The sequence below is a fragment of the Papilio xuthus genome, unplaced genomic scaffold (assembly GCF_000836235.2).
Source record: "Papilio xuthus unplaced genomic scaffold, Pxut_1.1 DF827680.1, whole genome shotgun sequence".
Lineage (NCBI taxonomy): Eukaryota > Metazoa > Arthropoda > Insecta > Lepidoptera > Papilionidae > Papilio > Papilio xuthus.
In genome coordinates this window covers 3,897,934-4,021,203 of record NW_013530969.1, presented here as the reverse complement: position 1 = coordinate 4,021,203, position 123,270 = coordinate 3,897,934, and the positions used below count along the sequence as shown (strand labels likewise).

The 123,270-nt window shown below is 32.4% G+C and overlaps 15 protein-coding genes across 21 annotated transcripts; 7 read left to right on the top strand and 8 right to left on the bottom strand.

The window, feature by feature from the left end:
• The first annotated feature begins 6,202 nt into the window (after positions 1–6,202).
• On the top strand, positions 6,203–11,914 carry LOC106117300 (uncharacterized). Its single transcript, XM_013311540.1, has 5 exons — positions 6,203–6,294; positions 8,042–8,211; positions 10,029–10,134; positions 10,931–11,114; positions 11,586–11,914. The coding sequence occupies exons 2-5, from the start codon at positions 8,049–8,051 to the stop codon at positions 11,688–11,690; spliced, it is 558 nt and encodes a 185-aa protein (XP_013166994.1). The 5' UTR covers positions 6,203–6,294; positions 8,042–8,048; the 3' UTR covers positions 11,691–11,914.
• Positions 11,915–20,282: 8,368 nt separating this feature from the next.
• LOC106117063 (glucose dehydrogenase [FAD, quinone]) lies at positions 20,283–30,869 on the top strand. Of its 2 annotated transcripts, none has more exons than XM_013311134.1 (7): positions 20,283–20,701; positions 26,574–27,475; positions 28,122–28,338; positions 28,603–28,804; positions 29,157–29,368; positions 29,611–29,760; positions 30,480–30,869. In XM_013311134.1, exons 2-7 carry the CDS (start codon positions 26,595–26,597, stop codon positions 30,687–30,689), a joined length of 1,872 nt encoding a protein of 623 aa, XP_013166588.1. In that variant the 5' UTR covers positions 20,283–20,701; positions 26,574–26,594; the 3' UTR covers positions 30,690–30,869. The 2 variants fall into 2 exon arrangements, with proteins under 2 accessions (XP_013166588.1, XP_013166589.1); XM_013311135.1 differs by lacking the exon at positions 20,283–20,701 and adding an exon at positions 21,319–21,353.
• Positions 30,870–31,115: 246 nt separating this feature from the next.
• Positions 31,116–32,285, bottom strand: mRpL51 (mitochondrial ribosomal protein L51). The gene is made up of 4 exons (XM_013311144.1): positions 32,103–32,285; positions 31,913–32,032; positions 31,613–31,757; positions 31,116–31,312 (listed from the first exon to the last, which is right to left on the bottom strand). The coding sequence occupies exons 1-4, from the start codon at positions 32,162–32,164 to the stop codon at positions 31,169–31,171; spliced, it is 471 nt and encodes a 156-aa protein (XP_013166598.1). The 5' UTR covers positions 32,165–32,285; the 3' UTR covers positions 31,116–31,168.
• Positions 32,286–35,491: 3,206 nt separating this feature from the next.
• On the bottom strand, positions 35,492–38,246 carry LOC106117510 (zinc finger protein 675-like). The gene is made up of 2 exons (XM_013311859.1): positions 38,184–38,246; positions 35,492–37,890 (listed from the first exon to the last, which is right to left on the bottom strand). Exon 2 carries the CDS (start codon positions 37,874–37,876, stop codon positions 36,725–36,727), a length of 1,152 nt encoding a protein of 383 aa, XP_013167313.1. The 5' UTR covers positions 37,877–37,890; positions 38,184–38,246; the 3' UTR covers positions 35,492–36,724.
• A 429-nt stretch (positions 38,247–38,675) lies between these two features.
• On the bottom strand, positions 38,676–40,162 carry LOC106117031 (Surfeit locus protein 6). Its single transcript, XM_013311100.1, has 4 exons — positions 39,881–40,162; positions 39,431–39,796; positions 39,055–39,266; positions 38,676–38,903 (listed from the first exon to the last, which is right to left on the bottom strand). Exons 1-4 carry the CDS (start codon positions 40,002–40,004, stop codon positions 38,733–38,735), a joined length of 873 nt encoding a protein of 290 aa, XP_013166554.1. The 5' UTR covers positions 40,005–40,162; the 3' UTR covers positions 38,676–38,732.
• Positions 40,163–40,512: 350 nt separating this feature from the next.
• csul (protein arginine N-methyltransferase 5) lies at positions 40,513–44,591 on the top strand. The gene is made up of 9 exons (XM_013311812.1): positions 40,513–41,019; positions 41,109–41,387; positions 41,621–41,800; positions 42,041–42,227; positions 42,483–42,647; positions 43,015–43,168; positions 43,352–43,590; positions 43,824–44,081; positions 44,398–44,591. The coding sequence occupies exons 1-9, from the start codon at positions 40,619–40,621 to the stop codon at positions 44,551–44,553; spliced, it is 2,019 nt and encodes a 672-aa protein (XP_013167266.1). The 5' UTR covers positions 40,513–40,618; the 3' UTR covers positions 44,554–44,591.
• A 126-nt stretch (positions 44,592–44,717) lies between these two features.
• Positions 44,718–45,839, bottom strand: Coq4 (Coenzyme Q4). Its single transcript, XM_013311691.1, has 3 exons — positions 45,255–45,839; positions 44,943–45,105; positions 44,718–44,860 (listed from the first exon to the last, which is right to left on the bottom strand). Exons 1-3 carry the CDS (start codon positions 45,735–45,737, stop codon positions 44,778–44,780), a joined length of 729 nt encoding a protein of 242 aa, XP_013167145.1. The 5' UTR covers positions 45,738–45,839; the 3' UTR covers positions 44,718–44,777.
• Positions 45,840–45,940: 101 nt separating this feature from the next.
• On the top strand, positions 45,941–47,033 carry LOC106117393 (zinc finger protein 271-like). Its single transcript, XM_013311695.1, has 2 exons — positions 45,941–46,547; positions 46,630–47,033. The coding sequence occupies exons 1-2, from the start codon at positions 46,282–46,284 to the stop codon at positions 46,940–46,942; spliced, it is 579 nt and encodes a 192-aa protein (XP_013167149.1). The 5' UTR covers positions 45,941–46,281; the 3' UTR covers positions 46,943–47,033.
• Positions 47,034–47,112: 79 nt separating this feature from the next.
• On the bottom strand, positions 47,113–50,619 carry LOC106117392 (high affinity copper uptake protein 1-like). Of its 3 annotated transcripts, none has more exons than XM_013311693.1 (7): positions 50,428–50,619; positions 49,793–49,911; positions 49,522–49,611; positions 49,005–49,117; positions 47,852–47,974; positions 47,742–47,771; positions 47,113–47,506 (listed from the first exon to the last, which is right to left on the bottom strand). In XM_013311693.1, exons 2-7 carry the CDS (start codon positions 49,901–49,903, stop codon positions 47,305–47,307), a joined length of 669 nt encoding a protein of 222 aa, XP_013167147.1. In that variant the 5' UTR covers positions 49,904–49,911; positions 50,428–50,619; the 3' UTR covers positions 47,113–47,304.
• A 1,941-nt stretch (positions 50,620–52,560) lies between these two features.
• LOC106117176 (homeotic protein female sterile) lies at positions 52,561–68,377 on the top strand. 2 transcript variants are annotated; one of them, XM_013311322.1, is made up of 21 exons: positions 52,561–53,057; positions 54,808–54,891; positions 54,970–55,127; positions 55,342–55,398; positions 55,549–55,719; positions 55,830–56,024; positions 56,213–56,506; positions 56,700–56,798; positions 56,906–57,055; positions 57,128–57,307; positions 57,469–57,716; positions 57,955–58,301; positions 58,782–59,039; positions 59,328–59,486; positions 59,635–59,757; positions 59,870–59,986; positions 64,834–64,901; positions 65,034–66,152; positions 66,229–66,371; positions 66,505–66,703; positions 66,831–68,377. In XM_013311322.1, the coding sequence occupies exons 3-21, from the start codon at positions 55,083–55,085 to the stop codon at positions 66,894–66,896; spliced, it is 4,038 nt and encodes a 1,345-aa protein (XP_013166776.1). In that variant the 5' UTR covers positions 52,561–53,057; positions 54,808–54,891; positions 54,970–55,082; the 3' UTR covers positions 66,897–68,377. The 2 variants fall into 2 exon arrangements, with proteins under 2 accessions (XP_013166776.1, XP_013166777.1); XM_013311323.1 differs by having other exon boundaries at positions 55,338–55,398.
• A 452-nt stretch (positions 68,378–68,829) lies between these two features.
• On the bottom strand, positions 68,830–76,797 carry Pcl (polycomb protein Pcl). The gene is made up of 11 exons (XM_013311529.1): positions 76,533–76,797; positions 75,089–75,301; positions 74,397–74,678; positions 74,066–74,211; positions 73,614–73,712; positions 73,235–73,317; positions 72,935–73,130; positions 72,461–72,628; positions 72,183–72,283; positions 71,170–72,088; positions 68,830–71,011 (listed from the first exon to the last, which is right to left on the bottom strand). The coding sequence occupies exons 1-11, from the start codon at positions 76,573–76,575 to the stop codon at positions 70,637–70,639; spliced, it is 2,625 nt and encodes an 874-aa protein (XP_013166983.1). The 5' UTR covers positions 76,576–76,797; the 3' UTR covers positions 68,830–70,636.
• Positions 76,798–77,326: 529 nt separating this feature from the next.
• LOC106117037 (leucine-rich repeat-containing protein 57) lies at positions 77,327–78,360 on the top strand. The gene has a single exon (XM_013311109.1). It carries the CDS (start codon positions 77,486–77,488, stop codon positions 78,200–78,202), a length of 717 nt encoding a protein of 238 aa, XP_013166563.1. The 5' UTR covers positions 77,327–77,485; the 3' UTR covers positions 78,203–78,360.
• A 1,683-nt stretch (positions 78,361–80,043) lies between these two features.
• On the top strand, positions 80,044–97,313 carry AGPAT2 (1-acylglycerol-3-phosphate O-acyltransferase 2). Of its 2 annotated transcripts, NM_001311950.1 has the most exon segments (8): positions 80,094–80,210; positions 85,108–85,201; positions 86,017–86,105; positions 88,705–88,838; positions 89,727–89,905; positions 94,452–94,617; positions 96,463–96,629; positions 97,236–97,313. In NM_001311950.1, coding segments are annotated over 6 exon segments (822 nt in total). In that variant the 5' UTR covers positions 80,094–80,210; positions 85,108–85,111; the 3' UTR covers positions 96,627–96,629; positions 97,236–97,313.
• A 2,189-nt stretch (positions 97,314–99,502) lies between these two features.
• AGPAT3 (1-acylglycerol-3-phosphate O-acyltransferase 3) lies at positions 99,503–104,438 on the bottom strand. Its single transcript, XM_013311831.1, has 5 exons — positions 103,977–104,438; positions 103,072–103,205; positions 102,389–102,570; positions 101,915–102,083; positions 99,503–101,182 (listed from the first exon to the last, which is right to left on the bottom strand). The coding sequence occupies exons 1-5, from the start codon at positions 104,165–104,167 to the stop codon at positions 101,010–101,012; spliced, it is 849 nt and encodes a 282-aa protein (XP_013167285.1). The 5' UTR covers positions 104,168–104,438; the 3' UTR covers positions 99,503–101,009.
• A 440-nt stretch (positions 104,439–104,878) lies between these two features.
• Positions 104,879–111,274, bottom strand: LOC106117021 (1-acyl-sn-glycerol-3-phosphate acyltransferase alpha-like). 2 transcript variants are annotated; one of them, XM_013311090.1, is made up of 5 exons: positions 107,845–108,392; positions 107,540–107,673; positions 107,178–107,359; positions 106,495–106,663; positions 104,879–105,117 (listed from the first exon to the last, which is right to left on the bottom strand). In XM_013311090.1, coding segments are annotated over exons 1-5 (660 nt in total). In that variant the 5' UTR covers positions 107,847–108,392; the 3' UTR covers positions 104,879–104,944.
• Between the last annotated feature and the right edge of the window lie 11,996 nt (positions 111,275–123,270).

The following is a 123,270-nucleotide window of genomic DNA, read 5'->3' as shown; positions in this document are numbered from 1 at the left end:
ATCAAAAGGTTAGTGCACTTCCATTATTTGATGGTCGCCCTACGGAGTGGCTTATTTTCAAACGTAGTTACGATGATACGTGTACCTTTTTCTCCTCATCTGAAAATCTAGCAAGATTAAATGCTGCTATACGCGGACCTGCTCGCGAGGCGGTGGTGGTCTTGCTGGCTGCTGCGAGGGATCCACAAGAGGTCTTACGTGTTTTAGAATCTAGCTTCGCGCGTCCGGAGCATATTATATTAGCAGAGGTTGCTAAAGTTCGAGCGTTGCCACGATTATCTGGCGCAGAATCTATGAAGGAACTAAGTGCCTTCGCTCTAAAGGTTTTGAACTGCAAGGAAATTGTTAGATTATTAAATCGTCCTGAATATTTGGCATCACCGGAGCTTTGCAACGAAATTATATTTAAATTAACTCCTTTACTTAGGTCGCGATGGGCGGATTTTGCTGTTCAACATAGTAGCTTATATAGGTTAGAATCTTTAGCCGATTTCTTAATGCGCGAGGCGGATCTCCGTGTAAGGTTTGGTGCGTTCGTAGAGCCTTTCCATTCCAAGACTTTTACGAAGGTAACGTGCAACGCGACAGATTGTTATACGGAAGATGTTTCTCCTAAGGATCGGTCAGCTATCGTTTGTCTCTTTTGCACAAAATGTCATTTGGTTCGTAATTGTGAAAAGTTTCGTGCTCTCTCGATTCAAAAGAGATTGCATTGGGTTGCCGAGGCAAAGGTTTGTAGGAAGTGTTTAGAGAGAGGTTCGCATCATTATAACAGCTGTAATAAGTTTTCATGTAAAGAAAAGTCATGTAAATTTAGAAACTCTCACCATACGCTTCTTCATAAACCTGTCTTCACCGGCGCCACTCTTGTCACCCAGCCGGTTGATCATCCATCATCTTCGTCTCAGATGGTTGATCCATCAACATCTTCGTACCCCGATAGCTCTTCCATTGTAGTTACTCATAGTTATTGCCCATCCGCGAACCGACCACTTCTAAAAGTTATTCCTGTTACTTTGTCGGGCCCTAACGGTTCTTTTAACACGTTCGCCTTGCTCGACGACGGTTCTACCGCCTCACTTCTTGACGCTTCAGTTGCCGAAAGGCTAGGAATAGTAGGTAGAAAAAGCCGTATTCGTGTAGACGGTGTGAGCGGTATGTCCACCGAAACAGATGTTAGTTTTATAGACCTTCGCGTTAAAGGTCAGTTCTCTACAAAATATTTTCATTTAAAGAATGTTAGATCTATTCCAAATCTTAATCTACAGCGTCAAACTGTTCCAAAAGATGAGGTAGAGCGTATAAGTTTTCTCGCAGATTTAGCTGACGTTATCTGTTACGAAGACGCTGTCCCTACTTTACTCATAGGGGTCGACAATTGGGAAATCACCATCCCTCAATGTATTCGTCGAGGATCCCGCCGTCAGCCCATAGCGGTTCAGACTTCCTTAGGCTGGGTTCTTTACGGGTCTTTAAAGGGCAATGCTAATTCGTCAGATTTAATCAATCATTGTATTATCACTGAATCATCCCAGTCCCTTGATGATCAACTTCGTGATTCAAAAGCGACATCTAATAAAACATATTTTTCTCGCGATGATAGAGATGCTGTAAATATTTGTCGGCTTCCCTCCGGTAAGTTTCAAACCGGACCTTTATTGAAGCCCGATATTGGTTTCGTACCCAATAGCTATGTTTTGGCTCATTCCAGTACTTTAAGTACTCCTCCAAAGAAACTTTGTAAACGCTCTGTTTTAGCGTTCTTAATGCGCGCATATCAACCACTGCGTTTATTAACATCTATAGTGGTTAAAGATCGCGTTATTTTTCAACGAACCTGGAAACTGGGTATCGACTGGGACTCCAAACTACCTATAACCCTTAGCTCCGAATGGATCAGCTGCTTTTTCAATCGTTTTCATCTGGCGTTGGTTTACGCTTGCGTTTCTTATTTGCGATTCGAATATACTGACGGAAGTGTAGCGCTTAGTCTAATCGGAGGTAAGGTTCGGTTAGCTCCTGTTAAGGCCCAGTCTATTCCAAGGCACGAGTTGCAAGCTGCCCTAGTCGCAGCGCGGTTTGCAACATCCATCTTAGAAGCACGCGAACGTAAACCTGAGACGGTATTTTATTGGACGGATAGCTTAACGGTTTTAAGACAGCTTCGTGTTCGTCCTTCCGCGGATGAAGTTGAATGCACTCGTTTGAATCCAATACCTTCTCCTATCCAAATGCCTTCTCTGGTTACTGCTTTTGTAAATCGTTGTGGTAGTTTGATTCGCCTTTGCTTGTAATTATTCGTATCAATTTAAGTTAGCTCTAAGTAAATGTCAAGGTCGAAGCCTTCTTTCTCATTCAAGAACATCATTTACTGCTACAGGCGCTAAAGAAACAGAACGCCTCCTATTACTGCGCTCCCAGCTCAATAGTTTTGAACAAGAGTACGCCCTGGCCTTACGTGGAAGTTCGAATTTGCCAGCTCGAAATCGTTTAAGACGACTATCATTCGAATTGGATCCGGAATCAATCCTGCTGTGTCTATGCAGTAGGCCTGCTGTTCGTGATATCTCCGATGGCTGCGTCACCTGCAACATCAACAAGGGTCGACCATACATTCCACCGGCCGGAGATCTTCCCTCAGAGAAGCTAGCTCACCACTCCGAACCATTTATCTGCATTGGGTTGGATCACTTTGGACCAGTCACCGCGTCTATTGGCCGCCGTTCAGAAAAGCATAGTGGCGCTCTCTTCACGTGTCTTACCGTGCGAGCTGTACATCTGGCAGTAATCCAATCTTCAAATGTCACAATTATGCCCTCAGAAGATTTATGCGAGAAGACGAGCTCCATCTACAGTATGCTCGGACAACGGAAGTTCATTCGTCGGTGCAAATCGCATTCTTGAGGCCTTGGCAGACTTCTGATCTTCATTGTGCCTGCGGCACCATTTATGAGCGGAGCGTAGGAGCTCCTCGTGCAGTGCAGTCTTTTATAATCTAATTGTATGTTCCTTGTCTTTTATGTCTTTTTTATATTTGTGTTTGTTCCATTTGTCGGCTACCCTTTATTTTATGTTTACATGGTATACTTTAGTTTGTTTTGTTTTGTCTTTGACACCAGGGGGCGGGCATGTTGCCGACAGATACGGAACTTTTTACACTTTTTTATTCTTAATTGTTATATTTTTGAATCTAGAACTTTATATGTTTTTTTCTTCCTTTTTCTCTATTTTTAAACCTATCAGTTGTTGTAAATATATTCTTGTAACAGTGCGTGCTTTTCTCCTTCCTCTAATAATTCTATTTAATATTTTCATTTTATCTTTTTATTATATAACATAATATTCCAAAATTCATCTTAATCCTAACGCTCTTCCATTCTTACATATTCGGTCGTCTTTAAATATGTTTTACCTTATAATAATACCATTGTACATCGATCCAATATAACAAGGCAGGAAGATAATAAGACACTGTTGAAAAGAACTTTCAAACAGTAAATCTCAATGGAATTACTAACGGGGGAAAAACTCTATTTAGGACCTTGTATACGGTAAACGTAGGCATTCATTTTTGTCGTACATTTAATTAAAGAACTAAAGTAGTAAGATAGTATATAGAACAATATAAGGCCTTAAAACTTTACGTGAAGCTCCTTTCAATTCCTTTCTCAGTTAATGGATAATAAGCAGTAACAGTTAACGTAAACATATATTGCAATTGTACAAGTACCTATATTTGTTCTTTGACCCATTTATATGTTGCAATTGAGAAACTTCAAGATCATTTAAAGTGGAAACCTTTACTGCATAACTAGCTGTCGCCTGCGACTCCGTCCACGAGGAACTAAAATTTTTTAATAAGTAGCCCATGTGTTCTTCCAGGCTTTGTTCTACATCGATACTAAATTTTCTGGAGATACCTTCAAACAAACATCCATCCTGCACATATCTGAGAAGAAATTCAAAGATATGTCTGAAGACAACCAACCCGCACTTGGCCAGCATGGTTGACTATGGCATAATCACCCTTAACTTAGGGTAGGCTCCGAGCCCCTCGGTGGGGACGTATACATGATGATGATGATGATGAAACATTCAGCCATCCATCTAAACATTCGCATTTATAATATAAGTATGATATATTAATCATACTGGTGTATCCAGTGCACTGGATGCGGGCGGCACAAGACCGGGCATTGTGGCAATCGATGGGGGGGGGGCTACGTCCAGCAGTGGACAAATTTAGGCTGATTATGATGATGATGATGATATTAATCATAAACACAAACTGTCTGAAAAGTGCATACTTGTCTAATTAAAATACAAAGTTATAATTGAATAAGTATTCTAATATTTAAAACGGTTAAATACTTAAAATTCACGAAATATGTTAAAAAATAAATCTTATACGAAAAATGTACATTTATAATTGTACGTACATTTTCAAAGGTAACCTTCCATTATCATGCGGAAGGGATCGCATGATTTATATTTCACGTATACCTCATATATACCGATTTCAAATTTTATATATACATATATTTGATACAACATAAACTTTGGACCTTTTTATTGCATATTTACATTACATAAAGCTATGATTACTTTATAAATGAATGCACAAAATACTGTAATTTTTACAACCTTTTAATGCAAACATTTGACAAATATTTGGCAAACATTTAACAAAGATTTTTTGCTAAAAGATCGTACAAGCCGCAAAATAACAACTGAGGAAAAGGTACAAGATTCCAAGCCGGTGTAATTGACTCACGTATGGGTGAGAAAATATTTGAAATGAGAAAATATCGCATTTGACCTATATTAGGATTATATTGCTTTCATCATGCATATGTTCACGTTAAGAATATAAAATGTAAAGATTTGTTATTTGGAAACGTAATTTAAATTTTTATACAAATGTCACCTCGGCATTATTTTGGTGTTCAAAAAAGTATGCGACTGTTTAGATGGATGGATGGATGTTTGTTTGAATGTATCTCCGGAACGGCTAAACGGATCTAGCTGAAATTTAGCTTCGATGTAGAACATAGTCAAGAAGAACACATATGTTATTAATTAAACTTTCATTTGATTATCCGCGAACGAAGTCGCGGGCAACAGCTAGTCTGTAATATTTCAAATGTTTAGTTCCTAAACAAAGCTACTTTTAGTTTTAAATAATAGCGTTAGTGTTTAAAAAATTATTTTAATTAGATGTTCATTTCAGTAAACCACCAAGGCTGAGCTCTACAAAACGCGAAGTATCGATTTAATATTCATTATCCTACGCCACTAACTTTATAGTAACAACTGAGCATCGTGTTTACTACGGATGTAACGTAGATAACAAACTATTCATTAGCGCCCTCTCGCACCCTACCTGGGTACTATATCATTGATTATACGTTATTTAAATAAAGGTTAATGGATCTATTGAACTTTCGAGAAAACTTAACTTAATTGGCATTAAAAATATAACGACCTCATAGACGAAAGGTGTGAATAGCTCCCATAAAAAATCATAAAGCAAACCGACACTGTCATACCTTAACGTTATATCATAATTCGACTATACTGTACCTTAACAAAGACTTTTTAAAAAGCAACAAATGTCAACACTGTAAAGAATGAATTTTTTTCCTTAAAATACTGGCATTAAAATGCCATTACTTTTACAAAATAATTAAAAAACATAAACATTGTAGATTCAAATAAAAAAAAAATAAAAAAACAGACTTGAGTTATAGCTTTAAATTACAAACGCTTTTCCGCGATATTAATGCAGGAAAAGAGCTACGAAAGTAATATTTTAAAACATCCTGACGCAGCCAACAATAGAGAAAGAAATTACTTTAAAAAAAAATAATTTCTTTACGTAATATCAAATATTCGGTCTCTATAATTGTCTACATTGGATTGAACAGAACTCTGTCTGTCACATTCGTAGCTTACCTTGAATAAAGGAGATTTGAACGCGGAGTATGCTTTGTATTATTAAAGGCATGAGAATTCGGGTCGCTGGACGAAATGCACTGACTATAGCCCGTTGTTTCAGTTCCGTTTTACTCTATTCAGTAACCGGTGAGCTTCAGTCTTCAGTGTGCCGGCGGGAATCCTGCCGAATGGACGTGTCGGCGTCTGTGCACTCTACACGAGAAAATTCATTGTAACGTGCTTGGAAAAATTATTGTAATTAAATAATTAAAATTAAGTAATTTATAATTAAATTTTATATTTCATGATATATAAATAAATATAGGTAAAGTGCATGTGCATAGGATCACATCATTGGTGAGTATAGCATGTAAAACGCATAGTTAATCTATAAATAACTATAGCATAAAAAACCTACATCTAACTAACATACAAAGTGTAATTTTATATATAAATATAAATCAAGTATTTACAAATTAACTTTATCACCTTTAACGTTCGCTAATTCTATTTTTTTTAATTTTAACTATAAAATTTCATTATAAATATCCAACAACCTTTTTAAAAAAGAATAACCTTATTTTATTGTCTTCTATTTACTCCTCGTCTCTCTAATAACTTAAAACTATAGAAATCTTTTTTAGCAACGTAAATGTATCTTAAGTCGACCTATTACAAGATCATTCTTTCACGATCTCCATTGATTACTGCAGCCTAGTGGTTTCTATTTTTTACGAATCAGAGGTAGTACACCTCATTTTTTTTAAGTTAAAGTTATTCAAAAGGATATATAAAAACTGTTTATGAACAACCGAGCTTTATTTTGCAATCTGTTGAGTTAATAAATTGGTTTACAATTCAATTTAGTTAACCGTTAATTAACGTAAGTTAAAAAATAACTACCTGAATTACGCTCGCACGATGTTATTATAGCTAAGTCAATAATGCCACAAACAGCTTTAACAACCATGAAATACTTGCCTAAATTACCCTTTAATTATATTTTTTTTAAATAAAAAACTATAAATAGTCAGGATTTTTGATGTAATTGTTCTAACATTTTACACTAATACTAAATTACAAGCCATCAAAATAATCTAGTAAAAGGCACTCAACCTAGTTTCGGTTTCAAACGTGGCTGTAAAAGAGGAATTTTCCACTACGTATTTCAAATTCACTTCCATTAATAGCACACTTCGGGAAAGCGTCAATGTACTTCATAATTTACTACTAATTGAAACATACTTTAATGACAAAGTTAACATGAGTTTAGTATTTCAATTAACTTAGTTTTTTGAAGTAAATTACTTGATTATATTATGTATATTTTCAGTAGTAATTCACGGTGATAAACATTGTTTTTACGATAGTAAATTTAAGTTTATTTGGTTTAAAAACTAAACGTACACAGTATGTGATGTTCGCTATCAATCTTTTACATGGGGTGGTTTATGTAGGCAATGTCGACTTCCCGCTCACAAGACGTATTATCTCATATCTTCGTGTAACGAAAACAAATGAGTTTTTGTTCCGTATTTGATATATAATAATGCCAGAAAATACCGCGCTTATATGTGGCTTTTCGCTGTAAGTTTCCTTTGTCGGAACACCTGTACAATGTCGTTGTCTGATTTTTTTATACAAATAAAAATAAAATTTATTTTTTATTGTACAGATGTACAAAGTAGAATTTATCTACACGTAATCTTATATCTATTCTATAATATCAAAGTGAGCCCAAGGATAAAATTTCGTCTTCTAAAACCTTACGTAGTAGAAAGTCCTAGAAAGATACAGGAACCAAAAAGTTATTATTAATGGAATTCTTCAATCGTTAATATAACTTAAGAACTTATACGTGTAAGAAAGAACTTAAAAGTAAGAATACAGTTTAAGGGTCTTTTTTCACTTTACTTAAGTTACGCGAAACTTAATGAATTGTATCCTCTTTAAGAAAGTACATACTTGAATAGTTTTTACAAAAAATAACAACGTCAGATAATATGATAAAAAGTATTAAACTTCTGAGCAGACACAATTAGTTAATAAGTGATTTTATTAAATAATAAACATACACGAATAATTTGTTTGTTTTATTGTTTAGAATTAAAATGACTCGGTCAAGAACAACAGAGTCCTTAGGAATATTAGAACAGCTCAGTACAAATGCTGCTACAACTACAACTCGGACGACAACCGCTGCCAACGTGGTGTCCGTGGCCAAGTCTAGCTCAGGCGGGAACAAAAGACCTCCAATCATCATATATCCTACAGGTACGTATTATTCTTATGTTGGTAATGATTATATTATTCGATAGATCTAAAACTTAACACATCATAACAAATGTATCAGTAGTAATTATAGTATAGTTATAAGTATACTGGTTATCTCTCAAAACTTCGTCTAAGCGGAATTAAAAAAAACTTAATTAGTAGTCTATATGTTCTTCTCGACTATGTTCTACATCTATGCCAAATTTCAGCGAGGTCCGCTAAGCTACCTAATAACAAACATCCACACATCTAAACATTCACATTTATAATATTAGTATTTCTATGAGATATTTGATATTAGATTTTTCCTTATCTACAGGTTTACAGGAAGAAATTTATATAGATGGTTTTTGTTCGAAGGCATCTTCTGAACAGCTAAACGGATCTTGATGATATTTGGCATAGATGTAGAACATAGTCTGGAAGAACTAGGCTACTTATTAATTTATTCCGCGTGGTCTGATTAGGAAGCCAGAGAGAGTTTTTGATGAATTAAAATAAAAAAAATAACATAGCTTGATTGTCCGCTTAACAAAATGCTCTCTTATTATTAGTTATCAGCCATAACGTACTCATATAATACAGACTATAAAAGCTAATGGACATCTCCTTAATGTTTCGGGTACTCTCAAAGGTACAATTTTCGTCGTATAATCAATTAACATTAAACGTAATATCCACACGACCTTCTGCAATAATAAATCGCTTACAAGAAGTTTTAATACGTTAAATTATATATTAAACACTCGCGACTGTTTCGTCTTCATAAACAAAGAACATCATTTGCTAGTAACAAATCTTTTTAAGATAATATTGAGTCATTATCCTCTGAAAAGAAATAATTAAAGATTTATTCGTACCTAATACTGAGCTTTTAATTTTGGATATTATAATACATAAATTTTTATCGCTATTATTTCATAATATAGTAGAGTTAATTAAATACTTTAGAGCTGCTATCTACCAAAGCTTCTTTAGAAAAACATGATTTTTTAATTAAATAAAACATCACAACGTACGATTAGACTTTTCAAGAAAATTAATTTCGTGATGCAAAAAACCAGAGCCGCGCATTTTTCGTATTTTGTAAACGTCTAAATGCGGAAAAGGGAGCCTTTAATCCTCCTTACAACCGCAACGTACGACATTCACCTAAATTAATTATTCAAGTATAATATTTATTTATTTAAAGGAAGTTTCATTACATTCATACTGGTATCACCATTCAGTCTTAACTGAACCCTAGCCTAGTCACCGACACTTATGACTTAAAGCAACATTACTGAATCCAGACAAAAAAGTTCAGTCCTTTTTATGTAGCGATAAGGTTAATTTTACGCTCATTTGCTACCCTCAAAACGATTCAATTTAATATGCCGCATTACCATATTCCATTAATCAAACAATAAATACACGTCATATGAAAGTATTTTCGTTACCAATGCTGAATCTGTAATATGTATAGCATTTTATTACTCTGTGGTAATCGACTTATTTGTGCTTTGTATGAAAATATACACCTACAACCGACCTTGTAAGTTTCTTGCAGTGTACACACATTCATATACACACATACTGCATAAATTAGAACATATTTAAGACCTAGATTAAGAGAAGGCATTACCTCTTGTAACACAGGTCCCCACCAACACAGAACAGAAGGCAGAATCCTAAGAAATTGTAAAATTTTGTGGACTACTAAAGATTCATTTATGTCGAATTACGTTACATGACAGAGAAGAAAAATACAATAAGCTAGAGGAGTAACAGAGAAAGAGTATAAAGTCAGTTTTTAAAACAAAATTATATTGTTTCAGTTACACCGGAATCAATAGTAGTACCGATAGTTTCGTGTATATTTGGTTTCCCGTTGCTCGCGTTAACAGTTATCTGCTGCCTCAGGCGCAGAGCGAAATTAGCAAGGTAAGTAATCAACATTAACTACTATTAATTAACCATAATTGGGAAATTATTAGATACTGAATATAATAACCCTCATTAATTTAAAGCTATACAGAATATTTAACATATATTTTACATCATTATATTTACCGACGCTATAACAGTAGAGATACGTAAATTAGAACAAGTTTTATAATTCGGATCGATTTTCTCAAGGTTACAAAAACACATCGCTTCAAGACTAAAAATAGTAACAATTGTCCCACAGGTATTTTATAATATTTGAATTTTTACTTAATTCCTTATTCTATGTATGGAAAATAGAATTGGCCTTAATCTTCGTAACAGATTTTCCCAATAGGATACAATGAGGGCACATTTAGGCACTCGTAAGTGTCACCAGCGCGCGTATCGATGATATAACCTTGCTTTTATTTTTATCGGTTTCGCTATGTAACGTTAGTACCGGGGCGGGTACTTTGAAACTTGATTACATCTTTTTATTACGAAGCTAGGAAACAGCATGGCTTTTCTTTTTAGAAATGCGACTGTGGAACAGACATAACAAGAATGTCAGTCATAAAATTGGTATATACCTACACTAATAAGTAAGCTTTAAATAAAAGCTATAAACTACCAAGACTTTTGCAATATTAACTTACAATTTTGATATATTTTTGCTACGTAGGAGTTATTGTCATGTGTAAATAAAATTAGCCACAATCACAATTAGTACCTGAACGAAATGTATTATAAGAACAATCGTTTTCTTATCTCTACCAAATGTAGGCATTAAAAGCAAAATCTATTTTAATAGAGAACGTGCAAGACGTCGTAACTGTGAGTTGGACAGAGGAGAACTATCCGTGGTGCGGCTGTCCCCTGTGAAGAATCGTGCGCGTGCCGTGAGCCTGGTGCGCTCGCCGCGCCCTCTACCTACCCTAGAACTGGACACGGTGCTTGAAGAACGCTCAGATCCCGAGCAGACCACACTATCACAAGTAAGTAAAAAATAAGCTGCATGTTACTGCATAGTATTGTTTTATGACATAGAATAAGCTGCACATTTTCGCCTAATACAGTTTTACGACTTTATTTGTTATCTAGTTTTTTATCCTTCTTCATTTCATATCATAAAGAATTTATATGTTATTTTAAATCCTTTATTTCGACCATAAAATGTAGCGCACAAATAAACTTTAAGGTAGGTACATATGAAAAATATTTTCTTCATTCTTCATGAAATTACTTCCGCGCAATATGTTAGAAATGACTTCCCAGGGACTAATTCATTGCAGCTGTCGTTGTAAGACCTTACTGCAGTAGGTGAACATCTGTAGAATATATTATAAAAAATAAATAAGGCAAATAAAAGCTGATACAACATAAGAAATGAATAAAGATTAGATGCCAGGCCTTACACACTTATGCCTTCTTCTTAACTCTTAGTATATCAAAGTATTAATTACCAGGTTGACATAACACCTGATCGTGAAGTCGGCACCATATTATTCGGTGCGATGGGCGCGGTGGGCACAGCGGCAGCTGCAGCGGCGGCATGCGCCCGCGACATCTAGCGGCGCGACTCGGCCCAGCTCGGCGCACGCTCGCCGCTCTGGGCCGCACTTACCAGCCAACCTCTCGACGAGGAGGACGTGGAAGAGGCGTCCGTCAGCTATGATAGCTAGCAAGAAATTGAAGAACACACCGTTGTCGATATCGGCAAACGAATGAAACTGTTCTTGGACATTCCACTAAGGTTTTAATAAGTGCTAAGTTCGAACATATTTCGATTTAATGATCGTCAATATACGTATAAACTGTGAACCTGTATATATTATTGTAATATTATTGTTACACGTAGAAATATTTAAGACTATAAGCTAATTTTATCTAGATTAAGTGTAGTCAACCTTTATGTTCTTTTTAACTTTAAAAAAATGTTCCATGAAACTTAAATCGTACCGCTTAGTTCGTTAAAATATTTTTAAATTCGTGTGACTTCGGTGGTTTAAAAATGCTTTAATTAAGCATACTCCTACGAGTCTGCCTAATTGGCTAAATCTATTTTAGAATTAATAATGACCAAATATAAAAGTTTTATCTTTAAGAGGCGCTGTATAAAAGCTCTGACCTGATTACAAATAATTAAGTGTTATCTTGTGTTCTGGTTTTAATACGAGTATTGTTGGTGCATATTTTGCATGCACAATAAAGTTCTGATTTATATCTTTAACACATTTATCAACACATTGAAGAGAGTATTTTCAAGTGGCTCTTGGCTAAGCCTCACATATTTTTTTCCCCATTTCCATTAAAAGTGCTTTAAAATGCCGTGTGAAAATATTGGTGTCAATTGAAATAGAAATAACGCTTCAAAAATATCGTTACGAAGTTTAAAATCTGCAAAATAACTGTATTGTAACTATATTTATTGTATCTATATGATAGCCGTAGAAAAAAATTTTCTTATAAGAACAGTTTAATAGGCTGGTTTCTTCTAAGTTATTCCGAATCAATAAAGGCTCTAACTTTTATGCACTTAATAATTTTTATATGTAAATGTGTAAACTTACTTACTTACTCCGCTGGCGCATCGACCCAAAGTGGGTCTTGGCCTCCGACACAAGAGATCGCCAAAGTCGCCTGTCTTGCGCCTTCTCCTGCCAGTCCATCGCTTGTAGCTCCCGCAAATGTATAAACTATAAAACTATAAATATTGATCTTTTTAAACAATGTTTTTAAGAGAAGTAAATGATGATTTAAGAGAATGACCAATCACTCTTGAACTACTGAATACTCTTTTTATATTATAAGATGGCAACCAAGCAAGCAGCCACCTGAATCCGAAATGGCAAAGTGACTGCTGTCCGACATCCGCGATTGTAGACTCGTTGCCTAACTCTAATTTACGAAGGAGGAGACGCACAGGTAAACAATAATTCCCTTTCCGATGAGTCCCCTTTGTTTATAAAAAAGGGTGAGAAGAGTACTTATCTTTGTGAAACTTTAGAATGGGACCTAATAAAAATTAAATAGAACAATTAGGATAAATGTAACACAATTAAACTCCCATTCGTAGCTTCATAACAGCCAACATATAAACATAATGCGTCCCGCGTAATTGCTTATTAACCGTTTTACCCAATAATTAAAATCAGTACGAAACATTTGGAAATTAATTCGGTTGGAAATTATTTCATGAATGTTGATTGTTAACGCATTTAATTTTATATTAAATGAAAATGTAAATATTAACTATAATATTTGTAAAATAATCTTATTCTTGTAAATGTTATTATTGTTTTAGAAAATAAATTATAGTTCTAGCCCTTAATTTTGTTTAATTAATATTATCCCCATTAGGAACGTACTTTTTATAAGATTACTAGCTGTCGACCGCGACTCCGTCTGCGTGAAATCAAGACAACTCAAAAAGTAGCCTATGTGTTCTTTCAGACTATGTTCTACATGTGTGCCAAATTTCATCAAAAACCGTTGAGTCAGAGATACCTTCAAACAAACATGTATCCATCCATCCATCTAAACTTTCGCATTTATATTATTAATAAGAAGTAAGATAGAATAATTTAAAAAAAAATACTTAAACAGCACAAATATTTACATATTCATTATTCAATGATAATTAAAGTAGACACAACTTGTAAGGCTTGTTATTTAATTATTTAAAACAAAAACAAAGCGAGTGCTTAACCCAGATCTCTTTTCCACGAGAAAAAAATATTCAAAAGTACTTCAAACAATTAACGTTCAATTAAAAAGTACTATCACATAATAATTATATTAACATACATATAAAGTAAATAGAACGACATACGTAGATATTCATTAGAATCACGTACAATTTTCACTTGATTTTCCAATAATTGAAACCGAAGTCAAGTTTAATCAATTCTTAAAAGACTTTCAATTGAACTTGTGATTTATTTATATTTAGTTCATGTATTAACCATAAAATAAACTAATAGACCGTCTTTTCTATATATTTATAGAAGATATTTGATTTCAATTCTGTATTCCCGAAGCCCACAAACAGTAAAGAACCCTTCTATTGTAAACAGACTGTAAGAAAGCCGGCGGTTTTCTTATCACGAAATACAAATGTATATTGCGAATACATGTAACCACATACCTTTAATCATATTATGAGTTTATTTTTAACATCGTTTGTGAGAAATATTTCTCGAGAAAAAAAAACAAACATTATTTCAAACATGAATACAAAAAACAATATTATACACTTACCAGATGATAGCAAAATCAGTAATAAAAGTTTTTTTTTTATAACGTTGCGATAATGTCATCTGTGGCCTGGGACCACGACGCTCTTATTAAATTCAATTTCATAGAATATTGTAGTCTTTTATACCAAATTAAGTATAAATATAATCAGTTTAGTATTATTCAAAGTAAATCCGTCGCATATTATTCCTTCCACTTTATAATGTTAGTTTAGTAAATCTAAAAGACAAATATTTTCATTGCAACAAGCAAACTGTATTGTTCGTAGAGGCTTTAACACGAGGCATAAAGGCTAAGCTAAATAGGGATTATTATCTGCCTGAGCCTATTGTGCAGCGTTAAGAAACTTCTCATCAAACTAAGTGTTGAATAAACAGAAAAAAACTGCAATACTAACATTAAATTGTTAATGTTAGGAAGAACTAAACTAACACAAGAAAAAAGCCAACGAACTTTCTATCAGAATTACATACCACAGGTGCAGGTTACCAAAAATGATTATAACATTTCCTTAAATCTGGCTCTATGCTTAATGTCACAAGAACCCTAATTATTATACAAAAAATAACAATTTTTTTCGTCGTAAAGTCTACTCAAGTATGTCGAATTTCCGACATAATAAGGTATAAAATGGAAACCTAATTGGCACAGACCTGAGTTCATTTCTTAGAGGTCACCAGTAATATTCTGCGAAAGCAGTTATCGATTGAAAAATAACCAACCCTTTTCAACTAACATTCTCATACATCCAATAAGTACTGAATGTATTTATGTTTTGTTAGGAAGAAAATCCGACACTGCGACGGTGAACTGGTGCAACACTAGCCTTACTAAAATGTCGACGTCCCCTCACTATTCATTCTGACACTTAACTTGATAACGAAAGCGCGCCATTCGCGCGAAATGATTCTAATAATGTCTAAAAGTTTAATATACGTATTTCAGCGTAATTTCATCTAAGAAAAATTTAATTTACTACGCTTGCTAAGGGCTCGTTAAAACACAAGCAATTACGATGTTATACAAGAAACAAGACTTATAATTGAATCTTTAACCGTGTTTATTTTTAATTAAAAACACGGCCTTCGCAATGTATAATAGAAATAAATAACTAATCATATTTTAAAGAATACTAGCTGTAGCCCGCAACTCCATCCCTGCAGATAAAAAAATTAAGTATCCTATGTATTCTTCCATCTATGTTCTACACCTATGCCAAATTTCAGCTAGATCAGATGTTCAGCCGTTCCAAAGATACCTTCAAAGAAACATCCATCAGAGAAGAAACATCAATCCGAGAACTCAAATGTGTTCATGTATTGTCATTGTCTATCTTCAGGCTGGACTTCTGAGGTATTCGTACAACAGATCGACACAACCGACGAAAAGTGTTCGTCGTCTCTTTATCAAATTCCTTACGATATGTAACTCTTTTCGTTGGATGAGTTAAGATATTGCCGCGGATGACTATCCCGTTGTTAAAATAGAAAATTTCATCTATAATCTTTTTTAAAAATAGAGATTTTTCATGTGTACTTTTTTTCTAACGTGTTTTTGAAATGTGCATCTTTTGTTGCGAGTAAACCGTAAATGATAAGAGAAATTCCGATGTCTAACAAACATTAAAGTGTCATTTGCCAGCCGTGGAGTAGTATCTCATTCTGAACACAAGCATTTAGAGATATTGAGACAATTTCATAATTTATTTGTCACGTTGTTATCTTAAATGATAATATCGAACGAAATAAACATGTTTGGTAATAATTAAAATGACTTTCCTTCATTTGTTTACCAAAAATAGAGAAGAAAAATGAATTTAAATTATTATATGTACTTTAAACAAAAAATTAAACTATCTTTATGAAATTCATCTTTTTACACTATATACTAGAAACTACAGAAGTAGTCAAAATAAATAATGGAATTAGAACGCATTAAAATGACTAAACCCATAACAAAGACCTGAAATAACGCGCGCGTAAATTTATATTCGCTTTGTCACGTAATCACACACGCGAGGCGGGCATTACTTCGTTTGTTTTGTTTGACTGTGAACTACATTACAGACCTGTTTACTGAAAAAGTTTAGTTAAATATAAAACAATATTATATAATAATCTATTTTACTCTACAAAATTCTTTAAAGATATAAATGGTCGAAATTCAACATACGCTTATTTTATAGCAATGTTTACTTACGTTACTTTGCATGCTTTTTGACAGAAGGCGCCAAAAAGTTGACTGGTTTATTTTTTAATTTCTTTTCGATTTTCTATCCTTATAAACAAATAAGTGGCAATCTAAAGGTGTTCTATATAAGCAATGTTTTATATAATACACTGGAATATCGTACAAATAGGTTTCCAATTTAACAAAATAACGCCTGTAAATTGAATAGTTTCAAAATTAATTATTTTATGGCTTTAAATGGGCTGGATATCAATAAACCGCACTCTATCGGTTTTCATCAATCCGCCTTATACAATCAATTTAAATTAATGAATGATAATTTGTATCTTATTTATTGAAAAACATGATTATATGATTGATCCCGTGAGTATTTTATTTAGCTAACGAGTTTTTTCTTTACTAAGGCGCATGTAACATCTAATAGATTTTATTATTTATAAAAAATTTAATAGTTTTCTTACATACATCTGTCCTATATATATATAAAAGAAAGTCGTGTTAGTTATACTATTTATAACTCAAGAACGGCTTTACCCATGGTGAAAATTGGGGAGGAGGTAGCTTAGTGCCAGTGGAGACAGTGGAGACGAACATATACTATTTATTCTTTTTTTTTCGAATTTATGCCATGAAGAGCTGCTTTGCATTTAACTTACTAATATTATAAACGAATGTTTAGATGGATGTGATGTGGATGGATGGGTGTTTGAAGATATCTCTAGGACGGCAGAACGGATCTCGATTAAATTTGGCATACGTATAGAACAGTCTGAAAGAATACATAGGCTACACTAATTAAGTTTTTTCATATAATATATCCACACCGACGGAGTCGCAGGCGACAGTTACTACTATAAATAATTTATTTAAATTCAACATTAAAATATAACTCTTATATATGTTAAAGTATGTTAAACATTTTACAATGAACCTTTTGACGAAACGTGTTCACTTACCAAAAACGAATAAATCTGTCTACATTTCGTAAAAGAACATGACTTAAAACAGACAAAAGTATATTTATGTAATATAACCAGAATAATTACTTTATATTTTAATTCGCAACATGCCAAGTAAAGTCTGAATACGGGTCAACAGACCTCGCGTAAATTTAATTAGCCTTTTCCTTCGTAAACCCGTTATGTTTTATTTAAGGATCTTAAAATATATTTACACTTAGCAACAGTTTAACACGTGGCTCACCGCATGTTCAATTTGAGTCGATAACCTTCGTGATTCTTAACACGAGATGAAACCATTAAATATATGTTGTGTCACTCTGACATTGCAACTAAATTAATATACGCTTTCAATGTCGAATTATTTCTATACAAATATATTTTCCTCCCTTTCATTATCTTCAAGAAATACAGAGACAACAAACATTATTCAGCGTTAGACTTAACATTTTAATAAATACGATTGTTTGGAAGTGGAAAGGCCTCTATTGACTATTAGTACTGTTATGCAGTTAAACAATTTTTAAGGTGAAAATTTAAAGCAATAGGCGTTTCGATCGACCTTAGGAATATTATTTCTATAAAACTATAAATGCTCCGGACATGTCTCATGACATCGCAATACAATATTAAAACAACGGATGTACAAAAACATATTGTGGATTCATGTTTTTTAAATAAAATGAGAGAGATGGAAATATGTTTTTGCATGTTTCAGACGCGAAACCTCACGATTATAAATATCGAATCGTTTAACACTAACATGTTTTTTTTTAATATGAAATCTTCACCTGGCATTCTGGCATAATGAATATTTAAAAAGAGAAACGTCAATTATACTAAAAATATGTCTCTCCTTCCTCAATAATAACGGTGATTTATTTTTGAAAAAGGAACTATGAAAATAATTAACGATAAATAACCAGGCCCTTTCTTTTTTTTTGTACAATAAAAGCTATATTGTAAAAATAGTTAAATCTTGCGGAATGTGGAATGAGCCAATCGGAATTCGATTCTTAAACAACTAATTTCTTTTATTTTATAAATGTCTAGTTAATTCAATGCCATTTTAAAGCAATGTGTTAAATCATTATAATTTTAATGGAACCATACAATTAGTATACTACGAAGAATCAAGGAGAGTTTACGATAATTGTATCGCCAATTGATCTTAAGTAAAAAGTGTCAAGACACACTTGCCCTTGTATGACTATAGATAAATGATTGTCAAGGCGATGTTTATTTACAACAGGTCTTCCATTTATCACGTGATACTCAAAAAGGGGAGGGATTCGGAAAAAAAATCACAAACAATCACTAGGAATAAAATATGTCATGTTTTTATTATTGCATTATTAACTTTAATTTAAAGAATAAATTATTTATATTAAAAAAATACATGTGATTATTGGTATAGAGGCGCGGGGTAGACCTACACCTTCTCAAAACATCAGAGAGGGACTGGGGGCCAAAAAGTTGGTAAAAACCACGTGATTAATGGGCGACCCCCAAATGTTATGGATGAGTGCATTCAATAATATTCTTCAGCCGGCTTAAAAACAGTTCAATGTTATAAAAAACAATCTAAATTTATATTTAAATGTTTAAAAAGTACACTATTTAACAGTGCCTTATACATATTAATCAGAGTAAACGTTTTTGTAACTAAAGTCGATTGACTTACAAAGTTTTCCTTGAAATATTACGTAAAACTCGGACAGGACGTGTATAATTGTTTTAACACATGAATGAAATAAGCTAATAACTATACCTACGCAATCCAAAACAATTCCATTGGGATCATTAAAATGTAATGTTCAATTAACCTTAATCCTAACACTTTAAATTCGATTATTAATTATTTATATTGTTTAATTAATCAGCATTATGATTAACTAAGATCCACATCTCAATGGCGTCTTGGAATTTATGATCTGCTAGTTTAAGGGTCCACGTCTCTGCTGTACAAAGTGTTAAGAAAAAAAATGTTTGGATCAGTTTGACCTTGGTTCCTTTCACTTAAAGAAAAAAAAGTATTGAAAAAAGAAAGAAAAAAAAGAGTGTTTTATTAAACGCAAAAAAGATTAAACCAAAAACTTTATACTAATATAAAATTACATTATGCTTCTGCAGTTCCAAGTCCGACTACTTAATCATAATAAAATTAAAAAATATATTTATAATCCTTAATCAGTGACCTATCTCAAGCTTTTATTTCTTATTTAATTAATTAAAAAAGCCTGTTCACCGTCGTAATAATCTTCAATCATTTAAGGAAAATATTCTACTTTAGTAATATTATTTATAGGCTATTGAAGTGAGCAAATAATATATACATCGGTGACATAGCAAACGTGACATACATGAACATGAGTGATCATTGACACAATGCTAGGCATCAGTGACGGAATGCAAATAAGCATCTATCCCTGTCATCTCAACTATATCTACGACCACACCTAAGGAGCAAGACATTGACATAAACTAAAGATTAAAGGAGAGAACCTTAAAATTACTAATCTAAAATATTTTTTATCGAAAGGCTACTTAGTGACGTATTGTAAAATAAATAAAAAGAAACGCAAATTTTATTTAACAGAATCTTTATTTTTATACTTTTTTTAAAATTTAATCTGAGTTAAAATCTCCCTTAAATCATTATAATGTTTCGTAAACACTGTTTAAAGTGACTAATATTCATTTCATAATGCTATTCTAGTCCCTTTAACTATTAAATAACATAAAACTGAAAACACAACAAAACACGAAAATAAATTTTACGTACCTACAAAAATGCTAGTTCCAGTTTGTTCATTCCGCGGGAAAAAACGTAGAATTGTATCTAAAATCTGACAGCCTCAACAAGGTCGATCATTCGCGTCCCGTGATGGTCAGCTGTACGTTAAAGCGACCATACAACCAATACTATTTACACCGCGCTGCGTGCACAATGCGTGCATTGGAACGTATCGATCTAATCAAAATAATTACTTAATTCGAATCACTAAAAAAAACTTCGTTCTATTTTCAAATAAGATTACAACCGTCAAAATTTGTCTAGTTTGCAACCGACCAGTACGTTTTAATGGTGTTTAGAATTACTAAAAAATGAAGTGTCAATAAAAATAATTATAAGTGCAAAAAAATAATAAAGTTTTTTTATTAGTTGATAAAAGGTAAGACTTTACAGTAAAATTATTTCTAATTTAAATAATATTTTTGATGCTTGTCTATTAATAATACATTAACCTAATATCGATGGCTCAATAAAAAAGTTAAAAAAAAAAGAGAACAACTGTTAATCAATCCAAAAAAATACACTCATCCTCAATGTCGATAATTAAATATTAGAGGGGCTTTGGTAAAAATTATTTAGCAAAATATAAATAACTAATATTATAAAAAGGAAAAAATTGTTTGGATTAATTAGATTCCGATATTACTGAACTGATATAAAAATTCTATCACTATTGGGAAGCTACACTATCCCGGGTGACATAGGTTACATTTGTTACCATTTTTTTTAATAACGCTCCGAGGAAGTCACAAGCAACTGCTAGTAAGTTTCATAAGGCGTAGTAAAATCAAGCAAATGAAAATATACATCCCTAACTGCAATTAGGTTATTTTGGGTATTAAAAAATAAAAATTACAAAAAACATATAAAAAGTTACTCATCTGTACGATATACATTACAGAATAATTCAAAGCAAGACGTGAAATTTAAATTTTCTTAGAAATCAAAGTTCGAATCCAATACTATATATGAATTCTACTAACCGTAACGATTCGAACAAAACACGTGCTCGGAGACGAAAGGAAAACGACGTAAGAATATCAAATACCTGTACGAAATGATTTATTGATAGGCATATGTTTTTAATTTTATCAATAGTATTTCACAAGGTATTGCGACAATGGCAATGTGCTTTTTTTAAAATTTGATGTTACCACATAACAACACGAGAAAACAGGTCATTACCACTTTTAGAATATTTTCGGTGATAATGATTTTACGTTTGTGTAACAGAATATTTAATGTTATATTTATTATTTACAGTTTTTGTAGGTTATATTTTTTTCTTATAATTACAAGAACTTTTTTTAAATAAAGATCGATAATTCTGTTTCGGCTGAAGCGATATTGATCTTTGATAGATGACAGGAATAAAATGTAGTCGAAAACATTTTGCGAGTACAAAATGTGTAATTTTTAATTTCTACTTAGGTTTCATCGCGGGAAACAACTATTAATTGATTTAAATTGACATATTTTTTGTGTCAGCAAACTTTAAAACCTTTTCCAGCATGGGAAACCGTTACATGCTTTGTCTAGTGAGTAGTACTACCAAATACTACGATAACATATCGTAATATATTACCTTTTTGCTGTCAGATCCATTACTTATCAATCAGCATATTTAAACCACAAATCAATAAGATTATTGCAATTAAATAAACAAATGAAAAAGCTCTTAAGCCATGGAACAACCAATGGAAAGTAGAGAGAAGTAACGAAATCCAATTTGGATTCGAATATCTTTCGCATATCCAATATATACTTATTAACAAGCTATCTATATAAATATTTCACTTATGAGACATGGATAAATACTAAGAAAATTTTGAAACAGTACAAGATAGTTGCATGTTTCCTAACGGACTAAATAAAACCTGAGGAGTAACGCGCGAGTATGTTAAATATGCGAACAAGTTACCATAAGTACGTTTACTTTATAATGCAAAGGATGTCTAGACACGTGTGTTACTAAAGACAATTTTTTAAAGAAAACAGGTTTGTTAGAGAAATTGCCAAACACACTTGACGATCAGCAGATATATATTTTTTCTTAATTATGTTATTGGCCAATAACATTAACCTTTTTAAACTGGCCGCCAAAATCAAAATTATGATAGCTTAATTAAAAAAAAATTGTGATTGTTTATCGTAAAACGTGCCAGCATCTTTTAATAGTATAGTATTTAAACCGCACCTATACAAATAGGTAACGAATAAGGCAATTCTTAGCACAGTACTCAAGTAACGTATGTAAGTTGTTTTGTAATCAGTCAATACATGGCAACACTTAACGAACCCTTTTATTGCTTGACGCGGCCAAGGCGTAGAATCATACGTACTAAATTCTGATGTATCACATACAGACATATTCACATTACAACTATTTAATTATTACGATAACTACTAGGATGGCCGAGTCTGTCCTCATACTGTCTGAAACTTTCTGCAAGACATTTTCTTGACATTATTGTTTTCTATAAATTATCTGGCTATTAGCTGTCGCCCGCTACTTCGTCCGCGAGGAATTAAGAAAACTTAATTCTATGCCAAATTTCAGCGAGATCCATACAGCCGTTCTGGAAATACCTTCCAACAAACATCCATCCATCCAAACTCATTATATTAGTAAGATTTCATCTTGTTTAAGTTATATTTTTATAAGCATGCATAAAATTTTACTTTTAATTATAATTACGTCACAAGTCAAAGGTTTACTTTTTAGTGTTGTAGTGTCGCTAAAAATTTTAATCGCCATGTAATCTTCGGCTTGTTAAATTATCATTAAAGGTCGACCATTACCATTTATTCCATTCATATAATATAAATTAAATATGGCAGGAATATATTGCAATTCAAGTTGCCTTCGATGTTACCAGATTGAAAAATAGTCCAGGTTTTAAACTTGAATCTTCTTAAAATTTTATTACGCTCTGTCAAAAGACTGTCAAATCGACATGTATATTTAAATCCACTGCATTAACAGATAACAAGATTAATATGCTTCATTCATCTGACATCTTTTGTAATCTTTAAACGAAAATCTGTGTATGCTATTGTTACTACACGGTGCCTGGGGGCATAAATATCCACTCGTATGCTTCTAATAATGTTGAAAATTTTTGCCGCCATAATTTTTATTTAGAAAAAAATTTATGGTTATAATCCATTTGACATACATATGTTATCAATCTATTCGATTAAAGTTAGTTGACAAATCTACGAATATTGGAAATAAAAATGACATCCAGTTAGTTTTCGATATTATTTTGAAACAGATTTTGAGTAACCGGTTATGATTAATAATTAACATTAATAATAAGACAGATATGAGTTACATTACGAGATAACACGCATTGCAAATGTTACAAGTTTTTGGAATGATAATTTCATAATTTGACCTTGATTTGTTAACTTTAGAAAGTGACCGTGCACCATAATTCGATTTTCTATAAAGTCATGGTGTAATTACAAGTAACAGCCTGTTTATTACAAAAGCTGTGTAACTGGTTATTGTTATACAAATTACGTTAAGATATTTGGAAATATTCGTTACAATTTTAGCTTAATAGTAACGTAGGTTTTTTTTTTGGCGGCGCTATGCCGCCCTCTCGTTCACCTAGTCAAGGTTAAGGACTTGGGGTGCGGGACATTCTTTATTTATAATTTTAAAAAGACCAATTACATAAAACTTAAATTAATATCACATTCGTTTTTAACTTATGTTTCTAAAATATAAAACGAAACAAACTTTGAGGGGTTAGAACTAAGAACTTTTAAGTTCTTGTTGACCGCACCGTAAAACTTATTAGAAATTCAAACAAATAAGACAATATCAATATTAGAGTAAAATTAGTGATGGGAAGTTGTAGCTTTTACTATTTTCAAAATCTAAGATTTTATTGTAAATAAATAGAACGATTATTGTTTAAATTTAAAATAAAGATGAATGAAAACCTGTTTATCAATCCTATCGGACCTATTTCAGCGAATCAACAAAAATTGTAATCAACTAATGTACCAACAAATTATTTTTTCAATACATATTCGGTAAAGTTCAGTTTACATTCGAGGACTCAAGGAATAGGATTTTTTTATCATTATAAGTAAACCTCGAAAACTTTTGTGCATAGGATTTATTTAACGAAACTATTAAATTGCTTGCATTCCGCATGCCAAGTACACATTGTCAGAGACCGTTGTTTACGTTAAATATGTTAAAATATTTCGCATATATTTACAACCACGTGTTAAACGCCCCCATGGCTATGTGAAGCTACTATGGAAGTTTTAAGGCATCATACGGTAGTTTTTATTTAAATACGTACTGTTTACATTTATTAATATTCCTATAAAGGTAAAACACTTCCCTTTTTCTGTGCTCCATACGTCTTGGAACTAAATTTAGATCCCATTTAAATATTTATAGTAGTAGTGAAAGCCCATCTTCTAGTGAGTAACCTTGAATATTATATTATACTAGCGGTCCGACAGACGTTATCCTGTCTACACGTCTTTAATTTGAATAAATTAATATGAAGTTAATATTTGATGAAAATTGTGAATCTAAACCATTCCCAAATCCCCTTGAACACACACAAAAAATTTCATCAAAATCGGTCCAGTCGTTTGAGAGAAGTTCAGTGACATACACACTCACAGAAGAATTATATATATAAAGATTTATTTGTCCAACTTTTAACCTAAATATGTTAAGACCAAATGTTAACTTATATTTCATATTCAAATTAAATAGTAAACTTATCGTAGCTAAAAATAGACCACTTGCTAAATTGTTCAGTCTGCATTCTGTTCAAATTTTAATGAAACACGTTTTTTGCGAAAACCATGTTTGTTATGAATTCTCACATCCACTTGACTCGTTATGTGACGTCATTATAATAATTTTGAGAGGCCTTGAGTTACTAGGTGACGGCCGTTCCCATGATAGGCTTGCAGATTTACATTTTAAATGCTCTGGGTGTGTGCCCATCTTTAAAAAAAAACATAACTGGTTCTACCAGAAACATAAAAATGTTTACGTCAACATTCTTTATATTTCACTAATTGTCGCCCGCGACTCCGTCCGCGACTCCGTCCGCCCGGAATTAAAAAAAAAACTTTTGGTCGCAGCGTAATACTATATAGCCTAAAGCCCTCCTCTTTAAATGAACTATCCAACAAAAAAGAATTTTTCAAATCGAACCAGTAGTTCCTGAGATTAGCGCGTTTAAACAAACAACCAAACAAACTCTTCCGCTTTATAATATTAGTATAGATAATTTGATCGGGTATATCTACGACGTAATTATAAACAACGCGTAAATATAATTTTCATTTACGAAGTAAAGTTATACAATATCTACGATATAAATATGTAAATTGTGATATAAAACCAAAATATAACTAGACAATACACATTAGATCTTCAAAGATTTACATTGTGTGTACAAAGGTGGCAATTAAATTGTAAGAGGTCTTGTCTATCCGTCATACTATATGAAATCGGCTTGTAAACACAAGATAGTTAGCGTTCCGAACCGAAATCGATATTGAAAAAGGGCCATAAGGAAAATACCCTCGTCTGAAGCTTGTAAAAGTGAAAACATGTAAATGTGGAGAATACAATCTTGAAGTGAGTGAATAGTTGTGTAAATTCTATTCGAATTTCCAAATTGTAACTGATTTTTCATTTTATTTTTCATTGTTTACTACTCTATCGAAGAACCCTTCAATTATCTTCGTAGATCGTATGTGGTATTGCAGAATTTGTCTTGTTATTTCAAAGAGAACGTAAGATTTAGATTCAATGGGCGCAATGTGAGGCGATTGACTGATAAGTGTCCTATGAGACCGGCAAATGGTAATTTGTATGCGTACCATAGGAACAGCTGAAGTACTATTGTAGCAACGGACGACCTTCGAATAGCTTCGTTACAAATAAATTCCAAGTAGCTAGCTAGCCCTCCGTGCTAAAGTTATAAATCCTCGCTTAAATTAATTGAAAGTGGAATAGATTGAACAATATATCACGTTGCTTTTGAATAATTACAAAGTTAGCATATTTTCAAGGCTTTAGTTTTCCAAAAATTTCCAACACGTAGTTTTATCGTTATTAATTAAGCCCAATATTTTTGAAAAATCTCCATCGAATACAAAGGCATAGACTTAAAACTATTTCACATTATTTTTTTATTTTTGTGCAATTAAAAAAAACATGGTAAAATTTAACCGTTTTTCATTTTTTGCAGGTATGATAAACCGTAAACAACATGCGATGGGTATTCGTAATTATATTAAGTTTGTGTGTTTCATATGCGAGTGAGGTGTCACAAATATTTGACTTTTGGACGAATTTATTCCGGCCTCTACCTCGAAATCCCAAAGAAGGTTTCGTACCGGATTACACACCCAAATACTTGGAACAATTCGATTTTATTATAATCGGAGCGGGATCGGCAGGCTGTGTACTAGCAAACAGACTGACGGAAGTACACGATTGGAAAGTTTTAGTCCTAGAGGCCGGAGGCAATGAAAACTTTTTTTCAGATGTCCCAATATTTGCTCCTTTCCTTTCCCTTACGCCTTTGAATTGGGGATATAATTCGGAGCCGGAACAAAAGGCGTGCAGAGATCTCAGAGGGAACGTTTGCTTTATGCCTCGGGGCAAAGTTCTCGGTGGCAGTAGCGTATTAAACTTTTTAATATATCAAAGGGGACACCCGGAGGATTACAACGATTGGGCCCGGATGGGCAATGAAGGATGGAGTTATTCAGAAATTCTTCCCTATTTTAAAAAGTCTGAAAATATACAAATTAATGAATTGAAAAATTCTTCATATCATGGAAAAGGTGGTTATTTAGATATTGATTACGCTAGTTTTTCATCTCCATTACAAACCGCTTTTAAACACGCCGGCGAAGAACTCGGCTTCGAATGGAATGATCCTAATGGAGAGAATGTCATAGGATTTTCCAAGCCTCAAGCGACCATAAGAAAAGGAAGACGATGTAGCACTTCAAAGGCATTTTTGGAACCAGTTCGGTTTAGACAAAATTTAAAAGTATCCAAGTATTCCACGGTTATGAAAATATTGATTGACCCCTATACCAAGAAAGCATATGGCGTTGACTTTGTCAAAGGTAACAAAAGGTAAATGAAATATTCTGTAAAAAATAAACATATATAAATCTATAAATAAGTAGAAAGAATTTGTAAATTTAATCCCTTTTTAATATACCGAGAAAAGCTACATTCTTTCGTAGACCGTAAGCAAAAGCGTATTAAAAAGGTACATACCTGTCTGATGAATGTTATCCAAACTTGTCCTCGTAGCAACAAACGATGTTAAAAATGTCCAATAATTTTTTTCGCAATGTACTTGTAAAATTTCTAAGTATCACAAAAAATAACATTTACTGATCCCTTACTCGTAACTAAATTGTAAATTATAAAAATAAGATCGAGAAAGCTGGTTTTTATTTCAGTACTAAAGATCGCCCGCGACTCCGTCCGCGCGGAATTAAAAACAAACAAAAATAGTAGTAGCCTCTGTGTCCTTCCAGACTATGTTCTACATCTATGCCAAATTTCATCGAGATCCATACAGCCGTTCTCGAGATACCTTCAAACAAACATCCATCCATCTATCCAAACATTCTCATTTATAATATTAATAAGATTTATAATTTAAAAATATATCTCGGTGAGGGTTACTGAAATAAATATACGTACATGTAATTATACACAAACGAGTTAATATATTATATAATATATTATAATATTATTAAATCAACAGACGAAGGGTGATAGCTCGGCGCGAGGTTATCCTATCAGCTGGTACAATCGGCTCGGCACAAATACTCATGTTATCTGGAGTAGGACCGGCAGACCACCTCTCGGAAATGGGCATAAAGACATTAGCGGACCTACCAGTGGGCTACAATCTGCAAGATCATGTCACATTCTCAGGAAATGCCTTTATAGTTAATGATTCAAAGCTTTGTGTAAATGACGTAAGTAAAACATAGTTAGTTTTTAAATAAAAAAATGCTATAAAAATTGCTATAATATTTGTATTTTTCTAACAATTCCACGAGTCTTTCGGTGTATTCTACCCACTTCTAAATAACCTCCTCTTTTGTACACTGGGAAGTATCCGTGGTCAATTAATAATGTTGCGAATCTCAAGTTAATTTAAATTCTATATTCAGTTATATCGTTAAAAAATCGGTAAAAGCGACCATTAGTTGTGGCCTGATTGTAAACTATTGATTTAGTTAAGAGCCGCGTCTCCACTAGCAGCCGCTGCGTACCTAGCAGGAAAAGGACCTCTGACATTACCAGGTGGCGCCACAGGACTAGCGTTTGCTCGCACCTCATACGCCGCTGATCTGTCTGAAGGACGGCCCGATATGGAACTAGTGATGGGCGCTGGATCACTCGCTGGTGACTTCTTAGGCATTTTACGATCATTGCTAGGTAATATAATATTTTTAGATACTTGTAGATTATAGGTCACTAGCTGTCGCCCGCGAATCCATCCCCGCGGAATTTAAACAAAAAACTTAATTAGTAGCCTATGTGTTCTTCCAGACTATGTTCTACATCTATGCCAAATTTCTGCGAGATCCATGCAGCCGTTCCGGAGATAGCATGCATCCAAACATTCGGATTTATAATATAGTAAAATATGTATGTCACTGCCTCTCATCTACACTTATTGCTTTATCATAGATCTATGCGTCTGTGTCGTAAATACACAAGAAACCTAGCAAAACAAACAATGAATTATAATGCTTGCTTTACAATGTAGATCGATATTTCTTTTAAGGTATAACTGATAAGTGGTATTGGAAGATGTACGGATCCCTACCGATGGAAGTCCGACAACGTACATTTTCAATGAACCCTGTGCTGATCAGACCGCGCAGTGTGGGCCGGCTGATGCTGCGCAGTGCTAACTTCTCCGATCATCCGAGAATACATCCCAACTACTTCCACCATCCCGATGATCTGAGTGCATTGAGGGAAGGTCTACGACTAGTAAGTGAAGTACACTGTGTCTATTAAAAAGTATTATAAAATCAACAATTTTTCACTTGCGTAATAATTATATTTATTGTCGCTTATAATTTGCGCAGTTTTCTGTGGCCATTAATTTTCATAACAATTTTTTGACATTCTCTTGTATTTCGTACTATGTGATTACGAAAGACTTCGAATTTATTTTTGATATTCTTGTAGCTACTTATAACTATTTATGTAAATGCTTTTATTTCAACCAGGTGGAAAAAGTGATAAGCACCAAAGCTTTTCAACGCTTCGCAACAAGAATTCATAACGTGCCGTTTCCCGGATGCGAACATTACAAATTCGATTCAGATGATTACTGGGAATGCGCTATTATGCAAACTTCCATCACTCTTGACCATCAAGTAAGTCGCAATTCACCATTACGTTAATATTGCGTTATTCCTGCATTTTTTACATTACTATTTTCTTAAACATAAAAGAATAAGGAAAAATTCATATTACAGATATTGTACAGACGTGATTTTATCATACATAATGACATTAGTTTATCTCAGTACCTTGGCTTATGAGAAACAATAGAATTAAACACGATTCCCATTTACAAAATTAAATACAAAATCGTCATGTGAATTGTACCGCAATTACATTCATAACGAAATATTTTCCTACATTCTTGCCTAAACAAGATTAAATCTTCAACGTTTCGTTTGCGTTATTCTGCACAAGAACGAGGAAAATCTAACGTTCCTTTTTTTCATTTCACTTCCAAGTTTGTATATTTTTATAAATTCAATTCTAATTCTGTTAGAATTTTTTTTTAAATCGTTAAAAAATTTCTTGATGGAAGTCCATAGATGATTCATACAGTCAACTAGGAATGAACATACTATCACGTTTTTCTTCTTACCTTAAGACAATATCAGAAAAAAAAATTCTTTGGAGAGAGTGGATAGAGATATCTTGCTCTGTGAGAACGGCGCGCTTTAGTCCAACTGGCAGATAGATGTAGAGTAGATATAGCAGTAAGTGTTAATTTAAGTCGGGCTAGTGTTGCACCGATACACCGGCACGATGTCTGTTTTTTTTAGTTCTTAACACTTTCTAACACTGAATTTTACAGGTTGGCACATGTAAAATGGGACCATCAGGAGATCGCACTGCAGTGGTTTCGCCACGGCTATTAGTCCATGGTGTACAAGGTCTACGGATAGCTGATGCTTCTATTATACCACGAATACCAGCGTCGCATACATTAGCACCAGTTGTTATGATCGCGGAGAAAGCCGCGGACTTAATCAAAGAAGATTGGGGACGATACCCTTTTTTATAACGTCAAAGATTAGTTAATATAGAATCTATTTTAATTACAAATGTATTGCATAAAAGACGCATTGCTATGTAGTTGTAATTTTTTTGTCTTTTAATATAACCTATGTCTGTTTTTTTAACAATATGTATTAACTATTTTATGCTAGTCATTAGAGAAGTTTTAAAGTCATCTGAATAAAGTGCAACACAGAAATATGTTTCGCTTACACTTTATTATGAAATTTTCTAACACAAATCTTCCTTGTAAGATTCTACAAGAAACAAAGATCTATAAGAACTTTATTTTGAGGAAAAAGGGCTTAACATCAGACTATAGTACTTACTAAAACCTTCACCGGACAGCTGTGTACATATTTGGACCCAATGCATGGTTGCAAATACCCTACTATGGTTGAAAACAAAATAGTTATTCGATAATATTATTTATTAATTATTAATAATCTACATATTTTCTACGAGCACTTATTTCTACTTCAATTTCTAGTCTGGTGATGGACCAGTTTTTGTCTTCCTGTTCAGTTTTCTGTACAAAAAGCCCAGCCGTTTTTGTAGCTCCTTCCACTTGGTAGGTCTAACCACTGGTGAACCTGTTTTAGCAAACATTTTTTTCTTCCTTAACAGTATCTATAACAGAAAAAATTAAACAACCTTTAATAATATACAGGGGAACATATTACACTGGTAAAAGCAAACAGAGATAGTCATAGAAAGGGAACTTTTTTATAGCATAAGGTGACAAATGGACAAGTGCCCACCATTATTTGCTAAATAGCAATACTGTTCTTGTATCAAAAGGCTGGAAAGAGAAAGAGCACAAAAATTTAGACCTCCAGCATGCACACTCATAAGACAATCCACAATGTTATTGCTGGCTCTATGACTATTTTTTCATTTTTTGCTTGGGTAAAGATAAGATATACTTACATGATATTCATGTCCACTGACTCCCCTAATCCATGAAGGGACAGTGTAAAGAGTTTTGACTGGGTGAAGATTCCCAGGACCTAATATATCTATATAATCATTCTGACCATATAATGCTTTGCGTTCAGTCCACGCATTTGCAGGCCTAGAAATAATAAATAGTAAGGTAAATCCAAAATCAAAGGACTGTCTTTCACCACACTTCTCAAATTAATACACATTTTTTAATCTAACTACTAAGAATCTTATTCTTAGTTTTTCTTATCCAACCAAATGAAAGCTATAAATGTAAGGACAAACCTGTACTCTGGAATAGGTAATTGTTTTCCCGGAACCCTGGGTAATAAGCCCCCACACCAAAGTTTTTCTTCATAACCATATCTTCGTACAAGCCTAGTTTTATCAGCGTGATATCTTGTTCTAAAATATATAGCGAAGTGTAAGTAATAGGTTATGCAGAAAACAACAACACAAGTAACATATTTACAACCTTACTATATTTATACTTGGTTTCCACAGCGATTTTAAAATTGTAGTACCTAACCGCTCCATAGCAGAATTGACTTAGCCGTCTAAATCTTTAACTATTAAATTCTAATTTTTACCAAACAAACACCAAATCCTAACCTATAACTTTATTAAAAGATTGTCAAAATGTCATACAAACTGTCAAATGTCAGATCCACAAGTAATAACAAAAATCAAAGATTATAAGTACTTTATATTCTATCTAAACACAAATAAACAAATATAACATTCTTAAAACTTTTTTTTATTTATTCCAATCATTTTTGTACTTCTGATTACTCCTCCGTATTCTATCAATTTAGCAGTTGAACCAATGTTACGAGCTTGCCTGATAAGACTGAATGCGGATGCGGATGTGGATAACCACAAGCCGAACAACCAAAATTATACTTAGATATAAAGAGATTAAATAAATAGAGGCACAAACTTCCAGAACATAAAGAGGCTGTGACACCATTAGTCAATATTTATTTATAAGAGCGTCGGTGGTCCAGGCCCCCTTAGACAAAGTGCAGTTCGAACCCCACCATGTAGAAATGTGCTTTTCGATTTTCATAAAAGTAAATAAAATTTATATGTCCATAGGTAAAAGATAAAATTTGGCCAGATAAATAAAAATCGAAATTTGAAAAAGAATGTTTATTATCGACAGTCGTGTACAGATATTTTAGTTAAGGTATTTATACTTTAATTACAAAACGCTGTAACCAAATTATTTTGAAGCTGCTTTCAGTGTACAATTAAAAAAATCTTTAACAAAAAAACATCAATTTGGCTTGAATGAAAAATGCATCAATGTAATAGAAATTACGTATACGCGGAAAATATAGCTTCCGTACAATAGTGGAATTGCACTGTTATACAGTCTACTGTGCTAATATAGATATCATACTATTCTATGTAAATAACTAAATTCATATGAACACATTTTTTCTTAAAACTAGGTGCATTATAAGAATAAACACCACGCTAAATACTTATAAAATTGAAACTTTAAAAACTATTATATAATATCATATAACTTTAAAAATATAAATCAATGATTGTAAAATCAAAATTCTTAATTGCTTTTGTACTAGACGCTACATCGGCAATTTTAATAAATTATTGCATTGTGCTTATTTTACTTAGAAATAACATTTTTATCAAATGGTAATAATAAGATTACATCCCCATTTTATAATTTAGGTCGCACAAGTTCCAACTACAAATAATTCAAGCCCCAAGATACAATCATGCGACATGTTTCATACACTGTTACAATAAAAAAAATCAACTCCGACCAGAAATTCAACTCAAAATAATATCTGCACGCCAACAAAAATCATGTAAAGTGGATTTCGCTGGATTATAACTCTTAACATATAACCGTTTTAACTTGTATAAGCCATTTCAATCTTTTTGATGACTCAAGGTCACCACATACAAGATTTGTATCGATTTTTATGTCATATAAAAAAAATCTAAATCAAATTATATGAAGTGTGACCGAACACATGGTTATATCAAAAGAAGTCTTAAATACGAAACATAAGTACATATTTTATACATTTATACATTAGTAAGCAACAATTGTTGGAATAAATGTTTAACAGAATATTTGGCATTATAAAAAAAACAAATATTCTTTAATTATTCATATTCGACCGGAACCACGATTAATTAATAAAATAATAAATAGAAATTATTTTTCGCGATATTATTACATATAAATCAAAGTTTAAAACTTCGACGACTGTGAAATATTACGAATACGATATTCAATAATTATTTTCTAGTTTACAATAACAACTAGTTCTTGTAACATAAAAAATATGCAACATATAAAAATAGAAAAATAAACATGAATTTAGAAGTTGCAATTGCCCTTTAATAAGATTATTAATACTTGTATATTAAAAATTGTAGGAAATAAGATATCAATTAAAAATTAGGCGGTGTCGTATATCGTTAATAATAAATCATCAAAGATGGATGATACAAAATTATTATTACACAAAAATGTAAAAAGTATCTGAAAAACTTAAACAAAAGACATTAAAAAAGTTAAAATCTAAATGAGGCTACAACAAAATCTATCGCGTATTTAAAAAAAAGAACATTAAATCAATTTCAGTTCAGAAATTTATCATACGAGAATGTAATCTTTAAAAGTTTTCTGCTTAAATACATTTTACCTCAAGCCTGGAAAAAAAGGAAATTACATACAGGACCAAGGCCGTCTTAACCCGGTGGTGCAAGGGGTGAGGGAGCCAGGACACCAAACTGGTTTGGGCGTCCGGGCGCCCAATATGATTAAGACGGCTCCCATTACGTATGAAAACATCAAATCTTGCAGCCTCAATATTTAACATTAAAAAAATTGAACTTAATCTTAATTAAGGCTATGGTTGATAAAACATTGCCATCAGGTACAGAAAAAAAGTTTAAATCTATAAAAATGTCAGTAAGATAACTAATTTTATAAAATTAAAAAAAAAATAAGTTATTTGCTGTCACAAAAGCACATTTATATAATTTGTGTGACTTAAAAATTAAAAATAAAAAATGGTGGGAATTATATGGCCAATATCAATTCAAAATAGCAATGAAAATGTAATAACATAAAAAAAATTATGCAAATACAATTTGCTAGTCATTCGAAATAATAAGTTGTCCTATTAATTCTATTACTAGAAGTACTTAACATACAAAACAGTGTACTGTATTTTGTGTACAAAATAATTATTTATACTTAAAATTATTTGGATATTAAAGTAAAACGGAATAAAAATATTCTACACAATATTTCCTCAAAAGTTGGTACTATAAAGCTATTTTATTACGAGTTACTTTTCTAACATTCATTGACTTATTTAAGCATAATTCTAATGCAATTAAAACATAACTATGTCAATCAAAATCAAAGTTGTTGAGTTGAGTTGCCAATTATAATTTGCATCTCTAGATTAATTTCTCACCAATTTTATATGCAAATATGTGATTTGCTAAAACCATTACAGAATTTATTGTCTACATTTTAATTGACATTCTAATTTGTTGAATTAAACATTATCCATATTAGATTATAGGCCCTAACAATTGAGGGGGGTAAATTTTATCTTTTTATTAGAACCATGACTTTTGGTGAATGTAATAGTAAAAATTTAAATATAAAATATATGATACTTAAACTTAAGCAAATATAAAAACTAACCTAATTTAAAATACAAGAAACAAGTTAATAAAGTGGAAAAAACAATTGTAAATAGCAACAACATATAACCAATCTACAGCCTCCATAAAAATAACAAATAAAATAAGTCAAAAGAATAAAAAATTATCCCATGTGGACCATATGAATATGATTTAAAAATTTATATAGGCTCTAAAGTCTAATATATAAATAGCCTCATGATATTAATTATAAACATGAACATACATATGATATTGTATATATCTATAAATACATTCGTAAAATATACCGAGACCCTTTTACAATAATTTTTATAAGACATCTGGGTATTTAATTAAACATAACAAACTCTGTTTGAATTTTACAGTATTAACTGAAAAGTTTCATTCATATATTGTAATAGGATCTCTAAGCAATCTCACAAATAATAACTTTAGTGTATAACACTTCATGAATAAATATTTTGTGTTTACACAACAAAAAAAAAACTTGATAACTTCAACATGGTCAGGCTTTGCCAGTGGTCATTGCACTTTACAGTTCCTTAAGATCTAATGTCACGGAACGACAAGTTCCACATATAAAGGTGTATTTAGAAATATTAAAAATTCATTCTATATGCATATGAAACTATTCTAAGTCTTTGGAGTATAGAGTACAGTAGAGCAGTGGAATATTGAACATGCTCATGTACACACAAACCTCCACAGACCGCAACTTTGTAAGACTTAAGGATCCTAAAAATATGTTCTAAAACCTATAAAAAAAATATAGCTCTTATTTTTTTCAAAAATAGAAAATTAAAATAGGGTCTGATGTAATACTGCACACTAAACATTACTCTAAATCAGTCAAGATATTGTAGTTATCATGAAATTAAGAGTAATTTATACTGTATTTGTATGAAGAAATGTACAAAATTATTTTTCAGATTGTATATAGTAAAGCTATTTTTTGTAGAAAACTTAGAAAATTAAGTATAAAAGTAAAAGGTGGATAATTTTGAACATATTTATACATTTCATTGATAAATAGGTGACCTCTCACCATTAATGTCTTTTCAAAAAATTAAGACAGTAGAAGACTTCTCTCTTCATACTGTGAAACATAATGCAAATCAATAGATTGTAAAAAAACATTATTAGATTTTGAGAGGGCACTGTTTATTTCAATGTATAAAAATGTCCATCATCTACAAAGTTATCCTAATTGTATTTACCTTACTTTCTACACCTTAATTTAAATGGTAATAATAAAGCAAGTTGTGAGGCGGGATATTTGCATCAGTCTTGTGAAATTCTCAATTGTGAAAATTATTACGGTCATTAATTTAACTATTTGGTAATCTGTAAAAAAACTTGAAAAGTCAAACCTGTATTAAATTTAAAAAACTGGTGCACCAAACTACATCAGTTCATATCATTTTTTAAAGATGATAGTGTTGCATCAAGTATTCTGCCTGCAGCATAGCCTGGTATGTTGAGGTATGCGGGTTTATCATGTTCGCATAATCCGGGTTGTGTGCAACAACGATTCATAGGTGTAACATCAGTGCTAGATGTTCCACTAACACCAGGTAATTCAGATGTCCCTTGGCAAATCATTTTGTGATTCGTAAATTGTTCTAATGAACGAAGCTGTTCACCACAGTTTTCACACTTCAATTCTCTTGCATGAACCTTTTTATGGCTGTTCAATGATCTTGAATTATCAAATACTTTGGTACACATGTCACAATATTTTAGAACTTTCTCTCCAGTGCACACCACTTTATGATTATTAAGTCTATCCAGAGACATGTAACGTTTGTTGTTACATAGATCACATTTAAATTGTTTTTGTGGCACCCGTCCTGTATGTACTTGCATATGTTTACGTAAGTTGCTTTTGTCTTTTATATATTTTGAACAAACTGAACACTTATTAACATCTTTCCGGGTGTGGTTAGCATCTAAATGTCTTCTTAAATAAGATTTCTTATGAAAAGGTTCCAAGCAAATTTGACATCTAAAAGGTTTTTGAGCTGGGTGAACTCCAGTCAAATGGGTGTTGAATTCGAGAATAGTTGGGTAGCTTTTTCGACAATGCGGGCAGTGAAATAATCTACGGCATATTGCTGCACTGGAGTCACAAAATGGATCTGAACAATCATCACAAAACGAATCTAATCCTGCTGGTGGAGTTGCAGTTTGATAAGGTTCTACTTCACTTTGTAGAGGATCATGGTCTGGATCAGGAGTACCAGCTCCGCTAGGTTCTTGTTTAATTTTAGCTTGCTCACTTGTCTCTGAAAAATCATCTTGTGAAGAAACTCCTCGAGACGTACCTGCTAACATCCACCATGGGTTGTAATGCCACGCTCCTAGACCAGACTGCACCGATTGTGCCTTTAAATCGCTTGACTTTGTCTGTGTTCCCGCGTTTGAAAATCCAGGGAAACTAGGCAATTCTTGATGTTTAGTCCTTGTCGATTCGAAAATACTATGTTGAGATATTAAATTTTCGTAATCGCTCGGATCCAATTTTTTTTCATTTCGATCGTTTCCCTCTCTTTTAGACATATTTTAATCAAAGCCTGAAAATTAATTAATTTCGTAGTTATTCATTTTTTTCTTATATTTTCTGAAAATGGAACTATTAAAACATTTAATTTATTTATCTTTTAAATTATCTAAAATACTAGAAGTCATTGTTATTATGAACTTTGAGAAATTACAAGAAAATTAGGCCAAGCTTGGTAAAGAAGTAAACAAACAATACAAACTCAATTATTATTGACTCAAAAATTTGCTGACTAATATATGCATAAAAAATTATGTATATGTTATGTTTGCTTATTTCATTCTAATTAAAGTAATATGTACATACATGAATAATGGACTTCCCATAAAAGATACCAAACAAATATCAAAAGGGCTCGGCCATTTTGTTTGGTTTGGGCACAGAACACAGATTATATCGAACTTTCATTACATCAATTAACAGAATTGACAGATAAAAATATTTTGCGTGTATATTTCCCATTTTGTGTAGAAAAAATATTCTAGCCAAAAAAGCGCAGTTCCGCTTAGTCCCCTTATGATCCATAATACCCCTGACATATTGCCCTGGGCGGAATACATATCCAAGTTTTACATTATCAAAAATTAATATCGCAAGTAATTCAGATATTCGGACACTATAAAACCTTCAGGGCAAAGCTTTTGGCTAGGATACATTATTGTGAACTACATGCCCTGAACAACTGCAAATGTTATTTTATCATCAGTTTATTATAATTTTTCTATTTCACCTATAGATATTAGGTTCATTGTGTTAGTTTAACTAACATATGATATTTGTGTATTAAAAATTCACACCCACAGTGAAAATATTTATTTCATGAATCATATTTCAGAAAATTACAAGTTAAATTATTTACAATACAACCCTTCCCCTTTTGACAGCAGCTTTTACAATTTTTGTTTTCTTTTCTTTTTTCTTTTTAGAAATATTCTCTTTTCTTTTCTTTTGTCTATCTTCTTTCTTTTGTTCAACACTCTTTATTCTATTCTCCCATTGTTTCTTGCTTGCCTTTTTCTTTTGATCCTGAAAATATACATTGGTGTGTTTTATATTGGTGTGGTCTAGTTAGTGAAGAATGGGAGATCCCAAACACAAATTAAACATGAATTCAATGGGACATATTCTCTAAAAATTTTGGTAATATAAATAAGACATTGATATAAATTAGCCTTACCATTCTCTTAATGGACTTTTTCAATAATATAGGATCATCTTTAACTTTCTGACCCTCCGCCTTTTGAAGTATATTTTTCCATGCCATCTTTTCTTTAATTTCTTTCACTTTGTCACCTTTGTCTGATTCTTGTAATTCACGGAATTTATTTTCTTGCTGTTTCATATCTTCTAAAATTTTTTTTGGGTCCTTATGGACTTTGGCATTTTTTTCTACAACAAAAATTATCAGATGATATAAAAAAAACTACAATAAAATTTACCAAAAAACCAACAAAAGACTTATTTATAATGAAAGTGTAATATAACAGATGACATGTTTCATATTACCAATAGAAGATATTAAAATCTGATAAATTATAGTAACACTTACATACCTTTTCTACCAAAATTGGCAAAGTCAAATTTAGAAAATACTAATTTTCCTTCGCTATTAAATATAGGTTTAGCAATGTTCACATTCTTTTTGTCATCAGCCTGCTGTTTCTGATTATTTTCAAAGTCTGGTGCTGAACCCTTTACATGTGTTTTATTAGTTCTTTCCCTTTTCTTGAGTTTTTTGTTCAATTTGCTATTAATGCTCTTTTTAGCTAATTTACTTTTTAAGTGAAAGTTATTTTGTGATTTGAGTTTTTGTAGTTTCTCTTCTAATTCTACAATACTAGTTGCACGCTTAGGTAGTTCTTTTTTATCTTCAGGTTGTTCACCATTGGTCATTTCGAAGTCATTGTTATCATCGTCATCTGCAAGTAAACTTGTATATAAAATTTCTATATCTTATATTATACATTCACTATGGTGTAATATCTTTAAACATTATACCATACCTTTGTGTATTGGTAATGACAAACTAGAAAATATATTTTTTATAAATTGTAGTTCTTTAGATAGCTCACTCTTTAACTGTTTGGTCTTTAAGGTTTTTTTCTGAGACGCCATGATTGAAGGCATTTGATCTTATATAATGTACGTGTTGTATAACGTAAATTAGTGTTTCATGAACTATTTTTTTTTCAAAAAATTCAAACAAAGTTAAGTTTACAACATTCACACCAAAGAGTATATAAAATATCCCACGTGCAGAAATGACAGAATGACTTGACAGGTGACAGCAACGAATTCAACAAAACGATAATTGACAATGACCAAAGAGTATATAAAATACAATGACAATGACGGTTAAGTTCTATTTCAAAGAACAGAAAATTGTAGACTAATTTATAAATTATTTCCATCCTGAAGCATAAACGAGGAATTAAATGAGCACGAACAACTTAAGATAAGTTAATAAGATAACAAGAAGAAAATTAAGACTGGCTTAACTCATATAAGTTATAAAATTTAAATCTTTTTAGCAAAAACCAAACAATTTAGTTCAAAAACTAGTATGGTTTTTTCATGCTCTTTGTTTTTGAACCAAATGTTATTTGACTATGACCTAAAGGTCTATGTTACCTAGTCATAAAACTAAAAAAAAAATGTTATTTGACTTTTGAATTGAAACACTTCAAAAATCGTTGATTGGGCTTGGAAGTTTTAAATTTTAAAACCTCAAATAATAAGAAATGTCGCAAGAAATATCTTGTGGTCTAGAATATATCACAACACCAGATTTACAAGCATGTCTTACAGAGGCGTTACATAGTAATTATTCATTCATAGTTGCTAATGTTGTTCATCCACGTTTTCGTCGATCATATATTCCTGGTGCTAGTAAAATTGGAGGATTTACGCGGTCTGACATGGTATTATCTCCACAAGATTGGACCAGTCGTATAGTTGCAAAGATATCACCTTACATTTGCGTTGACTCCGAATCTCCGGTAGTCCGTCAGCGTCATGAGGATTGCTTGAATGAAGAGCTGTCATACTGCCGGGGCTTGGGAGTACCTGCTATAATGTTATCATTACAATCAAGAAATACAAATAACTTGTCGAGAATTCTCCAAACATATTATGAAACCAGGTAAAATATGCATAATTTACATCGGACTTCTCTGTATATATATAATGCGAGTTACTTAGAATATCGTTATAAATTATTTAACTTTGCAGCCATCACCCTTCCCTTATATGGGCGTCGGTTCCAATGTATTGTACAAGAAATGCTCGACGCAATAACCAAGATGATGATGATGAATGTGAAGAAGCATGGGATGAAACCTGGCATTGGTGGTCCAAGTTCCATGAACGGTTAGACTGGGACAAACGTGTTGGAGTTGTTTTAGAACTTTCGGCCGATATACCCCCTCAGGAGATTTTAAAAAGATGGCTTGGTGAACCAGTAAAAGCTATTGTTATTCCAACATCCATTTTTCACAATAATAAGAAAGGGTGAGTAATTTTCTACAGCAAAAATCATATCCATGGTTTGTTTAAATTTTCATTGTTTTATCTTATCACATTTGAAAAAAACTTGATTTCTAGAAATAATGGCTTGAGTTGATAAAGCCAAAAATATTCGTTTAGTTACAATAAATAGGGTTTAACAAAAACAAACATCCATCCATCCATCTAAATATTCACATATATAATGTTAACATGATTAATTATTTAATAACTCACAGATACCCAGTGCTATCAAGAGCTCACCAACAACTTGTTGTCAATATGGTTGAGCATGAAGCACAAGTAATAGTCAGTGGAGCAAGGAGATCTAATATTGAATATTATCTACAATATCTTTTCCGTTTGTGGCAGAGAAGACCATACAAAGCTGATGATCCTATGCTCAGTTATGCAAGAGGGTAAGAATTATCTGTTAGAAGAAAATTGAAAGTGAATACATTCAGTACCACTGTAATTTTCACACAGATTTTAGGCCAAGTAATTGGCATGGTTTGTGTTAAATCCTTTTATGGGAGATTCATACAATTTCATTGTATGTGTGTTTTGAGTGTCACCTAATTGCCATGTTCATTATAAATGTTATCTTATATTTATTTTTACTATAACTTGTATATTTGTAAATATGTTTGAATAACCAGGTGGGAAGATTATCTTCAAACACCCTTGCAACCTCTTGCAGACAATTTGGATACTCATACGTATAATGTCTTTGAGAAGGATCCCATCAAATATGACCAGTATCAAAGAGCTATTACACAAGCTTTGATTGATATAAAACATAAGCGACTCAACAAAGATAACAAGGAAATGATGAATGAACTTTGCGTAAGTTGAAATGATTTTTGGTCAATTTTTTTTACCATACTGAACAATTAATATTTTTAGACTAGCTTAATACATTTACTTCCTCAGAGGGGCCGTGCGAGTAGCTTTACTTATTTAGTCTTAAGTCTAACTTTATTATGTAAAGGGATGTGTTAAATTTCCACTCTCCTAACGAATATGACACCTATATTTGAATATTTGTTTTAAACTATGACCTAATCACAAAATCATTAACATTTGTACGACTAATTGCAGGATGACGTCAAAGAATTCTCTGTATCCAATGAGAAAAATGAAATGGGACATGGTGATTGTTTACAAGAAACGCAATCTATAACAGTAATGGTTTTAGGAGCGGGTAGAGGTCCGTTAGTTAGAGCTACATTTAATGCTGCTGATATTACTAAGAGTAAAGTAAAGGTACTGTAATTAATCTTTTAAAACAGTAAGCATAAGGACAAAATTAACAATTTGAATAATTATTTTTCCATATATTGCACCATGTTACCGTTTAAGAGTTGTAAAATCACATTACAACTCTTAGGAGCTAAAGATAAATGGCATTGGATGAAAATAAGAAGCAGTACTAGTATTTTATATTGATCTTATTATTAGTTTATAATGTTATTTATTTTAGGAATGACCTAAGATTCTTGTTTTGAACACTAACACAGTAACACCGAATTGCCTGACAAGTGTAACTTTCATATGAAAAAAAATCTTAGAACTAGTTTAGTTTGTTCATTAATTAAAAATGTATGTTCAACGATTTTTATTTATGATACAGGTAATAGCAGTAGAAAAGAATCCCTGCGCTGTAGTAGTGCTTGCCGCACAAGTTCGTGAAGTATGGCGCGATCGGGACGTCGTTGTTATTCCTGGTGATATGAGGCATCTTAATCTCTCTCCTAAAGCAGATATTATTGTCTCTGAATTACTGGGTATGATCACTCTTATATGTTACACAAATTTATTAAAAAACAATATTATTAAAATTTTGAAATGTTTTTAACAAGTAAAATATGTTTAGTTTGAATATCTTTTCTCTCTTTATTATTTTCAAATTTCTAGTCATTAATCAACTCAACTGTTAAGTTTGGTTTAACTAGTTTTTTTATTTTTAGGCTCATGGGGTGATAATGAATTATCACCAGAATGTCTTGATGGAGCTGCAGGACTTTTAAAGCCGGATGGTATATCAATACCTAAAGAGTACAACTCCTATGTGGCTCCAATATCCTCACCTCGATTGTGGGCAGCAGCTAAAGTTGCCTCGTCAAGTACAACAAACCAAAAAGAAAAGAACCTTGAAACATTATGGGTTGTTTATATGCAAAATAAACATGATATAGCTGGAACTAAGGTGAATTCTTGCTACATAATGTTTAAAGTAATCGAAATTAAAAGTCACATATTTGTGTTTTAGAAGAATCAAGGTCTAATATTAAACTAATAAATAAAACCTTTTTTATATTCTGTTAGGTTTCTATTTGATTCTTCTGTAGATATTACTTAATTTACATATTGCATTACAAAATCAAAAACACTCTTTATTCATGAATTTGAAGCACTGTTCTAATGTGTTCGTCTTTACAGCCTGTGTTTAACTTTAAACATCCAGCAAAAGGTACAAAAGACCATGAAGGTGATGAATTAACAGACTACAGAGGTCTACCATTAACAGACAACCGAAGATCAGCAACAGTATCTTGGGTTGTAGAACAGGATAATGTGATGCATGGCTTTGGAGGGTACTTCGATTGTTCACTATATGGAGGGGAAATGATTAGTATCGTACCTTCAACTCATAGCCCAGGAATGATATCATGGTTTCCTGTTTTCATACCAATAAAGGTAATGCAGCTGTTAATGCTTATTTTAAACAATGTGACTTAAGAGATTTAATATGTCTTGCTTCCATAAACTATGGATGAGAATATTTATACATGTTTTATATATGCTTATCTTGCAAATGTCCTTCCCTAATGTCAAAATTACTAGACAGATTTGAACGAATCTTTAGTAGAAGGCATCGAGGATAATCGGAATCTGTTGATTTGCGGTGTTACTGTTTTCGTTTAGACATTTGACACTTCTATATTGAGAAAAATGGATTTTTAAAAGAATGCACAGTACTTGCATCTAGTATCATATAAATATTATATTTCAGACACCTCTAAGAGTACATAAAGGAGAAACAATAACCGCGACATTCTGGCGTTGCGTTAACTCTAGAAGGATTTGGTACGAATGGATTGTGGAGGTTGGTAATTATACAACACCCCTGCACAATGCAAACGGAAGAAGCTCAGAAATGTTATTATGATGCTGACATATTTTAAATATAAGAAATAAAACATTATTTTTAAATAACAATTTTGTATTAATTTAATCAACATCAAATAAATAACAATATTTTACGTATAAAGTTACCTAACAAACTTTAAACTTTTAAATTACGAACCATACACTATTTTTGGTACAAAAACATTTTATGTTTTTTTAAATATATCTACATTAAACTGTAAATTCTTTTCTACTTATTTATGGTTATTTTATACTCAGCCTAGATATATTCATTTCTTTATGAAAATCTTCTATATCTTGATCCCATCTCTTTTCAAAATAAATTCCTGTAGAAAAAAAAATGTTTTGAAATAAAGTTTATCATTCAACCTGTGGATAGCAAACTATAGGTTGCAATTTAATCCATACCTTGTAAAAACTTTGAGTTATTCCCAGTTGCAATTGCCCAAGGTAAATAATGTTTTAGATACAGTTGTCTATGCTTTGGTTTGAGTCTTGCTGCTCCCCAAATGCCCCCACCTACACACATTGGAAGTTTTGTTTGGATACCTTCTATCCATTTAACAGTGACCTAAAAATAAATAACTATATTTTTATAACTCTAATTATCTCAGAAAGATTTTCAGCAACAAACCATTACCTTATCTCATAATCATTATATCTAATTAATAATAAAAGACATAAACAAGGTACATGGTATATGTAGACTGGTTTACTTACTTCACCAAGCATAGTCGTTTTCATATATAAAATAGCATGTACTAAATCATGGACTTCCCTATATCTTTGCATGACATAAGCCAATTCTGGATCAGATATAAATTGTACTGGTAACCTAGAGTCCGCTGTAATATTATTGTCTATCATAAAGTCTGCATACACTCTGCCAACTGTTCTTTCTGGCATTTTTGCAAGTGTTTCAAAGCACACAGTTTGGGAGTTTATCCTTGGTTGTTCGGTTAATATATTAGCACCTTCCGTAGTTTCTAACATTTTTTCTCGCATAAATTTCAAAGAGCTTTCTCCTGTAACTTCTCCCAGACATGCTATCATATCTCCCCTGTAAGGATTCAAAAGTGCAACAGCGGCTGATCCTACTGACAATATAGCTCTTTGAAAATTATTTGTTGGTATAAAATTCTTCTGCATTTCTTCCACAAATGATAAAACCTTAGGTTGAGTATGGCAAAATTTCCTTATCATTTTTAGTGCTTTATAAATGACTACTTTTAAATTGTTTGGTATTTACTTCAAACATAAAATACTTTCATTTATAATTTATGTTGCATTTATCTTTTGTCATGTCAATGTCAAAGTGAAATTGTCACAACATTAAAAGAGCAAGAATAAAAATTTCGTTTCTGCATGTCAAGTAAGTTTTTGAAGTTGCACTACACAAGTTTTTAATAATCCTTGAATTATAATTAACAAGTTATAAAAAATAATCATATGGTAAAAATTACAAAATTGAGACGCTACACTGGCGAGGGTTTTTAAAATTGCTTGGACAGAGCATAACTCTCAAGTCACTCTGCTTCTTGTACTCGCCAATCAAAGAGGACATAATGTTAAAAACGATATCTGTGAAGTCAAAATGTTTTGTATACAAATTTCGTATTAAAAATTATGACTCGTGACTCACTGTAGTTGAATAATATTTTGCTTACATTGAGAACAACAAATTGAGAATGTTCAACATGTTTTATTTAGTTGTTTTTTAGCTATATGGACCAGTAATTTAAGGACAATGGAAGATTCTGTAAAACACTGTACTGAACCTACAATTTGTTCAAATAATACAGGAAAACTTCAAAATAAAAGAGGACGGCCAGTTAAATCAAAAAATATTCAATTTGGTCCACAACCGACATCGATTATTTCTCAGTTACTTCGAAAAAATGTAAAAAAATTGGTTAAGCATAATAATATTACTAATGAGCAAGTACCAACCATCGTTGAGGGTGATAAAAAAGATGAAGACACCAATTTTTTATGTGTAGTTTGTTCGTTAAGGTAAGTTTTTATTTGAAATTACAATTTATTTTTACTTTTATAGTTATCCAAAGGCCTTCATAACTGAAAACTAATATTGCAGGATGAGTAATAAGAAAGAATATAAAAAGCATTTAAAAATACACAAAAATTATTCCTGCAAATTTCCTGAATGTAACTATACTACAAAGTTATCATCAAATTTAATAAAACATAAAAGAAAGCATACTTCAGAAAAGCCCTACTTATGTGACCAGTGTACATTTAGGACCAATTTTATTAACTCTTTGAAAGTTCATAAAAGGATTCACACAGAAGAAAGACCCTATGCTTGTAAACATTGCAGTTACAAATGTAACAGTAGTTCTAACTTGAAGAAACACTGTCAATATCGTCATCTAAAAAACATTCCATAATTTTTTATTGTTAATGTAAAGTTGTTTTATGTAAATATAATATTTAATATAAGTGTTTTTGGGATGACCACTTGCTTATTAATCATATTAAAAAATATAGTATAAGTAATAATATAAGAATATGCTTTAATTTTATTAATAAGATTAATTAAAGGTATAAGAAAAAGAAATCATATTTGAATGCGTTTAATATTCATCAAGTTATAACCTAAAATATATATAACTGGTATAAATGTAACTATATCACCCAAAAAGGCTGTCTTACTACATGATAATAACACCACAATATAAAACATTTTATATTTTAAAAGCGAGGATACATAACCAACAATAATACTAGAGTGGCATATTGGTCTTAATGGTCAATGACAGTGTTCAGTAAAGTCCACCACAACAGATTCACGCCAACCAAAAAGGAAGTAACCGGTAGCAGATCCAAGCACCACTGCAGCACACAGCCATACATTGTACGTCATGAACACCAACATCAACATATAACTCACAAAGACCTGTATACCATGCAACACCGTCTGCCATGCATGAGCTGAACTCATCATTGTGGGGCTGAAAGAAATTGTAACAAGTTAATATTGTTATAACTTTCGTGTATCATGACTGTTAAAGTAGTGGTGCCTGCACTAGACTTTCCCACATTTAAGTGAATTTTTATGAATTACACAATAGATTAAACTTAAGTGTTTTGTTAGCCAGTGACATTCAAGACAATGGAGGTTGTATTAATAACAAAGAATGGTAATTTATAGAGTATAATAAAAATATTATCTTATAATTTACTTACATGTTCCTTTCCAATACATGGGGCATGGACCTTGAAACAATAAAAAAAACATATTACCAAGTCATTTACACCATAAATGTTATTTTGTATCTGTATTATGTTTACTCAACTGTATAACTTGAGGTTCATCTGCAGTGCAAATATTTGATACACCCTTATCAGGGGGTGCTACAGCACAGTACTGTAATCCAGTGTAAGTTTTCCATAATAAATGTTTCCTGTAATACTTAAGCCTGCAACAAACATGTTATATGGTCTTAAAATATAGTAATTTGAAGCTTTAATTGCCTAAAGGTTAAGTGTACAGTCATCTGAATGTGGTTGAGGGTTCAAATCCTCCATTATAGAGTCAACTGTTCTAAAGGAGACCTTCGACCTAGACCTATATTTAAAATTTTAGTACATTATATTTTGTTAACAATTTTCTGAATTTGGAGAACCGTTTCATGTTAGAATGTCTAAATCTTGAAGCATGTTTGATGGAATTTAGTAACATCATAAAGCAATTGTTTCTCAACATCATGTCTTTTGAGCATTTTTATAAATCTTTTTGAAATTAGGTCAGTTCAAAGCTATTGTTAATAGCAAGTTGAACAAAAATATCTTCATGGGAGTTATGTTTGAAAAAAATTCACATATTATAATATCAATATTTATATCACCCACAAAGACACAGCAAATGAAATGTTTAAAAATATGACTCTTTGTTTACTGTAAACCTACCTTTGTTGTGAAAATTCGTGGCCGAAAGGAATAAGGTGTCTTATTGTTTTGTTTAATGGCTGCAGTCAGAATATTATAATATATTGGCCAGTAAAATGAGGTTTTGCTTTTTTATTTAAGTAAAGAGGTATAAAAATATAATATATTTAGAATAGAATATATATAATATATTTGATAAATCTCATATTTGTAAATATTCTTATTTTAACTAAGTTTATTTGGTAACTGACATAATCTACAACTGAAATACATGTATGAATTTGTCTCTGGGTTCAAATTTAGGTACCTTAGGATGTATCTCTGGTTATTTTGATCATTACATACAAAAATAATAGGTCATGTATTTGCATATTAATAAACTACAATGCATATGAACCTAAATGGCATATGAGACTACATGTGATTGCTTCTAATTCAATAACTGACCAAATTTTGGATGTAATAATTAATACTTTATTAGACATGAAATTTTTTATAAATTGAAGGTACTTTTAAGATATTTAATTGATATACTAGACAAATGGTACTCAAATTTCTTACCCTTCATACAGCAAAGCCATAATAAATATTGCTAAAAATGATCCAATAAATTCACCAATGTCTGCCACACTCCACCAAGAAAAGAGAATCGTCTCTGTGTAGCCTCCATGGAACTATGGAATAGTTAAAAACAAAATTTATTACTAACTAACGAAAAGTGGTACTATTGTTGGGCTCACAAAATTTTCAACCTTATAATAGATGGCAAATATAATTGAAAATATATTGATTTCAGAGAACTAGCTTCTGTCCACACAATTAAAAATACTTATTAGTAGCCTATGTGTCCTTCCATGCTATGTTCCACATCTATATCAGCATGATCTATGGAGCCATTCTGAAGATACTTTCTAACAAACATCTATTCATCCATACATCCAAACATTCACATTTATAATATGAGTAAGATTGATTTGGCTCTTTAGTGGAAAATGTAGCAGTTACTTTCTTTAGTTAGTTAGTTTCTTTGAATTAATTTAAAAACTCATATGCCAATTAGACTTTGCTTAGTACTTACTGTCATAGAATCCATTGCATGTAATTCATGGCCTAAACTATGATCCTCATGTTCACGAAACGCTTCTGGTGTATTATTTAAAATTAAATCCTGAAAAATTATTAGTATTTCAAGAAAGAAGAAATTGTACGTAAATTTCTATTCTATACAATATAAGATTAAATTATCATCCATATATTACTTCAATATGGATCTTATTACAAAATTATTAGATTAATAAACTGAAATTAAATGAGAATTGAATTTTAAAAACATAGTTACAAAATCTTACAGTCAGGTCTTGTGTTGTATTCATTTGATGATGTTGGTGATCAGGAGCTTCATTATGAGCCATGTGGTGTCCGTGGTGGCCTGAATGGTCCATGTGCATATGGTCACCCATATTAACTTCTGAAAACCATGTTATATTGAAAATTAAGTACTGAGTTTTGAAGTGACTCTTTAGTGGCTCATTAGAAATTTATGCAAGTTTCTAATAAAATTAATTAAAACTAATGGATGAACTATGTTTTTATCTAAAAAGTAATTCTTTTTCTCAATAATACATTATTTCATGTATACTTTTATGACAGCAATAATATTGCGAGATATTCAAGAAATGTTTTGTAATTACTGTTACAAATAATTATTTGGAAAGTACAAATTTTAAATGAAAGTCATATTCTAAAAACTTTAATATTTTAGATGACTTAATTAATAAGGAACTACGTTTCATACCGTTAAGTTATGAAGTCCACAAAAATATTTTTTTCGTTAATATAACGCGTATGCACTTTCACTTTCGCGACAAACCTTGTAGATAGGCAAGACTGCTACACTTCACGAACTTGTTGAAAGTGCAGCATACTTCGCTCTAATATAGGTTCAAGCTGTATCATTTATGTAATTGTCGTAACAAACGCTTACTTGTAAATTTAAGTACGTATGTGGCACTCAGCGATATACAGCTTGTAAATTCATCACTTCACACATATACTTGTTGCGGCAAAGCAATTATTGTGTTACGAAAAAAAACATTAGTAAATTAAATCAACTTCAACATAACATTTCCCATGATTTCGTTACCTACCAAAGAGTAAATAACGTAACCATTTTACTTTTTTCAAATTCAAAGTTATCAAAAGAAACAGATTATAGTCAAATTGTCAAACTCAACGAGTTCAACTCAAACGAGTACAGAGCTTACTTACATTTTTAGTCAAACAAGGATATCTAATAATAATAATAATATTAAAAAATATTTAATTCAGACTCATGGTCCATACAAAACAAATCTAAACAGGTGAGAGAGGCGCTGCTATCGCAGTTGGTTTTGTCAGAATATACATATTTAAATCTACTAACCGTGAGCTGCTGGGACTAAAATCCCCGTGTAAATATATTGTTATCTCTATTTTGTCAAAGTTAATGTCAGGGACGACGACATGTTTTATACAGATATTTTGGTCTTGGAAACCAACGGTAAAACATGAAAATTACATAAAAGAAAAACAAATTACGTAAAGGCAAACAGCGATATATGATACTTAGCCATAGAAAATGATATGAAGCTAAAGTTCAAACAGGATCTTATGACATTTTTAACGTTGACATGGCGGTAGTGATACAATTTGATTATAACGCGTAGTTCTTGTACACAAAGTACCTGCACACCTGTACAATTGTTGGGATGGTCGTGTTCATTCTCCAATGCACTTGGAATTAACAGTGGTAGAGCCCGCTTTAACATCTCACGAATCGGCCCGGCTCGCCCGGTGAAATACCACGACCACACTGAAGACAGGCGTGAAGTGGAAGCTATTCCGCGTTTCGTCTGATGAGGGTGCGTCCCGGAGGCCTAATTTAGTCCACTTTCCCTTCGCACCCTTTTTCTTATAAGTTAAGGATGGGAAGTGGAAATGGACTTTCCGGATGAGAGGATGCATGGAAAGGGAAGATATTTTCTTTCTATGCATCCTCTCCTCCGTCGATTTAAGGTAGGCAACGCATATGCAAATGCGTAAGTCTATGGGCAACGGTCACTTCGCTATTTCAACGATTTCAGGTGACCGCTCGCATGATTGCCACCTTTTGATATAAAAAAATATATATATCATAGCTGAACTGAAATAAGTTTAACCGGACATAGTTTGACTACAAAGAAATGTACTCGGTATTCAGCTATACCATAAATTCTACCACTTTTCGCAGGGGTAAGATAAAGATGATAATCTCAATATGAGTAAAAATTTACACATTTATGTAAATGATCTCTTGTCTCGGAGGGCAAGACCCACTTTAGGTCACTGCGCCAACGGAGTGAGTGAGTGTTTATATAAATGCATACTGAATCAGAAATTTATACTTGATCAAAAAACGAGCACACAAGAATGTTAAGAACGTATTGCTAAGGGGAACATCTAAAATGTTTATTCAATCACCACTAAGTTCCTGTTTCCACTGCAGCTAGCCACGCGACTGCTATTTTGCATATAGGACTAGTCGTGGCGTACCAGTGGAAATAGGATAAGCGACTCTGTGTAACGTCACGAGTGTGTTATAAAAGATTTATTCTAAAAAGTACAAAAATACCTATTTTCTCCTTATATTTGTTACTTTGTTTTGTCGTTTATTGTGTTTTGTACAAATAAATAAATTCACATCCGTGGCCTAGAAAGGCAGGCAAAGTTTATAAATCGGACTTATGGACTTACTTGGTCATTTTATATATACTTATTTACCTTTATCATTAAATACTAAAATTAAACATTTTTATTTAAATTCATTGTGTACATCTATGTAAAAAATCCACATGATTTTATTTAAAACAATTAAAATAGTAGCTGTGACCAGCTGTGACTACAAAAATTGGGTAGGTTTCTATTTTTCTTTTGTAAAACATGTAGTGGTAGTGCGAAATCAATTTTCAATATAGGTTTTAGTAAAAATGTATTCATTAATTATTTACTGTACAAAATATTTACAACTAATACAAAGATTAAGCACTAGCAATACGTAAATGCCCAAACCATAAATAATAAATCATTTTTATGATGTGAAGGTTGGCTGGAGGGCGCCACTTGAACGGATTTCGAACAACTTCGTGAGCTAGATTTACTATGGAAGCTGAAAACCTAATCTTCCAAGACTGAATCCTATGATTGCTATGAAACCTTATATCATCGCTTTACCAAAATTAAAATATCTTGGTTTTACACGTTTTTCGATGCTGTTATTTCAATATTTCTTTTCCAGAAAGTGATAAATGAATTTTAGGTATGACTAGAGACGCTCGTCACTCGCTTCATGTTTGGCCGCCATGTCTGAAGCTCGGCTGTAACCTTAGAGTTCGGGTTGTGCTTTTCTTTGTTGTATAAAAAAGACAGTGGTTTTTGTTAGTTATAGACAATGAATTACTAAATTTAGTTAATTAATATGAACTTTGATATATGTGGAGTGTTTGATGAATTCAAGCAATTCGATAGAGTTAACTTTTGCAGAAGTTACTCCAACATCGTATTTTTAGTTCATCCGCCATATTGGCGTTAATATCCTTCGTAAGTCTTTTTTCATAATTATTTGGCTTTACCACAAATTTATTGTTGTATTTTATGCTATTTTGTTGCCCTATTGATAGGACTATCGTATGTGTAAAAGTAGAGCGTGCATGTTGCGAATAATAAGTAATATTTGGACTTTTCGTTTTGGCCTCTGTACCAGTAATTTTCACCAAATCTCCACTAGCTTATTTGTTCCAAAATAAGTTAATACTTTGAAATTTTACTTTATATTTTGTTTTCGCATAAAATACACTTTGAAATATTTGTTACATATGTTTTGCAAATAGGATTTTATTACTTTTGAGTGCGTGCATTCTCTTACTGGAATCTGGAATTAAATACATAATTACTATGTAAAATATGCTTATAAAGTTCTAAATATATACGTTTTATAATCACAACAACTTTTTATTCTACTGTTTACCCTTTGAAGCCCTTACACCATAATTTGTAATTCTGTTGAAAATCAGTTGAGAGAATATTCTAGACTGACGCCAGTGTCCATAATAGCCTAAGCAATTTTGATTTTTTATTAAATTCAATCATATTGTGTTTAGGTTATCACTCTAAACAAAACATTGCGTATTAGTACCATGTATTAAAATTTTCAAATCAAAGTTGCATGAAGTGCATTTATCCATGCATGACTTGGGTAATTTTAACGAATTTATGGTGCAACTACTGTGATGGATTATTTATAAAAGAAAACAAAAATCCAAACATCAACAATGATACAATTCAATATATGCATAACCTAAACTTATTAATTTTAAACATTTAATACCAAAATGAGTTTATTTAGTAAGGTTTACTGCCTAAAATATAACATTAGAAATTCAATGATTTACTATTTTAGATTTTTGAATGAATCTTTTACACCTATTATAGTTTTGCTTCTTATCTAGAGGGTATTGCTGTGTATTAGAACTATGAATAAACAAGGCTACATATATATTTTTGGTGATGGTAATTAATATGTTTTCTCAATCAATATATGAAATTTATTACATCTATAAAATATAATTTATTGCCGTTAATGTGTCTCTGATTATTGCAATATCTCAAGTAAATAACAATTTTGTTATTGTTGTAGTGTTCTTGACTGGTAATTTACAAACATTTGTTTATTCAATGGAGATAATGTAGCTTTTAATATTTTATACTTGTAATATATTTGGGTTATTAAACTTTTTCCTTTTAACATGTTAGTAATTTGCCCTCACAATTATCAACTTTTTAATAATCATATATATTTACATTTTCATTAAATGTCTACACTCATAGTTTAAGAATGAAATGCGTTTGTAGGAATAAAGGCAAAACTGTGCCTTATTTTAAAAGTTATAGCATCAAAGTGGGTTTAGAGATATTTTTTACAGTCTAGAGTTTCTCGCGTTGTATGGAAAAATATAATTTGAATGTAAAGTAAGGCTTATGAGACTACAAGGAACATAGTAACTAAAAATTTGCATAGAGTCAAAAACTAAATAAATATAAAGAGATATTTACTATACTTGATATATACATGTAAATATGGTTTTAATTTTTATATGATCCAGACACTAGTATATAAAAAAAAATATCAAGGAAACTTTAAATGCAAACAAAATTATAATTTGGGCGTCCTCTTATTGAGATAGTTATAACCTTTTTTATTTTTAAGATTTTTGGTTACTGGTATTAATTAATAACTTATAAAAGCAATATGTACTGTTTAGTTTTTAATATATTTTATTTTTATTTCCAGATGTGGATCCCATCTTGATTTAATTATTAAATATATTTTACAATACTGACTCACATCTCCTTGGCTTGCAAACACAGCGCCCAGGTAAATAGTAAAAGTTAAATTAGTTCATATTTTATAAGTTTGTTACAATGTTAAAATTTCTTGTGTTTTTAATTTTAGGATATTTTAGATTAATATAAGTTTAATGGTTGGATTGTGGTCCGGCTACGGTGCGACCGCACCTAAGAATTTATTATGATAGAATGGTTTAATGTTATAAGAGGGTTTAGCTGATGCCTCTTAGTCAGAAACTGGATGAACCTCTTGTAACGATTGAGGTGAGCTCATACTGTTTCAATATGCTTTGTCCATACAAAATATTAGACTAAATATAATATAGGACATAAAATGTTAGATTAGCAATTGGATTATTAGTCAAATTTAAAAACAAATAATGTATTGTAAGTACTGAGATTGTTACAAGTAGAGTGGTTTTTGATGATATGTTTGTATGTAAAAGTACTATAGTGTATGGGTAACTTTGGTAGGTAGATTGCAGACTCCAGCACAATGCAGCAGGCTGTGGATCCTCTCGCAACTACAAGTACTGTAAGTATCTACTATAAATATACAAAAATATAGTGACTAAAGTATTTATGGTCTGTAATTTTTTTTAATATTCTTTTTTCTTAATATATAATTTTTATTTGATTATTATTTTGTGATTTGACATAATTTAATGGTTTTATATTTCTGTAGCCAATGGCAGAGCCTGTCAATGGAGCACCACCAGAGGATACGCCGCGACGACAGGGCCGGATAACGAATCAATTGCAGTTCCTCCAGAAAAATGTGATCAAGGCAGTTTGGAAACATAAGTTTGCATGGCCATTTCATCAGCCCGTAGATGCAAAGAAGCTAAACCTCCCAGTATGTACATTTTACATATATAAAAAAGAGTTGAAAATATGATTTTGATTATTCTTTAAATAATTTGTATGTAACAATAATTAACTGTAGCTTAAATTATTTTCTTCCAGGATTACCATAAAATTATAAAAAAGCCTATGGATTTGGGTACAATTAAAAAGCGTTTAGAGTCCAACTACTACTACTCGGCGCAAGAATGTATCCAAGACTTCAACACTATGTTCACCAACTGCTATGTTTACAACAAGCCTGGAGAGGATGTGGTTGTTATGGCACAAACATTAGAAAAATTGTTTTTGAACCGGGTAATTATTTATTTTCTGATACATGGAAATATTAATTATGCACAATTTGTAAAAAAGTAAACAAATTGTTTGATATTTTTAACTTATGCTTTATACCCATAAGGCATGGTGAAGTCTTCTGATATGCTCATAGATGATCCATGTAGTGCACAATTTTGTTAACAGTGAAATAATTTTGTTTTATACAGATAGCGCAAATGGACAAAGAGGAAAAGGAAATTGAGGTACCATCGAATAGTGCGAAGGCGGCCGTGAAGAAGCGTACGAGTGGGTCCGTGGGGTCGGTCGGCAGCGTGGGAGGCGTGGGCGGTGTAGGTGGCGCGGGCGGCGTGTCGGCGGGAGGCGCGGTGCCACGCGCGGTCAAGGCGGTGCCCAGCACGCCGCTGCCCGCCTTCGTGGGCTCCACCAACACCACCACCACACCCGCGCTCACTGCCGCCACACCCACACCTCCCGCCACGCACACCGGACTTCCGCAGCAGGTCTGTTGCCTTATCAAAAACGCAATTTTTTTCTACATCTTAGGCTTACCCTTTTCTAGTAATGTTACCCTATTTTTAGATCTAGTAATTAGTATTAAGAAAATTTATAATAATATTAGTAAAATCAACAAGGTAGTTCATATATGTCACAGAATGTCTAGTGATTTAAGTCTAACAGAGAATTTTCCTTCAGGTGGCGACGCAACCATCAAGTTTTCATGTTACGCAAACTCCGACCACACCTGTCTCAACTATGCCGGCGGTTACTTTGTCCCAGACGCAACCTGCTAAGGTATTGTTACACTAAATAAATGAATCTCTATTTTAAAATGTTAATTTTTGTGCTATTATAGATAGATTTTTTTTAAATACCATTTAAATTTGAACTTTATTTATAAGGTAAAGAAAGGTGTGAAAAGAAAAGCTGATACAACAACACCTATGGGTAGTTCGTTTGAAGGAGGTTACACTACCCCAACCATTGATCAACAAGTTGGACCTAAACCGGCGAAAATTTCTACGAGAAGAGAAAGTGGACGCCAGAAAAAGGTTTCTACTTAACAATTTGCATGGTGTTTCTTTCAATCTTCAGGTTTCTCATAGTTTTTATTCACTTAATAGGCTGGAAGAGTGGGAGAGGATAATTTCAAAATGGGTGGATTATCACCAGGCATGGGTTCAGCGGGGGCATCCCACCATTCTAGTATGACCCCACAGATGGTAAAGGGTAAAGAGAAACTCTCCGATGCCCTCAAGAGTTGTAATGAAATATTAAAGGAATTGTTTTCTAAGAAACATTCAGTAAGTATAGGTTTTGTTTGTCATATACTTGCTGTAATACATTGCATTTAGTTATGTTTTTATATTTAAGGCATACTCTCATTGATATTGCTTTTTGTTTGATATTAATTAATTTCTAAGCATACATTAAGTGTACAGTAAAGCAACAACGTATTCGACAGGGATATGCGTGGCCATTTTACAAACCTGTAGATGCGGAATTGCTCGGTCTTCATGATTATTTTGATATTATTAAGAAACCAATGGATCTTGGAACTGTCAAGCAAAAGATGGATAACCGAGCATATAAAACGGCCGCCGAATTCGCCGCCGACGTTCGCTTAGTGTTTACGAATTGCTACAAATACAATCCGCCGGACCACGATGTCGTTGCTATGGCGAGGAAACTGCAAGATGTGTTTGAGATGAGGTAAATTACATTTCATCCTCTTATAACTAATTCATTATCCAATAGTTTGTTTACTGTATGAAAATATGAGAAAAATTGTAACATTAATTTATTAGCTTTGACATAATCCTGAGCAACATTATGATAGCGAAATTTAAATATTTTTTGATATTATCAACAGATACTACTATTTTATTAATTGTGTAGATTTAAATTTTATCTAATTTTGATTTATATATCTCCATCTGTATTGACTTAGGTATGCTAAGATTCCTGATGAACCAATCCATGTTGGAGTTACTCACACAACGGAGAAAGGCAGTTCCGCCTCCAGTTCCGAGTCTGGGTCAGAATCTGACTCCGAGTCTGACGATTCGGAGGAAGAAAGAAATAATAAAGTTAAGATACTTGAGAAAGAATTACTTGTCCTTCAAGAGAAGATGAGGAAACTTGTTGAAGAATCCAATAATAAGAAGAAGGCAAAGAAGAAAGTTAAAGACAAACAAAAGAAACAGACGACGAGCACTACAAGTAGTAGTACTATACCCAAAGCGAATACGGTCACGGCGTACGGAACAAAAACGAATAATATTAGTGAAAGTCTGGGTATGTACGACAGTACGTTTTTCTTATTTTTGTTTGCATGTGTAATCTTTTAAGTAGCAAACATTTGATACTTTGTTCAAATTATTAGTTTGATTAAAATTAGTGTCTAATAGATTATTCTGCGACTTCGTTTGCGCGGAATAAAAAACACCATGTATAAAAGTGCTATGTGTTTTTGGTGATTATCTTATGCCAAGTTTCAATAACATAGGTCACACCGTTGCATAGTTATCGAGTAAATATGTAAATCAAACATATTCCACAAACGGTATTCAGTTACGGGATCATAGGTAGCCTATGTGTTCCTCTAGACTGTTTTTTACTCTAATACCAAATTCAATCGAGATCCGTTTCGTCGCTTTGTTTATGCCTAGTAACAAACAGCTTATGATCCAAACGTCTTTGTAATATTAGTAAGATATAATAGTGATTAAGTCGTACATTTTGTTAGAACTATAGTAACAGATGTGTGTCCGTTAGCGACGAGCGCGGTGCGCGGCAAGCCGGGCAGCAAGCGCGGCGCGGGCGGGGTGGGCGGTGCGGGGGCAGGTGGCGCGGCCGCTGCGGGCAAGACGGGCTCGCGGGGCGCCGCGCCCGCAAAGAAGAAGAGCTCCACGCCCACAGCCGCGCCCGCACCGCACCCGCCGCCCCACCCCGACACTGACGACGAGGATGTCGCCAAGCCCATGTCTTATGACGAGAAGCGCCAGCTCTCGCTAGACATCAACAAGCTGCCAGGTGATATAACAACCATACTAAATTATTCTCTACAACAAGATTAATATATACTTAATGCTTTGCCGCCGGGAGGCATGTGTGTTTAGATGAAAGTCAAATTGAGGGGGATAAAGTGAAATACGTTACTGTGTTTTCTGTTTGAAAAGCCTGAGACAACAATGTGTCAATACTAGTTTCATGGCAGTCGGAATCCACTGTTAATACATTGTACTAGTCTAATATACTGTGATTAATTATATATTAAAGTTTTAAATATTATATTTGACTAAGTGAATAATATTTATGCAGGCGACAAGCTCGGTAAAGTGGTGCATATCATTCAAAGTCGAGAACCTTCTCTGCGAGATTCAAATCCCGATGAGATTGAGATTGACTTTGAAACTCTGAAGCCATCGACTCTAAGGGAGCTCGAGAGTTACGTCGCGTCGTGTCTTCGCAAAAAGACTCGTAAGTATTATCTTTTATATTACTCGATTTACTATTTTTAATGTACGTATTGTTACATAGGAGTTAAAAACTAAAATTTAATTTCCATTTTTGTGATTAATTATAAAATTTGTCTTATTTTCCTCTGTAACATGTATGTTTTTTTTAGATCGGAAAGTTTCGGGTAAATCAAAGGACGAACAAATGGCGGAGAAAAAGCAGGAATTAGAAAAGCGATTGCAAGATGTGTCAGGCCAGCTAGGATCGAATAAGAAGCAGCAACCGAAAAAGGGTATGTATAAAAATATAATTCTTTATAAAATTTACTTATTTTTGTTCTACTAATCACTGCTCAGCCCCTTTTGTGTGATTAACATAACTTAATTTGTATGTTTTGTTATCAGATGGCTGCAAGGAGGGTCTGGGCGGCGGCATGTCGTCATCATCCAGCTCCTCGGACTCGTCGAACTCGTCCTCGAGCACGGACACCAGCTCCTCCGACAGCAGTGACAGTGAAGCAGGTTAGATATCCTTGCGGCATACCTTGTCACACTTGGCATACCTTGGCATACCCTTACCACAGGGTGACTTACATCAACTACATAGACTTACATCAAGCACTGATTGGTACTAACTTGTACCATTAATTGTATATTACAATTTAGTATTAGTTTTTAATATTATCTGCATTTAATTAAAACGTAAACATCACTGCATACCTTTACATCAGAATATAACAATATAGAGGAGTACGGTTGGGATGTACATTTTACAATGTTAATATAATAGATAATTTATTAGTGTGCAATTGAATATATTTTATGAGTATGAAATTATATTAGAAACAATTGATTTGTATATAGTTGTGTATATTTGTACATACACATTAAATATGTGTGTATGAAGTCAAGGGTACAAATCAGTATATGAAATTAAAAACATGGATTAAATATAATACTACAATTTTACTACTAGACTTACTCAGTTTTAAAAAGTTTTTAAATTCCATTTCATCTTTACTCTGTTTTACTGAATTTATAAAAGACAATTTATAATAATATTTTAGTATGTTTTGTTTCATTTCGTCATTAGTAATGAGATTATAAATTACAATGTTTTTAACTGAATTTTCTTCTTTAAAAAAATCTACGCCATTACTTTTAGCTATGACTTTCTTTTTTACAAATATATTATTTATTTTGAAATTTTTAAAGTTGTGAAATATTCAAAAGTCGACGGAATACAATTTATATGTGGTTTTATCCTAGGCTAGGAAACAGTTTGAATGCTTTTGTGCCAAGTATCTGGGGAATTTTTTTTTAATTTTTATTCTTCTATATTTGTTATATTTTGGTGTAAATTTGGTATATTTGAAATGCTTAATATCTATAAATATATTTAGATTATTTTTTTTTCGTAAATATAGGTAATGAAAAACACAAGTTTTTTTTTACCTTAGCCAGTATTTATATGGTATGACTGATTGTGGTTCTTTTTTTATGTTTCATATAAAATGTGGAATGCGATTTACAATTTTAAAACCTTGAATAATGTTATTCTAGTCTGAAAAGTGTCAATGACAGAATGAATGACATGTCTAATTACTATAACCATAGACATAGAGTCTGATGAACAGTACCTAGAGAGGGATAGAGAGAGAGATAGAGAAAGAAAGAGAGAGAGAAATAGTGGCAGTAGTCAGTGAATAGATATGGATTCGATTGTTAGAAATATTGTCCTTATGTGGATAATTTTTTATTTTTTGTATTTTTTATTTATTGAAGACCTCAAGTTATAATTACCTATTATTTATAAAAACAGTATATTTTTATTTATTTTGGCGATTGTTATTTTAGAGCTCAACAACAGTAAGCTACTTTGTTTAAATATTGTGTTTGATCAGAGTGTTTGGCAACAGTGTGAATGTAATTTTATATTTCCGAAGATTGCAATGTGAGAATGTCGTCAATCGGCTCCATTGACTGGAATCAGCGTCGCGGTGATGTGAATGGGTTTGAATGTGTTCAGATAGAGTGGAGCTATGATTTGTCATTACTGTGATATTGAGTAAGTGGGTTATACATTTTAGCTCGGGATAATGTTTAGTTGGAAGTCCGCTGTTTGAGCGTAGAGCGATGCTTGTTATGATAACGCGGTAAAGGCACAAACACTCGATAGTCGGTAAGGAGGTGAAGCCAGCTTTGGTGTACGCCGATACAGTGTAACTGGTGCCGGTAACATGTACCGTTTGGTTTGCTTTCATAAACCAATAGGAAATACCTTTTCACATTAATATTTTTAACTATATCATGTCCTCAAATGCGGTGTTGTTTCATTTGCATCCTTTAAATTTTCGATCTCTTTACGAATACCTATCGGAACTTCAGATCTCACGGCACTAATTGCTTTTGCGTGTGAAATTGACGGGAGAGGAAGTGAGCGCGCGCAGCAGGCGTGTTGCCGGAGTGTTGCCGGAGAGTTGTCGGGAGTGTTGTTGGGTGTGGCGGCACACACGAACACACACACGTAATGCAAACAATTGTGTAAGGACGGAAACCACTTGGCATTGGCAAGGTGTCAGGCGACGCACGGCCTCTCTGCGACCACTGTGTATCTTGTACTGTGTGACATGTTGTAGTTAAAAATTTTATCTTGTTTTGAAAAGGTATGGTTTTATTGGTTTAATGCTTGACACTCTTGGATGCTTGCTCCCAAAAAAATAATCATGTTACGTGTGATCAAAATTTGTTTACGATGACCGAATACCTAAGCTGGCCTCCTTCCTTCACAAATTGTTTGCAAAACCTCTCTCATTGACTATCGTTATCATTATGTTATAAATTATATTACAAATTTTATGTGGCCCTTTTGATCGAGTGTAATTTTTTCTAGCTTAGTACAAGTAATACTCTGTAATGTTTACTGTTTGGCAGCTGGATATCTGTACTAAATGAATTCTGTACGAAACATTTTGTAGTTTGTCCACAAGAAGGAGGGAGGAGAATGGTGCAATAAGTCGCGTAAACTTTCAACGGTGCTTTATCACCTTGATAAAAACAATCTCGAAAGTCACCGCATTGTGTCTCAAAATAAATGTTTAGTTTAGAATTATTTCGCTAATATTATTCTGATTTCTAGTCGCTTATTCAAGATATTTTAAAAAGATTGAAGAATATTTATTGATAGATTAACTTACACATTCATTTTTTTTGTTTTAGTATTCCGAATTTTTTTTCATAAAAGCGATATTCAGCGGAATTATAGAAATTTATATTTTTTTAACATAAAAATTGTGACTTTTTCAAAATTCTCTTCCATCCATCTTTAGGGTTACCTATATACTTGATACATTGTAAATATAGGACCTCTGCTAAAAGATGTTCTTCATATTTTTACATTCAGTTTGAACATACAATGTATACTACAGTTGTTGATATGCAGCTAAAAGTAAAATAATTCGTGTATTATTTATTAGAGAGATATTGATGCTCTATGTATGTACACTTGTATTTTTAATTTTTTTTTTGTCGTGCGGCATGTGAAATATTTTAACGATCATGCATATCTTCCAATTGTGGTAGAATTCTGTTTTTACATCTTTTTGTAATTAAAATCAACTTGATAACTCTGTCGAATATTATAAATTAAGGAACAAATAAATTATTTTTAACTTGTGTTAACGAAATGATTGTGAAACATTTGTGACTGTCAAGAGTAAAGATCTAGTTGTTTAGTTTGAGTCGGTCGATGTCACTTTTATATCTAATACATATATTGATGTAATGTTAATCTTCCTATTAAGATGAAGTTACGGCACGAATTATTATTTGATACGTAATATGCGTTTTAAGGATTTATCAGAGTTGGATGAATCAGTATTTATAATAAGTAATTTGGTCCATTGAAATAATTCAAATGAAAATTTTACATTCCTCAAATCAGAGTAGAATTTATGCAGTAATTCGACAAGCACTAATAATATTTTTTTTCCTAAAGTACAATTCGATAATTCTAAAAGTCTTATTGTAAGTTAGATGTATAGTCCCACATAATTAAAGTGGGCAAAACCGATTGACACTCTAAAAATAAGAGACCAGTAAAATATTGTTATTCGTACATATGTAGATATAGTACAGTCAGCGTCATAAAAGCTTCCAAAGTGGTCAACTTCGGTCACAATATAAATAAATAAAAAATCGAATTCTCTAAATTGATTATTAAGGCCTAGTTAAATAGGCTAATAAAATATAGAATTTTAATAATATATTTTGGTTTTAAATGTACTTATACTTTGTACTAACAACTTTGAATTTAGCATGCATGTGGCGCGTACGTTGGCCGCTGTTGGGAGACTTTCTGTCATAGTGGCTATCAAATGTTTGTATATATAAAAGCAAATGATCGGTATTTGCCTATTTATATAGCAAATGTTATCTAATACGTACATAATATATATTAGTATAAGGTTTTATCTGTTAAAGAAAGCAGTAATTTTAAAATTCATGACCACTTAAATGTTGAGAAGGATGCGTTAGGTTTTAAGTTTCGGTCGGTTGTGTCCCACTGCCGAGGTTGAGATGTCCCCGATGCGTTGGGTGTTAGACGACAGAACAAATGAATGCCGTTGTATACTCTAGTAGAAATTTGCAAATAATAAAATAAAAGGAGATTATATTTGTCACTCGAGATGTGAACTTATGTTATTTTGCTAATAAAGTAACACATGTACAGAATATATGTTCTATTGTGTCGGTTGTTTGTTAAGAAAGTAATAGTTGGTGCAATGATTACTTTCGCGCAACATTTGTTATATTTATGTATTGAAAGTGTGAACAGAAACATCACGTGAGAAATTTTATGTAAGATTTATTTAATCGACACTCATGACTTAAAATTATTAGTCGATAAGGTTGAGTGGGAATAAATAAGTGTATATACTTAAATATATAACAGAAATTAAGTAAAACTTTTAAGTAATATATATTGAATTTTATTTACACCGCCCTGAGATCTGAAGTTTATGGTATTGACATTGTGTTGACAGTCTCCACCAGTTGCATTGATTCATTTCCTTTACCGATTACTCTGTGTTTATGAAAGATCTATTGAAGTCACTTTTTTGTTTTTTCCACTATTTTGTAGAACGACGACTGTTTTAGGTTTACATGTTTAATACAACACAAATATATCCATTCTAGGTCAAGTATTTGAAAGTAATGCTTGTTATAATAAAGAAAAAAAGTCTCTCCAAAGAGACCAAGAACGTATTTTACAGCTTAGAAGCGATATCGGTATGTATGATGTTTGATTTGTACGTTTTGTGTTTATGTTGTTGGCAAAGTGCTTCATTTGCTGCTAACTTTTGCAGGACCGAGCTCAGGAAAGCCCTCCAAAAAAAAGATGAAGAAGCAGGTCCAGCAACTGCCATCGCAAACGGTAAATATATAGTTCAAAATACATTGTGCTATTTAGAATTTGTTGATCATTATTTAACAAAATGTTTTCGAGCTTAGATATATGAATATGTGTGAAGTATTGTGGCCATGCAAGTAAAAATGTATATTTCAGAAGTCCGCTCCTCCGGTGGTCGTTCCCGTGACGGTGGCACCAGTCGTGGTCGAGGAGCCTCAGCAACCGCCGCCCGCTGAAGACAAGAGCGAGGCGCCTCAACCCGCACCCTCGCCCTCGCCCTCGCCGCCGCGGGCCCATGCCGCGCAGCCCTCGCCCGCCGCGCCCATTCAGCCCGCTCAGCCTGCGCCCGCACCCGCTCCCGCACGATTGCCCACCCCGCCGGACTCCTCCGACCCGCTCCTGCCGCCCGCACCCGTGCTCGACCCGCACGAACACAAACAGATTATAAAAACGGAACCCCGTAACGGCCTCGATAAAATTGATACCTCGCACTACATCGACCCCATCGAGAGGTCGCTCGCGAGCCTCGAGCGCAGCCTGAAGGCGGAGGTGCCCATGGACGTGACCGCGAGCGTAGCCGAGCCCGCGATGCGCATGGACGATTTCTCCATGCCGAAGGCGCCGCTGCTGCCCGACGCCGCGCACCACAGCCTGATGGCGCAGCTCGGCGGCCTGGCCGACATCACGCACGTCGACCACATCAAGACGGAGATGTACTCGCAACCGCACAACGGCTACGTCGACAAGAACCCGCAGCTCGAGCGCGAGATGCTGCGCCCCGACGTCGTCGCCAACATGGGGGGTGCGCAGGGCATGGCCGCCGTCACCAGCATGGCCAACATGGCGAACATGTCCATCGCGCCGCCTGTATCCTCAATATTCGACCCAGCGTTCGCCGCCGCGCATGCGGCCCACGCCCCGCACGCGCCCCCAGCGCAGCCCCACCCCGCCGTTACTGCCGCGCCCGCCCTTATCGCTCCCAATGTAAAGAAGGAGGAACCCAAGCCGCTACTCACGCCCAAACCTATAGAGGACCTAATGGGGGTACCCAATATGGGGACGAATAACGTTTCCGAGAGAACGAAATATGAAATGGAGAAAAAGATGGAGGAGTCGAAAAATTTTGCTCAACCTTTCAAAATAAAACAGGAGCAGAATTTAAAAAATGCGAGTTCATGGTCGTCCCTAGCGCAGGCCGGTAGTCCGCAGAACATCCCCAACATAGGAACGAATAATCAAATAAAACAAAAACCAGTTATGGATAGTTGTTTCCAAGTAAGTGCTTTATATTCGGCAAATTCAATATTTTTTCATGTTACATAAACGTCCTAACTTTTCCGTAACGTTGCAGGCGTTCAAGAAACAAGCTCGAGAAAAAATTGATCGACAAAGAGCGCTTTTAGAACAGCAAGAATTAAGGAAAAAGGAGCAGGCGGAGAGAGAGAGACAGCGGCAAGAGACGGAGAGGCGACATCCCGAAGAGGAAAAGTTAAGGTGAAGTCTTTTTAAATATGACAAAAGCAAACAACTTAAAATTTGACCAAGTTGTATATTGATAGAATTGTTGATTTCGTTTGTATTCCTTACTACCATAAAATTTTTCTAAAATATGTTATTCCGTATGTAGAGTGGTACAGAACGTGCGTAAGACAGAAAGCGCGGAGGTGTCTTCGCCGAGCGTGTCGCCAGTTGCGCGCGCATCCCCGCCCGCAGCAGCGGCCGCGGCGGCTGCGGCGGCGGCAGCGGCGCAAGTCGCGCCTGACAAGCCTGCCAGTGAGCGCGAGCGGCTGCGCCAGCGCGAGCAGGAGCGGCGCCGGCGTGAGGCGGTCAGTACACACAAACCACACACACATGCATTTCCTTTGATACTTGTCTTGTCTAAACAAAAATAAAGAATTTGATTCTGGCATTCCGAGGACAACAGTTTTACAATGTATTTGTATATTTTTCCAGATGGCGGGCCAGATAGACATGAACATGCAGAGTGACCTGATGGCTGCGTTTGAAGAGTCATTGTAAAGTGTTTCGCGAGAGTTTAATGAAATTGTAAATATGATATAAAAATAAATGTCAATGCAATCTACCGTTCGTGTTGGTGTGGACTAGTGACTGCAGCTAGTAGTACTGACCGTGACCGTGACCGCTGACCGCTGACTAGTGACGGCCGAGTGTTTGTGATTGTCCTGTGAGTGAAGTTATCGACTTATTATATGTGGTTAAGTGCTGTGAATAGATATACTTATATTTTAAATAAAACTGTTGTAACATCCGACCGGAGATGGCGCGGACCTCCGCAGAGGGTTGCATTTTAAATAATGTGTAATATATAAGTTTGTATGCAAGTTCTTAATGTAAACTCTCTTTACATTCGTAAGCCTATATTTATATTTTATTCTAGAAGTGTCTTCTACCTTCCATATTTGTTTTATAGTATGTATTGAACATAGAATTGTAGAATTTTAAATTGATAAATCAAAAATGTTTTATTTTTAATGTACTGATAGATAATCAATTGAAGCAATCAAATGTGTTATATGTAGCCAGCTCGCATTGCAGTCGGCAAGGCAAGGCAAAGCAAGGCACGGCAAGGCGACGCGGCGGGAGGCGGTTCGCTTTGCACGATGAGATTTTATGTAACAAATGTCTCTGTCGACGCGACATCTCCCTACTACCTGCGTTGCATCGCATCTTTAATTTTAATATTATTTTCAAATTTTATACAAATGACTAATGTATTTTAAAATAAAATTAAGCGATGTATGTCTCTTAGTAAAAGATACTAATGTTTTAGTATTGTAACTATTAATTTTGTAACTAATAAAAGAGAAATGAACTATATAGTGTCGATTTAAATTCTCTACTTTTACTTATTGACTGTGTATGTAATTGTTACATATTCGAATGTTGTTAGAGTAAATAAATGATGAGTTTGTTGTTCCTGTCCATCAATATTTTATTGACTGTCGCAAGGCGTCTATTTTACATTGTGTTTACATAAAATCTCATGGGGCGTCGTAGTTTGCGTGGCCGCGTGGCATAGGGTGCAGCGGGCGCGACGTGTGCAGTGTAGGTGGCAAGTTGTCTGACGCCACAATGCAGAGCCCTGGGGCGAGGCGTGCGTTATGTATTTAATAGTAAAATAAATTTCTGTTACGTGTTCGATTTTCGATAAATATTGCTTAATGTTAGTAGATTTTTTATCAGTCTGTCATCGTAAAGCAGATCAAATGTCATACATTTGATTTGGAAATATATTTATTTTACATTGGAATATGTCTTTTTTATGTTTGTAGATAGTTAACTCCAGTGGAAATCTTGTAAAGTATTAAAAGTCGAGGTGGTCAATGGGCGCCGTACTTCCGCGGTACGGCAAACATACCGACGTCATCCACAAGCGAGCATTGTATATTGTTAAGAAAATTTTAATTGCAGTCATTTACTCAATCTTTAAATCAAATGTAGATATTGAAGTAAAATATATTGACATTCCATATAGTAAACTGTTGTTTAAATTCATGTACATGTAAATACAGCGACCGGCCGCACTGGGCTGCTTATGTTTACGAAACTCCGTCGAAATAACACACTTGAATCATTTTTTAAGTTATTTTATTAGTTATACCAAAAATCATGTTATTTTTTGTGGGTATTAGATAAAAAGCAATAAATCAGTGTCTTCGCAATAAAATTTCATTAAAATTATTGATGCTGAAACTCATGCAAGTTAAATCATTTAAATATATACTTCGTGTACATATGACAAACATTTTTATTTAATTTCACAAACCTGAGATATCGTTGTAATGTTACTTGGCATATCGACACCTAGTTGTTTTTGTTTAGGTATTATATGAAACAATTGTCCATGAAAAAGTTAAAAATGACATGTTCCACGTACATGTAATATATTTAGAACTATTGGGATAAATTAAACAAATTTATATTTGCGTCGGTAAGACGGGATACATTACGATCGTACATATATAAATTGCTACGAAAACATAGCGGTTAACAAAACAATTATTACATTAGTACATAGATACTTATACTATTGCAGGTAGGCATTTACTGTCTATATGTACACTGTGAAATAGTATGTACATGTATATAATGTGTTCCACCGTATTGTACGACATGTACTTATCTTACAAATAAAAACAAGAAAAATTAACAATTCATTTTTATAAATAAACATTTATTTGGCTGAGTATTTTTCTTTTCGTTAAAATTTCCACGATCTAGCTCAGTTACCCCTAGATAAAGTTCTCACAACCGTACTAACCTAGCTATAGTCCAGTCTGAGGTAGTAACAACTACACCAGTCTATACCCACTGTCTCCCAGAACAAGTTCCTAGCAAGATGGATGTCACAAACTAAACCTGCATGAAGTTAGATTTGAGAATGTAGAGTAGATAAGAAAATAGTTATAAAAATAAAATTATCAAACATTCAAAGAAACTAAATTCACCCAGTTGACTATTATTTCAGGTTTCCACTGTCATATAGTAATAATTTCAAATAAACAAAGTGATATTTTTATAATTTATTTTTAATAATAAGTAGCAGCTTAAAATCCTAGTTATTAGAAGATACATACTATATGAGAATAAAATACATTCTTAGTGAACTGGGTGAAATTAGCTTCTCTAAAGGTTTCTGCACATAAATATTACAAAAATATAAACCTAGCAAATATGCCAGAAAACAATTATCCTGTTGCTAAGACGGTTAGTATAAGAAATAGTTATCACAAAAATATTTTTATATCTACAGTAGATGCGCGGATATTTGGTGGAATTTCCTCATTTATACTGGGAAAAAGAATTATTTATCTAATAAAATATTTATACAAAGATGTCGCTGTCTGTTCTGCCTTAAATAACAAACTGCAAACAAATTGCTGCAAAGACACTTAATAGATAAAGGTGGGCACAGCCGAGAGACATTTAAAAAGGGTTCTTTTATTGAATTAATGGAACTAAATGTTTATGACCTCCACAACTATCATACAAAATAACAAACGATACTTAAGAACTAACATTTACTATTTCATAACGATTTTTACACAAGGAATAATACACTAAAGCAATTTTAAATACGACCTAAATGCATGCGTCTATAGCCACATACTTGGTCTTAGGTGGATATTGATTTTTCTATCTACATGACTTGGATAAACATAATTTATTTTTTTCAATTACTTTAAAGTCATTTGAAATAATAAAAACGACCACCTTTTTCTACCGAGAGTAAACAGAAAAAATTATATACAACACGAACGAACGAACGAAAATACCGATTTCGCTTAAGAACATTGCGTATAATTAAAACGTTCAATGATTATTTAGTTTGATCTCTAATACATACGAAGCGAGGATCATAGTATGGTTTTGCCTGTTTACAGAAAACTATGGACGCGCGAAAGCCGCATTCACTAGTAACAAACAATTTTACCCAATAAACAGGTTTATATTGTACTAAAATAAAACGAATCAGTCTGGAATAATAATATATCACATTCCTTGAACTTACTGTACAACTAAAAGTAGACTACAGACAAGCACTTAAATACATCATACATACATCGATATGTCACCTACCGATTGTGAACTTTGTCGCTTTATAATCAGACTAAATTGTTTACTAAAATTGGCAGTTTTAAAACTTAAATTCTAATCCAATTAAAAACTGACGCAATTTCCAATCGGTCGATGTCAGATTACATTTAAATAAATTCATTATGGCCGTAGGTAGGCCGTTAGGAAGCGTTGGAGTCCCACTCGATGAGGTACGCCGGGGGAGAGTCGGGTGCGAGGCGACGCGCCAAGATATGAAAGGTCTGTCCTGCACGGAAGTACGATTGAACAGTCGACTTGAGCGCGGAAAGCTGACGAGCGTCCACATCGCCGGCGCTCGCCTTGTGCGGGCTCAGTTGTAAACTGCGCACACTACTGCCGGCAGTATTATTACTGCGCCTCGCATTCTCGTAGTAGTTCTTCTCCTGCCGCTGGCGCAGTCTCCTGCCGTGGAACTTGGCGTTGTTTATGTGACTCACTGCTGCCATTTCGCCGTTCTCGTTTTGCGTCGGCGCTGCTTTTGTCGAATCTTCAGGTAGAGGACACGATTTGTTCAACTGAAATTTTTTTATTTGGATTAACAATGCGAATTACGAAGATTTTTTTAATTTTGTAAACGAAAATAAAGCTGTTAAAACCATTGTTGGAGCATAAAATATTTAGAACATGGGTTTTGTTTTTTTAGTGGTAAATTAAAATCGAGTGATGAACATACCTGCATCTGCATATACTTTCTAGGCCGCCTGTATTTTCTTCTTTTAACTTCCCCATTTGGCCCAATAACAATATCCTTTTCACTAAGTTTCCGTTTCATTGGTCTGATCATGGGGCCCATCAGGGGGTTGAGTTGTCCTGGTAACGAGAACCTCGAATGGAAGTGATGTTGCTTCCCATTGTGCTTGTTCCATAAATTCATAGCCGATGAAAAGGGGATTTTTGACGTGTACTTGTTCTGCATTAGGAACGGATTGTTTTTGCCTTGAAAGTCTTTGAGCGGTGGTATTATAACATCCAAAGTGCCTCGACTCGAGGTCTCGTCGCCTGAGGACTCCACTTCGTGAATAAAGGTACTGCTGTAAGTTGGTACACTGTCCATGTGCTGGAGGGACAATATCTTGGAATGTTCGATGATATTCTTAGTGGACAACTTGGATACTTCTAGATTCATGGTGGCTATTCTAGTTGTATGGGTGTTGATGTTGACTGTGCTTGTGGTCGGTTTACTAAAGCTGACATCTTCAATGTTCTCTTTGGGTATTTTATCTAACTGAACAGTACAGGGCAGGAGGGAGACGCTGCTGGATGGGGCAGGCGGTGACTCGCTGGGCCTGGCCTCGTTGGAATCTGTGTCGTTGGGTTGCGGCATATCATCTAACGTATCTTTGGCATCATGTTTCCTAGCAGTAGAGGTGCAGACGGGTGGCGTGGGCGAGGGTCGTTCGTCGCGCTCGCTCGTCTTCACTGACTCGTACGAACTCGTAGAGTCGTTCTCCGAGTTGGAGTTTGAGTTGAGGTTTTCGTGGAAGCGTTTGCCCATCATCAAGTTCAGCCAGTGGCCATCGACGGGTACAATCATGTGCTGACTGTGATTCATATAGGAACTTTTTTCATTGTTACTGCTAGAAGGTTGGGAACTGTGAAACAATAATATGAAATTTAAGAAATGAAGTATTGGTTCTCATTTAATACCACTGAATTGAGAGCGTGAAGCAATTTTAGCCAACTTACCTATCATCGACGGTTTGCGGCGAGGGCGCTCGCGACAGAAACCGTAACCGGGGCGCGTACTCTCTCACCAACTCATCCGTCAGCGGCTCCCCTTTTTTAATCTGCATTCCAGTATTACACATAAATAATAATCGGAAACGTGGTTTATGAAGGCTTAGTTGCACCTAATTAGGATAGGTTCGTTTTAAAAAAATCTGACAATCCTAAGAAAATATTATATTAAGACGCAAATTTCCAGTTAGCGGGTAGTCTATCAATTCTTTCTCGTATGTATTTACCTGGTCGAGCGCAGCAAGCTGGTGCGGCGGCGGCGGTGGACGGCGCAGGCGCAGACCCCAGATGGTGGCGCGTTTCTTCATCTCACGCCCGCACTTGAAGCGCTTGCGCGATGACGTTAGCGCCGTCAGGATCTTTTCGCGCCGCTCATTCACCGGCGTCAGCCACATCTACACATCATAATATATTTTTATTGCATACCCTAATAATAGACAAAATGGGATTGAAGTGAAGACTATTAGGCTGTAAATAGCACGTGTCTTTTACATGTGTAAAAGGATTTTTAGATCTTGACTAATTTAAGTAAGCTAAGTAATATTGTGACATTACAGACTAAGGCCATTTTGGCCGGCCTGAAAGTATATATATAGTATAAATAAGCTATAACACAACCTAATTCTGTGGCAGGTCTTAAAAGATTGAGGAACGTTTTAGTTAAGATGAGCGCCCGCGACTCTGCGGACAGACAGACAAACCTTTTCAGGTAATTGTAGCGCGTGCCAGTTGTCCATGATATAGGGCATGATGACGGTGTCAAGGTCAAAGTAGTTTGGTGCATTGTAAGCGGTGAGATTGTAGAGCGCCAGATGCGCCAGATCCAGCCAGCAGAGCTCCAGTCGACGCAGATATTCATCGCCGCCATTGCAGCCGCCGCAAGCGAATATGTACAACCTGATAAATACAATATGCATTAACTTTACATGAGAAAACACTATGAATATTAGCCTTACAACAGTTCGTAAGGATATGAATCAATTAACTACAAGTTAACGTACTTATCTCCAGCGTAGAGTGGGTATTGTAAACTTGAAACACATCTTTGGTGAAACCATCTGGAACATCTACAGCATAGTAACATCTGGAAAAATGTGCATAATATTAGTGCTTAAAAATCTCATTTCAATTTAATCTTACTAATATTATAGATGTGAATGTTTGCTTAAAGATATCTCCAGAACGGCTGAACGGATTTGGGTGAAATTTGGTTAACATATACAACATAGTCTGGAAGAACATGTAGGCAATGATGTAATTTTTTTTTAAACCCGCGCGGGCGGATTCGCGGGCTTTTACAAAATACTTACAATGATAAACATGTAGTGATATGTGAAAAATATAACTTTAACATTTTTTTTAAACACAATTAATTCATACCTGTGCAAGCCAATCACTTTTCTCTCCGCAATAGCAATGCGTTTCGTTTTGATCTTTGCCTCCATCAGAAGCAGTTGATGAGGACGTCGTCGAAGCAGTCTAGAATGTCAAACAATATTACTTAATAGATATTGACGGACACTCCTGCAGGATGAGTTGTACAGATGCAGGGCGGATTTAGATCGAGATTCTACTATAGAAATCCTTGAATAAAAACGTATTGTCAGAAGGATACAAGGTTCTCGATGGAATTTCAGTTTACTTTTTAGCTGACTTTGGCGGGTAAAATGAGGATAGTTAGCTGTAGGAGCCCGTTTTCCGGAACTCCACGACTAGCGTTGCGACTATTTTGCGAGGTAAATAGAGAATATGTATGTTAAATCAATCCTTGTGTAGCCTAAACAACAAAACCACCTACACAAGTGAGGTTTTTTTTAAATTAATAGTGTTACATCGCATGGCGGGGTGAGTTCCTGATGCTGCCGCCGCTGCTGGCCACCCTTGTACCGGAACAGGTCAGACCTCTTCAGCGCGCGGTTCTCCGCCGCAGCCACTCGGTACCGCTGGTCCACACATCTCTTGCAATGCCATGATGCACCTATCACACAAATTTCGCTAATATTTAATTTTTTTACTTTAAATCTTACCTCTTTCTGAAAGATGTATGGAATGAATAATTTTAATATTGTCACAGCAACCGTTATGATACGGTATAGTTGAAGACTAATCGAAAGACGACAGGGACAATAAAGCCTGATAATCTTGTTATGAATGGATGCATACCATGTATCCAAGCTTCAACAGGTGGCGTATGACATTTAGCGTGGTATCCTCGGCCGCACATGTCGCAGGCAACCACCGCGTTAGTAGCGCAGTCCTCGCGACGCTTGCATACGACGCACATGATCCGGCCGTCATCCGCCGGCGGTGCTGACAAAAGCTTGAGCGAAGTGACCGGCGCCCACGCGTGCGTGCCATCGCCGAATTTGACAAGGCAACGCGCCACGCCAGTGCCCACCTCACACGAGTCGTTGTCATTGCTCGTGCTCAGCTCTATTATTGTACCTGGTATACAGTTACCACTTTTATTTCCTACCTATCTTAACTTCTGTCCATAACGCATAGTTGTAGGCAGATAGAGACTTTTTTGCGCCCTTTTTCTCTCATAAACCCACAATCGAGTTTTTATACATTTCTATATCTGACTGGTAAATAATAAAAGTGGAAAATATCACAAATGATTAAAAATTTTACAGAATGAAATGTTTGATTGTGTGGTTATTTTCATATAAACTTATAAACATTCATTCTTCGAACAAGCATTATGTTCATGAGTGTAGTAGACAGGAAATTGATAAAGAACAGTCAATTTATCAACAAGCTATTTCTCATTTAATACCTACTTTTATGATCATATGGAATTATTTTACATACCTTATATAAAAGAGATGTATAAGACACTCAAAGAAACTTACCTAAGTAATACCGGTCATCTTTATTTAGCACAAGCACATCATCTCCACAATGGAATGGGTTGCCGTTGTTTTTTTCCGTGTTGGTTGTAGAGTCTGGCATTGCATCCTGTGTTTCTTCTTCTTTTTTGTCATTCTTTATATTGGCACATGGCGTAATGGTTTTGTCAAGGTTGCTCAGAAGAACATCGATCAGGGACAACTGTCTTGAAACCTCTTAAAACAAACATTCTATATTAATTCATTTAATTTTATAATATTTTTTATAACTAGATATTATATATTAGTTATTTATTATTGATAAATATAAATTGATACAAGTTGGGGCAAAAACATTATGCCTATAAGTTGATCTTTCATAGATATTTAAGTGTTGATATCAATGGCTATCAAATTATTTTTGTTGACTAGTTGGAATTATTTTAGTTCATTACTCTTAGTATATCAGATACAATAGATACAGTCTATGGTCAGTCTCTCCCAGGCATAGATTTAGTTTATTACTCATAATATAGAAAGTGTGTTGTTTTACTTCTACTTGGGATATGGTATAATATTTTAATCAAATTCCAACTCAGAGCGTTGACTATTTCTAAGTGATTATATTTTTACCTTCTGTAACATTACTTAATATTGGCACTAGTGGTTTTTAAGTGGGCACTTGTAGTAACTTATGGATTCCAAAACAACAAAATTACATTTATTTTCCCTTTGAAGTAACATGTTCTTGACTATGATTATTATTTGTCTATAAATTTTCTAAGCAATTTTCTGTTATGTTTATACTTACATGTGTGAAATCCAGTGGTCAGCACAATAAAATAAAATAAATATTTATTGTCTCATGTAACTTAAAAACTATCATTAAATTTAAAGAATTCTTAAGTATTTCTCTTGATCACAATGTTAGCAAATATATATTCATCAGGCAAGATAAAATATTAAAAATTTGAATTTGAATAAAATCATATCTCATCTAATAATTAGTAAAATTATAAGTTTTAACATGTAATAGTTTTTTCAGTATCATGGTCTTATGATTGAAAATTAAAAAATAAACAAATAAATGAATTGTGAAAGATTAACATTTTAAGTAGTTGTCTAAACATGTTATCAGTAACTTATAAAGGTTGGTTAATTTGAAAATATGTAAGTACTTAACATTAATTATATTTAGCCTTATAGTATAAAATTTTAGGGATATTCAATTGATAGGGCCATTGGCAATTTTATACATTTACAATGCGCAAGAAGTAGCCCGAGTATGAAGCGAGATGAAAACATTGTGTTGGTTATTTTTTATCATAAACATTTTTTAGTTGTTACAATAAATATATGATAGGGCTACGCCAAAAAGTATGTCTACAAACGCCCGAGTAAAGAAATTTTTACGGTCATACATTTCACAGTAGAAATCTATTATTCAGTTAATTAAATAAAAACTTACCAGCGTCCATTTCAAATAAGTTTCTTTCTAATATATACAACATACAGAAACCTTATTCCATTCTAAAATTTTATTAGGAAAGAACAAACACTAAAAGCATTGGCGCTATTGCGGCCATTATAGTAGTCAAACGTTTCACAGTTTTCCCGCGGTAACAAATAATGAATAATAAAATGTTCAATGAACATTAGGATTATTTTGTTACATCAACGTCTTTAAATCCATTTTGCATAATTTCAAAAATACATAATATTATTAATACATAAAATTTTATATAAAATTACAAAATCTACTTCAAAGATATGCACAGCACAGATAGAAAAAAACGTTATGAATGCTTCTAACTAGGTTATAGGTTATCACAAACTTTAATATTTGCAGAGGGCGCTACAAAATTAATCGATTCAGATTAAAAATTTGAATAAATATAAATCATGTATACTGCTTCATTTATAAAATAGTTTTTCCTAATTAGAATCATCGTATTGTTTTCTGAATAAATAGAAACTTTAGATTTTGTAGAATATCTATCAAGCTACCAACGATACCAATCTGCATTAACACTAAGTAATTGAGCAACACGATACAAACACTATATTTTCTCCCATACACTCAGAGCCGAAACATGTTCAAACTTTCTAATTATATGTAGATGATGAATTATTAACGATAATGTTTTATACAATTAAGAATTTGTCTATTTTATGTAAAAAAAACTGTCATCTGGCATATGACTCAAAGGTCCAGTAACCAGACCATAAAATCATAAAACAAAGTTTCACGTGAAGTGTTAACTGTCAACTCGGCTGTCAGCTGTCAATCAATGTTATCATTTAAATGTCTAATTGTTGTGATTTGGTAATTCCAAGTAGAATAAAATATATTTTTGGTTTCATATTTACGGTAATTGCGAAGAGGTGTGAAAAAAGTAGTAATAAGCATATGTATCAGTGATGGGCAATTCAGGCCTGAAACAACATTATGAGACGGCGTCGAAGACGGGAGTTTTACAATTATCTGAACGAAAGTTAAAGGAAGTCCCTTTGGAAGTGCTTAATTTATCAGACAATTTAAGAAACTTAGATTTATCGAAGAATAAAATTCGTTGTATCCCGGATGAAATTAATCGCCTAAAACATCTTAAACAACTGAATTTCAGTGCAAACTGTATCTCAAATTTACCAGATTCATTGTTTAGTGTAAAGAAACTTGAAATGCTAAATATTTCCAGCAATGCTATAACGTCGTTACCACAGAATATTGCAAACTTGAGTAACTTAAAACAAATTTATTTGAACAACAATAAATTTAAAGAGTTTCCAGCCCAATTGCTGGGCTTAAACAATTTGGAAGTGGTTGATCTGTCCAACAATAAAATAACTAGGATTCCTGAGGGGATGACAAATTTCTATGCTTCAGAATTAAATTTAAGTCAAAATGAGATTTCAAGTCTAAGCGAGGATTTGCACTTGGCTCCGAAGCTTAAAATATTGAGATTAGAAGAAAATTGTTTAAGTCTAGATGCTATAAGACCTAGTTTGTTGAGAGATTCCAAAATTCATACAGTCAATTTGGATGGTAATCTATTTGAAACGAAACAACTTGCATTACTTGAAGGATATAATGAATATATAGAAAGATATACAGCAATGAAAAAGAAAATGTTTTGATTAATATTACACTGCACAATATTTCAATTTATGTAAATTGCATAACATTTGAATACAAGAACACAATTATTTATCACAACACAAGCTTTATGTCTAATTTAATTATAAAATTATTTATTTTTTTAACTTTTACTAAAATTATACACTATTAAGCAATATACTTGTTTTTCATTATCCCCATGGTTCAATAAAACTTGATTGTATAATGTGTATATCCTTATGTTAATTTTATTATTCTTACTACTACATACTGTAAGAGTATTGGTAGCGTTTAGAGAAAAGTAATATTACTTTTTTAAAGTCAATTCCTACTTTTAGCAATAAACCATAAAAAATCCATGCTGCTGACACAACTTGGGGGATATCATATTTTTAATTAATCACACCAACATGGGCATCAAATGAAAAGGCTTTATAAGTAGAATTTGGAACACTACGTTAAATCCAAGATGGCCGCCATTACTATCAGCAGTGTCAAATGTCAGATGATACAATTTCGTGCATTTTTGTAATTTTACACATTTTCATTTGTCATCCGCCATTTATATATGGCCCACCATAAAATAATGGAATTTTTATTTAGTTCCATACTCTGATCGCGCAGCCCAATGATTTTGTGGCGGCGGTCATCTTGTATTTACCACTGAATATAAAAAAATGCTTTAATTAGGACTAAAGGTGGGCACCAAATTTCGGGAAAATCTGCAACGTGAAGTATGTCACATTCGCTTCTCATGAACATTTTAATATATGTACGTATTGCAATGACAAGTTTTCGGCCTAATTGCATATAACCGAGAAAAAAATTCAATTACTCCAGTGTTCTTTTCTTTGTACTGGAAGTAGATACAAGCAATGATATGCTAAGGTTAAAGTTCTTTTATATGTAAACATTGATATCTATCGGTTTTATTGCTTGTGAGAATTTCTTATCAGTTATCATGAGGGATGTTTATCGCATATGAAGACAATAGGCTAAATAGATAGTTTTGAGATAATTTAGCGAAAGGCGTATTTTAATATGTTTTGTTCTACAAACATAATTTCGAAGGATTAATTGCTGTTTGTTTTATCATAACTTAAGAAAATATTAATCAGATTATACTACTGTGTCTTGCACCTAGACGTTTATTAATACGTAGGCAAGCATAGACAAGGAAAATAATTCTTTAAATTCATCCCCCAAGGAGAGTCTGCTAGTACATGTATGAATATGCCATTTATGACCGTGTTCAAATGATAACGTACTGGCGACCTGTTGGCCTATTGTTTTTATTTGGACTTGACATTGGTACAGATTAATTATTATTCCTATTGTACATTTATAATTAAATGATACGTTGACTAACTTTTGGTTGTTCATTAGTATTAACTTTCAAAGTAAAGTACGTTTTAATTGAAAAGTCGTGGTCAACAATTAAAATACTTACTACATGGATAAATACGGCAAACAGTCTAATATGAATCGACAAGATATAAAAGAAATTTATTGTACCATATTGCCTTTTTAGGTATCCAAATAAGCACTTACGTTCATCCGAATTCCGAAGGATAAGCAGAGACTACATAAGAAAAGAGATTTAAGAAGTTATCTTATCTAATTTGATATAAATTATGTAAATTAAATTAAGAAATTTCTATTACTTAACTAAATATAAATATGATAATGCTCTTTATATACGTAATACCTATTTTAATTCTATTTTAAAAATGGATTGTTTGTGCAAAGTTCATGGGCTGATAACTAGGCATGTATCCTGATATTCCCTGCATTGAGTTCCCTGGCAATCATCATAAGTTATCGGGCCTAAAACTGACGTGGCAACGTGACCGAGTCGTTTCGTCAAACAGCCAGTTGCAGTCATTCCGCCGGTCGAGTCGGATGATTGTATTGAATGGTCAATATTAAATATTGACTAAAATCACGTGTCGTTTATTTAAATCGCGTTAAAATAAATGAATCGAATGATAACAAGTGTGTTATAATTTAATTGGCCTTCTTTTAAATGTAAGTTTTTTTTAATTATTTTTTGGCGCCAATATTATTAAATTATTTTTAAGCAGCGAGCATTTGCGATGTTATGAGGGAATCTAAAAAGCAAAGAAATTTGTCAATATATTTTTTATTAGTTGGAAACACTAGAATTAAAAAGGCAAAAGGTTGAATATAACTTATGAAGATGAAAGTAGAAGTTCTGTGAATTATTCATTACTTTCATTCTCATATTATTAAAAATTTATGAAACTTAGATTTACGAAGTACGTTTTTGAACTTTTTAAATCTATTTACTTTAACTTAACGTCCGTAAATTGCGGAATATTTCTTATACAGTAATAGTTATGTCTAAACAAATAACTTTTTTAATTTTACTTAAGTGTTACTTTTCGGAGGGTAGATGATTCTCTAGGAGCGGTTTCTATAATTATTCAAAATTAAAATAAGAAAAAAAATCATCAGAAATTTTATATCAATGTTTATAAACGTGGAAATAAAGAAAAAAGGTTAGCGTAATTGGTTAATTTTACTTTTTATTTTTTATGATCTTGATAACTTTTTCAATACCTAACTTCTAATCAATGTAATCTTTTATTAGCCTTTAGTTGGTTAAAGCAGTGATAACAGTTGAGTAATGTCAATCTGAGATTAGGATCGTGCTTGATTTTTTGTACAAATTATTTAGTTCGGTATAATTGTTTTGTTTTTGACTCATCTAGCATAGATCCAGCCAGTAATATATTTCTAGATAAATAAAAAAACGTCAAAATCGTTTGAAATGTTCTCGAATAATCGATTCTTTTATACATATTAAATTGATTTAAAACGCTATCTTAATAATTTTATAAATGCGCATGTTTGGAAGGATGGATGTTAGAACGTATTTCCAGAACGGCTGGATGTCTTTGAAATTTTGCATAAATTTTAAACATAACCTGGAAGAACTAATTAAGTTGTTTTTACTCCACGCGGATGCAGTTGCGGGCGATAGCTAGTTAAACATAAACAAAAGATACAAGGGTAAATTTTTTAACACCTTTATCTATACCGGTTGTTATCACGTGTACTATCAAACACTCATTGTTCTGAGGGCCTAGGATACAAAGAAGTCTTTCCTTAATCATTGTCCTTGTTAAATCTATTAACTGGAACTATAATGTCTATTGTTTTATTTATATTTAAGTTCATAATAATCATATTTATATATTACAAGTACTCGACCGCGACTTTGTTTAAGGAAAATTGACAATCTTTTTGACACAAACACGACTAGATGTCAGAGATTACACTTCGTTTAAATTTACTAATTATTTTGTATTTAACGTACACGATGGTTAATTTTCTGCATGGCATATGCAAACAAGCTGTTTTTACAACATAAATGACAAATGTAAAAAGAAGAAAATTTTACGAAATATACAATTGCCAATGTATGCAATGTCGAGGTAAAAAGTAACCATGGGTTTACACATAATCACCTCAGAATCTTCAGAGAGAGATGGCAATATGTATATTTCTATATAACATCTCTCTTACCGTTGGTTTCAGATTCCAAAATCTCTGTATAAAACATAATCTTCATCCCTGTCATTGTTTTTCACAAAACAGAGATAACAATATGTTTTACACGGAAATTCATCTCAGAAACCCACAATTAATCCTTACTAAGTAGACCTGTTTGTAATAAGATACTAAACGCATTTAACTTTGTAAAGTTTATTGTAATCGTAGCTCGTTAGGGAGGTTATCTTAATGCATGCATGCAAACATTCAATGCAGTCTTCAGCAATTTATTTTATGTAGTAATATAGTCCGGAGGTCGTGTTTCTTACGACTAGATAAGCATATATATGTTACATAAGTGCATGCAATTTTATAGTCGATGTTGTATTTTTACATAAACTTTTTACGACTTTTTTTATTCGTCAAATGAAAACGAATAAGGTTGAATTATTTTGGACTTTGATTTTAAACCTATCAAAATCGTCAATAGCCTAATGGTTAACGTTACGGATTTCAGATCACGAGGTCGGGGGTTCGAATCCCGCCACTCGACTATTGTCGTAAACTATATCCTAGAACAAGCCTAGAGCTTAGTTGGAATGGTAAAAGAAATATTAGTGAATTTCCAAAAAAATCTGCTAATATTTTAATAAAAAAAAAATATTTATGTCTAAATTTAATGTATAATTTAATATGAGATACATTTTTTTAAATTCTTCTCATGAATTTTTTTCTACTAAAATCATGTAGAAAATTCATTGTATTTTAATGCGTACATTTAGTTGCTGGTAATTACAAATGAGAATAGTAGCCAAGATAAAGTCAATTTAAATTAATTAAATCTTACTTTCCCAGGAGATCGGTATACAAATTTTTTTTATGACACATAGCTCATCAACGAGTAGCTGTAACTATTAGTCCCAGAGCCGTGTTTGTGTAAGAAATATCGTTCTTTTAACAGAATTGAAAACCTATTTCGGGATTTTTGATAGTTGATCCTACATGCGGATAAAGTTGCCATAGTGTTATTCGAGTCTGCTCGATATGAAAATGGCACTTGTAAAACTAGATTTAGGCTGGCGACTGGTATTTTATTAAAATAAAATTAAGATTTTTATAAGTTGATATTATATAAGTTATTACATAAATGACGAAAGCACTCTCTGTTAAAGGACCACACACAGCAACATAATTGCGTATGTAACAGACTAAGCCAAGATCCAACATAGGCTTGTCCAAATAAGGGTTCAATCGATATTGATAGCAGGTGACTTAACACTGTTAACTAATTATTTTATAGTTATAAATCCTTTGAAATAGTACAAATCTTAACTCTTTTGATATTAGTATCAGTTAAGAAAAATATGTAGGACAAGTTGTCGCCCGCGACTACGTCCGCGCGAAATAAAAAAAACTTAGTAAGTAGCCTATGTGTTCTTCTAGACCATGTTCTACATCTATGCCAAATTTCAGCGAGATCCGTTCTGTCGTTTCGGAGATGCCTTCAAACAAACACCCATTCATCCATCTAAACATTCGCATTTATTATATTAGTAAGAAGTAAGATTATGTAACATTTTACACGTGCTTTTTACGAATATTGCTTGTCTTAAAACTCATGTGATTGCGAAATGTCGTTGCGGCATATTTCGTGGATGTTTCCACGTATGGTTACGTAAGCCATGGGACATAATCCCACACATTGTTATGAGCCAGTGGAAATATTTTTTATGGATTTAAATTTACTGTCTTAAAATTCATATGAACTGATTTTTCATTATTCCAATAGTGTCTGATAGGAACTAATAGAAAAATATTCAGAATAATTTTATCTAAACTGCACCGCTGTTCTTATCAATCTAGTTTATTTAACTGATAAGATTAGCAGAGTTATTTCCTAGTTTACTTCCTTAATGTATATAATAGTTTAAATAGCTATAAGTTAAAGTTAAAGCTAGTAAATATATGCTAGAAGTCTATCATGTAGTGATAAGAGGTTAATAATTTCATTTTATTATGCACTTAAATCTATTGTTTACCTATTTTCATACACTCTTAGGAACCCTACACTTTAAGTCGTATTATTCTTTTCATTTAACCTAACAATCTTTACTTATAATCTGTGAAAATTGATCAGCGATTTTGCCGGTCACTGAGATAGAAAAATACATATATGTATGTTCTATTAGGAAGAAAATCCGAAAATGTGGCAGTGTATTGACGCAACACTAGCCTTACTAAAATGTCGACGTTTATTGTCCCTCACTAATCATTCTGATACTGGACTTTGTAACGAAAGCACGTTATTCGCGCCAAAGGATTTTAATAATGTGTAAAAGTACATAAGCGTTATGTTCGTACTAATAATGTCCAAAAAAGTACTCGTAAAAAGTTCTAGAGTAATTAAAGTTTAGAACCTAAAATAAGTATGTTTTATTTACCGATGGTGTCTACAGATACTATGTTATACGGCGTAGTACATTATAGTAATATTGTTAGTAAAGATCAGTGAAAGTTAGGTTATATTCTCACCGTTTTACTTTCTACAAACAACCATTAAAGTGAATGTCTCTGTTCAGAATGCGCTTCGGTATAACTCAGAAATATAATTTAAAAATATCTTATTCTTATCGTTGCTCTTTTATGGACTAAAGTGGGCAACTAAAAGACTATTACCTCCTTCACACTCAAACGAAACACTCAAACGAATTGTCAACCTCCTCCTTTTGTATGTAGGATACAATATACCTTTTTTAGACAAAACACACAATTTTATTTTGCATAAGTGTTTCGGCAGTGGAAAATTATCTAACCAAAAATTCCAGATGCATTGTAAAGTCAAAGATTAGGAGGCCATGAAGAAATACTTTTGTTTATACTAATTGTATTATTACAAGATGCCCTTTACGACGTGCGCAATATACTTGGAAACAACTAAATGCATATTTTTTTATTAAAACTGTCTTGTTTCATCATAGTGCTGATTCAGATATCGATGTTATGAATTTAAAAAGTCGTTCGGTTGCATAAGATTGATGGAAAAGATGACTTAATTCTTATATATTAGTTAAATGGCATCATGTTATTTAATACTGCAACTGTTTATATAATTTCATCAATATCGAGCACACAATACTGTAGGTATATTGGCATAATGTCGTCACAAGAGAACCTATTTTAACTATGATAAAGTCGAATACATAAACAATTGATTCAATATCGGTCCAGTTGATGTTTTATTCATTTTTATCCGACTGCGCAAAATTCTCAATTCATCTGCATGTTTTTTTTTGTTTGACGTCAGAACTACGTTCCGATTTTGATGATTCTTTTTTTTCGAACGCTTGTCGCATGTTACCTATTTCTTGAGCAAGATTTTTATTTAAATGCGTTTGTTTGTCAACAGAAAAATGGCGGCCTTCAATGTAGTGCTGGGCTGTGTTATGGCTCTACTTATAATATTGTTTACAATCAGCTCCATTGCTCGGTATTATATAAAGGTGAGTGTTATTTTATTATCTTTTTAATTCCAACTATAGTTCTCGATTATTTTTTTTAATGTTAGTGGACAAAGGTCTTCCTCTGTATTTGTGGAATATAGCTTATTTGTAACACACATAAAATATAGCCTATTTTGTAATATTACTAATAATATAAATGCGAAAATTTAGATGGATGGATGTTTGTTATAAGGTATCTTTGGAACAACTGAACGGATCCTGATGAAAATTGACACAGATGTGGAACATAGTCCGGAAGAACATACAGGCTGCTTATTAAGTTTATTTTTTTAATTTCGCGCGGACGGAGTCACGGTCGACAGCTAGTCAGGAATAAATTTAAAGAAATAAATTGCCTTTATAAGTAGGGAAAGCTGTTATCGAACGTATGAAATATTTTGTATGCATTTTTGGTATGAAAATTAAAAGTTTCAACCTGTTTGAGTATAACCATATAAGACAAGAGAAAACTTGAGGTCATAATTTGAGACTCGAATATTCTTTTAGTTTTATAAGGAGTTAAAAGGTTATTTCAATTTAATTACAATGGCTAGTTAACATTGGCATTATCTTGAATAGCTTATGTACTCGTAACATATTTACTTTATATTGATTGATTTGATTGAACAATTGGTTTTAGATTATTTTTACAAACTTGATTCTTTTTGTTTGATTGAATCTGATTCGATCGGATACAGAAACGCATATATGGATTAATACTAATTGATGCGGAGTATTTGAAACATACCTCATGTAGTTTGGAATCATGTACTTTTGTATATAAATAAATAAATACAATTTTTTTTTGTTTGCAGTTTATTTTGTTCATCGTGCTGTCATTATTATCTGCTTCACTGCCGATACCTCTTATGTTGATCCGTCCATTTGATCCGAGAAATGCATTGTAAGTTAGTTTTATTATTTATTGATTTCTTGATGATTGACTATTCTATCATATTTAAAGAAGACAGTGAAATAAATCTTGCAATCTAATCGCTACGTGTGAAATTATTTGATATGTCTTAGGCTCGATATTTTTTTTGCATAAAAATTATATCCCTGAATATTTCGATATCTTGATTTGTACTTAGCAACAGTGACGATAAAAGCTTCAGAATCTTGCATGATATATTTTATTAGTTAATTACATCTAACGAAAGTTTTAACGAGTTACTTACTCTGATCTTACCCTTGGTTTTTGAGATTAAAATATCTGTATAAAATATTTCGCCATCTCTGTCATATAATGATTTTGATCTCAGAAACCCACGATCAATCAGTAAGAAATATAATCGTTCGCTCATTAAAACAACCAGTGTGGTCGCGTTATAATGTGTGCCACCTAACGCCAAGGTAAAATCTTTCCTATCGCTTTGGGCTTACGATGCCACCTTAAATGTTTACCTGCTGCTATCTTTTACATGACACTACCAGGTGTCCCGGTGTCCAGGTGTTCCTCACCAACCCGGTGTATATGTCCCACGAAGTGGCCCAACGCAGGTGCTTTGGAATATTAGATATTATATATTGCCGTTCTGAAATCGATTAAACTTAAAAAATAGCTGTATTAAGATTATCATATTTTGAAACTCTTTAATAATAATTAAATTATCTTTTTAAAGCTATTTTCACTTTCTTTTATCTAATCATTAATAATTTTATATCAAGGTTGTAGGCCTAGCATTTGGAATTTATTCCTCATTATCTATATGCATGTTTATTTATAGATAAAGATTGAGGATTAACATTTTATGACCTTGTAAATGTTTTAAAATTGGTGATTTTAATTATTATTAACACAAATCAAATGACACCACTAACTCCACTCGTCTAAATTGTTTCTGTACCAGAGTTTACAATGAAATGGACAAACCAATCCACATACATCTTTCTTTTTACTGATATTTTAAATGCGAATGTTTAGATGGAAGGATGTTTGTTTAAAGGTATCTCCAGGACGGCTGCATGCAGCTCGCTGAGATATTTGGCATAGATGTAATATACTCTGGAAGAACGCATAGGCTACTAAATAGGTTTACTTTTCATTCCGCGCGGACGGAGTCGCGGGCGAAAGCTAGTACTGAAATAACTGCGAAAAAACATTACACTATTGTCAGTGGGGACAAAGTTAAAACAGGCTTGTGAGATGAACTTGGCAAACGAAACACGAATGAATGTCAAGGTTGCTTTAGTTACGACGACGTGACAAAGACTCTATTTGGCGCGATATTTTCAAAGTTCGGTCACGTTTACGTCCTGCGAAGAATTTTGCAATCGAAAAACATTTTATGTATCATAAACTGCATGTATTGATATCATTTATATGTCTTTCTATGTGCATTTAATAAAGAAACTGATGTTATATTGTGATAGGAGAATGATAGATTTTTGAGGTTAAGAACAAGATACTTCTGTGTACAGACAATGATACAAAAGTTAGTTCAGTCAACAATATGTATTATGTAATAGAGTACTAGTTAAAAAACCTCCTTAACCGCTATAACATGTTTAAGTTTAAATAACTAAACGATGTTTATTGTGAAAACAAAGGTGCAGTGGTAGGTGGAAACAAATGAACACCATAATTATTGGACAAACAATACAATGCAAACAGGAAAACTATACATAAAGCATCTTTAGGAAATACAAAAAGATATCTAGTAACAAAGCAAATAAAGAACGAAGACACAAAGAAACTAGGTACTGTAATGTTGTCGTTTTTAAGAAAGAAGTGTAGGCCTGGTGTATGGCCAATTTGTTAATTAGTTAGTGGAATACTGCTGAGGAGTGAACGGGGAAAGCCTGCTTTCACGTACCGCCGGAGGTTATCTTCAGCAATAGGAGAGCTAAAACACTGAGAGCCTTTAGGATCATGTAATTCTTTCCTTGACAAATGATCCTACCTTCCTTATTTCTTTTTAAAGCAAAAGGAGCGTCTTCCATTTTTAAATTTCTGCAGCGATTTAGTGGAAATCGTATGGTTTTCGAATACTAATCATCATGTTGAGATGGTTGGAATATGCGTTACTAGGCGCAAAAAATTTCCGTGCCTGTCAAGATAGTAGTTTCAGAAATAAATAGCGGCTAATAGAAATTCAGTTGATAGAAAAATACTTCCTGATATAAACTCGTAAACTTATTATGTTTGTTATGAACTATTATTAAATATTATGACCGTGTCATTGATCTATACAAGGTCAGTTCTTTGTACAGTTGACTATTGATATGACATAAAATAAATATTTTTTCTCTTCAAGACTGTATAATCTTTACAATGACACTAGTGTCTTATGATTAGTCCATAATAGCTTGTTTTATTAAACATAGAAATAAATGAATGTAATTAAATCAAAGCTAAGCCTATGTATACTAAACTATTTATAGGCCGAGCTCGTGTAAATTTGTTACCTAAAAGGTTAATTGGTCACCATTTTATGGTCACCCTTGTTCCAGTGTTACGGAGTTTAATTATCGCTTTTACAATGATTGTACTGTTCCTATAGGATTCCAGCTGCATTGTCAAGGTTGACGTCCAGGATGCTGGGCATTCGGTGGACGGTCAGAGGATTGGAAAATGTTGACGACACGCGCGGCGCTGTTGTGCTCTTGAACCATCAGAGCAGCATCGATCTTTTTGGTATTTTTTTAATCTAAATCAATATAACTAGAGTATTATATATGGTAACAAACCTTGCCAAAATGATGACATATGAATAGTTTAAACGAATTATAAAACGTCATTGTGCGATTGAATTCATTCGATATGCAATTTGTCAAAAATTACAAACAGGCTACGTTCACAATTTGCTGGTGACATATACAACTTTTGACTTTAAGAAGAAATATTGATTACTTGTCGTATTTAATAAATATTGTCATAATTTTTTATCTTCGATGTTTAATGAGGCACCATTTTTTGTCTTGTGACAATCTATTGATACTTTGCTATTAGATTTTTTTTTAATTGAATACAATTAGTTACGATAACTTAGTAGGTACTCATTGTATTTTTTTTTGTTTGTTGCTTTCCACTGTTGGAACGTGTAAGATGTGTCGTTTCCGGAAATACAGCCATCTTAGTGTTTGTTGTGTATTTACTTTGTTAACGTCGTAAAACTGCCATTCCTTTAATACGTTGGACCTGAATTCTAGACTTAATACATTTTAGTATGCGGTTAAAAAGCATTAAAAAATATAAGCATGTATTACTGCTAATTACAATAATAAAGTGCAGACCAAAACCAGTCCCCCAATTTGACCATGCCCGACTTTCTCATGCCGCGGGCTTTGACCTCCTTTATTGGATTGTCAACAAAAGTTTCCATGGACAATTAACACTATTTTTTCAGATTTTATATGACATTTCTTTATCTTAATTCTTTATTATTTAATAGAAGATATTATTAACGTAATGAATTGCACAAAGTAAATTTATCCTTGAGGTTTTCGGCATTCGCTTAGAATTTTTTTTAATTACAAATAACATTTTCTTCTACGTTATTCTCATAGTTCTTTTGTTTCCTAGTGTTGTCGGAGCTGTGGCCGCTCATGTCGCGATGTACTGTGGTTTCTAAACGAGAGTTGCAGTACTTGGCACCTTTCGGCACCGCCGCGTGGCTGTGGGGCACTGTGTTTATCGACCGAGGTGCAAGATCAGCACAGACCGTCCTCAACCAACAGAGCCTGGCCGTTAAAGAACATAAGGTAATTCGTCTATTAAAAGCTTATAGACAAGTGACGTCACAAACAAACCATAGACAAATTTACACATTTGTACACTTTACAATATTTACAGTATCTTACTTCTTACTAATCTACTAATATTATAAATGCGAATGTTTAGATGGTTTGATGGATGTTTATTTGAAAGTATCTTCGGAATGGCTAAACGGATCTCGATGATATTTGGCATGGATTTAGAACATCGTCTGGATGAACATATAAGCTACTAATTAAGTGTTTTTAAATAACGCGCGGACTGAGTCACGGACGAAAACTAGTTATCTCAAAATAACTAAGAAAGTAAAATAACGTAATGGCGCCATGTTTGAAATTTGACGTTCCGTTTACTTTATTTCGGCGTTGTATAATAACTTGTCTACTTTCTTTTCTAAAGTCTTATTCTTATTTTTTTGATGATAAATACGTATTAACTAGAAGGTTCAAAGGGAAGTAAGTATATGTGTTTCATCTAACCTTCTCTAGTATTATGTTCCCTGCAAGTTGTCCTTTCAACTTTTAGGGTTCCGTACCTTATAGTAAAGAAACGTAACCCTTATAGGATCACTTTGTTGTCTTTGGGATTGTCATCAGTTTAAAAGCACGCAATTATTTATTTAAATTTATAATGCGCAAAACATGATTGACGTAAACAAGGCTTATGAGTCATACAACTGTAGAATAATGTATTTCCGTCTTTTGTTTTTTTAAATGAAAACGAAGCTAAAAAGTGAATTGGATTGAATGATTTTCGTTATGTATGCAATATGTCAAAATATAAAATAAAATGACCAGTAAAGTTATTTTTGGCTGTAGGTAAACAAGTATCAAACCATGGGTTTCTGAAAGCAAAATCCCCGTTTAAAACATTATCTCAAACATGTCAATGATAATGACAGGGATAACGATATGTTTTAAACGAGGATTTCGGTTTCGGAAACACACAGTAAATGTCAGTGTTCAATAAATGCATTGAATGTTTCGTAATCACAAGCAAGAGTGACCCGAGTGCCCTGAACTGGGCCAGTTGCATTAATGCGATCGGTGCAAAGTTCTCTCACAATTGAAACTAGTGGACTACATATCGTTTTATTCATGCACTTATAAGGCGATAAGATTTATTTTTAGCATCTAAAATCTAGATTTGCTTCTAGTTACGGAACATACAAATCTTACTTTTTACTGTTATTACAAATGCTAATGTTTGGACGAATGAATGGATGAATTTTAGAAGGTATATCCAGAAAGGATGAACAGATGTCTAGGAAATTTGGCATGGATGAAGAACATAGTCTGAAGGAAAACATAGGCTAGTTAAGTTTTTTTTTATTGCGCGGACGGATAAAGCAAGTATTATAGGTAAATTCTATAATAACTTTACTGACCTCCTTTTTTATAAAGATAACAAAGCTTTATGAAGAATGTTTTATCTTGCGCTGTGCATTTGTTTTTTCACTCATCATCAGACTACGGTGATACGATGTTCATGTGCCATTATTGGCCAAAAGATACAAAGATAAATCTCCCAGATATTCCTCTATTGCTCTTTGATTGACGTTTAATTGCTGGCGTCCATCATAAATCATTTTGGTTGAACTAAAATATACCTATTTAAATAATGACCAAGGCTCAGGCGTGGCGAGGTTTTTAAGAAAATGTGTCAAAGTTAATATTAGTGTATTTATTCATTGCGTGAGTTTTCCTCCCGCGTCCTGCGACCTTGGCCAGGTGAGGACGTCACGTATTTATGTATGTGTACGTGACGTAATTGAATATGTAGTATGTGACCGAATAGTTATCAATTTGGTCCTTTAGCAGTTTGTAATCGGACTAGTTCTATTATAAACTGTCAGATATTGTGACTAATATTGACTATTCAACTAGATTTTTGACCTACTTGAAACACTAAATGTAGTGCGATTAAAAAAAGAAAAGAAAAAATAAAAAGATTGGAGAATTCTATTAAATTAATTATAAATTTCCTACTTTAATGTAACTTAGTATTGTTTGAATATTACGACAATAATGAAAAAAAGAATTAATTATGTATATTAGATGTATTCTTCTTTGTCATACAATGAGGTTAAGGGGAAAAGGTCAAAACTGATTAATCAAATGTTTGCACCTAGTTAATTATACAAGTGTTTGTTCGTTTGATTTTTAAGCACCGAGAGTAGCTACAGCTTACTAATATTATAAATGTGAATGTTTAGATGGATGGATGGATGTTTGTTTGAAGGTATCTCCAAAACGGATGGATGGATCTCATTGCAGTTTGACATAGATGTAGAATATTATCTGGAAGAACACTTGTGCTACTTAAGGTATTTTTAATTCCGCGCGGACGGAGCCTCGGGCGACAGCTAGTATATAAAAGTAAAGTATAGTTAAGGCCGGCAACGTATCTGCAGTTCCTCTGGTGTTGCAGATGTCCATGTCGTTGATCACCTCGGTGTTCCCGCCGCTTGTTTGCCCTCTTCTCTCATAAAAATTATAGCCTTTAGTGATATTATATTCTATCATTGCTATATTTGCTACTCATCTTGTTGAAAGACTGTCTGTATTCGTAACAAAACATAAATAATATTCTGTTATCTGAAAACGAAGCAGTATCACTAAAGCTGGGTAAACATTAACGTCGGTCCGTCCAGTGCTGCGAGGCACGGGCAATTTCCTATCACGATGGATCAACAAGACGAAACATGTATTAGTTATCGTTTAGACTTCAGATATGTTTATGTTTTGAATAGAAAATAATCTTATAAACACTAACGATAAAGCTAGAAGATATGTGCCCGTGTCTGACCGTGATAAACATGACTACTCAACAGATTTTCATACGGTTTCCATTGATCGAAAACATGACGATTAGTGGTAGATTACTTTTTCTAAATTCCCTTTTTAAGGTGCTAGAGTCCAGTTTAGTTGATATGAACTTTGGTTAGTTTTAAGATTGTAAACGAAGTTATCATCTTAATGTTTTTTTTAAATTTTCTACGTCTATATTGTTTACAATTTAAGTATCAAAGTGTGATATACATTGTAGTATTTTATGTTTTCTAATCATGTGTTTTATGTGGTCAGAATTATCGAAATTACGCAATGTATTAGCATTATTGTAGAATGACGTTTGAATGTAAATTTTTCGAAGGCTATTTTCATTTCGTATAATGATCTTAGAATTACTTATAACGTGGAAGTGAGTATATTTGTCTTCTATATTTTTTGTCAATGACCGATGTTGTAAAAAAGTGTCCATTTAATTCATTGCCATATATTTTTTACTTTACGTATTTGATAATGTCTGTTATTTTTTTGCGTAAGTAATAACTTAATAGAAGATCTTTTTGCTGAAGATAAGTAGAGAAGTCATTTTAGTTCTCTTTCCTTTCCCACCCTTTTTCATACAAGAAAAGTATGGGAAGCGTAAGGGGATTTTCCGGATAATGCATGTGAAGGGAAAACATATTCTTTCAGCGCATCCCCTCCTCGGTCGATTAAAGGTAGGCAACGCATATGCAATTGCGTATATCTATGAGCAACGGTCGCTTCGCTATTTAAGCGATTTGAAACAATAAAAAGTAATAATTTTTTTATAAAAAAGTAAGTTAAGTAAACGGTTCACACGATGATCAGTGATTACAACTTCCCTCATGTATAAAAAAATGCGTTGCGATGCAATCGTAACGTTGTTATACATTCTGTAATGAATCTAGAGTCGAGTATATGAGGCAAAGTAAAGTGGTTGTCATTTACTAAGCTAACACGTATCATCGTTGGATCTAACCTGGACAAGCGAGAGTCCAAGCGTCCACGGGATTTTTCTCGCTTTCGGATGTTTTCCGCCAGGAGCGGGCAATGACAATAGAGGTTTCTCGCTTGTACAGGTCCGACTGTATAAAATCAGGATCGTGGTCAGATGGTTATTCATCGTAAAAAAGCAGAAGTAAAATTGTACTAAGCGCTGCATTCTCATTGAAACTACATAATGTATATGAAATTAAGTTATTTATTATTATGTTGGTACTTCTTAGTTTTATTATGGCAGACTATTTGAATCATTTACGGGACATAGCTAACAAAGAGACCACGCTGGCTTGACAATTATTTCCTCATAAACAATTTACGTAGTTACCTTGTTCAGATACCGACTCCAATGACATCATGTGTTAATAATGCTGTTGGAATAACCTCAAGTCTTGAAATGTGAGGATCACTCAGAGCTGGTTGAAAAATCATTATTAGTGAAAGAAACCAATTATTCTTCTTTGTAATTACTCTATTAAGACAAAACTTTTTGTGTCTACGTGTATCTGTATATTATAAATTTTACTTATATTATAAATGCGATAGTTTCGATGGATGAACGGATCATGATGAACTTTGGCATACATATAGAACATAATCTGGAAGAACACATAAACTACAATTTTTTTTCCTAATTTTAATTCCCCGCGAACTGAGTCGCGGTCGACCGTTAGTTAAAAAAAGTAACACAATTGACATAACGACTTGTTTATATTATTTTCAGCGGAAATTGTTACTGTTCCCCGAAGGCACTCGACATCTTGGGGACAAGTTGTTGCCGTTCCGCAAGGGAGCATTCCACGTTGCGGTGGACGCGCGCGCTCCCATACAACCTGTTGTCGTCTCCAAGTATCATTTTCTAGATGACAAACGACTTCGCTTTGGCTCTGGTGAGTATTATATAACATGTAGTCAACACACTTGCAGTCTTTTAAAAATAACCTTGAGAGTCTCTTAGCGTAAGTTACCTAACCTGAGACCCTAATGATTGAAATGGGAGTAAGTACTTCCAGAGATATCCTTTGCAGTTCACAGTAAGTCAAAATTGAGAATAACTACGAATACTGGGCTATTCAAACATAATTTATGTTACTTCCTAATATTATAAATGCGGAACTTTAGATGGATGGATGTTTGATAGAAGGTAATCCTAGAATGTGTTAACCTAGATGATATAGATTTAAGCAAAAATGTAACTTAAGGTGTGGAACATTGCATAAATTGTTTAATAAGGTTTTATAATTTCACGTGAACGAAGTCGTAGGCAAAATGTAATTGGAACGGTCGAAAGATGGAACGTACTAATTTGTTATTAGCATACCAATCTTAATTTTGAACTATAATGGAACTATTGATGCTTTCAAGTTGATCCAATTCTCCATTTTTGTGTTTCCGTTAGGCGTATATTGAATTTCTTATTGATTGTACGGCTTTAGGTTTATAGTGTAATCTTTAAATTTTATATTGCGTATTACTTAATAAAAAGTTTGTCCTTGACTCATTATCTATACTGGTTAATATCATTATTTAATTTAAATTTAAAATTAAATACGATTAACAAAGACAAGAATATGGAAAATTGTCATTTGAATTAATCACGCCATCATATAATTAATGTGAAGAAAAAAAAGGCATATATAAGATTCCGTGATTGATTAAAGCATATTCAAAATATCGAATAATTTTGTACCAATAGAAATGTATTTTTTTGTCTAAATTCAACTTTAAAATTACATAAGTATATTTGAGACTAGAGTTACATCTGTAATGAAACCTTATAAGATATATGCATTTACTAGCTATATCTCGTGACTTCGTCCGCGCGGAACTAAAAAAAAACTGATTTAGTAGCCTATGCTTTAGTCTATGACTATATATATATACAGATCGATCGAGATCCATGCAGCCGTTCTGGAAACAGCCTTCTAACAAACATCATAATAAACATAGGTTTTAAGTCTTGGACTTCATTGGCAATTCATCAATTAGGATCGTGAATTTAAACTGTGGTGTGTAATCTTTATTCCTACTGTGGTTCCACAGCTATCTCACTCTTTGCAGTAATAATGATAAAGAAAGCAATATATTTTTGAATAAGTGTAAACCTACGGCTAAAAATATTTACAATTGGTTGCTGTCTGTGGCATTTATAAGTGATATATTCACACTCGTTGAAATATCAGTTATTCAATTGTTCCCTCTGACCTACAAACATGAATGCCTATTGGGAGGCCTATTTACTGTTATCGTTAAGGAGTGCAAGTGATATAAACACTTGTAATACCGCTCTTATCTCGTTTATCGCATTAGAAAGCCGCTATTGACATTGATAAAACTGACGATGTTAACACCTAAACATTTTTACACTACGGAAATTAAGTTTTTGTTAAATAAGAACTTTAAGTCTTACTAATATTGTAAATGCAAATGTTTAATCTTTGATGGATAGATGAATGTTTGTTATTACGTATCTCTTGAACAGATAATCATATCTCGCTAATATTTGCCATAGACGTAGAACATGGTATGGATGAACACATAGGCTACAAATAGTTTTTTTTTATATCTGGGGTCAAAAGCTAGTATAGACAATAACTGTAAAAAATTGACACAAAACTTTCGTATCGCAATAAATCTTGCGTCTATAAATTATTTTAAGCAAAACTATTTGGTATTTTCTTGTGCTAACTAATAATTCGTTGTGTATTAAAATTATTTATATTTGACTGTTCCAGGTGAAGTTGTAATAACAATATTGCCGAAAATCGAAACCGAAAATTTGAGCAAAGATGATATTCCCGCGTTAATAGAGACGACACAGATGACGATGCAAGAAGCATTCACTAGAGTATCGGCAGAGACGAAATCAAGGCTCGCCATGCAGCAAAAACACGACTGAAATGTAAGTACAAAACTATGGAAAATTCTTAAATTATTACTTAGGTGTATTATATCGAATCATAAATTATTCAAAGGTATTGCAGTAGTTTAATACTACTTTGATTGTTTCCAACTATTATATTTAACTAATTTTATTCTTAAGTGCACACGGAGTTTATGATTAGTTTTTATGTTTGCTAGTTAAATTTTTTCTCTATGGTTCAAGTTGTTTGGATTCAATAGTGTATTAGCATCATCTATCGGTATATAATCAAATCGTCAAACACATGACTGACATATCGCTTTGATTTTACTATTAGTATTTGATCATCACCGGTAGATGGCAGTGTAGATTTATTTTTAAAACCTTGGGGGTTAATGAACTTTGGAAGCTTTAATAAACTTATGTTCTAGCGTCCAAATAGATATGAATAGAATTTCCGAATGAGTTTTAAAAAAATGTATATGCGCTCCGTGCAAGTAAATAAATATATGAAAATAGTTAAATTTAACGAGTTTCTTTTAAAATGCATAGACGTAGTGAGCTATATAATACAATTATTAAAAAAAAAACAGTCCAAACTGTTTTACCTAAATTCCAGTAAAAATGATAAATATCTTGTTTCAGGTAAAGTAAAAAATTTATGTTTATAATAAGGGGCTGTGATAATGTCAAATATTTGTGGTATATTTAATAACAGATTTTGTATTTACATTAAATACGTATTTATTGAATAAATAAAGATAAATAAAAAGACATGTCTTTGATTTCAAAGTTTATTAAAAGTCGATCACATTGTTATGAAAAAGTTTTTGAAAAAATAGACGAAAATACATTTGGTATACAAGAAATACTACACGACTAAACTACATTGTATATCACAATACGATAAGCATATATAAAGAATATATCTTACAAATACACAAGATTACACATACTTATATTTCTACAATATTCGAGATTTTACACATATACATATAGTTATATAATCTACAACATATATGTTCCAATGAGTAAGATAAATCGAAAGATACTTTATTGTTAGGTAAAGCCTATATAACTGAATACGACCAATGAAATTAGTTAATCTCTACTAAATATATACATAATATTTTGGATTAAAAATACCATACTTGAGATTGGTTGTTGAGATCTGTTAGTGGATTATCGATAATCCTAGTTTCACACGAGGGTAGCACAGTGGACCAGTATGACAATAGCACTATATTAAAACGTACAGTACCAAAACATGACTGTTTTCACATGTGTCATTTCGGAATTTTAGTGTACGTGTCAAAATCTTATTTTTTTATGTTTTTATATTTTATTTTTATTACTTTAATAATATAAGTAAATCATTTAATGTTTATGAAAAATTCATAATTTTTTTTTCAATTTAATCAATTTTCTAAATTAACATTTATAAAGCGAATCTTTGGAATTTATATTTATGTATAGTATATAAGCTTAATATATGTTTATATAGCTTAATTTTTTTTAAACTATTACTTAATTGTAACGTAGTAAGTGATAAATCGTTATAACTATGTTTGGTTTCTTTGTGTACGGGAGCAACAATAAAACATATATTTTTTTTAAACACAAAGTTATAATTATGCAGAAACTATTATATAGATATGTATTTGGAAATACTATAAATTTTATTTCATTAAAAAATCATTTAATAATTAATAGTAAAATGACCAAAAATGATTTTTTTATTTTGTGGGTTTTTTTGTTTTTTTTTTATTTATATCTTTTGTGAATATCTATTATTATATTGCTGTTATTTTTTCTCAATTTTATTGTTTATTATTTAAATGTATTAACTTAAATGTTATTGTAATAACATAAAAATTACAAAGTTCTTTTGGTCCCAACTTTAGAATGTGTTAATTGTGGGTTTCTAAGATGAAAATCGCCATTTAAAATATATTGTTATTGATGTTTTGTCAAAGAAACGACAGGGATGACGATATGTTTTATACAGAGATTTTTATCTCAGAAACCAATGGTAAATGGCACAATGATTTTGAGTTGGTGTAGTTGAATTATAGTATCAGAGGTGCAAGCTACGAGTTTTGTGTTTATGAAAAAAAAATTGGCACACATAACTTTTTTCATAAATTTACTGGGAAAAATAGTCTTTTCTTTTGATAAAGAATTAAGCAATTTAATTAGTAATATGTATTTATTATATATGTTACAAAATAAAAAAGTAAAAAAAAATATTAAGTTCATGAATAGTTACGCTAATAATAAAAAAAAACTAAACACTTTTAAGCAAATACCTGTTAAGTATTTTTTTAAGCTCGCTTGAAAAGTATAAAAAATGGTAAAAAATACTTGACATTTAGAAAGAATGGCGAACAATTACAAATATGAGACAAATTACATTTTAATAATATTTTGTGCCAGACATTTATTAAACGGTCAAATTTCAACGGTTATTTCGCTATTTCATATTCAGGTGGGCGCCCGATCGTTTGCCACCTTATGACATAAAAGCAAACTTATAAAAAAACAGACGAATTGAGAACCTCTTCCTTCTTTTTTCGTCATAAGACCGATAAAAATGCCCTTAGTATATTGTGAAATGACCAGTATTGTATTGGTTTAATTAAGATGACCTAACCTGACATTGTAATTCTATTTATTGCGTATGAACTGTACTGGAGAACTCTGTTGTCGACGTGTTTTGTATTCGAAATGAATTTATGTAGACTAAATATCGCAACACTCCACGCAATGAAAGTAAACAATTTCACTATCATCCTTAGGGTTACCATGCTTTATTATTATTTTTTAAGATTTTTTCAAATATTTTTTTTATGTTACTATAGTAATTTGGGATAAAATATTATAAATTAAATACTAACTTGGCAATAATTTTTTTTAACACAAAATGGCTAAAAAAAAAAATTGGCAGGTTTTTTTTTAATTGATTCGACTTATATTTGTTTAAAGTAAACCAACCAGTATTGTCTATTATCATTTGCAATTACCATCAGTATTAAGAATGGTTGAGCTTTTTACATGAAGAGAGATGAGTAAAAGATTTTTAGGGATTGTTCAAAAGGGACTGCGTTTCTATATGCTTGCGTAATCATATACCCAAATAGTTTGCCGGCGTCCTTCGTATGCGCTTAAATAGCTTATCAGTCCCACCATTGTGTGAGTAACGAATATCAGAGGCGCACACATGCGCATATTAAATTTCGTGATTTTAATATAATGATTGTCCTATTTTATGAGATTGCCTGGTTACCATATCCTATGGATTTATGCAACAAACGTGTTGGTCCTTACCAGAATACTAAGCACTTAGTATAATAAATAAAACTGTCAAATGTTTTTCCTTTCACGATTTCGTTACATTGCGAATTTAATCTGACTCATATATCCAAAAAAATCCTAAGTAAAAGCCTAAATATCTTAAATTATAAAAAAAAATAGTGACATTAAGATATAAGGTTGTAATTGGCTAAAAATATTATCACAAAGCAAATAAATGCATATAGCATTTATTTAAAAATGGTGGGCAATATCATTTTAAAAGAAAAATATTATAAGAAGATTTTCGTATAAATTTTTGGTTTTGACATGTGTAAAATTTCCTATTTTTCGAAATAAAATCACGTCACTTATACATCTTAATTTCAAGCTGTTATAAAATAAAGCTTTAAAATACTAAAAGACTTCATATTTGATACCTTATTAAAATATACACTAAAAATTCATTTAACATAAAAAAACATGTAAGTTTATGTGTTCAAATAAACCAACCATACTCTGATTTCTAGTTCAAATTGAAATCGTAAAATTTTTCATACATCTAATTTAAACACACACATGATAAAATTCAATAAATATAAAAAAATCTGAGATTTTCTGCGTCGTTATTTAATTACTATTAATATTTATCACTGATTATGTGTTTCGATGTTGTTAGTTAAAAAAAAACAAGAAAAATCACATTTTTTTTTCATGTCACATAACTATTTAGTACTTAAAGATTTAAATATGTAGACAGGAACTTTAAAATATTATTTTCAGTAAACTTAAGTTATTACAGCTTAATAATATCTGTAAAAGATCTAGATCTATCTTTCCTAGTTTTTTTTTGTAAAATTGTAGTTACCACAATGCATATTAATTCTAACGTTATTTGTAGAATATTTTTCCTACTCTATTGCCATTTTGAAAAATATAAAAAAAAAAAATTCTACCGACATGCTCGAAAAAATACTTTATAAATGTTTGGTCACCCCTATCTGCATATTTAAATCTGCATCGAATAGAAAAAGAGAATTCCTCTCAGAAAAGTATTAAGTATTAAAAAAATATCAATTTGAACCTACAGAACATTATAAAAAATATTCTGTTATGACTCACAAATCATCAGTCCATAGTCGCAAGAGGGTAGTCAGGGGGTAAAGCACTGAGCACTTCCTTAGATAACTCCTTGTATGCATTCTCCATCATGGTCCGTACTTTAACAATGAGTTCGGGGACATCATTCATTGTTAATCCTTCAGTTGGCACTGGCTCTAAACACTGGATGATAGCGTGACCTGGGAATTATTTTATTGCCTATTTAGTACTAGTGTTCGCCTATTGTTCTTGATCTTAATAATATTATAAATGCGAATGTTTAAATGGATGGATGTTTGTATCAAGGTATATGCAGAACAGATGAACGGATCTTGATGAAATATGGTATAGATGTAGAACATAATCTGTAAGGACAGATAGGCTTCAATTTTTTTTTAAATTCCGCGGGAACGACAGCTAGTTATTCATAATTAAATGCATTTCAAATTTTATATCAAAAACCATCAATTGACTTCTACTGTCTTTTAACATAATAAAATACTTATGGAAATATTTATTAACAAGGAATAATAAAAGTTATCTGAATTAAATTATCTGCTTATACAATTAAAGATATTTATTTCCTACTTATTGAAATGTAATTTGACGCTCAGAAATTAGGTCAAAAATTTGTCATACAAGGTAAATAACTTAATATGTATTATGTGTTAATTAAATTAGTTAATCGGCCTACATATTATGTAAAGTAGATAATTAGTTAAGCATGTGAGTCAATGATAAAACAGATTTCGCTTTTAGACAATTAAGCATTGTCTTTGTACACAAATTACTTTGAAATACAATTGAATTAAAAGTTTATACTTATATAGGATGTTCTATAATTGTTATGTAGTTTGGTAGTTTTTGAGTTTTTTTACTATAAAAAAAACAAATCATTTATTAATTTAATAATAAGTGTGTATAAGACTTACCTTTATTGAATATGAATTTCTTTGAATTTATAAAATAGTATGGTGAGAAGACAACTGGTAGAATTGGAACTTGGGCAGCAACGGCTATATTGAAAGCACCTTTCTTAAACGGTAATAGCGTTGTGAAGTCTTTATTCCTTGTTCCCTCAGGGAACACCCATATCTTTGTCTATAAAATATTAACAAACATAATTAATCCTCAATTTTATGACCATTTATGATGTGTTCAAATAGGAAATATGCTTGATTTTCTGTTATTTCTTATAAAAAAAAAATAGAACTCCAATAACAATGGCACATAATGGGTTCTATCGTGAGTCTATAATCTAAGATTCACGTAAACACACACACATCCTTAAAAATATTTGAAGGTATAAAAAATACAGAACTAAGTAACATTATAAGACCTTTCCAATAACTTATGTCCTTACAATGGTATTAAGATAGATTTAAAATGATAAATTATTTTTTTACCTTGTTGTTTATCATCACATCAGATGTAATTTTAAGTTGTTTGTATGCATCTTTAGAATTATTTCTGTCTATAAATACGACTCCAGCTAGATACGCTGCTAATCCAAATGGCCATACATAGAATATTTCCTTTCTTGCTATAGCTGCTATTTTAACAGCTACATGCCAAATATTGAACATACCTGTAATTAAATATAAATAAAATATTATAAATACTTCAGTGCAAAATATTTTTTCTGATGATATGCCAATTTCTGAATATGTTTTTAAGTAAAATACATGATTTATTTAATATTCAATAATCCAACAATGAAATGTTTATCATTTGTTGTGTTGGTGAAAACCTAAGCTATAATAGTTGTTACAAGAATTATGTTACTAACACTTATATTATAAATGGGAAGGTTTATTTGTTACAAATAGCATTAAAGCCTAGTTTACATTATTCCAGTACAGTAGGGCAGAATTGCTCAAAATCAGCGCTGGCATGCAGCTGCCATAATGTAAACACTAACTGGCTCCATGGAGTTCATACAATTCTGTACTAGCATAACATAAACTAGGCATAACACTTTTGTGCTCTTTACTTATGACATGACTTTATTAACACATTCCATACCAACAGATTTTTCCCGTATGGAATATTCAGGTGACACTGGCACTGAATGTGTTGAATCACTTACCGAGAATATCAAGGGAAGATTGATGATTGGACACAATTACTGCTCCCCTGTCTTCAGCTAATACTTTTCCATTTCTTAAAAACCATTTGACCTCAATAACTTTAGTTACATGTTTTATTATTTGTGTACCAAATCTGAAAACATTAGAATCGTTGATTATAGAAATGTTTCTGCGTCATTGTTATTTATCTGCGAAGAACTTTTGACCTGTTACCCTGACTATATTGATATGCATGATGGGTGTGACTTATTTATCTAGAAATAATTATAAACAATTCTAGCATTCGCACATGGGTTTGTTTACAATTTATTTTAATATATAATATTATTTCAAAGTTATGAATTCTTAATTTTCATTGTATAGATTTCTTCAAAGTTTATGTAAGCTATTTCTATTTTTGCAACTTAATAGATGAAATAAAAATGTAATACTATAAAATATGTAAATAATCTTTATTTACACATTTACACACCATTAATTTAAATGTAAATAAATTTAATATGGAAATTAATATCTGTATTGTGCTTTTTCATCCAAATCTCCTCTAAGTATGTACAAATTATAGCATTTCAGAGACAATCCTCTTTGTTCAGTAGTAGTATTGAATAAATTGAATTGTTCTTTTGGATTCAAATTCAATTGATCAGTTCAATTACTGATATTTTTTCTAAACTCATGTCCATCAAATACAAATCCCTTTATATTCATATTACAAAAATAATAACGGTGAATTAATAAATTTTAAAATTAATTAACAATCATTTTGTCAACAATAAAATTTTAATATATGTACATAATAGTTTGAATAATTTACTGAGGAATTAATATAAATTAAAAAATATCTATCCTAAAATTACAGTTTTGTAAATATATAAAATGTGTGCATAAAAAATATTATACTTACAATGAATTCATAACATTTTTCGGGTTAAATACAAAGAATGGCATTAAAATTAATGAAACCACAGAAGCGGTGAAATAAAATATCAGGAATTTCGATTTGTATTTTATAAAATTAGGAGTCTCTGAGAAAAGCTGTTTTAAAATGTATGTTGTCAAAGTAATCACAAAAACATAAATAAACTTGTCCCACATGATGTTTTTTTTTAAATTTCGTGTTATTATTGTACTGCAAACACTTTGTTATAATTAATTTCCGTACAGCGTAGTTAAATTCCGCTTTATACAAGTATTTCCGCCACAGTTGAATGAATAGATTTTGCACATAAAACAGGTCTTTACACTGCGTAACGTTTGTTGTAAATAACCGAAGCGAAGCTTTAAAACCTGAGTTCAAAATAAAGAAACTTTAATTTATTCATTACAGTTGTGACTCATGACATATACCTAGTTGACAGCATTTTGACAATGCAGTGTTGTCAGCTGAAATGCCCATATCCTGATAAAAAAATCCTAATTTTATTTGTTGTGCTAAAATTATATAATATAAAGGTAAAAGGGCATTTAATTTAAAAATATTCTATATTTATTGATGCGTAGTTAGAGTCCAAAAGTAAAGCCACCAAATATATCTGCGGCATGGAGCGTTTTTGCTTGCAGTTAACCATACACCTAATAAGTCAGCATTGGCGCTGGTTTTCAAAATGAATTTATTACAACTGTGAGTTGAAAAATATTAACTATCTAGAAAATCATTTTCACGAAAATAATAAAGGTTTGTAAAAGATTTGTATTATATGAATAGTGTTAATTTCCTCATCAAACAAGAACCTCAGAAGTTCACGCTCGGATTTACTACTCTTGTGAATTTAAAAGGTAAGTAATAATTACATATTTCTAATTTTAAAGCTTTTAATAGTAAATACATCACAGGTACAAATAAATAATATTATAGTTTTTATATTATGCTATTTATCCTACTGTCGTATGTGGGTAATCTGAAGGTAAATTCGTTATCACTTCTTTGGTCAGTTCTTTGTAGACAGTAGACATTGCGTCGCGCACTCGTGTTACAAGACCGTCGATGTCTTCTGGACCTAATCCTTTTGTTGATATTGGTTCGAGACATTGAATTATGACATGACCTGGAACAAAAACGGAAGTAATTTAGATAATTGTCCCACTAAATATAAATTATTTTATGCCTAAGTTGCAGTGCGGAATTTCCAAATCGGAAATTAATTAATCTAAAAGGTACATATGTACATGTACCTTTTAGATTAATTATTATAATATATATATATATATAATATATATATAATTAATTATTATTAGAGAACTATTTATTATTATGAGTTCGATAAATAAATTATATATAGATACAATTACAGTAATCATTTTTATGCGGGCTTTGTTTAAGATCTTTTATAGAATAAGGCGACAAATGAGGAAGCAAACAACGCATTTGCAGATGCTACCTTTATCGACAGAGGAGGGAACGCACAGAAAGAAAAGATTTTCTTTTCCTATGTTAACTTTCCTCTGCCTGAACCCACATCCCCTACCCATCCATTCCTTACAAGAAGGGGAGGAAGACCAATACAAGGCCTCTGGCACGCACATTTATCAAACAAAACGCGGAATAGCTTTCACGTCACCCCACCCATTGTTTTCTGTGTGATAGTGGTATTGCATCGGACGAGTCGGCCCATTCGTAAAATATATATTGATGTTGCTGGCGTCTAATATAGTAAAATATGAAATTAAATCTAAACGAATACTGTCGTACAGAATGACATTAAAAATAATTGTTACAAGAGAAGAAAAAATGTTCTGAAAAGCTTACTACAGCGAAAAGCGGAAAAGCAGATTTGAGAAAGCTTCAGTTTAGCAGAGCTTTGTTTGAATTATTACAAGCTTAAGAAGGCAGCTCAGAATTGGAGGTTTCTTCTAAAATATATGTTTAGCTTTATGTAAATGTTTGTTTTCAAAAAGGTTTTCCCACAAATTTGTCGGCTCAGAATTACAAAAAAAAAAATGAAGAGTATCCCCATGTGTTACTCGAAATTATGTTTTAATCTGTGCCAAAGAATATGATAAAATGAGAGATATGACAATATGTTTTTATTAGTGTTTAGAAAGTGAAAACACACACGAACGTGTTGTTTAGTTTTATACGGTAAACACGCGATTGATTGCAACGCGAAAATGTCAAATGAATAGGGATTTTAATTTGACTGCTGGATATATTTTAGTTTGTAAACAGAATTAAAAATTTAAAGGCTATTTTCATGAAACTGACACAATAAAAATTATCTTAGTAATCAAAGAATGCTTCCAACATGGTTTTTGGTGCGAATTAAAATTCAAATAAGTTAAACATTATTCATACATTCATTCACAAAGAATTAAAAAAATACAAAAAAAGGAATATTATAATTTAATAAAATAATAAATATTCCTTCGTAAGAGTTACGATGTTTTTTAAATATCTGTAATTGAAAAATTCCGATCTGCCATACCTTTATTGAAAATTCCTTGTTTGTTATTTATAAAATAATAAGGTGAAAAGACGACGGGTATGATGGGAACTTGTGCTGCGACGGCCATGTGGAATGCTCCTTTCTTGAAAGGCAATAAACTTCTGTAATCCTTATTTCGTGTCCCTTCAGGAAATAGCCAGATTTTTGTCTAAAACCACAGTATCTTTATTACTATATCTAGTTTTTACTGAACTGAAACTGAAAGAAGATGTAAGTTTTTATGCATTTATGTTTGTATGTACTATGGGGATCAAAAAATAGTGAGAACGACATACTCCTTGGTGAGAAAAAAATTCTGGCAGGCATGCGTGCTATGTTAAGAAAAAACAAAATATTCTTTTGCGGTTTTAAATTTCATAAAAAAACGTTAATGCCGAGGAAGTAATTTAAATGATGATTTTTTAATACGATTCCAATCAATGTGAACTGCTTGCGTGAGTCCTTGACTACGTTGCAATGAAACAAAAATGAAATTAGGACCAGGGTCAGTTCGTACTGCAAAGAAACGAGAGATCTTCGCGATGATTGTACCAATAATTTGAATTATATAATATATGTCATATGATACTTATTTTTTTATAGTTTTTTGTCTTAATATGAATTACTACTTGAAAATGTAATAAATATTCACCATGAAATTAGTGTTCATTCTTATATCATACCTTTTCTTTAACCATTACATCTGACGTCATATTAAGTTGTTCTCTTGCTCGTTTTGGGTCATTTCTGTCTATGTAAATTACGCCTGCGAGGTATGCAGCGAATCCGAACGGAAAAACGTACATAACCTCTCTTTTAGCGACCGCTGTTAATTTATCAGCTACTTCCCAAATGTTGAACAAACCTGTAGATAAACAGATTAACATTTTGAAGTACATTTTGATAACAACTACTTCCTTTTATTTGCGCAGTGCCTGACAGTTCCTTAATTACGCAGTTTAAAAACTAATTAGTCCAGCTGTATATTTACAATAATAAATGTGTTCTGGTAAAAGACAAGGATGTGTACTGAAATATTACGCACCCAAAATATCCAATGAGGATTGATGATTTGATACTACCACTGCTCCCCGTTCTTCACTTAGTATATTAGCACCACGTAGTTCCCATTTCAAATCATATAATTTGGTTATATGTTTTAAAATAGTGGCTGCTAACCTAAAAACAAATGAGTAGTTAAAAAATATTTCTGAAATCTATAAATAGACTGGTTATAAGATGTGGCATTTTGTGCTTATTCGATTACTGTCATTTTGGCGCTGATGGTTGCAGTTTGTAGTGGTGGTGTAGAGTCAAACTAATAATAGATAGAATTAACTGTCATGTTACATCTATAGGTGCGGTTAAATCGGAACGAAACAAAAGCTATCATTTCCAAGCAGTCGCCTATCCACTTATAGTGATCAGTGAAAAAGTTGATGAGTTTGGTAGCGCTAGCATCAACAAGAACTACACCACGTTATAGTATACTCCGATTTTTAAATCAATCACTTGTGATTGAAATTATTGAAGCATTTTACAACACAACTATTAAAATCCTGTTATTAATTTGAGAGCTACAGGTTTAAATAGTGTTTGAAATAAAAGTGCGTCGGGATGTAACAATAGTTCGTTTACCTTGTTGGAAGAAAAACGTATTGTTTTAAATGTTACCGATTTTTCTTTTAAATTGGCAGGCGAAATATGGTGTCAACAAAATTACTGTTCATGCATGTTTTTGACGTCATTAAACTGATTGTGTTTCCAAACTTGAATACGTGTTTTTTTTATAAATGGCCTTTAACATCAAAACAATGGATATTTTCCGGCAAAGTACATATAAAGGACACGGGATGAGATAAAGCGATATCCTTTACTACAATTTGGTGTTTCATTTTATCCATCCATTACGTATGCATTATATTAAAAGCTATTTTATTTTATATCTGACCTATTCATTAATATCGGTGTAATTACACGATGAAACCCTTTAGCTTTATAATAATATAAAATATTATAAAAGCGAAAGTTTAGATGGATGGATGTATGTTTGAAGGTATCACCATAACCGCTCAACATATCTTGATGAAATTTGGAACAGATGTAGAACTAAATGTAACACATAGGCTACTTATAAAGTTTATTTTTAAAATTCCACACTGACGGAGTCGCAGCTAGTATAAACTTGCATATAATTAAAAAAAAAACTTCCTGCATTTTAAAAATAAAACTACAAAAATTCGTTAGCCAGCAGTACTATTTCATTATGCAATACATATCGATACAGTTTGTCGTGTTTGCGATAGGCACATACAATTTATAGTTCGATATTTCAGTGGCGTAGCTTGCACAAATATACATACGGCGTCGGCAATTGTTAAATTCTGTGTATACTGGAACCCCCTTGGGGAACTAGAGCAGAAATACCTCTGATATACAACATATGAAATGCATCAATACACATAAAATTCCAAATATTAGTTGGCAATGTTATTCAACTTGAATTCAAATACATTTTTTAACTTGATAGACAGATGAATAATTTTTTTTGTCTCAAGATAATTAGAAGAATTAAAAGGCTTCGGAACATCGTAAGCAACTAACACTGCTAACTATACCATCTAAAAAGGTTTGAAAAACATATAATATTTTTTTATTAGAAAAAACGCATTAAATCTTTAAATGAATACAAACGAAACGAAGGCAAACGTGTTGCGAGAACACCGAGGTGATCAAAGACATCTGCAACACCAGAGGAACTGCAGATGCGTTGCCGGCCTATAAGGAAATGGTATGGTAACTATGTTTGAGATTTATATTTATCGAAGTTATTAGCCGTCTATGGTATAATTGGTTTATTTGCAGTATTATACTATATCATTAAATACCATAAAATATGTATTCTCTTTTAATATAACAAGCAATTTAATTATTGTTTTTATTACTTGTTTTTATCGTATCTCTCTAATTACTTTGGTTAAGTGATTAGTGATCTACAATATTACAGCTTTAACCGAAATATCAAGATATAAACATCCGTACCATAGATAATGGATATAAGAAAACTAGTTTTTAAAGTCAAGTTGCTGAATAGCAAAATAGATAAAAGAGGTTAGGTTGGTTATCTTGTTACTACTGTTATTTTTTAAATAATCATATCACAGAGTATATTATCTTATAATCACTTTGACAAGGCCTATTGCTTATCTAATAAATAATATTATTACGTATCATAAACAGGATATTTGGAATATTAAATTTTTAAACGAATAAAAACATTAATTCTATTCGATTCTATAAAAATTACGGTATGTTGCGTTATTTTTTGCTTTTAAAATTAACATTAACCTTGATTGGTTAAATACAAATTTAATAATGCGCCATTTTTAAAATGTTAAATAAATAGTAAACATTATAATAAAATCAAGGTAGTCAGAAGTATTTAAATATACATAATATTTCTATGATACCTAAATAATTATATTCAAAAGATTTTTAGATGTTTTGCGAATTTTGGCCATCAAAGGCTCTAATTTGTAAAATACATGTAAATACAATATTAAAGCTGTACAAATAATACCATTACGTATTAAGCATAATAGAATTGTGTTATTATAGGATTCAAACTGTATGATTGCTCGTGGTTAAGAGTGATTGTTTGTACATCTACATGTAGGAAATACGACTAGGCAAGCTAAAAATACTAGGCTACTGCGGTTGAAGCATCCAGTGGTGAACCTTACGCTTGTATCTCTGAACTGGCGGTAGCTCAAATGTTGGTTTTCTGAGCAGTCTCGTGCGATTTTACGAGCCGCAATAAAGTTTGGATACCACTGTACAAGGGTATATGTTCGAACTGATATTTCCGGAGTAGTTTTTGATAAACACTTTTCGTTATCAAATTTGATTACAATACAATATAGTTTTTTATCAAATACTACGAACTTGTTGACATACATTATTGGAAAATAAAACAAAGGGCTATTATTAAATTCCCATACTATTTATAATCTTGTCAGTAAATAAAAAAAATATTTTTGTAAAATAAATAAATACATTTAGGCATAGAAAATGGTATATTTAATTTATCATCATCATCATCAGCTCACTATACGTCCCCACCGAGGGGCTCGGAGCCTACCCTAAATTAAGGGTGATTAGACCATAGTCAACCACGCTGGCCCAGTGCGGGTTGGTTGACTTTTCGCTTTAATTTATCAGTTCATATTTATATCTTGGATTTTTACAAATTGACCGTTTTTTTATACACATAAATAACATATTATTTTATTTACAAAACCTAACAAATTCCCTAATAATTCAATTTTTAAGCTACTCACAGATCCTATTTATTTTTAAATTTTGTATTACTGCACTTCGATTTGAGAGTGTATTTACTTTGTCATGGTTGTTGAAATATATTTTAGGATGATTTTTTATCGCCTAATACGACACAAATACAACAATATTTGATAGTTTTAAATATATTCCTATTAAATCTATAATAAAAATAACTATAAAAAAGTAGCATTAATAAAAAAAACACTAACCTGCTATTTTTAACATTCCTAGGTCTGAATAAAAATAATGGCCAAATAACAAACGCAAGTAAACTGCATAAGAAATAATATACGAAAAATTTTAGATGAAAACTCAATTTACTAGGTTCGCTATAGGATATCTTTTTAGATATAAATGAGAATGTTAAAACACACATTGAAGCACAAAATATAATTTTCTCCCACATGATTATTGAAAATTACACTAAGAACTATGAATACGTGAATCTTTACGAGACAGGCGAATACACTGAGCGCTTTGTTATCTGTGATGTTATAATCAAGTACTATTTTATGAATAGTTAATGGTAGACCGACCTTGTTAAAAGGTTGCATAAAATTAATGTGTCTATAATTTTTTTTTTTTATATCATAAGGTGGCAAACGAACGAGCGGCCACCTGAAATCGCTGATATAGCGAAGTGACCGATGCCTATAGACATACGCAATTGCATATGCGTTGCCTACCTTTAATCGACGGAGAAGAGGGTGCACAGAAAGAAAATATTTTCCCTTTCCATATATCCTCTCATCCAGAAAGTCCACTTCCACTTCCCATCCTTTCCTTATAAGAAAAAGGGTAGGAAGGGAAAGAGGACCAATTTTGGCCTCCGGGACGCACACTCATCAGACGAAACGCGGAATTGCATCCACTTGACGCCTGTCTTTTATGTGGTCGTGGTATTTCACCGGGCGAGCCGGGCCGATTCGTGCGAAGATGTTAAAGCGGGCTCTTCCACTGTTAAAACCTTTCTTAATATTACTCATATTATCCACTTTTTCCGTCATCGCTTGTGTAAACATTGGAAAATAGGAGTGTACTGATATGAAATGACGTTTAAAGTAAATAGTTATCGTAGTTTTAGTAATAAAATAAACTCGACAGTACATAATTTTCTTTCATCATAATAAAATTATTTGTGACATTTTTGTAACTAATTTATTGTTACTGATTTTATTTTATCTATAATTAATTATCTAAATTAGATTTGATTGGATATTGATAAAATACAATGATTTCAGTTGAGTTATTTAATTTATTTTATTTAAATATCAGATATTTTCAGAATTGTCAATGTAATGATTTTAGTTATCAAAAAGGATTACGTCATTATTATGCTGCGTATAAATTGTATCAAAAATGTAGGGGTCTTTATTTTGAATAATTGAGAAACTTATTTCATACAATATATTCACAAAATTGGTACTTAATTGGTGCAGTTTCAATTGGCAATAACTCGTTTGATATACGTTTTCATTAGTTATTAGCACCCACAAGCTTTGGGCGATAGTACTTGCTTTTCCTTACCACGCATTGTACTTCTCAAGTAAGTCCCCACGACGCGTTATTCAAACCAACCGAACATTTTCATTTGTCGTTAATCCGTATGCAGGGAAACCCCGCATGCAGGATAACGACAGAGTTGTGCCCTTAAGGTCTATGTCGCTTAACCGTTTCAGTGCCGTCCAATTTCGTGGGCAGTAAAAAAAATTGTATTGACTTGGAACGTTTTAAATAAGTATTCTAATTGTATGATTCGCCTTAAGTTAAATCTTAGTTAAATAAACTAGTATTATAGTGAAGGTCAAAATTTAACCTTAGTTTGTAAACGTTAGCGTTTAAATTTTATCGTTTTTTGATATTAAATAAAATAGGTTGCAATTTAGTTTATTATGTATCCGTGTGATTTATGCAATCGCACAATGACCTTTGATAATAATTCGCGAAGATGACGTGTTTTATAAGTATTTTAAAGTTTATTTATCGTTTTTCAGTTAAGGTGTAACACTTAAGCGGGAGTGATAAGATGTAGAATAAAAAAATCATTTTTGTAAAAACATGTTCCCCAATTAATAACGAACATACTCAAGTATAACTGAAAAAAAAATAACAAAAAGTGAGTCTGATGGTTGACTAATTGAAACATGGGGCTTTTTGTTTGAATCTGTCATTTGCTGCGATTGTGATTTTTTTATTAACATGGGAATCCTTTGTCTATACACTCGTAAAAAAAATACTCTCAACCTTATTTTTCTAGCAAAAAAAAACCTGGGACCATCGTTAATTTGTACGGTAAAATATTATATTTACACTTATTTTGTTTTTTTATTCACAAGGCGGTTTACAAGGTTCCCTATATATCATGACTACCAAATAATTTAAAGCTAGGTCAATGTATAAACGAACGTTTAAAAATGTTAGACAAGGTTGCATATTTGTCGAAGATCATTAATATTGGAGAATATATTAAAACATTTAAAACGTATTTTAAGCTATGACTTTGAATTTAAATAATATGACATCAATTAGTAAAAAAAAACACCAAAGTATATACAGCTTATTTGTCATTGAATGATTTTTAACCTAACGTAAAATTGAAATCTTTATTTTCATCTACCCAGCCTATCTAATTATTCTAGGCTAGCGTCATTAATTTTCATAATATTTAGCTTAAATTATTTATTATGTAATGTAGTCATTAAGTTTTGGGTTCTATTGTTTTTTTTTATAACAGAAGGGGGCAAACGAGCAGCGGCAACACGGAGGTGTTCAACGACGCCCATGGAGCTAGCAATACGTGGTGATACGCTCTCTTCTTGAAGGACCCTAAGTCGTAGCGATGTTTAAGGATTGGTTTATATAAAGTTGGATGTTGGAACCAATACGATTTGATAACATGCCTAAAATAAGTCCTGTAACCAACACTTGAAACTGAAAATATGTTCCTGCTACTACGGCTATGTATTTAGATTAATGATTGCAATTATTAGTAATGACTTATTCTCATTTATTGCTAATTACTTCGGTATAATTACTCTTAAGATTATGGTTTTTAGAAAAGACTAAATTGTCGTACGATGGATATCGAATATTTCAAGATAATATGTTTTTTATGTTGTGTTTATTTGACACAACAAAGAAACATCACATTAAAGCAATACTCCTATCCTTTGCTATATAGAGATCATGTTTACCGTAACTTGAGCGAAAACGGTAGAGAAATGTTTTTTGCTATTAATATACGTAAGTATTTAATAATATTTTGGACTGTAGTAAATAATGTGGTTATTGTGAGGCGAAAGCTTTTATTCTTGTAACAATAGAGAGAAAAAAACATATTTTATAAGGTTGTTTTGGCAATTATATGTATATACCATTTTTGTGGGATCAATACACGAAAAAGATGTTTTGACGTATAATTTTTTTTTTCAATTTAATATTTATTTTTGTTCTACTAAATTTGTTGGTAAGTAAAAATAAAAAAATGCCAATTGAAAAAAAAGTTTCAAATTTTGACTGAAAAATTAGTTATTTTTGGACCGCTACATTTATTATCAGATCCATCTTGCGCAAAGAAACACGGGCAATGCATTACAAGACGTAAATGTTTGGAAATGAAAATGCTGTATATGTCACGTACTTGTTACAAACGTGACTTGGTCTGCTGTTACGATGACACTGTGGCTTCCCCTATTATCGAAGCGCGCCAGCCAACGACAGAAGTAACCGTTCCCGCTGATGAAGAAAAGATGATTGAAATTGAGCTGGTGCCATTAAATTAAAAAAAGAAATACGTAATTTCATTTAATACATATGTTTAACTTGTTGTCTATTTTTAATATTATATAGTTTAATTTTTTGAAATTCCAGTCCAACTGTTGTATTTTATAGTTTTGTTGGGTACTTAATTATCCTAAGATTATGTGTACCTAAAACTTTAAAAAGGGGAGATAAAATGTTTCTATAAATTATTGTGTTAAAATTAATCTACAGAGAAGGACAGAATAATAATAATGATTAAACTGAATCATAAGAGACAGTTTTGTATTTACTTTTGGTTCGAGTCAGGTCGGCAAAAATTAGTTCAATTATTCTGAGACAATGGACTCAACTTTGCTGTAGAAATAAGGAGAATACTCCTCGTTGCAAAGTTTTTGTACCAAATAAATGTATCAAATTTAAAAAATAAATAAGTGTCTGAATTTCGAAGCGATTGAACTCGAATCATAGAATTATTGATTTACTTTTTAAAGGTTTTTTTTTACAATGATGGCTACTATTATTTTACATAAATGTGGGATAATACAGGTGGCCCACTAAAGGTCGGATTGTATCTTATGTGGTCAAGAAAAATGTGTAGTTAATTTAAAATGATCCGTGGGTTTCTGAGACTAAAATTTCTGTTTAAACAATATTATTATCTCTGTTTTGTGAAAGATTATAACAGGGATAACGATGTTTTATACAAAGTATTTGGTCTCAGAAAGTCACGGTTATTAAACGTTCTTAATTATATTGGTTATTTCGTTCAAAAATGTTCTTTTACAATTTTTAAACTGATACTATGAATTAGGAAAATCAATCACCGTCTCTTGATTAATTACCAATAGTCTTGGTACAGTTAATCTATGCTTTAAATCGGTAAATCGTTCACGAGTCGCATTTCAGTTTGCGCTCGGTTGAGTGAAAAATCGTTTTAACCATGAATTTACGTACTTTGGATAAAGTTTTTGAATTGGAAAGTTATTAATAGTTCAAACGTGCGTTATTTCTTTTTTTTTTAACTAATATTATTTAGTCGTGCATTCAGAAAGGCGAATATAATTAGGCATTACGATAGTACGTCATAAAGGAATATTTTTGGATAATTTGAATACAATTAAATTGACTCGTGAGAAACATGTGTCAGGTTATACAAGAGGAAAAATTTCCGTCTTAAAATAATACTTTTATACGTTTCTTTGTATTTTGAGCAATCCATAATATTGTTTGTCAGATTTTTATTAAATGCTTATATTTTTTATCATGTATGTTTTTTGTTATTTAAATTTTAAATTAATTCTTTTGCATTCAAGTACACTGTATATGATTATTTTATACGTGAGATAATTCTTATGGTTTTCCGCATAATAAGCATTAATTAAGAGATTACCCGAAACAAACGAGGCCTTGCGGACATACAGACAGATAAAAAATTAAAAAAAAAATAGATTTTCGTTATAAGCAACGCAAATACGTTATGTGCGTAATCTGATTTTTTTCAAATTACACTTTAGACCTTCCAATTTTATTAATAATATAATAGTAGTCTAAATTTCAAAGATGAAACAAGTTTTTCGATTGTAGATTAAAATGTACAATTTTAATTGAAAACCTAAGATAATTGCAATATTTTAACCTTCACAGATAATTATCGGACACAAAATCTTACAACTGACATTTGCAAATCGTTTCTGATTCTAGAACAGTCTCTTTTAGGGGTCGTCTCCACGAACGAGAGTATCGCGACGAGTCCGCGCTTATATCATCGGATAATCTCAACAAACGAGTAATAGAGCGAACGAACGAACGAGCACGACAACGACGAATTGCGCTATTATGTATTCAGTTACTTGCAACAGATACATATAATGCTGAAATGACGTTGACAAGACGCCTACGTTTGACAGCGCGCTGACACTCGCGACGCGACGGGTACGCGACGATACGCTGACGTATTGCTCGCTCTTTGCCGAATGTAATCGCCGAATGGAGTCACGTTTTAACAATTTAATAGAAATAGGTGGTACCACGATACTATAGTCGCGATATTGTCGTCCGTGGAGCCAGCACCTTATAGGGTCGCCTTATTTTAGATGTAATTTAGAACTTTTTTCTTCTCTTGTGAAACAATTGTGGATCATATCTTTTTTAGTTATTATGTTCATAAATAATTCATGGTTAGGTAACCTATTTTAACGTTAAATAATTTTCAAAGTTGTGCAATGGTTATGAAGAATTCCCTTAGTACGAAAACAAAAAATACGTGGAAATAAAAAAGTTTTCAATTATTTCATTAACATATTATTTTAATAATATTCTTTTTTTGTAGAGTTCTGTTTAATTATTTAACAAATTTAAAAAGATCTTTTTTTAACAAAAGCAACTTGGAAAAGTAATGTATTTCGTTTGTGCAATTCATGAGAAAGTTTGGGGTTCAGGGTTATTAAGGTTAAAAGGCTATTTGTATTCACGGGCACTCCTTTTTTGTATGAGCGAGCTTTGTGTTCTGATTTTGCTCTTAAATTTTTATCGCAGTGCAAACCATTCCTTAAACAATGTTTAATTTTATTATTTTAATTACACTTAGCTTAATGGCTTTTTAATTACTTTTAAATGGTTTGTTACCTTTCCTCTTTTGTTTTTAGGGTTCCGTACCTCATAGGAAAAAAACGGAACCCTTATAGGATCACTTTGTTGTCCGTCCGTCCGTCTGTCAAGACCCTTTTTCTCAAAAACGCGTGAAGGTATCAAGCTGGAATTTATTTGATAGTATAAAACCAAATGGAAGTCTGTGGTATCAACCTACCCTTGTGGGTTACGAGAGTGAGTTATATCGTTATAGTTTCGTAAATCTCAAGAACGGCTTTACCGATATAGCTGAAAATTGGTGAGGAGGTAGCTGAGAGCCTGGAGAAAGACATAGGATGCTATTTATTGTTTTTTTCGAATTTATGCCTTGAAGAGCTGCTTTTTATTTAACATATCTACATATTAAGTTTTTTATATATCCACGCGGACGGAGACGCGAGCGACAGCTAGTTTTTATACAAATATGAAACAAAAAGATATCAACGAATTCGTTATACCTTTGTGACTATTCACACAAAAATATTGAATTGGACGATAGCCAACACCAAAGGTGGAATGGAATTCTGATAATATTAATGTTGTCACCATAGAATTAAAGAAAAAGTTTAAAAATAGTAATGATTCGATTTAAGTTTATGTTTTAGAACGAAAATATTACTTTGACCTTAAAAAAACATCAGCTGTAAAACGGTGATATCATAATAATCTTTATTAAAATATAGAATAATAGAGACGTAGAATTGTTCAATCATGTTTAATACCATAGTCTTTTATTGCTTCGTTTAGAATAGTGGCAGTAAATAATATAATAATGGCAAATTGCATTACGTATATCTTCAAATGAATATGTTTTCACACAGATAGTAAATAATTGTTGGCATAGTAAATATATTTTATTAATATTTTTTGCGCTGTAAGAGCCGAAGACTTTGGTTTAATCTTACTAATATAATATAATACTATGTTTCCTAGAACGACTGCATAGATTTCGCTGAAATTTGTCACAGATGTAGGAAATGTTCTAGAAAAATATAACATATATTATATACTTACTATGTTTTTTTTAACCCCGCGCAGACGGTGTCGCGGGCGATAGCTGGTCGTATATATTTTAAAATAACATTTACCATAATAGAGCTGATTGCTGTGTTATTTAAGTGCTAGATTATTGTGAAATCTTATGTATTAGAAATTAAATTTACTCTATAATTTTGACTTGAAATGTTAAGAATTTAAATCTAGATAACGATTTGAAGTTATTCTACAAAATTTAATTTAATATCTGCGAATGATGTTTAAATGACGCGTAAAACGTTTTGATACCAAACTTTTTCTTTTGATTACAGTTGTTGGCTTCGTCGCTAAGTACCCAAGTATCAAGTTGTTTTAAGTATTAAAATTCTATTATGATAAAATCTTTTAAATAACTAAAATATATAATCTTTGTTCATTTAATGTAAAGACACTTTTCTATATTAAACTAAAACAGTCTCAGTATAAATAAGTTACACTATTATACTAATATGAAAAATATTAGTATGTTTATCTATACTAATATTATAAAGTGGAAAAGTATGTTTGTTTGTTTGTTAAAACGCGCTAATTTTAGGAACTATTGGAACGATTTGAAAAATTCTTTTTTATATATTATATCATAAGGTGACAAACGAGCGAGCGGCCACCTGAAATCGCTGAAATAGCAAAGTGACCGTTGCCCATAGACATACGCAGTTGCATATGCGTTGCCTACCTTTAATCGATAGAGGAGAGGATGCACAGAAAGAAAATATATTCCCTTTCTATGCATCCTCTCATCCTTATGAGAAAAAAGAAGGGAAGGGAATGAGGAGATTTTTTTTTAATTCCGTGCGGACGGAGTCACCGGCGACAGCTAGTTTTAAATAAATAAGTTAGTTGATAAATAGTTTTCTTATTTGAGCATTGAAATAACCACATGAATAAATATACTTGGCTGCAAATGAAAATCCTGTCATGGGCTCATGAATAAGTGAGAATGCTCAAGAAACATTCTAAAATGAAAACATTCCTAAGCAGTAAATGCGAATGAAGAAACATATAACTATATGAGACATAGACGTTGGAATAAAATTCATACTCTTTATGTTGATTTCTCTTGTATGTATACAGAGTGTCCTTAAAGTCACGGATGAAACGAAAATGGAGGATAGGTAAAGCTGTACCCATTGTGATGATGAGATCATGCTGTTTGCATGCATTTTACTGTTACTTAGGACGTGTGTTAGAAATTCTCTGCATTTTGCAAATGTTTGTATTTCACATAAGAGAGTGTCGATTACGATTTATCGTAGAAGTTTAAAAATATTACACGCTTGCCTTATGAATGAACCATAAAGTGATAAATCTTAATGATTTTAATATGTACCATTTTAATTTAAGATATGATGTATTAAAAGCATTACCTTGAAAACTTAGGAATACGATAATTTTCAGTAAACTATAAAATAATGCAGAAATTTCCATAGACTTGCTGGGAAATAAAGACAGATAAAACATAATATGTTCTTGTAAAACAAAAAAGAAAACGACATTCGGCTAATGATAAAGTCGACTGCAAGAGGCATTAATAAAATTTTAAAGTTTTTTGTAATGGAACGAGAGCCGGCGGAACAAAATAACAAAGAAACAAAAGTTTTAAATTAGAAAAACAACTTTGCACTCCGCGCCCAATGTGTTTTCAACTCTACCTCTACATTTGTTAGAGTTAGCAAAATCGATTTATTTAAATACAAAGTCTATAAATGATAATGAACTAAACTATTGTGTACTAGTGTGATCATTATTTACTGTGTATCTGTGTACAGCTAGACATAGACTAATATCTCAAACGTCTTTCGTATTATGCAGTCCTTCGCTTTCTGCATCCAGCGAATTGCTGGCGTCCGTACCAAGTTGTCAGATCACATGGAAGGAGCACCTCACATTTCGTTTCCCGTTCCGATATTTAATTGGTCGTCTTAACTGATGGTTTACACAGTTTTTTCGTTCTACGCAGAAATAGACAACTGACTGATTCAAGTTTAGTGAAACAAAAAATATTTATAATTTACATAGATGTCATTGTTTTTAAGACCAATGGACTCGTACACTTACTACAATATTCAGAATTGCCTAAGTTTGAGCGCGTTAAGTGGCTTTTGGTAGTTTATGCGACATCCCACATATAAATTGGCTAAGTCCTTCCTCCGAAGCTCTCAGGCGAGATTACTTGGAACAACTTTACCTTACGTATCTCAATCGACTTAAGTTATTTACTTAAAAGGTTCAAGGTACATATTTAGTATGAATATAATCAGCGTGTTATTTAATGTTATTTTTGCCAAGAAATACTACTGTCAGATGTATAATTTATACTACTGTTAGATGTATATTATAACATTAAAAAAAAACTTAAAATTTATTTTAAACTAAATGAAGTTAAGCCTGACACTTTTTTCTTTTAGAATAATCTCGTAGAAATATCATAATTGATGCAGCGCTGTGCAAAAAGTTATTACATACAAGTGAGGTTCGAATTCCTTTTTTCACTAATTTTGAATTACACTTCCCACATCCAATGCATGTTTTGTGTCGATGTAACATAATCTATGACACTGCGGTGAAGATGACAAATCAGATGATACCTCTACTCTACTCTACTCTACAAAATTAGTTCAGTGGTCAGGCTCTAAGCCTTTAAATGTACATATAAACCCACATATATAAAAACAAACTGACATAAGCGCCATTTAAACTTAAAGGAAAATGACATTACCCTCTTTGTCAGGAATAAAATTACATGCTTTTGTTTTCTTTTTTTAATGACATTTGCAAAACATTAACCGGTTTACAAGGTAATACCGCCTGATAAATAACGCACCGGATATGTTGACGTACTGACAGTTACTCTGTATATTTAAATTTCAACTGCAACAGGATATTGATTAAAATAAATATTACAAAATAAAAGAAACAATTGAAGCGTCCTTATTACTTAATTTTCTTTAATAGTTAGTGTCGCTTTAAATAACCTTTTACAAAGTAAACATGGATTCTAATATCATTAAAGTCTAGTAAAATTTTAACTTTACTTTAATTTTAAAATCTCTCATCTTACTTTTTACTAATATTATAAATACGAATGTTTGGATGGATGGATGAATGGATATTTGTATGAATTTATTTCCAGAACGGATGTACGGATTCCGCCCCAATTGGGCATAGACGTAGAACATAATCTGGAAGAATATATAGGATACTAAGTTTTTTTATAATACCGCGTAGACAGAGCCTCGGGCGACAGCTAGTATATTATATTTATATTATTATTATAATATTATATTTATATATAAATGTGGATTGAAAGCAACAAACAAATTGCCAAGGGAAATTCAGTACAGTCAGGACAAACAGTTCGAATTAAAATTGATTAGTCAGTTGTAACGTATTGACATTTTTTCCCCAGTTAGCAAGAATGTTATTAACAGCACATATATTATACGTTCCCAAGGCATTCAGGGCCCAACTAATATAAGTGATTACGCCTCAGTCGACCTATGTGGTTACCGTCTACCAGTAACTTCGAAATAAAATAAACAATTCAAATAACTAGTGTTAAAACTACGTTTATGTCCCTTATTATTATTTATAGCTTAGTAAGAAAACTTGAGAGAGCGTCGGTGGCTCAGGGGTTTCAGCACTTGACTAGTAATCTGAAGGTCCTGGGTTCGAATCCCGCAATGTACTAATGTGTCTTTGGATTTTCGATTTACATATTATGTATACATTTATTCGATGTTCTTACGGTGAAGGAAAACATCGTGATCCAACCTGCACATATCTGTGAAGAAATTCAAAGATAAGTAAGTCAACCAACCCGCACTGGGCTAGCGTGGTTGACTATGGCCTAGTCATCCCAAGCTTAGGGTAGGCTCTGAGGGCCTCAGTAGGTACGTATAGTGAGCTGATAATGAAGAAAATCTGTTTTCCAATAACATAAATATTCAAATCTGTGTTTTCTTCTTGTTTTTCTAACATTCATTGTTTCTCGAGCCTAATTAAAAAACGGAGCGAAATACCACCGAAATAATAGATGAAAAAAATGTATACAAAACTCAATGGACAGGAAAATAATTAGTATTCGGTGTTCCCGCCGCTGGTTTGCCCCCTTTTCTTATAAAAAAAAAATAGTCGAGCGTACTCGTCGGAACAAAAAATGAAAAGACCTCAGGCGAGTACTACCGATTATGATAAATTGTATTGTTTTCCCGTGGACCATGAAATAAAAGTCAAAGTTTGCTTTTTATTATAATGATTAAGTACAGTATTCATTTTTTTAATGATTTTTAGACCTAAAGAAGAAGATAAAATAAAAATTATTATATAACCAAATTACGCCTAGTAAGTCTAACAAAAGAAAAAAGTAATAAAAACAAAAGAACTCGCTTCTGTAATTTAGCATAAGGAATATGTAAAACAAAATGTACAATGAAATAATTAAAGACAGTTCAGAGAAATTACTAATCAAGAATCATTAGATGTCGTTTATTCTACTAAAAAAAAATATATGTCTAGCCTTACTTTGTTTATTGTTAAAAGACCAACAACACGTTGGTAATCACGTAACAGGAATTTAATGTTTATTTTTCTTCGTTATTCTTAAATACAGAAATGTCCCTGCAAATAAAAAAAATGGTTTCACAAAAATCCAACTTGATTGGATTTTATTTCGGCTTCACGATACAAAGCCACCTAATTTTGTATTTTATTATTTTTTGTTATATTGTTATGTTCTTTTATTCTTATGTACGTATTCCATGTTTTTTATACCTCGTTATTTAAGAACCCAGGAGTTATATACTATGATAAATTTTACGTTTTTGCTTATGTCTAGCTAATTGACATCTATTATGTTAGTTAGTTTTAGTTTATAATTAACTGCTAACTGTTATGTTTTCGATTCGATTTCCAGATTTAAAACTTAATAATTAAAATGTCTATCATCAATCTGCCCTTATCCCTATCGAGGGTCGGCACAGCATTTACTACTCCTCCATACATCTCTAT

Coding starts and splice junctions, on each gene's coding strand:
- LOC106117392 (XM_013311693.1), bottom strand. CDS start 49,903: ATGGGTGACCATATGCACATGGACCATTCAGGCCACCACGGACACCAC. Junction 47,975..49,004: donor ATGGCTTTGCTGTATGAAGG/GTAAGAAATTTG, acceptor TGTTTGTTGCAG/GCTTAAGTATTACAGGAAAC. Junction 47,772..47,851: donor GATGAACCTCAAGTTATACA/GTTGAGTAAACA, acceptor TATTGTTTCAAG/GTCCATGCCCCATGTATTGG.
- LOC106117176 (XM_013311322.1), top strand. CDS start 55,083: ATGCCTCTTAGTCAGAAACTGGATGAACCTCTTGTAACGATTGAG. Junction 57,056..57,127: donor AAAGTGGACGCCAGAAAAAG/GTTTCTACTTAA, acceptor TTCACTTAATAG/GCTGGAAGAGTGGGAGAGGA. Junction 57,308..57,468: donor TGTTTTCTAAGAAACATTCA/GTAAGTATAGGT, acceptor CGTATTCGACAG/GGATATGCGTGGCCATTTTA.
- LOC106117031 (XM_013311100.1), bottom strand. CDS start 40,004: ATGCCTTCAATCATGGCGTCTCAGAAAAAAACCTTAAAGACCAAACAG. Junction 39,797..39,880: donor GTCATTACCAATACACAAAG/GTATGGTATAAT, acceptor GTTTACTTGCAG/ATGACGATGATAACAATGAC. Junction 39,267..39,430: donor TGCCAATTTTGGTAGAAAAG/GTATGTAAGTGT, acceptor TTTTTGTTGTAG/AAAAAAATGCCAAAGTCCAT.
- Coq4 (XM_013311691.1), bottom strand. CDS start 45,737: ATGATAAGGAAATTTTGCCATACTCAACCTAAGGTTTTATCATTTGTG. Junction 45,106..45,254: donor AAACGACTATGCTTGGTGAA/GTAAGTAAACCA, acceptor ATTTATTTTTAG/GTCACTGTTAAATGGATAGA. Junction 44,861..44,942: donor TAACTCAAAGTTTTTACAAG/GTATGGATTAAA, acceptor TTTTTTCTACAG/GAATTTATTTTGAAAAGAGA.
- LOC106117510 (XM_013311859.1), bottom strand. CDS start 37,876: ATGTCTAAAAGAGAGGGAAACGATCGAAATGAAAAAAAATTGGATCCG.
- AGPAT2 (XM_013311721.1), top strand. CDS start 85,112: ATGGCGGCCTTCAATGTAGTGCTGGGCTGTGTTATGGCTCTACTTATA. Junction 85,202..86,016: donor TTGCTCGGTATTATATAAAG/GTGAGTGTTATT, acceptor TTTTGTTTGCAG/TTTATTTTGTTCATCGTGCT. Junction 88,839..89,726: donor GAGCAGCATCGATCTTTTTG/GTATTTTTTTAA, acceptor TTTGTTTCCTAG/TGTTGTCGGAGCTGTGGCCG.
- AGPAT3 (XM_013311831.1), bottom strand. CDS start 104,167: ATGTGGGACAAGTTTATTTATGTTTTTGTGATTACTTTGACAACATAC. Junction 103,206..103,976: donor AAAAATGTTATGAATTCATT/GTAAGTATAATA, acceptor TAATGTTTTCAG/ATTTGGTACACAAATAATAA. Junction 102,571..103,071: donor ATCTTCCCTTGATATTCTCG/GTAAGTGATTCA, acceptor ATTTAATTACAG/GTATGTTCAATATTTGGCAT.
- LOC106117300 (XM_013311540.1), top strand. CDS start 8,049: ATGACTCGGTCAAGAACAACAGAGTCCTTAGGAATATTAGAACAGCTC. Junction 8,212..10,028: donor AATCATCATATATCCTACAG/GTACGTATTATT, acceptor ATATTGTTTCAG/TTACACCGGAATCAATAGTA. Junction 11,115..11,585: donor AGCAGACCACACTATCACAA/GTAAGTAAAAAA, acceptor ATTAATTACCAG/GTTGACATAACACCTGATCG.
- mRpL51 (XM_013311144.1), bottom strand. CDS start 32,164: ATGGAGCGGTTAGGTACTACAATTTTAAAATCGCTGTGGAAACCAAGT. Junction 32,033..32,102: donor CCAAGTATAAATATAGTAAG/GTTGTAAATATG, acceptor TATATATTTTAG/AACAAGATATCACGCTGATA. Junction 31,313..31,612: donor TCAGTGGACATGAATATCAT/GTAAGTATATCT, acceptor TTTCTGTTATAG/ATACTGTTAAGGAAGAAAAA.
- LOC106117063 (XM_013311134.1), top strand. CDS start 26,595: ATGCGATGGGTATTCGTAATTATATTAAGTTTGTGTGTTTCATATGCG. Junction 29,369..29,610: donor TGAGGGAAGGTCTACGACTA/GTAAGTGAAGTA, acceptor TATTTCAACCAG/GTGGAAAAAGTGATAAGCAC. Junction 29,761..30,479: donor CCATCACTCTTGACCATCAA/GTAAGTCGCAAT, acceptor TGAATTTTACAG/GTTGGCACATGTAAAATGGG.
- LOC106117037 (XM_013311109.1), top strand. CDS start 77,486: ATGGGCAATTCAGGCCTGAAACAACATTATGAGACGGCGTCGAAGACG.
- LOC106117021 (XM_013311090.1), bottom strand. Junction 107,360..107,539: donor ATCCTCATTGGATATTTTGG/GTGCGTAATATT, acceptor GTTTATCTACAG/GTTTGTTCAACATTTGGGAA. Junction 106,664..107,177: donor ATGTAATGGTTAAAGAAAAG/GTATGATATAAG, acceptor CTGTGGTTTTAG/ACAAAAATCTGGCTATTTCC.
- LOC106117393 (XM_013311695.1), top strand. CDS start 46,282: ATGGAAGATTCTGTAAAACACTGTACTGAACCTACAATTTGTTCAAAT. Junction 46,548..46,629: donor TGTGTAGTTTGTTCGTTAAG/GTAAGTTTTTAT, acceptor CTAATATTGCAG/GATGAGTAATAAGAAAGAAT.
- Pcl (XM_013311529.1), bottom strand. CDS start 76,575: ATGTTGTATATATTAGAAAGAAACTTATTTGAAATGGACGCTG. Junction 73,713..74,065: donor AACTCACCCCGCCATGCGAT/GTAACACTATTA, acceptor TTGACATTCTAG/ACTGCTTCGACGACGTCCTC. Junction 72,629..72,934: donor CGCTACAATTACCTGAAAAG/GTTTGTCTGTCT, acceptor TATGATGTGTAG/ATGTGGCTGACGCCGGTGAA.
- csul (XM_013311812.1), top strand. CDS start 40,619: ATGTCGCAAGAAATATCTTGTGGTCTAGAATATATCACAACACCAGAT. Junction 41,388..41,620: donor TTTCACAATAATAAGAAAGG/GTGAGTAATTTT, acceptor AATAACTCACAG/ATACCCAGTGCTATCAAGAG. Junction 42,228..42,482: donor AAATGATGAATGAACTTTGC/GTAAGTTGAAAT, acceptor GACTAATTGCAG/GATGACGTCAAAGAATTCTC.